This window comes from Lactuca virosa, chromosome 6 (genome assembly GCF_052849685.1).
Source record: "Lactuca virosa cultivar CGN04683 chromosome 6, Lactuca_virosa_CGN04683_v6, whole genome shotgun sequence".
Lineage (NCBI taxonomy): Eukaryota > Viridiplantae > Streptophyta > Magnoliopsida > Asterales > Asteraceae > Lactuca > Lactuca virosa.
In genome coordinates this window covers 248,519,794-248,663,972 of record NC_136431.1, presented here as the reverse complement: position 1 = coordinate 248,663,972, position 144,179 = coordinate 248,519,794, and the positions used below count along the sequence as shown (strand labels likewise).

The window sequence follows — 144,179 nt, the reverse complement described above, 5'->3', positions numbered from 1 at the left end:
TTTGAGGTGTCACACTTGAGGCACTAGGCTCTTAAGCTCCATGGAATCAAGCTACAACAAAGAGGTATGTAATTCTACTAGAATTTATATTATATGTACTTCATATTATGCTAGTTAGAACAATACATTGGTAAATTGATATTTGCATGTATAATAGAGAAAACATAGAACCAAGGTATTTAGGGTTGCATGTACACCTGAGGTGTGTTAAAATGCTCAAAACCCTTCAGTGGTATCAGAGACTAGGCTTGTTTTCAATTATACTTGATGCAAATTGCTGAAAAAGCTGAAAAAAATGATTTTCTGGCTATCTGGGCACTGGACTCGCCGAGTCCATGAAGAAATTCATCCTACTCGTCGAGTAGGTTCATACACTCGATGAGTAGAAGCCCCTGACAGCATATTTTCGACTTTTAACGCTGGAATTGGATTAGGAACATTACCCTAAGCTGTTTTTGAACTTATAAACCTGTTTTTGATGTAGTAATGTTCATGCTAATCCAATTTCAAAGATAATTTTCATAATTTCAAGATTTGTATTAGTTTTATGTTCATGCTAATTTCTTGAAGATTGATGATTTGAATTATCTTGTTCTTATGAGTTAGCTTAGATTAATAGAAAAGTTATGAGATAATGTGTTTTCAATCCATATTATTCTAAAAGTTATTCATGAAATGTGTTTTTGTAACTTGTCCTCAAGTTATATGAAAAGTCACATTTATGATTTTTTTTTTAAAAACTCATAAGATTTCCATAAGTTATGAAAGTGAAGAGTCTCATTTTTAAATTCTTTAAAGTCTTCCATAACTTGTCCTCAAGTTATGGAACTTGAAGAGTTTTTCATTAAAACTACTTTAAACACATAAGTTATGGAATTGAAAAGTTTTGTATTGTTCAAAACTTGCCCTCAAGTTTTGGAATTTGTGAAGTTTCCCCATGAATCCTTTAATTCCAAGTTAAGCCCTCAGAGGTTTAAAAGTTAAAATTCAACCCTTATACTTTATATATTATAAGTTAATAATATATATATGTATAAGAGCAAGTCAGTCTTACCGTTAGTAGGCCTCATTCATGAAGCCAGTCTATAAGGGGGGTATAAGGTTGTTGCCTATAAAATGGAAACTTAATGGGTTTCCACTCTCACCCACCGCTTCCTTGACTGGTGGAGGGTCGTTAGCCGAACGGGTTTGACAGGACTATAATTCTCCCTTCATTAAAAGTATTAATGATAAATACTAAGTAACTAAACTCTTATAAATTCCCAATCTTAGTTACTTAGGAAAATGTGAATTTGGTGCTAACCCATGAAATTACACTTTGCACTTTGCTTAAGTCGTTAGTGGAGCATGTGTGGTTAACCGGCACACTAACCTGGATTTAACAAGGTAGGCAAAGTGTAACTTAATGTTTATCATAGTATTGGTGGAGCGCGTGTGGTTAACCGGCACATCGATTGAGTGGTAAATATTAAGGGTACCAAGTATATTTGCATGGTTATTCACACCTTGTTTTGTGATCCTCGGCATCCCAGTCACAAAATTTGAGAGGGCACAATCGAAATTGAAACATGCTATTGAAAAGTTCAATGAATCTTAAAAGATCTAGGAGTTTCAAATCCAATTAAAACCTAATTAATTATTTCGTTTTTCATGGTGGAAATTGGTGAATCGTCATTCTCCTACCTTCAAATATTTTATAGCTTGGATTACGGCATCCCTCTTCCAAGTTATAAAATATTGTGTTGGGTCCTAGCCTTAATATTTCATATTGGGTGTTGTATTAAGGAATTTAAATCAACTATCTTGAATATCTCCCATTTTAGATGTCTGGTTCAGACAACTATGATCTTCCCAAATCCTTAGGAACAAGCTTTCCTAATGAAGATGATGTCCCATGGTTGGTTCATGGAAATCATACTTCTCTACCTCCACCTCCTCCAATTATTCTCCCTAACCCACAAGTTCAAGGTCACTCAAGCCCTATTGGCAAGCAAAGTCTATGTGTGCTCACATCTTGGAGATAAAGTCACATATTGACAAGCCGGGAGAGTTGGGTGTCAAAGTCTTGAGAAAGTTGGTTGTTCAATCACTTTCTAAGTCACATAGTGAGTTCCTTAGGGACTACTATGTAACAGACTATGACATGACCCTTAATGATCTTATCTATTTGCTAGGTGTCGCTGAATCAGCAATGATTTGGAGCACTGGTAAAGCAAATTTGATTAGAAGTTCAACTTCCCAAACTTCCATGGACATTGAGAATGGTAACATTGAAAATCCAGAAAAGCTTTCTCTTCCCAATGGAAAGGGATCGGCCATAGTCAACTCGGTTGACCAAATGGTAAAGCGAAAGGCTGAGTCTGAGATAGTCTCGTGTACCATTCCCAAAGGGTCCATATGTTTCTATTGCCAAAGGAAGGGACATTGGTTGCGAGGCTGCCCTAACTACCTGAAAGATTTGAGAGAAGGTCAAGTCAAAAAGTTTGACTCTACTTCAGGTAAGTCCACTATCTAACTCTATTAAGTTCCTATTTGGAGATTCTTATTACATGATGTGACTGGGTCACATGTTGAAGTTTTAAGAATCAAAGAAAATAGAGGAAGCTTAAAGAAGAGTAAGTTGATTCTGATCGTGAAGATGGATTTCGATCGCATGGTTCAGTGATCAAAATTTTTGAGCTGCTGCTTAAGAGTTGTGATAGATTGCTTATGAATAGATAACAACATAGTTTTCATATGCATTTGCATTGTAAGGATAAGTTTTTCCGCAAGTTTTAAAATAAAAGAAAATTTTGATTTTATTTATTTTAAGTATCCTTACAATGGCATTTACGGAAAATTGTTGTTTATATGTTTCCATTGATAGCAATATTGGAAAATAAATTTGATTCTTTCGTTTGTGGTAGTGTCATAATTTACCAAATAAGGAAAAATTCTCATCACCCAAGTTTCAGTTGGATAGAAACTTGGAATCATGCAAGTTGTATAGTATGATGAATGAGAATTTTCATCTTTAGGAAATTAAGACTAATTTCTTGTTCACATGTATATGTGAGTCAAGTGAAGGACAAAGGGATCAGGTACACTTGGTTGTGCGTTGGTCAGGTCCACCACAAACGATCGATTCGTCATGATTTACTCAAGTTTAGTAAATATGGTTATACTTACAAGTTTAAGTATAATTCTGAAACATTGGAAAAGTTTCAATGTATGGCAGAACGAATGAGAAGAATCAAATTAGGCAGAAAGATAAAAGTTTCTCAAATCTGAAAAGATGGGAGAGTACTTTAGTATCATGTTTTATGATCATCTTAATGATTGTGAGACCATATCACAATTCATCCTCTAGGGACATCTTAGTGCATTCTGATGGCTAAGAAGAGGAGTCATAAATTGTTGAAGTGGTTAAATCAAGAAGATGAGTCATACTTCGTTCCAAAACAAGTCTTAGAGTCATACTCCAAGATTGTAATTTGAGTGATACATCTTAAAGAAGGTTTATTAACACTTGTCAAATGTAAAGTGTGTCCTACTCTTGTACATTTGAAATTGGTAAGTTGTGATGTTTTGGATAAAACAAAGACCAACTAAGGCTAATTGTGTGAAGTGTTTGTCTTGATAAAGAATCTGCACTATCTCTTGAATTTTTGGCAAGTGAGTCTTATATGTCAATAGGACAGTGGGAGTCTTAAAGATCCTGAAAGAATTTCAAGATCTAATCAAGAATAAAATCTGTAGTTTATCACTAGAACACGACTTGAGGTTTAAAACCTATCGTGTTGACATATTCCTATTTCTGTGCCCATTCCAGTTAAAGTTGGCTTTCCATATGAGTTCTGAGAGTTCTCAATTGGTTGCATAACAACTTGGAAGCAATGGCAGGCCCTTGTCCTGCCATGTGGCAAGAAGTTAAGACTGCACAAGTTCAATCGATATGAGTTTGGATTTGTCACTAACCTTGTCTTGTGATTATGGTTTTGACAAATTCACATGGATAGGAACACATACACCATAAAATCTAAGTGTCATAAGGTTTCTCTTCGATTCATGAAAATGATGGTGAGGAAACGCTTTCACAAAGTAGATTTTAGGTAGATAGCAAGTGTGATATTTGCATTCTCAAAGTCGTTAGTGGAGCGTGTGTGGTTAACCGGCACACTAACATGGACTTGTAAAGAATGGGAAAGGTCTAAACAATTGAGACTATGATTACGGCATCTTTTTTCATAGTTTTGAAATTGTTTAGACACACATGTGCGCTATCTAAGGAAAGGTGTATGATTTTGATAAAGTTTTATCAAAGCATCTCGTATTAGAAATCTGAAATTTGGTAAGAAAGTCAATAAAGTATTGATTTCTAGAAGTCCAGCTGATTTCTGAGTACATATGCTTCGGATATAGGATCGATTGCATGTGCTATAATATTCATCTGTTCTAAATTTTTCCAAATGCCCATAGCATTAAGAGGGAAAAAGTACTAGAACTAGATATGACTAATTTGATTAAGCAATTGTCGAGGACAATCTAAGGTTTACCAAAGATTGGTTGCTCAGGGACAATTGGAAGTATAGTGTTAATTTTGGAAGGACCATATTGACTTATTCTGAAAAGAGGCAACTCTTGTTCAGGAATGATAGTCAAAATGGGAATATGGAAATGTTCCCATAGGTGGAAGTTATTCATTAAATCTATGTAAGATTAGGAAAATTAATGCAAGAAGGATGTTCAATGCAATGTACTTTGAATTTGAGACTTCGTTTCCAGGGAGTTGATCTTCGTTGGAATACTCTGTAATGTCTGTTGACAAGTCTTTGTGACTTTGTGCATAATCATTACAAGAGGATCAATGCATATAAGTTTAGAATCTAACAGATTTAGGTAAATGGCAGGAATTTGGAATTCTTGCATTTGCGGTAAGGATTTGGGATTGTGAAATGAGAGTCATTGGAATTGTGTTCAATCGATCTATTTCACAAAGTAAAGATCATAGACAAACTTAGTGTGCATACTTGGTGTATGGCATAACTAATGTTTGGAAAAACATAGTGTGCATACTTGGTGTATGGCATGACTAGTGTTTAGAAAAACCATAGTGTACATGCTTGGAGCATGGGACAACTATTGTTTTAATTCAAGTATAAAGTTGATAGTTTGAAACAGTATGCAATGAATAATGTGTAATCAATATGGTGATAAATAAAAGGTGTTCTATTTATATTCATAAGTTCTGAGACCATATTGGATTCGATTATTCTTGTGTTTCACTTTACATGTTTTGACTTCCAGAATAACTAGGTCGTTCTTCCTGAATGACTAAGTTATTCAAACCATCCACATTCGATAATACGTTGGAAATAGGTATTAAGGCAAGACTGTCATGAAGCTGGTTTGTAGATGTCCAAGGTAGTGGACATAGCAACAGTTGCTCCAACATTCATGAGTGCTCATAAGTTCTGAGTATTGGATTAAACCCACGCTCATTTGACTCACTTCATGGATTTTATCACGAGTGACCATGAGACGATAATATCTTATATTCTTCAAACCCAGAGATATGAGTTGGTTATAAATTGATTATACGAAAACGCATCGGTAACTCGATGTTATAAAACATGCCTTTGTGTATGATTCAACAAGTAGTAGAACAAGCATATGAGTCAAAGTTTATCCATTCCTTTTACCCTTAAAGGGATAAAAGCGATATTTGTGGGCCCCTCGATGATTTAGTGATGACACCCCGAAGTGCTTGGCCAAGCCTGGACTGATTTGATTTGTTTAATTAGTCGGTAGTCATAAATCGGAAATCGGGAAACAAAAAATGGACAAAGAGAATGATTATAATCCATGTCTCAGTCCATGTGATATCTAGAATGGAGGAATATAGGATCCCTTATCTAACGGACGCGTCATTGATTTGTTCAGAGTTCGACAACAGCTTTTAAGAGCTACGATTGCTAGTCGGGTTTTGAAGTCATACGCAATAATAGTTTTAGACTTATCCAAGTGGGAGTCTGTTGGATTAGTGTCTAAGTCCGTAACTATAATTGGTATGTACTTGACCCGATTGGCATGGTCCATTTGGGTTGCATGGCATCAAAACAATTTGGATAGACTTTTGTGAGAAAAGGATATTTATGATTTGTTAATATATTATAAGTTCTAATATATTAATATGAAATCATATTATTTAATTAGTATTGATCAAGAATTAATTTAGAATTAATTTTGTGATCAAAAGGAGACTAATTAAATATATGGGGATTGATTGTGTAAATCATTCATTCTTATATATGTGGGCTTATGATCCATAGTTCTTTATCTTGGGATAAACCCATGGAGTAACCCATGGATACTCCATGGAGGTTTTAATCCATGGAGCATGAAGAATATGGAAAGACATGAGTTACATGGTGTAACCCTAATAGCCACCATATATAAGGACCCCATGGGTCAAGAAATTGGCACTAGTGTGTGTACACATGAGGGCTAGCCGATTTGAGCATAGGAACCTTTTCTCTTAAGTTATTCCAAGATGTTGCTGATGTTGTGTGAACCATTTGAGGTGTCACACTTGAGGCACTAGGATCTTAAGCTCCATGGAATCAAGCTACAACAAAGAGGTATGTAATTCTTCTAGAATTTATATTATATGTACTTCATATTATGCTAGTTAGAACAATACCTTGGAAAATTGATATTTGCATGTATAATAGAGAAAACATAGATCCAAGGTATTTAGGGTTGCATGTACACCTGAGGAGTGTTAGAATGCTCAAAACCCTTCAAACACGTCGCATAATGCTTGGTGACAAGCTTGAATCATGGATGGTGACAAATCAAGCATTTACTTTAGTTGTTGAGGGGTTGAATTTAGCTCACTAATTCGATGTGACTGAATTCCCTAGGAACGGCAGAAAGGAAGTACTAGTTCAACTAGATACGAGTGGCAGAACTGGTGTTGATCAAATACATGTGTCAAGTTCCAGGAATGATTATAAGTCGATAGATTCGTTTTAACATGCCATGCATTTATTTTATACTTTGTTACCAAAAAAACTGTTTTGTTCATTAGTTTTGCATACAGACTCAAAATCACGCACCGTTTTTGCATACGTTCGTGTTTAGCATAAGGAATGCTTTGAAACTATAAATTTTATATTTTTGAGTTAAAATATTGATAAGTGACTTGATGGTATAAATTTTATATTTTGGAGTTAAAATATTGATAAGTGACTTGATGGATCATTTAATAGGATGTTGATTCATTTATAGTTACTTCTAGGTGATACTTAAGTTCTAGAACCATTCTAGAAGGGTATATTAGTATTTTGACACCTCTTGATAATAACTCTAGATGTCGCTTGAAAAACATAGATTTTGGTGAATAATAGTTCAAATGAAGACAAAATGATGTTTTCTTAGCTATAGACTAAGATGATTTACCAGGAACACACATCCTTATTATACTTTATTTATGTTGACAACCTTTGATGATTTATGTATGATGTTTATTGGTTACCTTAAACAGAATGTGTGTACTATATGTATTACTTGATCATATCATGAAAACCATTTTGAATTTTTTTTTTCTTACTTGAGCTATTGATTGGTTTTAAAACTATTTTGGCATCATTCTATGTGCATGCATTTTAGGATGGGAAACCGGAGGCATCCCTCATTATATCCATGCAAGATTTGACAAACTAGGTATCGTTAAGTGAGTAGATTTCTGGATAATTCTCAATGTATATTAGCTTTTTCAAATGTATATGTAATATTTATATAAATGCATGTATAATATTTATTTAAAAACATGTTATAAATATAATCTTATTCATTTAATAAGTTTTTCTTTAATATATTCATAATTAATTCTAATTCATTATATACATGCAATTCATTTGGTTATAATTTTATGAAAACATAATTTATAATAATATTGATTATAATGTAAAAAAGATAGAATATATATTTATTAAAAATTAATTTTGTATAATGGATATTTCGACAATCTATGTCACTTACATGAATGAAATATATGATGGATATACTTTTTTAGGGTAACAAAATGGTTTAAAAATAAAGTATGTTTGGATATGAAATATTATTTACCTTATTTTTTATTCTATTCGAGGATTAAAATGGAAGTAGGTTGAAGATGAAATAAATAGATAAAGATGGAGCTAATAAAATTCCATGTAGGCTCTTCAAGCCTTTGGTTTCCACTTTCAAGACTTTGTTCCATAAATACTTCTTGTTTTTTCTAAAGTTATTTATATTAAGAAAACCAATAATTCCAAGTGGGCAATGAGCTGGATATAGCAACCACATGGATGTATCCACAACACATTGTAATCGGTAAAACCAAGAAGAAATATCCTCATCCATCTCATTAGACCGGATGGAATGATATCATACTTGTTAGACTATTCTTTTTCTACCACATTAGTGTTATATCAACTTTGTCGTACTTTTTTTCATTTGAAGAGAATGATTTGCCATGCCATATATATATATATATATATATATATATATATATATATATATATATATATATATATATATATAATTTGAAACAACTGTTTTAAATAAAACCTATAAATTTCATTAAATTTAAGATAGAAATACATTAATTTAAATTAAAACATGATAATAAAAATAACATACGAATAAAAAAAGATAAATAAATATTATTCTTTTTTAGTTTACCTTTCACCGTTAAAGCCAAAGCGCGTTCCTCCCAGGTAGTGACTTACATCTTGAAGTAAAAGTTTCATATCATGAGGATTTTTTTTATTTCTTGAGCTCTTGTTCCTGTGTCAATATCAATTAATTTTTGATATTTTTATTTGTCATTGTCATCTTGTCATTCATATTTTGTAGATAATATGAATTTGACGCAAAACTTTTACTCTTTCTTTTCACTTTGTCTCTTCCCATTGGGCATGGAGGTTGTGTAATCTCAATTAGGTTGTTATCAATGTTAAGGTCAAACCCGATATGACCATATGAAGATGTGTAGGAGTACTTAGATGTTTAGTTCCTTTAGAACCACATATGTACTCTTCCGATTTTTGGATTTCAAACCATTTTTTGCATTATTTGATAATGTTCCAACAATCAGTAATTTTGAAACATTTCTCATGTTCTTTATGGAAAATTTCAAGTGTTTTACTCAAATATGGTTGCATAGTTTTCACCACTACGCCAATCCCGCCTCAAGTTGTTAAAAAATCGTTAAATTCCATAACAACTTTGTTCATATTCCTCCATTCTATATAGATTTTATCTTTTTCGACACTTTCCTTGTTCATTTTCATGAGGAAGCATTTTGTAACTTTTTGCTAAAAGTTGGCCCTTTTTGGTTGTTGCTGACCTTGAGGTCCTCCAAAGCATCGACACATGATGAGGCCAATACTTTCTCTTTCGATGGGACCTTCCCCTTTTGGCTCTCGGGTAGGGGCTTAGGCTCGGATTGAGATTGTAGTTATGTTTCTTCAACACTTTCAAAGGGGTCAAATTCAGATTGAAATGGAATTAGAATTGGGTTAGATATGCCGAATAATATGGTCTCATGGAGCCATAATGAGAGATTGGTTGTTTGGGGTGTTAGAAGAATTTAAATAAGACATTTTGATATTGTGTGGCTGTTTGAGAGAAGAATGAAATTGAGAGTGGTAAGAAAATGGTATTAGTATTTTTATTTATACTGGATAAAAAGTAGGCATAAATTTGAAATTTTGAAAAAAAAAGTCAGAACTAATAGATGATTAAGGATGTTACAAGTTTTTGCCGAGTTGGGGTTGTAACATCGACATATTCAGTCTGGGGTAGTGTGTGACGGGCTAACTCAATAATGTTGAGAGGCTTGCTGAGTGTACTCCTCGTAGTCTTAACATATAACATTATATTTTAGGGACTTAGAATACTAAAAAAATATTAGGGTGTAACATTCGTAATTTGGTAAGTTTCCTTTTAGCCCCTTAATGCAAAATCCTTTTCATTTTGGTCCCTAGCTAGTACGTGGGGCGTACTCTATGAGTACGCTTACCGTACTAGCTCTTTTCTGGTCGCGGGCTTCACCCACGTACGTTGGGCGTACGTGGGAGTCCGTTGGTCGTACGCAAGGATTGGGCAAACCCTAATTTTTAGGGTTTGCACCCTATTTAAACAACTTAAACCACCTTTGGACATTCAATTGATCAGCCTCCATCATCTTATACCCTAAAAACGAAACCCTAAGTGTCTCTTGTGAGTTTTGAGATTGAAAGTGAGATTTGGTGGTGTTTTAGTGAAAGAAGAAGAAGAATAAATTTTGGTGGTGGCATGGGAGTAGCTTGGGCTTGTAGATCCAGATTCATCATCATCTTTGCAATCCATTTGAGGTATAAAGTTCTCTACTTGATGGTTCATTATGCTAGATCTAGTTTTGGGACCATGTTTATGCATTTTTGGGTCTTTTGAGCAAAAGTTGAGCTTTTGATCTACTCCAGAAGCCATGGATGTTAGATCTTAGCTCCATGGAGGTCCCTTGTTCATAAAAATTCAAACTTTATGAAATATATTGGTCCATGCAAGTGTTAAGAGCCTTATTAAGATTGTTTTTAAGTGTTGGGTCCCATTAAGTCATGCATGGGTGTAAAGTTGCCAACTTTACGTATTAAGTCGCCTTTTAGGATTAGATCTGAGAGTTTGGCTAGAGGTCTCAACTAATTAAGTGCTTAGTGGAGTGGATTGGTGATCTGGGGAGTACGTTGGGCGAACCCAGTTGGTACGTTGCGCGTATTGGCCCCGGAAGGAGTACGCTAAGTGTACGAGTTGAGTACGCTTCGCGTACTCAGCAAATTGACTTTCAGTTTGACTTCCTCGGGTTTGGGCCATATTTTGGGCTTTTAGGATTTGGGCCTTGTTGGGCAGTTGGACTTTTGACTTTGGGCCATGGATAGGCTATGGACTTTCTTGGGATTAGGTCCATAATGATTTTTGGGCCTAATTTAGAAGTTAGGCCTTATTGGGCCTTGTGATGCCATTTGAGGAATTTGGGCCTTTTAAGTAGTTGGGTTGGGCCTTGGTTTTGGGCCAAGTAAGGAAAAGGGTAAAATGGTCTTTTACCCTGGAAATTGGTCAAGTAGCTTAGATTCTTGAATATGGGTCGAGATCCAATTATTAATTGGATATTATTTGATGATGTTAGCGTGGGGATTTTCCGAACCAACAGACCGAGATTTTTTTGATAGATTCAGCAGCTAGAGGTGAGTTTCCTCACTATGTTTAGTGGGTCAAAGGCACCAATTTCGGCCCATGGTTTATTATGTTTAGTATGTTAGTTGTCTGTGTGACTCTTGCATGTGATATGTGTTTATATGTTTACCGGGCGGATCCCGATGACTATCTTGTATGCTATTTATCTTTGTGATTATTGCATGTGTTGTATGATTATATGTTTATATGTATACCGGGAGGGGCCTGGTGACTGACATATCTGTTTACCGAGAGGGGCTCGATGTCGGGTGGGGCCCGATTACAGGAGGGGCCCATTATATGTTTGATATGTATGGTATGTGGTATTTTGGGGAACTCACTAAGCTTTATGCTTACGGTTTTCAGTTTATGTTTCAAGTACTTATGGTTCGATGGGGAAGAGCCCGGGATGATTGCAGTGCACACACCACATCGTTCCACATTTTTATATTACTCTAATGAACTTGGATGTTATCGATACACTTTGATTCACCATGGTTTTTATGATGTTGTTTGGATAATGGTTTTAATCTTTAATGACTCAAAAATCACAACAAATTTAAACTTTTAAAAACAACCCATAGTCATAAAATGTTTACAAAATCTTTGTTTCCAAATAGTTTATCCATATCAGAGTATCCCAAAATCATAAAGCCATAAACAGAGGATGTGTACGGTCATGTCATCGCTTTTCCGCGATCATCAGAAGTACCTGAAACAACAACTAAAAATCGTAAGCCAAAGCATAGTAAGTTCCCCCAAGGTACCAACACACAAACAGATAACATATACAACAACATGTCGGGTCAAATCAACCATCGGGTTGGAATACCCCAGGCCCAGTCAACCTCCGGGTCTAGTCATCCTCAGGATGGAATACCCCAGGTTGGAATGCCAATATACAACGAATCCTGTCTTCCTCGGGATGGAATACCCTCGGGCCCAATCAACCATCGGGTTAGAATGCCATCGGTATGTTGGCTCACGCACGAAGCAGTAAAGCCTCAACCACAACTCAAAATATGTCGACATATACATAACAGATAAACATATAATCAGCCAACAGATAAACAGGCAGATCTACAGATCACTACGCCTTGCAATACCCTAGAAACTAGGATACCTATCTAACAGATCACTATAACATAACAACATATGGTACACCAGGATATCAATCCAATGGACCGGTCTTGGTGCCTTCGACCTGTAAGTACAGTGAGGAAGACTCACCTCGCAGTCTGAACAATAGCTGATGAGGTCTCGACTCGAAATCTCAGCTCTAACCGTCACCTATCCAACCAAATGACCAATTCTCAACCACAATCCAAAATACCCAAAATACCCTTAAGTTAAACTCGGTCAAAGTCAAAGTCAAACTGGTCAAAATCAATAATCCAACTGAGTCAACCGAACCGAGTCAACTCAGCCGAGTCGACACAGAACGCGTACTGGGGCGTACTCAAATCTTGACCGCAAATGGAAGATGTGACCACCTACGCGCTGTATACTCAGGTTACGCAGGGCGTACGCCCAGACTTCTCAAGACTTCATTAAGAGCTTAATGCCTTAAGCTCTTACGTCCAACTTTCAGATCCAAGGCTAAATCATCCTCAAGAGTCAGAAAGGTTCCGACTTTATGAATTTGCATGTCCATTAAGTGCTTAACTCAACATCTTAATACATTAAGACTTTCTAAAGAATGCATGGAGCAAAGCCAACCATTAAGACCCCATTTTTATGACTTAATACCCTACCTAAGGTCTGAAAGGACGGCTTAATGGGTGAATAACATGTCATGCTCAAGAATCACCATTTTAGGACCAAAAAGTGTCTTAAAAGAACAAACGTCTAGATCTACAAGATGGAGTGGTAAAGTTGCAAGCTTTATACCTCCTGGAGGTTGCAAACAAGAATGAAATCCCAGATCCAAAGTGCTCTCAAGCTCCAAGTTCTTCTCACCGCCTTTTCTTTCTTCAAGAACACTTCTAAACACTCTAAAGGCTCCAAAATGCTCTCTTTTGCTTAGGGTTTGCTTGGGGGTCGATTTCACAGAAGGAGGCTGAGTAGGAATGAGATGTTAGGATATAATAAGGTTTAAATATGAGCCAAACCCTAAAAATTAGGGTTTGCATGATCTTCACGTACGTCCTACGTACGAGGTGTACGCCTAGCGTATTAAGGTGCGCCCTGGTACGCTTAGCGTACACACGTACGCTCAGCGTACTCCCCAAAGTCCGAATTTACCAAAGTGCCACTATGGGCCCTTTTGCACTCTATCTTTTACTTAGGGACCAATATAATTCAATTATAAGGCCAAAATTAGAAGTACCTCGTCATTGATATGTTACATAATCAATTTAAAAATTGAAAATTTTAATCTTAATATTTGGGACGTTACAAATTGGTATCAGAGCCTTAGTTTGAGGGATTCGGACATACTCTCGGGTGTGTCTGAACTCAACCTAAGGATTTGGTAGAAATTTTTTTCAAAAAGAAATGTATTATAAAAAAAGGGTTTTCTAATAAAAGAAAAAGGGTGTGGTGCATGCAATCGACCGAGCCCAAGTAAGTTTTCCCAAAATACCCATACATGTTTTATGATATGCTTTGATTTGCGAATATGTGAATCGCATGCTAGTTAGGGCAAAGGATTTGCTCATGATTTGCATGATAGAATGCTAGGAGAGATGCCTTTATATGCATAATGTATGACCTTGTAGACTTGCATGCTAGTACTAATCAGTCAGTGATAGGATGGCCTGTTTAGGTTATGCTTGTTCCGATTACTCAATGCTCGAACGTTGCTTTCTTTGCTCTTTTTAGGAGATCCCAGTACCTTCAGCTTGTTGGATAAGGTGTCTAAGTCCATAACTATTTCTGGTATGTACTTGACCCGACCCGGCATGGTCCATTTGGGTTGCATGGCACCATGCAATTGGATAAACTAAAATGAGAGAAACAACACTTATGGATTATTAATATATTATAAGTTCTAATATATTAATAATATTATTTAATTAGTTTGATCAAGAATTAATTTAGAATTAATTAAGTGATCAAAAGATAACTAATTAAATATATTGGTAGATTATGTAAATCTTCCATATCTTATATAGTGGGCTAAGAGGCTCCATGGATTATCAAGTTGGGTTCCACCCATAGGATGCTCCATGGATGCTCCATGGGAGTTACAAACCCATGGGTCATGGAAATGAAGAGTCATGACACATTAGGGTTTACATGGTGTAACCCTAGATGTGTCAACACTATATAAGAAACCCATTCTCCACCAAAATCGTGTACACATAAGAAACAAGAGGGCTAGAGCCGATTTTGCAAGTGTAAGATTCTCTCAAAGTTTACTCCTTTGCATTTGGTTTTGTGTGAAGCATTTGAGGCATCACACTTGGGGTGCTAGGCTCACAAGGTTTCAAGGATCATAATCAACAACAAGGTAAGTTATTCTATCTTTCATTCAAGTTAAAAATGTTCCCCATGTATGCTAGATAGGAATATAACCTTGGAATTCAACTTTGCATGATTATTAGACAAACATAGATCCAAGGTTATTAGGGTTGCATGTACACTTAGGAAGTGTTAGAATGCTCAAAACCCATCAGTGGTATCAGAGCCTGGTTCGTTTGTTGTTTTTTTTTTTTTTTGTGTGCAAACAGCTTGAAAAAAAACCGTTTTTCTGTTTTCTGCTCGTATGAAAGTTTGCACATTTGTTGCTGAAAATGGACTAGAAACATTACCCTAAACTGTTTTGATGTTTTAAAGCTTGTTTTAGATGGTGTAATGTTTATGCTAATCCATTTACAATGGCAATTATTAAAATTACAAGTTTTTTTTAAGTGTAATTTTTGATTCTTGAAAGTGTTCATATTCATGTTCTTGAACTTATGAAGATTAGATGATCATAGGAATTGTTTGTAACCTTCATGGTAGTTTAATTCATGATCATAATGTGTTTTAATGGAGTCCATAACTTGTCCTCAAGTTATGGAAAACCAAAAGTCTCACTTTATTAAAGCCATTAAAAGAACACAAGAGTTATAAAAATGAAGAGTCTTCATTTTTATTACTCAATTAATTCATAAGTTATAAGAAATGAAAAGTTTTGGGAGTTTACAAAACTTGCCCTCAAGTTTTGGAACATGTAAAGTCTTGATTAAAACTTTAGTTCCAACCCTTAGAATTTTAAAAGTTAAAATTCAACCCTTATACTTTATAATATTATAAGTTACTAATATATATATGTATAACGTCAAGTCGTCTTACCGCTAGTACGCCTCATTCACGAAGCCGGTCTATAAGGGGGGTATAAGGTTGTTGCCTATAAAATGACAACTTAATGGGTGTCCACTCTCACCCACCGCTTCCTTGATCGGTGGAGGGTCGTTAGCCGAACGGGTAAGACAAGGACTTATAAATTCTCATTAAAAATATGATGAATATTATAAAGTAACTAAATGCTTTTATTAAATTCCCAATCTTAGTTACTTTAGGAAAATGTGAATAAGGTGCTAATCCATGAAATTACACTTTACACTTTGTTTAAGTCGTTGGTGGAGCGTGTGTGGTTAACCGGCACACTAACTTGGACTTAACAAGGTAGGTAAAGGGTGACTTAAGGTTTACCATAGCATCGGTGGAGCGTGTGTGGTTTACCGACACATCGATTGAGTGATAAACCTTGAGGGTACCAAGTGATTTGCATGGTTACTTCACACCTCGTTTTCTGATCCTCGGTATCCCAGTCACAAAACTTGGAGGGCACACTCGAGATTGAAACATGTCTTTGAAAAGTTCATTGAATCTCAAAAGAATCTAGGAATTTCTAAGAACCAATTAAAAACCTAATATTTATATTTCGTTTTTCATGGTGGAAATTGGTGAATCCTCATTCACCTACCTTTCAAATATGTTATAGCTTGGATTACGGCATACCTCTTCTCAGTTATAATATATTGTGATTGGATCCTAGCCTTAATATTACATTTGGGTGTTTTATTAAGAACTCTCTTAATATCTAAACTAATCTTGTCCTCTTCTTTCAGATGTCTTCAAACAATGCTGCTTCTGGCTCTAATCCTAATGGCTCCTTTACCCTTATGAACTTGTGTGGGAAAGTCACTTATGATGGATCCAACTTCAATGAATGGATCAGAAACATCAGGATGATTACCCGCTACGAGGACAAAGAATATGTCCTTGACAAGGAGCTTAATGAGATTGATGAGACCACTGCAACTCCCCAGGAGATCGCTGACTTCCGGGCACATGAAAGGGATGCTACAAAAGTGGCATGCATCATGTTGGCCACCATGACAGCGGAACTCCAAAAGTCCTATGAGGACTTCTACCCTTTTGAAATGCACCAAGATCTGATGGAAAGATACCATCAAAGTGCACGACAAGAGAGGTATGAAATCATATTCTCTATTATAACAACCATGATGAAGGACGGGGAATCCGTCACGAGCCACATGCAGAAAATGCAAAGGTATGTGGATCGGTTGCTGAAGCTTAATGTGAACTTCCCTGAGGAGCTTGCAATAGATATCATTTTGCACTCCTTACCATCGTGCTATGATCAATTCCGCATGACATATCACATGAATAAGGAAGAGGTCACACTCAGCAAACTTCAGGGACTCCTCAAGACCGCAGAAACAGGTCTTAAGGGTAAGTCAGTTGTTAACACTCCTACTCCAAACTCCGCCCCGGTTTTGGCAATCGGGAAAGGTAGAGGGAAGAAGAGGAAGAGCTCTTCGAAGGGTACCAAGGCTAGGACCCTTGATGGCTCTTCTTCAAGTGGAACCAAGAAAGGTTTTGTCACTCCTTCTTCTGACCCTAAAGAGGCTGAATGCTTCTATTGCCATGAAAAGTCACATTGGAAGCGGAACTGCCCAAAGTACCAGCAAGATGTGGAGGATGGGAAAGTTAAACCCAACCATACAGGTATTTACACTATCTTATCTAATAACTCACCCCATTTTAACTCTTGGGTCCTTGATACCGGTTGTGGTATTCATATATGTTCTGATTTGCAGGGACTAAGAAGAATTGAGAATGTGGAGCATGGAAGAATAAACTTAATCATGGGGAATAGGAAAGCTTTACCTGTCACCAAGATTGGAGTTTATACTTTATCGCTAAGTAGTGGGTTTAGTTTAGATTTGAATAAATGTTGTTATTCGCCAGAAATGGCAAGAAATATTATTTCCTTTCATGCATTGTATAAACAAGGTTTCACCTTTTCATTTGATAATGAAGTTGGTTCGATTAATGCTTTCTTTAATAATGTTCTTTATTTTAAAGCATTACCTTGTGATGGTGTGTATGAAACTGTATCTGTGGTTGATAACTTAGGAAATAATGTATTGTGTATTGATTCTGTTAATGATAATAACTTGGATAAAGCATCATTATGGCATTGTCGTCTTGGACATATAAGCAAGAAACGCATAGGCCTATTGGAGTCATTTGACCTAAAGTCAGATGATAGTTGCGAATCATGCTTACTTGGAAAAATGACAAAGTCACCCTTCACGGGTTCTTGTGAGAGGGGTGAAGGTTTGTTGGATCTTATACACACGGATGTGTGTGGGCCCTTCAAACATGCCACAAGGGATGCTAATCGTTATTATTTGACTTTTACTGATGATTACAGTAGATATGGATATGTCTACTTAATCAAGCATAAGTCAGAGACTTTTGAGAGGTTTAAAGAGTTTAAACAGGAAGTCGAGAATCAATTGGGCAGGAACATTAAGATGCTTCGATCCGATCGAGGTGGTGAGTATCTTAGTTCAGAGTTCCTCGACTATCTTAGGGAATGTGGGATTGTCTCACAATTGACACCTCCCAGGACACCGCAGTTGAATGGTGTAGTTGAGAGGCGTAATCGAACCTTGTTGGATATGGTTCGTTCCATGATGAGTCGAGCTTCGCTACCAATCTCATTTTGGGGGTATGCCTTAGAGACTGCCGCCCATATCCTTAATCTAGTTCCCACAAAGAAAGTTGCCAAAACTCCTCATGAGATGTGGACTGGTAAAGTACCCAAACTAGACCACATTAAGATTTGGGGTTGCGAGGCTTTCGTGAGACGCGAGACTCATGATAAGCTCGAACCTCGAAGTGAGAGGTGTATTTTCATCGGCTACCCACAGAAATCCTTTGGTTACCTCTTCTACAGACCTAGTGAGAATGTGGTCTTTGTAGCTAGGAGGGCTTTCTTTCGAGAGAGAGAGAGAGTTCATAAGCCAAGGAGACAGTGGGAGGCAAGTTGACCTTGAAGAAATTCAAGAGTCAATTGGTGAAGGAACTTCAAACCCTAGCACTCAACTTGAGGAGGAAACTTCTGTTGAGCCAATTGACAAGTATGTACCTCTGAGGCGTTCCACAAGGGTTAGGAATGCACCTGAGCATTACTATGGATTCCATATTACTGCGGAAGGTGATACACTTATCAGTGATGAGACACTGATAGGTCTGGATGAACCTAACAGTTACGCGGAAGCCATGGCAGGCCCTGAGTCAGCCAAGTGGAAAGAGGCAATGGACAGCGAGATACAGTCCATGTATGACAATCAAGTTTGGAACTTGGTTGAGAATGTACCAGGTCGTAAGACTGTAGGGTGCAAATGGATCTTCAAGAAGAAGACCGACATGGATGGTAATGTACACACTTATAAGGCACGACTGGTTGCAAACGGTTTCTCACAAACTCCGGGAGTTGATTATGATGAGACCTTTTCTCCAGTGGCCAAGATTAAGTCTATTAGGGTTCTGTTAGCCATAGCCGCATTTCATGACTATGAAATATGGCAAATGGATGTCAAAACCGCTTTCCTTAATGGAAAGTTGGCTGAGGATGTTTACATGAGTCAGCCAGAGGGTTTTGTCAACACAGAGTACCCTAATAGAGTGTGTAAGCTTGAGAAATCCATTTATGGGTTAAAGCAAGCACCTTGCAGATGGAATCTTTGCTTTGATGAGAAAGTCAAGGAATTTGGCTTTTTTAGGAGTGAAGATGAATCTTGTGTATATGTCAAGGCTAGTGGGAGTATAGTTAGCTTTTTGGTATTGTATGTGGATGACATACTACTCATAGGAAATGACAACCCAACTCTGCAGGAAGTTAAGTCCTGGCTTGGGAAGTGTTTCTCTATGAAGGACCTAGGAGAAGCTGCCTATATTCTAGGGATAAGGATCTTGAGAGACCGGAGTAAAAGACTAATTGGACTTAGTCAGAGTACCTACTTGGATAAGGTGCTGAAGAGATTCGGAATGCAGGACTCCAAGAAAGGAGAGTTACCCATCCAGAGTAACGCCAGATTGAGTAAGACACAAAGCCCTAGTACTGAGGCTGAGATAGCAGAAATGAGTCGAATACCTTATGCTTCGGATGTAGGATCGATCATGTATGCTATGACGTGTACTCGACCTGATGTAGACTTTGCTTTGAGCATGGTTAGCAGGTATCAGGGGAACCCTGGCAAGGCACATTGGACTGCGGTAAAGAATATCCTCAAGTACCTACGGAGGACTAAGGACTGGGTCCTTACCCTCGGTGGGAGTGAAGACTTGAGAGTTGTAGGGTATAGTGATGCTAGCTTTCAGACTGATAGGGATAATTTCCGCTCTCAGTCAGGCTGGGTCTTTACGTTAAACGGAGGAGCAATTTCTTGGAAGAGTTCCAAGCAAGAGACAGTGGCTGATTCAACTTGCGAATCAGAGTATATAGCAGCTAGCGAGGCAGCAAAGGAGGCGATATGGCTGAAGAACTTCATTGGAGACCTTGGAGTTGTACCAGCTATTAAAGAGCCAATGGAAATTTTCTGTGATAGTGAAAGTGCAATTGCCTTAGCCAAGGAACCAAGGGATCACGGGAGATCCAGACACATCGACAGAAAATACCATTTCATCAGACATCGAATAGAAGAAGGACTCCTCGTGGCAAAGAGGGTATCATCGGATGAGAATCCAGCAGATCCCCTCACGAAGGGACTGACTCGGGTTAAGCATCTCCAGCATGCTCGGAGCATAGGGCTGAAGGATGATATTAGATTTAGTAGTTAGATAACCTTGAAATTTGTAAAGTGTAATTGACATTAGATGATGAATAAAAGGTGTTTTATTTATGAGTAAAGTGTTGCTATCTCTTGTCGATCGTTTACTATATTTCTTTTGCATGTTTTGACTTCTAGAATAATTATGTTTGGTATATCATATTATTTGAACCTCCACAGTCGGTCATATGTCGGAAGTAGGTATGAATCAAGACTGTCATGATTGGTTGCAGAGGTCTAAGTTGTTGGACATGGCTACAACACTCATGAGTGCTCATAAGTTTTGAGCATTGGACTCAACCCACGCTCACTGGAATCACTTCATGGAATTTATCTCAAGTGATCGTGAGACGGTAATATCATATAAGTCTTCAAACCTAGAGATATGATTTGTTACTTATGAGTTGGTTATGCATTGATTGTACGTTAACACATTGGTAACTCGATGTTATAAAACGTGCTTTTGTGTATAATTCAATGAGTGGTAGAACAAACATATGAGTCGAAGTTTATCTGTTCCTTCTTGGATTAGAAGCTGATATCTGGGCCCCTCGATGATTTTGTTTTGACCTATGTACCGGGCCCGGTCAGAACTAAGTTGATGTGTTCAATTAAGTTCTTTGTCAAACAAATCGGAAATCGGGAAACAAACTGTTGGACAATAAGTAAGACATTGTTCCATTTATTTGTCCGACTGATATCTAGAACAGAGGATTATATGATCACTTATCTTAAATGGCGTATCATCATCTTCTCAGTTCCGAGAGACCTTGAAAGAGCTACGATTGCCGATCGGTTCCTGAAGTATTGCAGTTATAGTTATTAGACTTATCCAAGTGGGAGACTGTTGGATAAGGTGTCTAAGTCCATAACTATTTCTGGTATGTACTTGACCCGACCCGGCATGGTCCATTTGGGTTGCATGGCACCATGCAATTGGATAAACTAAAATGAGAGAAATAACACTTATGGTTTATTAATATATTATAAGTTCTAATATATTAATAATATTATTTAATTAGTTTGATCAAGAATTAATTTAGAATTAATTAAGTGATCAAAAGATAACTAATTAAATATATGGGTAGATTATGTAAATCTTCCATATCTTATATAGTGGGCTAAGAGGCTCCATGGATTATCAAGTTGGGTTCCACCCATAGGATGCTCCATGGATGCTCCATGGGAGTTACAAACCCATGGGTCATGGAAATGAAGAGTCATGACACATTAGGGTTTACATGGTGTAACCCTAGATGTGTCAACACTATATAAGAAACCCATTCTCCACCAAAATCGTGTACACATAAGAAACAAGAGGGCTAGAGCCGATTTTGCAAGTGTAAGATTCTCTCAAAGTTTACTCCTTTGCATTTGGTGTTGTGTGAAGCATTTGAGGCATCACACTTGGGGTGCTAGGCTCACAAGGTTTCAAGGATCATAATCAATAACAAGGTAAGTTATTCTATCTTTCATTCAAGTTAAAAATGTTGCCCATGTATGCTAGATAGGAATATAACCTTGGAATTCAACTTTGCATGATTATTAGACAAACATAGATCCAAGGTTATTAGGGTTGCATGTACACTTAGGAAGTGTTAGAATGCTCAAAACCCATCACAGCTAACTAGTAAGCGAATATACTAAGTTACATATTGTTGAGACTAAATAATTTTAGAAGGTTAGGTTTAACTCTATTGCACAACTCTTGCTTGAGTCCAACCGTTGTAGTGTGAGACCTTTCATTCGAAGAATTATATGGTGTCAGCGATATGTAATTGTATTTGTGAGCTAGTTAGAGGAGGTTAAGGGGAGTTCCTTCTGCAACTGATGGCGGATAGTAGTGTGGTGATTTCCCTAGGAAAACCTAGGAAGAGATTTATCGTTAGGAGCCTTATCTTGTTAAGGATTGTATGTATGGTCAGGAAGTATCGTGAAGGATTCAAAGCGATCCTTGAGGAAAGTACAGATAGATGTGGAAGGTAGTATGGGCCCGTACTACTGGAAGTAGAAGATCCGTACTCGAGTCAAGGAGAGTTACGATGAAACCAGGAAGCTTGTAGGGTGTGAGACTCCTTGATATATATATATATATATATATATATATATATATATATATATATATATATATATATTGATGCGTATTTTGATGGTTTATGTGGTTTATTTTCAGTATGGTGACTCTTCGAGGCAGACCGTTTAGTGGTTCTGGTGCTGATGAGGGTTCAAGATCGGGTTCCGGAGCCGGGCAGTTGGATGATTAGACACGGGAGTGTTGGATTAATGTCTAAGTCCATAACTATAATTGGTAAGACTTGACCCGACCCGGCATGGTCCATTTGGGTTGCATGGCATCATGCATTTGGATAGACTATAATGAGAGAAATAACACTTAAGGTTTCTTAATATATTATAAGTTATAATATATTAATAAGATTATTTAATTAGTATTGATCAAGAATTAATCTAGAATTAATTAAGTGATCAAAAGAAGACTAATTAAATATATGGGTTGATTGTGTAAATCACCCATACTTGTATAGTGGGCTAATGCTCCATGGATTGTCAAGTTGGGCTAAAACCCATAAGATACTCCATGGATGCTCCATGGAGTATTTGAACCCATGGATCCAAGGAAATGGAAAGCCATGACAATTAGGGTTTACCCTAATTGTCACTAACTATATAAGCATCTTATTGTTGACAAAATCGGTCACTAGAGTATGAACATAAGGGCTAGCCGATTTGATGAAGTATTCCAATTCTCTCAAGTTATTCCAAGTGTATTTGGTGTTGTGTGAACCATTTGAGGTGTCACACTTGGGGCACTAGGCACTCAAGCTTCATGAAGTCATTCTACATCAAAGAGGTAAGTAATTCTAACTTGATATATTCATATGAATCAATGTTATTATGCTAGTTAGGATGAATACCTTGGAAAGTTCATATTTGCATGTATAATAGAGAAAACATAGATCCAAGGTATTTAGGGTTGCATGTACACTTAGGAGTGTTAGAATGCTCAAAACCCAACAGTGGTATCAGAGCCTAGGCTTGTTTTCACTTATACTTGATGCAAACTTGTTTTTTCAAAGCTGAAACTGTCCAGACCATAAAACTCGACGAGTTTATGCAAAAAACTCGACGAGTTTATCATTTTGGCCATGAACTCGACGAGTTCCTCAAGGAACTCGACGAGTTTTGGGTTTTGACAGCTTGTTGTTTGATGTTTTTGGCTGAAATTGGACTAGGAACATTACCCTAAGCTGTTTTTGAACTTGGAAACCTGTTTTGATGTGGTAATGTTCATGTTAATCCAATTTCAAAGATGATTATCAATAGACTCATGTTTTGTATTAGTTTAATGGTTAGGCTAATTTCATGAAAAAGTTTGATTTGAATTATCTTGTTCTTATGAGTTGCTTAGATTAATAGGAAAGTTGTGTGAAATTGTTGTTTTCAATCCAAATTAATCTAAGAGTTGATTCTAAAATGTGTTTGTGTAACTTGTCCTCAAGTTACATGAAAAGTCACATTAAAGTTTCTTAAAACTCATAAAAGTTGGCAAAGGTTACAAAATGAAGAGTCTTGTCTTCATTGAATGGTTTTATGACTCCATAACTTGTCCTCAAGTTATGGAGGTTCAAGAGTCACTTCATTAAGTAATAAAATGTGTAACCTTAATTAGTTCCATAAGTTACAAAAATAAAGAAAAGTTACATTCTTTTATTAGTTTAAAGTCTTCCATAACTTGTCCTCAAGTTATGGAACTTGAAGAGTTTTTTAATTAAAACTACTTTAAACACATAAGTTATGGAATTAAATGGTTTTGAATATTTTCAAAACTTGCCCTCAAGTTTTGGAATTTGTAAAGTTTCTCTCATGAATACTTTAATTCCAAGTTAAGCCCTTAGAGTTTTTAAAAGTTAAAATTCAACCCTTATACGTTATAATATTATAAGTTAATATATATATATATATATATGTATAAGAGCAAGTCAGTCTTACCATTAGTAGGCCTCATTCACGAAGCCGGTCTATAAGGGGGGTATAAGGTTGTTGCCTATAAAATGGCAGCTTAATGGGTGTCCACTCTCACCCACCGCTTCCTTGACTGGTGGAGGGTCGTTAGCCGAACAGGTAGGACAAGGACTATAATTCTCCCTTCATTAAAAGAATTAATGATAAATACTAAGTAACTAAACCTTTTTATTAATTCCCAATCTTAGTTACTTAGGAAAATGTGAATAAGGTGCTAACCCATGAAATTACACTTTGCACTTTGCTTCAGTCGTTAGTGGAGCGCGTGTGGGTAACCGGCACACTAACCTGGATTTAACAAGGTAGGCAAAGGGTAACTTAATGTTTATCATAGTATCGGTGGAGCGCGTGTGGTTAACCGGCACATCGATTGAGGGGTAAATTATTAAGGGTACCAAGTATATTTGCATGGTTATTCACACCTTGTTTTGTGATCCTCGGCATCCCAGTCACAAAACCTGAAGGGCACACTCAAGATTGAAACATGTCATTGAACAGTTCAATGAATCTCAAAAGATCTAGGAGTTTCAAATCCAATTAAAACTTAATTATATTTCGTTTTTCATGGTGGAAATTGGTAAATCGTCATTTACCTACCTTCAACTATTTTATAACTCGGATTACGGCATCCCTCTTCCAGTTATAAATAGGTTGTTGGATCCTAGCCTTAATATTTCATATTGGGTGTTATATTAAGGACTTTGAATCAACTATCTTGAATATCTCCCAAAAGATGTCTAGCTCAGACATCTATGATCTTCCCAAATCTCTTGGAACTTTACTTCCTCCACCTCCTCCACTTATTCTCACTAACCCACAAGTTCAAGGTCACTCAAGCCCTAATGGCAAGCAAGGTCTATGTGTGATCACATCTTGGAGATGAAGTCACATATTGACAAGCCGGGAGAGTTGGGTGTCAAAGTCTTAAGAAAGTTGGATGTTCAATCACTTTCTAAGTCACATAGTGAGTTCCTTTGGGACTACTATGAAACAGACTATGACATGAACCTTAATGATCATATCTATCTGCTTGGTGCTACTAAATCAGCAATGATTTGGAGGACTAGTAAAGCAAATTTTATTAGAGGATCAACTTCCCAAACTTCCATGGACTTTGAAAATGGTAACATTGGATATCCAGAAAAGCTTTCGCTTCCCAATGGAAAGGGATTGGCCATAGTCAACTCGGTTGACCAAATGGTAAAGAGAAAGGCAAGTTTGTGATAGTCCAGTACACCATTCCCAAAGAGTCCATATGTTTCTCTTGCCAAAGGAAGGGGCATTGATTACGAAGCTGCCTATTTACCTGAAAGATCATAAAGTTGATCAAGTCAAGAAGTTTGACTCTACTTTAGGTAAAGTCCACTATCTAACTCTGTTAGGTTTCTATTCTGAGATTCTTGTTACATGATGTGACTGGGTCACATGTTGATGTTTTAAGAATCAAAGAAATGTGAAGAAACTTAAAGGAAGTATATGCTGATTCTGATCGCGAAGATAGATTTCGATCGCATGGTTCGGTGATCAGAATTTTTGAGCTACTGCTTAAGAGTTGTGATAGATTGCTTAGGAATAGTTAACAGCATAGTTTTCATATGCATTTGCATTGTAAGGATAAGTTTTTCCGCAAGTTTTAAATAAAAGAAAATTTTGTTTTATTTATTTTTATATATATATCCTTACAGTAGCATTTTTGGAAAAATGTTGTTTATATGATTCCATTGATAGCAACATCGGAATATGAAATTGATTCTTTCATTTGTGGTAGTGTCTAAATTTACCAAATAAGGAAAGATTCTCATCACCCAAGGCTTCAGTTGGATAGAAACTTGGAATCATGCAAGTTGTATAGTATGATGAATGAGAACTTTCAGCTTTGGAAAATTAAGACTAATTCCTTGTTCACATGTATATGTGAGTCAAGTGAAGGACTAAGGGATCGAGTACACATTCTTGTGCACTGGTCAAGTCCACCACAAAGATCGATAAGACTATTCGTCATGATTTACTAAAGTTTAGTAAAAATGGTTATACTTACAAGTTTAAGTATAATTCTGAAACATTGGAAAAGTCTCAATGTATGGCAAAACGAATGGGAAGAATCAAATTAGGCAGAAAGATTAAAGTTTCTCAAATCTGAAAAGATGGGAGAGTACTTTAGTATAATGTTTTGTGATCATCTTAATGATTAAAGAACCACATCACAATTGGTCTTCTAAGGACTTCTTAGTGCATTCCTATGACTAAGAAGAGGATTCATGAATTGTTGAAATGGTTAAATCAAGAAGATGAGTCATACTTTGTTTCAAAAACAAATCTTAGAGTCATACCCCAAGATTGTAATTTGAGTGACATATATTTAAAGGAAGGTTTCTTAACACTAGTCAAATGTAAGAGTAAAAGTATCCTACTCTTGTACATTTGAAATTGGTAAGTTGTGATGTTTTGGATAAAACAAAGACCAACTAAGGCCAATTGTGTGAAGTGTTTGTCTTGATAAAGAATCCAAACTATCTCTTGAATATTTGGCAAGATAGTCTTATATGTCAAGAGGACAGTGGGAGTCTTAAAGATCCTGAAAAAGATTTCAAGATCTAATCAAGAATAATAATAATAATAAAAAACCTGTAGTTTAACACTAGAACACGACGTGACGTTTATAACCTATCGTGTTGACATTTCTGTGCCCATTCTAGTTAAATTTGGCTTTGTATATGAGTTTTGAGAGTTCTCAGTTGGTTGCATAACAACTTGGAAGCAATGGCAGGCCCTTGAGCTGCCACGTGGTAAGAAATTAAGATTGAGTTCAGTCCATATGTGTTTGGATTTGTCATTATCCTTGTCTTGTGACTATGGTTTTGACGATTCACATGGATAAGAACACATACACCATAAAATCTAAGGGTCATAAGGTTTCTCTCCGATTCATGAAAATGATGGTGAGGAAACACTTCCACCAAGTAGATTTGAAGCAGATGGCAAAAGGTCTAAACAATTGAGACTATGATTACGGCATCCCTTTTCATAGTTCTGAAATTGTTTAGACACACATGCATGCTATCTAAGGAAAGGTGTATGAGTTTGATAAAGTTTTTTTATCAAAGCATCTCGTATCAGAAGTCTGAACTTTGGTAAGGAAGTCAATAAAGTATTGATTTCTAGAAGTCCAGCTGATTTCTGAGTACATGTCAAAGCTAGTGGGAGCATAAGTGTTATGCTAAAAATCATCATGTTGGTGGGAGCATGATAATTATGATAAAGGTTGCAAGTTAGCAATGTTAATTATAGAAAACAAAAGTTTCAATTCGTGGAGTTGCAGGGGTTGAAAAGTTGTTTTGCTATAATTAAGGGAGAGGAAATTATACTTCATTTCAGTTCTAAAGGCTTAGATTGAGACCTTAATCATCTTTAGTCAAGAATATATATATATATATATATATATATATATATATATATATATATATATAAATTTCATGTTGGATTGGTTCAACATTAGGAAATTCTATATATGGGTCTATTATTTGCGTTCTAAAATTTGATTATGATTACGGCATCCCTTTTTCATAATCTGAATTATGAGAACTTGGCAAATAGAAATATTGTAGCAAAAGGACTGGTCTAGTATCATGTCTTTATGTGAGACATCATGAATCGTGTCCCATTTTCTTTGGGTACAGGATCGATTGCATGTGCTATAATATTCATCCTTTCTAAAGTTTTCAAAATGCCTGGGGCATTAAGAAGGGAAAAGGTCTAGAATTGGATATGACTAAAAGGATTAACCAATTGTCGAGGACAATCGAAAGTTTACCAAAGATTGGTTGCTCAGGGACAGTTGGAAGTATAGTGCTAATTTTGGAAGGACCATATTGACATATTCTGAAAAAAGGCATCTCTTGTTCAGAAGTGATAGTCAAAATGAGAATATGGAGTTGTCTCCATAGGTGGAAGTTATTTGTGTAAGATTAGAAAACTTAATGCAAGAAGCATGTTCAAAGCAATGTACTTTGAATATAAGACTTAGTTTCCATGGAGTTGATCTCCATTGGAATACCTTATAATGACTGTTGACAAGTATTTGTGACTTTGTACATATTCATTACAGGAGGGTTAGTGCATATAAGTTTAAAATCTAAATAGATTTCGATAAATGATAGGAATTTGAAATTCTCACATTTTTCGATAAGGATTTGAGAGTGTGAAATTAGAATCATTGAAATTATGTTCAATTTGTTTATTTCACAAAGTAAGGATCATAGAAAACATAGAGTGCATACTTGGTGTATGGCAAAGCTATTGTTTTGAAAAACATAGTGTACTTGCTTGGAGCATGGGACAACTAGTGTTTTTTAATTCAAGTATAAAGTTGATTAAACCGAAACAATGAATAATGAGTAATCAGTATGGTGATAAATAAAAGTGTCTTATTTATATTTATAGGTTTTGATACCATATTTGATTTGAAGCAGATGGCAAAAGGTCTAAACAATTGAGACTATGATTACGGCATCCCTTTTCATAGTTCTGAAATTGTTTAGACACACATGCATGCTATCTAAGGAAAGGTGTATGATTTTGATAAAGTTTTATCAAAGCATCTCGTATCAGAAATCTGAACTTTGGTAAGGAAGTCAATAAAGTATTGATTTCTAGAAGTCCAGCTGATTTCTGAGTACATGTCAAAGCTAGTGGGAGCATAAGTGTTATGCTGATAATCATCATGTTAGTGGGAGCATGATAATTATTGTTAGTGTTGCAAGTTAGCAATGTTAATTATAGAAAACAAAAGTTTCAATTCGTGAGGCTGCAGGGATTGAAAAAGTTGTTTTGCTATAATTAAGGGAGAGGATATACTTCATTTCAGTTCTAAAGGCTTAGATTGAGACCTTAATCATCTTTAGTCAAGAATATATATATATATATATATATATATATATATATATATATATATATATATATATATGAATTTCATGTTGGATTGGTTCAACTTAAGGAAATTCTATATATTGCGTTCTCAAAATTCGATTATGATTACGGCATCCCTCTTCATAGTCAAATTTTGAAAACATGGCAAATAAAAATATTGTAGCAAAAGACTGGTCTAGAATCATGTCTTTATGTGAGACATCATGAATCGTGTACCATTTGCTTTGGGTACAGGATCGATTGCATGTGCTATAATATTTGTCATTTCTAAATTTTTCCAAATGCCCAGAGGCATTAAGAAGGGAAAAGGTCTAGAATTGGATATGACTAAAATGATTAAGCAATTGTCGAGGACAATCTGAGGTTTACCAAAGATTGGTTGTTCAGGGACAGTTGTAAGTATAGTGCTAATTTTGGAAGGACCATATTGACATATTCTGAAAAGAGGCATCTCTTATTCAGAAGTGATAGTCAAAATGAGAATATGGAGTTGTCTCCATAGGTGGAAGTTATATGTGTAAGATTAGAAAACTTAATGCAAGAAGCATGCCCAAAGCAATGTACTTTGAATATGAGACTTAGTTTCCATGGAGTTGATCTCCATTGGCATACCTTATAATGACTGTTGACAAGTCTTTGTGACTTTGTACATATTCATTACAGGAGGGTCAGTGCATATAAGTTTAAAATCTAAACAGATTTCGATAAATGATAGGAATTTGAAATTCTCACATTTTTCGATAAGGATTTGGGAGTGTGAAATTAGAATCATTGAAATTATGTTCAATTGGTTTATTTCACAAAGTAAGGATCATAGACAAACATAGAGTGCATACTTGGTGTATGGAAAAGCTATTGTTTAAGAAAAACATAGTGTACATGCTTGGAGCATGCGACAACTAGTGTTTTTAATTCAAGTATAAAGTTGATAAAACCGAAACAATGAATAATGAGTAATCAGTATGGTGATAAATAAAAGTGTTTATTTATATTCATAGGGTTTGATACCATATTTGATTCATTTATTCTTGTGTTTCACTTTGCATGTTTTGACTTCCATAATAACTAGGTTATTCTTCCGGAATGACTAAGTTATTGAAACTATCCACAGTCGGTCATATGTTGGAAGTAGATATGAATCAAGACTGTCATGGGTTGGCTTGTAGAGGTCTAAGATGTTGGACAAAGCGGTGCTACAACACTCATGAGTGCTCATAAGTTCCGAGTATTGGATTCAACCCGCGCTCATTTGAATCACTTCATGGATTTTATCACGAGTGATCATGAGACGATAATATCTTATATTCTTCAAACCTAGATATATGAGTTGTTACTATGAGTTGGTTATACATTGATTGCACGAAAACGCATTGGTAACTCGATGTTATAAAACGTGTCTTTGTGTATGATTCAACAAGTAGTAGAACAAGCCATATGAGTCGAAGTTTATCCATTCCTTTTACCTTCGGGATAAAAGCGATATCTGTGGGCCCCTCGATGATTTAATGATGACACATGTGAGTGCTTGGCCAAGCCAGGACTGATTTGATTTGTTCAATCAGTCAGTCATCATAAATCGGAAAGCGAGAAACAACAAATGGACAGAGAGAATGATTTATAATCCATGTCTCAGTCCATATGATATCTAGAATGGAGGAATATATGATCCCTTATCTAATGGACAAGTCATTGACAAAGGTCAGAGATCATCGGTAAGGTCAGAGTTTGACGGAAGCTTTTGAGAGCTACGATTGCCAGTCGGTTCTTGAAGTCATACGCAATAATAGTTTTAGACTTATCCAAGTGGGAGACTGTTGGATTAATGTCTAAGTCCATAACTATAATTGGTAAGACTTGACCCGACCCGGCATGGTCCATTTGGGTTGCATGGCATCATGCATTTGGATAGACTATAATGAGAAAAATAACACTTAAGGTTTCTTAATATATTATAAGTTATAATATATTAATAAGATTATTTAATTAGTATTGATCAAGAATTAATCTAGAATTAATTAAGTGATCAAAAGAAGACTAATTAAATATATGGGTTGATTGTGTAAATCACCCATACTTGTATAGTGGGCTAATGCTCCATGGATTGTCAAGTTGGGCTAAAACCCATAAGATACTCCATGGATGCTCCATGGAGTATTTGAACCCATGGATCCAAGGAAATGGAAAGCCATGACAATTAGGGTTTACCCTAATTGTCACTAACTATATAAGCATCTTATTGTTGACAAAATCGGTCACTAGAGTATGAACATAAGGGCTAGCCGATTTGATGAAGTGTTCCAATTCTCTCAAGTTATTCCAAGTGTATTTGGTGTTGTGTGAACCATTTGAGGTGTCACACTTGGGGCACTAGGCACTCAAGCTTCATGAAGTCATTCTACATCAAAGAGGTAAGTAATTCTAACTTGATATATTCATATGAATCATTGTTATTATGCTAGTTAGGATGAATACCTTGGAAAGTTCATATTTGCATGTATAATAGAGAAAACATAGATCCAAGGTATTTAGGGTTGCATGTACACTTAGGAGTGTTAGAATGCTCAAAACCCAACAGGGAGTTCATTTTGTCTGAGATTACCCGTAAAATACTTGATCATACTAATATGATCTTTGGTACGATCAATAAGGGTATCATGGAGTTGTTAGAGGAGCGCTTGGTCTCTTTCCGTTCTGAGATGGTGGCTTTGATTGGGGCACGTTCGTTGACTTTCAGGGAGTTCCGGGCATGCGGGGCTCCAGAGTACTTCGGGGAGAAGGACTCGATCGCGAGTAGGCGTTGGTTAGCGGATGTCGCTAACACCTTCCACACTAGCAGTTGTCCCGATGGGGAAAAGGTCAGACTTGCTTCCTGTATTCTGAAAGACAAAGCTCGAGACTGGTGGGAGGAGGTTGGGAGCTCTGTGGGTGATGAGGCAGTTGATTCAATGACATGGGATGATATTGTGACTATATTATGAGCTATGTTTGCACCAGTGATTAAGGTGCATCAGTTGGCGAGGGAGTCCAAGACCTTCGCCAGAATAATGAGACGGTGGCTGAGGTCACCACTATGTTTCGCGAGAGGGTGTTGTTGGTTCTGCAGTATGTTACGGATGAGGAGATGAAGAAGGCGAGATACCAGATGTTGAGGAGTGATATTCGGCAATTCGTGAGCTGATCCATTTGCAAGGCACTAGAGGATATGATTGCAAGGGCTAGAGAGATAGATATTGATTTAGAGATGGAGAGGAAGAGGAAGAGGAAGTCGGATCAGGCTCAGGTTTCAAGGGGTTTGGGTAATATGCCGAAGGTATTTGATTCGAGACCGAGAGGCCAACAGGGCTGGAGACGTTGTGGCAAGTGGGGAAAGACGCACGATGGGGCGTACAAGGTGGGTGGTTCTAACTGCTTCAAGTGCGGCCGGACAGGTCATATTAGCAGGGATTGTACTGCTACTACTACCACCACCACCCCAATATCAGTTCTGATTTGCTTTCATTGCAATCAAAAGGGACACAAGAAGGCCCATTGTCCGAGTTTGGCAGCAGCAGGACCGGTGGTAGCACCCACTCCAGCGACTCTTCGGATCACTGATGGCCGACAGGGCAAGGCGGATGCGCCTGTGGTGAAGAGCAGGGCTTTTTAGTTGACGGCCAAGGAGGCTCGCACAACACCTGATGTGGTGACGGGTATGTATCTTCTTTTTTATCTCTTTATTTATATTGAATTGCCTGCTTATATTTGTGTATTTTATTTTAGGATCGTTCCTCGTGAACGGTATTTCTGCATTGGTATTGTTTGATTCGGGAGCTACCCGATCTTTTGTATATCTTGCACTTAGCAAGCGGTTTGTTGGAGCTCATGGGGAGCTGAATTTTCCATTAGAGGTTGAGATTGCAGATGATCGATCAGTTCGGGCATCGAGGGTTCATCGAGGTTGTAGTCTAGAGATGTTCAGCGAGCAGTTTCCGATCGACTTGGTTCCTATTCCTCTGTATGGGAGCAAAGTTATTGTAGGGATGGACTGGTTGAGCCCCAATGGGGCGGTGATTGATTGTGAGCATCAGTTAGTACGTATTCGGACCCCAAGTGGGGGAGAGTTAGTGGTTCGGGGAGAGAGAGCTCAGCGTGGGCTGATTCTATGTTTAGCAGCTAGGGCCAGACGTTATCTTCATCAGGGTTGTTTCGGATATGTCACCTATGTTATGGATACCTGTGATAAGAGCAAGGCGACTGTGGATGATGTGACGGTTGTGCGGGAGTACCCGGATGTGTTTCCGGAGGATTTACTTGGGGTGCCTTCGGAGAGGCAGGTAGAGTTCAAGATTGACTTGGTTCAGGGTGCGGCTCCAATGGCCAAGGCACCCTATCGGTTAGCTCCTCATGAGATGCAGGAGTTGTCTACACAACTGCAGGAGATGTTAGATAAGGAGTTCATTCGTCCAAGTAGTTCGTCATGGGGAGCACCGATCCTGTTAGTGAAGAAGAAGTATGGGTCACATCAGATGTGTATTAATTACCGGGAGTTGAATAAGCTAACAGTAAAGAATCGTTTTCCGCTCCCAAGGATTGACGATTTGTTCGACTAGCTTTAGGGCGCATCTTGGTTTTCCAAGATTGATTTACGTTCGGGTTATCATCATATGAGGTTCAGAGAGGAGGGTATGCAGAAGATGGATTTTCAGACTCGTTATGGTCATTATAAGTTCGTGTTGATTCCCTTCGGTCTCACGAATGCTCCAGCCGCGTTCATGGACCTCATGAACCGCGTATGCAGGCCGATGTTGGATCGGTCTGTTATTGTGTTTATTGATGACATCCTGGTATATTCTAAGACTCAGTAATTGCATGAGGAACACTTGAGTGAGGTATTGGAGACTTTGAGGAGGGAGAGACTTTATGAGAGGTTCTCCAAATGTGAGTTCTGGTTGCGCGAGGTGCAGTTTCTGGGGCACCTTGTCAACCGGAATGATATTCTGGTCGATCCAGCCAAGGTTGAGGTTGTGATGAGGTGTGAGGTTCTGAGGTCTCCATCTGATATTCAGAGTTTCATTGGGTTGGAAGGCTACTATCGGAGGTTCATTCAGGATTTCTACAAGATAGCGGTTCCTCTAACTCGATTGACGAAGAAGACAGTCACTTTTCGCTGGAGGCCTGAACATCATGCAACTTTTGAAACCCTGAGACAAAGATTGTGTGAGGAACCGATCTTGACCCTGTCGGAGGGTGTTGAGGATTTTTTGGTTTATTGTGATGTGTCGATCACGGGTTTGGGTGCAGTTCTAATGCAGAGGGGTCGCGTGATTGCTTACGCTTCGAGGCAGCTGAAGCCTCATGAGGCGAATTATCTGACGCATGATTTAGAGTTGGGGGTGTGGTTTTCGCCCTCAAGATTTTGTGACATTACCTCTATGGGGTCCGATGTACTATCTACATGGATCACAAGAGCCTGAGGTATCTGATGGATCAGCCGAATATGAACATGAGGCAACGCCGGTGGTTGGATGTGATGAAGGATTATGATTGTGAGATCCTTTACCATCTGTGGAAGGCCAATATGGTGCACGATGCTCTTAGCCACAAGGCGGTCGCGGCTCCGATCAGGGATATTTGTATGAGGATGATTGTGATTACTCCACTTTTGGAGCGGATTTGAGAGGCTCAGGTTGAGGCTTTAAAGGAATAGCACCGAAAGAGTGAGCGCATAGTGGGTCAGGTAGCTTCCTTGATTATGATAGCCGATGGTTATTGACTCTTCATCGGAGAGTATGGGTTCCATATTGGGGTGATGTGCGTCAGGTTCTGATGGAGGAGGCGCACAAATCGAGGTTCTCCATTCATCTTGGGGTGACGAAGATGTATATAGATCTTCATCCTGATTATTGGTGGCCCTGCATGAAGCGGGATGTAGCTTGGTACGTGGAGAGGTGCTTGACTTGCAGGAAAGTCAAGGACGAGCATCAGCGGCCTCACGGAAAAATGCAACCGTGTCACACCCCAAAACCAGAATGGCGGAAACGTTCTGGGGTGGATGACGTCATGTGTAGCATCACAACCAATGAATAATAGCAATCATAGCAACACAACCATTACAGTGAATACTTAAATAAAAATGTTTACATCAGTTTAAAACTTTGTCTGAAACTTGTTTGAATTACATCAAATAGCTTTGTAAAGTATAAACATAAAATTCTTATTGCTCCAGCTTCTCAAAAATCCAGCAAGTATCTGTCTACTGATTTCCTGAGAATACAAGCAGTTTAAAAATATCAGCATAAAGCTGTTGAGTTCATAAGCGGTACTTTGTAATGAAAACTTATTGATGAGCTCGTAAAGGTGTTCGTATAGTTTCAAGAAAATCCGATATTTTCTTTAGTGAAAATGTAGTGTTTTCAATTCTGTATAAAACCATGAATGCCCTCTACTGAAAACTATAGTGAAATGAGAAAATAATACATCATGTGACTAGCTAATGTTAATCATGATGTATAAGTATTTCGTACGTGAAACCATTGAATGATCAATTCTGTTTGAAAACCCTGGAAATTCTCCAGTTGTAGTGTGTATTAGTTCTATTTAGTAAAATAAAACTATTAAAGGATGACAGTTTGTAAACCAAGAGTGATTTATACATATTGTGAGTCGTATAACCATACTTGATATGACTAGAGACCTTTCCAACGTTCTTCAGGTGTCGAGTTAAATGACATTTGTCACCCTAGGCATGCCTGCCCAACTGTAGCTAGCAGTTCGGGTGTGGGATTGTCAGTCCCGAATAGATCTATTCACAAATCTCACGCTCTCCCTCCAAGAGACTCTGGTTATACTATGATAGGATTTATCCCTGTACACCTAAGGGGTACAGTATTGAAGTAGCCCTCACAGTATCGTACAATCTAGTTTACATGTAGTGTAGTAGCGTTTTACCATAGTGAAAATTCGTATGTATACCGTATGTAGTGATAATTACAGTTATGAATACCATGATAAAGTAGTGATGTAAACTGTAAAGTGTTTCGGCATATGTTTAGTAGTGAAAGTTTCTGTACTTGTTATGTTTAGAAAATCCCAAACTATACCGATTATAGTTTGCATGTATAACGTAGTGAATATCAAGTCCAGAAAACTATGCAATTTTAGTGAAAACGTCCCTTATGCTCAACACAGTACAAAAGGGTTAAAGTATGAGAATTGCATAAGTTTTATATTGTTGAAAACATTTATGTTTGGCTTGTATTCCCCCCTGAAAACATTAAAAACACGGAAAATGTAGGGGTATGAACTCACCTGCAGCGGGCGATACGACTGAAAGATCGGTCTAGGATGCTAGGTGTCAAGTGAAGACTTGAGCACACACACGAATCCTAATTAGCATGTAAGGACACATATATGCATAAGATTAGAGTTTATACAACTAATCATGAAAAGTAACACCTTATTTGGACTAGGAGACTCTAAGATTGAAGGATATGAATCACATATGATTGCATACTAAGGGTGTACGACCACTCAAAGGAGTTTACGGCCAAAATGGCATGACCAAGGGAGTTTACGGCCAAGAGTTTACTGCCCATGAGTTTACGGCCGTAAACTCATGCTACTTTGGCATATGGGTGTTTTAAAGGGCAAAAAGTATTGAAGAAGGGTTCTAGGTTCATGTCCAAGCCTTAGGAAGAGTTTAAGGTCCAAAAACTCCACAAACTAGGGTTTACGGCCAAGGGAGATGCTCTTGGCCGTAAACACCTCATGTTCTTGGAAAAGCTTGATTTCAAGGCTAGCATTTTGAGTCTTAACTAGATAACAAGAATAGGGAAGTTATACTTACGATTTGAAGGCAAAGAAGGGTGTTTTTCGGCCCAAAACACCTAAGTGTTCTTGATGTTCTTGAGAGAGTTTTCGAGTTCCAAGCCTTAGAAATGGAAAGAGTGCAGAAAAATGGACCAAGCATCATACTTATAGGTTGGAGTTTACGGCCATCATGAGTTTACTGCCCATGAGTTTACGGCCGTAAACTCATGGTCCTGGCCGTAAACTCCTCATTTGAGGGTTTATGGCTTGATCAATGGTTTGGAACTTTAGTTGACCCATTCTAACACTTGGTCCCTTGATGTACTAAGCTTAGAATGCTCAAACATACTCTAAACAGTGCTAAAAGCTAGCAGATACAAGTCTGACTTTGATTGAAGTGAATAGTTTGTACAAGATAGAAATTTCGGGTTGTCACAAACCGTTAGATATTCCTGTCTGGAAATGGGAGGAGATTACTATGGATTTCATTACGAAGTTGCCTCAGACTGCGCGCGAAGTGGATTCGATTTGGGTCATCGTGGATCGATTAACCAAGAGCGCGCATTTTATTCCGAGTCAAGAGAGTATCTCTGCGGAGAAGTTGGTTGAGGTATACATCAGGGAGGTCGTGGCACGGCATGGGGTGCCGGTTTCTGTGGTTTCAGATGGGGACGTCTGGTTTACTTCCAAATTTTGGAAGAGGTTCCACGACGAGTTAGGTACTCTTCTTCATTTCAATACACCTTTCCACCCGCAGACTGACGGTCAGAGCGAACAGACTATTCATACCTTAGAAGATATGTTACGGGCGTGTGTTTTGGATTTCAGTGGGAGTTGGGATACGTATCTCCCTTTGGCGGAGTTTTCGTATAACAATAGTTATCACACCAGCATTGATCGACCTCCTTTTGACTATCGAGTCATGGGGAGTACCGAAGTGGTACTCAAGACTACCGAGTTGATTCAGCAGGTTCGGAGTAGACTCCATACAACTTAGAGTCGGCAGAAGAGCTATACCGACAAGCGTCGATCAATCTAGAGTTCCAGTTTGGGGATATGGTTCGCCTGAAGGTGTCACCTTGGAAAGGTGTCATTCGATTCAGGAAGAGGGGAAAATTGGGCCCCATGTACATCGGTCCTTTCAGGGTTTTGGGTCGGGTTGCTTATCGCTTGGATCTTCCCGAGGAGCTTAGTCAGATCCATACCATGTGCCACATCTCTCAGTTGTGGAAATGTCTATTGGATGATTCCGCAGTGGTTCCATTGGAGGATATTCAGGTGGATGATCGCTTGAATTATATCGAGATACCGGTGGCGATTCTTGGCCGGAAGACGAAAACCTTGAGTAACAAGGTTGTTGAGTTAGTGAAAGTCCAGTGGCAACATCACAAGGGTTCAGAATGGATGTGGGAGCTAGAGGACGATATGAGGGAGCATTACCTATAGTTGTTTGGGGCAGCGGACTTCGAGGACGAAGTCTGATTCAAGTGGGGGAGAATTGTAACATTCGTAATTTGGTAAGTTTCCTTTTAGCCCCTTAATGCAAAATCCTTTTCATTTTGGTCCCTAGCTAGTACGCGGGGCATACTCTATGAGTACGCTTACCGTACTAGCTCTTTTCTAGTCGCGGGCTTCACCCACGTACGTTGGGCGTACGTGGGAGTCCGTTGGTCGTAAGCAAGGATTGGGCAAACCCTAATTTTTAGGGTTTGCACCATATTTAAACAACTTAAACCACTTTTGGACATTCTATTGATCAGCCTCCATCACCCTATACCCTAAAAACGAAACCCTAAGTGTCTCTTATGAGTTTTGAGCTTGAAAGTGAGATTTGGTGGTGTTTTAGTGAAAGAAGAAGAAGAATAACTCTTGGTGGTGGCTTGGGAGTAGCTTGGGCTTGTAGATCCAGATTCATCATCATCTTTGCAAGCCATTTGAGGTATAAAGTTCTCTACTTGATGGTTCATTATGCTAGATCTAGTTTTGGGACCATGTTTATGCATTTTTGGGTCTTTTGAGCTAAAGTTGAGCTTTTGATCTACTCCAGAAGCCATGGATGTTAGATCTTAGCTCCATGGAGGTCCCTTGTTCATAAAAATTCAAACTTTATGAAATATATCGGTCCATGCAAGTGTTAAGAGCCTTATTAAGATGACAAAACTGCACAAATGGTCCCTATGGTATGTCGAAAATTGCTACTTTGGTCCAAAAATGTTTCGACTAGCATCAATGGTCCAATAGTTTGATTTTGTTGTCACTTTGATCCATTTTGCTTTGAACTTTTTTATAATGACAATTTTGACCTTACTTTATTTTTTTTCTGTTTATTTATTTATTTAAATATATTAAAATAAAAATGAAAAAGAAAATTTCAACCCATTTCCTCTTCCCATCTCTCTCTCTCTCTCTCTCTCTCTCTCTGATTTTTTCATAAAAAGGAATATAACATAACCACCATCAGCTGCCGGAAAAATATGAACAACCACCACCACCTGTCGGAAACCACTGCCAACAGCCGAGCACCATCACCACTAGTTCAACACCACCACCAACATCTTTTTTCATGCAACGACCAGTTGGATATGGAAATAAGAGGAAAAATGTAAACGAATCCATCAGATATATATATATATATATATATATATATATATATATATATATATATATATATATATATATATATATATATATATATATATATATATATATATATATAAAGAGAGAGAGAGAGGGAGAGAGAGAGAGAGATGGGAAGAAATAGAGAGCGACTACTTGGGACGAAGATCAATTCAAAACATATCGACGATTGCCGACTTCGCCGTTGTCGTTGCATATAAGAAACCCTAGCTCAAGACTTTGCGTTTTCAGAAACCCTAGCTTCGCCTTCTTCTCTCTTCGTCTCTATCCTTCTTTGATGGAGACAATGATCTACGAGTTACAGAAACCCTAGATTCGCCACTCCAATCGGTCGTTTTGGGTTTAACGGAGCTAGGGTTAGGGTTTCCAAACGGCAAGGTTGTAAAAATCGCTTGGCGGTAACTCGGCGGTCGACTGACGATAAGCTATTAATCAGACTTGGCGGAGATTAATCGGGGACCCTAAATTATTAATAAAAATATTTAGAAAATTAATATTTCCTAAAAAATTAAGTATTTGGAAATTTTAAATTTTAAAATTTTGAAATTTTAAAATTTTTAGTATAATATTTTAAAATTTAAAAGCTTAAAAATTTTAAATTTTAAAATTTTGATGTAATATTTGAAATTTTTTTTTTTTGAATTTTTTAAATATTTTCCGCCTATGACCGCCGAGGCCGGCAAGGACCGTCAAGCCCGAGTTTGACTGATTTTGACCAATTTCCGCCAAGCACTCTAATCGTAATCGGTTCGAGGCCGCCAAGCGATTAATCACCGATTAATCTGCCGCCAAGGCCGATTTCTGCAACACTGCCAAACGGTGGTGGAGGCGTTAAGGTTAGGGTTCGTTGAAGAAGTGGTGGTACAAAAACTGCTCCATTCCCATTTCTTTCTACTCATCTCCGTTCTCGATGCCGACGGTTTGCATATATGGTGCAGATCCGGTGCCGACATTGGTTATCTCTGAGGAACCAAAGATCTGTAAATAATTAACCGGAGTTAGGGTTCGCCTGATGAAAACTAAAATGGAAGAGGGAGGTAGCCGTGTGAATGCCACTGTATGATTTGATTTTCTGGCGAGAGGATGGTAGCTCCAGCGAGATGATATTGTCTGATTTGATTTTAAGGCAACTATATTATTGTGAAAGGGAAATGTATTAAGAGAGAGAGAGAGAGAGAGATAAAAGAGTATTTTTCTTTTGCCTATTTTTTTATCTCTATAATAAAAAATGAAAAAAGAATATACAATTTCTTTTGCAAAGGGAAAAACGGTCATTATAAAAAAATGCAAAGCAAATTGGACCAAAGTGGCAACAAAATCAAACTTTTGGACCATTGGTGCTAGTCCAAACCTTTTTGGACCAAAGTGGCAATTTTCGATATACCACAGGGACCATTTGCGCAATTTTGTCTATTAAGATTGTTTTTAAGTGTTGGGTCCCATTAAGTCATGCATGGGTGTAAAGTTGCCAACTTTACGTATTAAGTCACATTTTAGGATTAGATCTGAGAGTTTGGCTAGAGGTCTCAACTAATTAAGTGCTTAGTGGAGTGGATTGGTGATCTGGGGAGTACGTTGGGCGAACCCAGTTGGTACGTTGCGCGTACTGGCCCCGGAAGGAGTACGCTAAGTGTACGAGTTGAGTACGCTTCGCGTACTCAGCAAATTGACTTTCAGTTTGACTTCCTCGGGCGGGGCTTGATGACTGGCAAATTTGTTTACCGAGCGGGGATCGATGCCGGGCGGGGCCCGATGTCGGGTGGGGCCCAATGACGGGCGGGGCCCATTATATGTTTGATATGTATGGTATGTGATATTTTGGGGAACTCATTAAGCTTTGTGCTTACGGTTTTCAGTTTATGTTTCAGGTACTTCTGGTTCGAAGGGGAAGAGTCCGGGATGATTGTAGTGCACACACCACATCGTTCCACATTTTTATATTACTCTGATGTACTTGGATGTTATCGATACATTTTGATTCACCATGGTTTTTATGATGTTGTTTGGATAATGGTTTTAATCAATTCAAAAATCGAAATTTTTAGTCTTAATATTTGGGACGTTACATAGGGACCAAGTGGGATCAAAATATATAGTTGATTGGACAACAATGATATTATTTCTTTATTAAATATTAATTTATAAAATACAAAAAATAAAATAAAATAAATAATAACATAGCAATAAGATGAAGAAAGTATGTAAAACTAAACACTTTCATCAAAAACTGTTATTTTTAATCCAAAACTTTTTCAAATTATAAATCCTTAAATATACAATCTAAAAACATGTTTTTAAAACAAAAACCAACATAAAATGTGTTTTTTATGACATTGGATCTATTTTAATTGTATATCTCTATGATTATATGATTAAATATAATTTTTACATGTCAACTTCAAAAGATCAATAAAAATAGTTTTGTTATGCAATGTCATTAATTTGAGTGCATATGAATAATTTACAATTGAATTGATATCATGTCACGTCTAATCTACATGATATCATCAAAATAGATGTCATAATGGTTGAGCCCAAAAAATATATTTTGGAGGTATAAAATTTTAAATATATATTTTAGAAATAAACATAACACGAAATATATATCATTTTAATGTAATTCGTTTGAATAAAAATTGTTATGCATAAGATGTTGGAAATTGGAAGCATTGTCATATGATCCAACAGAAAGATGGAATATATTGTCTAAAAAAGAGATTCCAAATGCTGGACTCAAGTACTAAAGCCCAATAAGAAAACAACGGCGCGTGTCAAAACACGCGCCACAGCGGCGCCTGGGCTAACAAAATAGTTTAAAAAAATTATCACTAGAACTAAGAGACTAATTATGGAGCCAGATTACTATAAATAAAAACCATCAATAAAGAAAAGCGTCAAAGTGAAATAATTTCCTCGTGTGCGTGCTGTGGAAAAGTCTTCGATCTTGGAGAAAACAAGGCCGATCGATTTCTCAATCAAGGTCTTTCTTAGGGCTTTTAATTTTAAAATTCGATGTTTTTATGTGTATAATTTTGTGTATAGTGGATCATGATCGCGTAGTTTTATTGACAAGTTCGATGATCTTATCTTAAAGCATTGAATTTTCACCTAACTCAATCTATAACTTCGATTTTATGATCTTGAATTTGCAGATAATTTGGAGACCCTTTGTATATCTAGATATTTATAGTTGAGACAATGGCCGTAGCTTCTGATCATGCCGACACCACCAAGATTTGCAGTCACTGGTAATATTAAGATTCCTTTCTTGGATTTTTTTTTAGTAAATATGTGTGTGTGTGTGTGTGTATTCATGAAGCATGGATTGTATTTTGAGGTATCCGCAGTAGTTTGTGGAGGGGGAATATTCATGACAATGGTTGTATTAAGAACAAATTAATCAAAATTGCGAACAATTACGGGATTTTTTTACACAAGCAAACACATATAAAAGGTGAGCGAAACAGAGAGAGTCATATACTCGTTTCTATGGACTTTGATTTCAGTAGTCATACCTTTTACTTTTTAGTAAGATGAAAGATACAATTATGGTAATAAAAATTTCCTAATGGAGGATGCTTCACTGAAGCATCACATGGGACTTCGGTCAAGTTTAGTGTAGTTACTTGTTACATGGATGCCTCAGAAACTGTTTCCTTATTTATGTATGTATGTACTTTTTTCTGGAGGTTTCGGTTATCCAGTTTCCTGCATTAATTGTTTTAATTTAAGTCCTTCTAGATTTTAAGTTGTCTGTATTTGAGATTTTAATGAGCTTACATGGAGGTTATTACTTCTGGTTAACATATTAATTAGTCATTCCATTATCTTAACTGCATATGGTAGTATTATAAAGTTTCTGATATTTAGTTAGTGTTATGACTTATGAATGAGAATTGTCTTTCTATGGTGGCAATTTTTTCAAGCATGAATTGCTGAAACTGCTTAATCTTAGTAGATCAGCTGCAGTAATGGATTATTTTGGTGGTAGCTATGTACATGAGTCTTGTCACCATCTTGATTAATTATGCATCAATTTAATGACTTATTTATGCAATGAACTTGCATTCTTTTAGCAATTGATGCAACAAAGTGGATATCTTACCAATTATTCAACTATATTTCAATTTGTTACCAATTTTTTACCACTTTATGCAACAAATTGGATTTCTTACCAAGTTATGCATGCATAAATTGGTAAAAATTTGGTAATAAATTGAAATGTGGCTGCATAAATTGGTAAGAAATCCGCTTTGTATTATAATAATAAATAATAATAGGAGGTAAGTGAAAAAATAAGCGTGTGTGTTTTATGATAAGATCTTAGCAGAAGTCTAATGTGTGATTTAGTTTAGATATTAGAAAATTAAGCTCATTTATTTTCTTTTTCATTAAGATCTTAAAAAAAACTAAAAGTATTTTAACAACTTAAAAGTGTAATATGGATTAATATAAATATCAAGACATTTCATTATCTCACTTGTCAAACATTCTAAATGGCTCTGCATTTAGACTTCAGAAATTTCATTAATCTCACTTGTCAAACACTTCCTCTTAACATTTAGAGATTTTTTTTCCAGATTTCAGCCTTCAACACTATAAGTAGAAACAACTTGAATGTGAAAATTTTCTAACACGGTAATATATAAGTGGCAAATTAGTCATTTTTGCAAAAACAAACACCCCCTTAGACTTTGGTAGTTGTAGTTTACGAGTTTGTCCATGCTAATTAAGAGCTTGATGTGTATTTGTATTTAGTGGTTAATTAATGGGATTTTTGTTTTTGGTGAATGTGTTGCAGTGATAGAGCTATTCCCTTTTCAAATATTGATCTGCATTATGCTCACTGCTCACGTAATTTGGAAAAGTGTAAAATTTGTGATGATATGGTGCCCAGAAAACACGCAGATGAACACTACTCAACCACCCATGCTCCGGTATGCAAACTATATATTGCTATAAGACGAAAATACCCTCCCTATTTTTTTTGTTATTTTTGTCATATTGACATCAGTCTGTGTTCAAGTCCAGTACATGCCAAACACAGTACCAACTGTGTTGTCATACAGATGGAGCCTTAAAAATCGTTGTGATGGATAATGGATTCCTAATTGCCAATTGACCATGTATGTATCAAATGACCAAACTGCCCTTGGGACAGGTATCTTGTTCACTGTGCAATGAGATGATGGAACGCGAAATCCTAGCTGTGCACAAAGGTGAAAAGTGTCCGAAAAGAATTGTGACATGTGATTATTGCGAGTTTCCTTTGCCTGCCACCGATCTATCTGAGCATCAGGTTATTATTATTGTTAATTATTAGAGCAAATTACATATTTAGAGCCGTTTTTTTTTTCAATTTTGCCCCCCCAAAACTTTTCATTTGCAAATCTTGTGCCTCTTCCAAGTAAAATGACTATATTTTTGGAACCAAAATTGCAAAATCAGCTAGACTCAGGGTCCAAAAATGTAATTTACTCTTATTATTATTATTATTATTATTTTATTAGTATTACCAAGAATGCTATAATTTCAGGAAGTTTGTGGAAATAGGACAGAGCTATGTCATCTCTGTAACAGATATATTAGACTCAGAGAGAGAATTGCCCATGAAGTCACATGCAACGGTGTTCCTAATAATACAGCTGAAATTCCAAGGTTTAGATTTATTTTCTTTTTTTCTTCCAAATATATAATATGTTGGATTTTTTTCTTTAATGTAAATGATGATGCTTTTATGGGAAGAAGAAAGAGTGAGTTAACTTGTCAAACCACCTCACACAGTTTTGGTTTGCAAAAAAAAAAAAAAGATCATCATTTTTACAGATGAATGAAAGAGAAAGAAAACAAAATGTTTTGAAAGAATGATTGATTTTGGACAAATTTGTAAGTAGATTAGAAATTAGTTCTAAACTTATGTGTTAATTAATTGCTAGCTATTCACTGGTATCCACGGATTTGGCTGGAACTGGAATTCAATTCCATTCCAATCATGTTTTGGTTGCAAATGGATACAAAATTGAATTCCATGGGTTTTTGGAAGGAATGTTGAAATTCGTCCGGCAAAGAATTTTGTGAATTCCATTCCATACTCGTTTGCAACCAAATGTGGTTGGAATGGAATTGAACTCCAATTCCGGCCAAATCCCACAGAATCCAACGAAACAGACATGTGAATCTACTCCTGTTCTAACACTCATGGATGATGTTTTATGAAGGGCTATACGGGAAGCTGAAAGAGAGCATGCCGCCAGAAGGCCGCCACCACCACCACCACAAGACTTCTCTACCAGGCGGCTTTTATTCACCATAGCCATAACCGGCATTGCCATTCTTCTTGGATCGCTTCTTTTCAAAGAAAACCAGACATCGGTCAACTGAAGTAAAAAGTCAAAGGTTGAGATCTTATCAAGTCTCATGTGTCAAAATATTTACATATAGAAAACTATATATATATATATATATATATATATATATATATATATATATATATATATATATACATATTTGCCATTTGATTTCGAGTTTGTATCATCCCAGACATTGCTGGTGATCATTCTGTTTTATTCGGTATATATAAAAAGATTTAAATTTAATGGGAAATACTCTTTTGAAAATTTGACCTAAAGATAGTGGCTCGAAGGGCAAAAAGGTCATTTCACTGTTCACCCATTTTTTTAGGGAAGTACTCTGCATTCTTCGCAATCCTCTTGCGTACTTGCTCCCAGTTTATCCTCTAACTCATTGAAATTTTGACTTAATGGTAGTGAAGGGCAAAAAGGAAATTTTACCCATTTCATTTATCAATCATTCGAATTTAGAATATTTCTTGAATCAAACTCAAGCTTTTATCAAGAAGGCATATTGAGCTGATAAATCAAGTTTGATTTAGTATAAGACATTAAGACCTTTGACTTGAATTTAGTTGGCCTAGTGATCTCGTATGAACGGACAAAATGCCACAAAGAAAAGAGGCTATATTGATCACTGATAGTTTTCTAAATAGGACGTTATGATTGTCTAAAAAGGCTTATATTGAACGTTTCTTCAATGTTATAACATGCAACAATGCTTTCGGTTGCTCCCGTAGTTAAAGAGACGTTTTTTGTTCTTTTCAATGCCAAAAACATAGGTGGAAAAGAAACAAAAGAAATTGATACCTTATGTTTTTATGTTTTTATACCGGAAGCCTAATGTATGTTCAAGTTTGTACTCGTCATGATATCACTTATTTTGTTGGAATGCTAGAATGATGTCAATCTAATCTTGATTTTGATCATCGGAAAACTTAAAAAAAGTATTATGATATCTTCGAGGGACAAAAGAGTATGAACTAACTTATAAAAGAACTGATAAATTAGAAGTGACTACTTTGCTAAATGCTAAGGCAATAAAAGTCAACTTCGGGGTGCATCTCTATGTTAGCAAGCGGGCCTATCTTGTGGATTAGTCATAAGCAATAACTAACGACGGGCTCGACAATAATGGCATAATGTGTTGCGGTTTATAAATGCAACTTGCAACCAGATGTTGTTGCAAAATCTTATTAGTGGACTCAAAGTCACTAACTTCATATCGAGATCATTGAAGATTTAAAGATTTATTGTGACAATTATGTTGTCATTAGTTTTTCAAACAACAATAGTTCGAGTGGGGTCGGATTATATTTTGATACTAAGTTATTTTCCACATACGAGAACGAGTAGAAGAAAAATATTATTTGTATTGAATACATTAGCACCCATGATATGTTTACGGATCCAGTGCCTATCGACTAACATTTTCCGAGAGTTCGTAACGAAAATAAGTTTTACTAGACTATATATTATAACATATTGCTCTTATGCCTAATGTTTTTCCAAGAGTTTGTAACGAAAATGAGTTTTACTAGAGCTATATATTATAACATATTGCTCTTATTGACAATCAATATAATTATATTTTCCTTAAATATTTTAGTTGTTTTTGTCTATAGTAACGTATGCATGCATGTATTAATCTATAGACGAATCCATACAATTCAATGTTTTGTATTTTCCGCCATCTTGCCTTAAGTTTTGTAAGTGTTTTATGTTGAGACCTTAGCATGCATGATGTAGGTCTCGTGTTGATAAAATCAGGCTCTTTCCGATATGGCTTTAATATGAAACTTGATGTGTATAACTTTGGTCAAACCTACAAATACTCATCACAAATGGTCATTTGGCCAAGTGGAATGATTTTGGAATATTTCACTAATATTTGGCCTTATGAACATTTTGTAGTAATTCTTTTCATTGACTTCATATTGTACATGAAATGTTTATTTGGAGATTGGTTATCCTTCAAATATGCTTTCTTACTTTACTAAAATGGATTTGTGTTCGAATTTATTAGACAGTGAATGTGATAATTGAATACTAAGAATTAATCAACAACAAGACGATCAAAAAATCTAGGACACGATGAATGATTTTCAATGATGATTCAACTTCACGAAAGTCACTTCATCCAGCCAGCTTTTGGTACTGTTCTCCAAAAGACGTTTAGGGTAGTTGCAATTTTCGTGCGATCAACCATGGAATGAAAACACGAAAAGTAATAAACATGACAAAATATCACAAAGAAAATAGGCTATATTGATCACTAGTGGTTTTCTAAATATGATATTGGACCATAATATCATGTTTAAAGCATGTTTAAGCCGGCAAATAATATTTAAACCATATGATTCTTTGTTTGAATGAAGCGTTTACAGTTTATTTTATCGATTCAGTTGACCAGATATTCAAAGTCAACTGATCCATTTCTTATTTGGATCTTCGAATATTGCCCCCATTTTGATTTTTTTTGAACGACAAATGCAATATAAACTAGCAAGACGCTGGCACAAAAAAGAGTTACAAATTACAAACATATAAAGGAGAAATACACCAATTAAACTACGAGATAAAATTAAACTTCGATCTATTCTATACCCAATTGAACGTAAGGATTTGAATATCATTCGCCGCCTTGAGAGGAGAGCATATCTTTTTCTTAAAAACCAAGTCATTACGAGTTATCCAAATACTCCACAACACAGAGTATATTAACATCAGCTTGAGCTTCGGTCTCTTCTTATCAATACCCGAGGAAATCAAAACATTTTTAACCTCATCACAATTATTGGGAATGCAAGGCAGTACACCACTCTAATTACTAAACAAAGACCATATCTTCTTTGAGAACGAGCACTGCATAAAAATATGCTCAACTGATTCTTCTGTATGCCCGCAGAAGTGACAAGTAACAGAATCCAACAAAATTCCTTTTCTCACAAGCTTGCAAGCCACCGGAATTCTATTGCAAAGCAACCCCCAAACCGAACAATTCACTTTAATTGGAACACATTTCACCCAATGAAAATCCCCTATATGATTATGGATATCCAAATTATTATCCATTAAATCTCTAAGATACTTAACAGAGAAATTATTGGACTCGCCAGCCTTCCACTCCCATGAATCTGCCTTTCTATACAAAGTTGTACCTGTTATCATACTTGACAGCTTCTCCAACTCAGCCGACTCCCTACCAGTGGCGAATCTAGACCAAAAAATCACATGGTTCCCAAATTAAATGAAGCCACTAAAAAAAATCAATAACACTTGTGTGGGGTTGGGTCGGGTCGGATCGTGTACCTTAAAAAAACTGGACCAATCAGTTCAACCTATTAAAACCGATCATGCACCACCGATTAAAAATTTTAAAAAACCGATTGAAATATAAATGACAAAAACCGTACGTTTTAATGAAAAACTAGTTGATTACCTACCACTTCTCGGACATCTCTTCCGCATGCTTTGAAAAACAACACTGTTGCCAATATTAATGACCCACATATTCACAGATCACAATACAAAAAATAAATAAATAAATAAATTAGAGTAGGGGTAATTTTGTCATTGTACGTATAGCTATTACATCTGATCGCGTGTCCCCTTATATATAAGCCAGCAGCTACAAACTTCTAGGTATAAAAACCCCCAATCTCTCTCCCTCCACTGTTCTACAACGAACTCAGGTGAGAAATTACTCTCTTTCGCCCTTCATTTTCAACTATAAATGTCCAAGATTCGCTACAAAATCTACAAATTCATCTCCAACGTTCCAATATTTTTACAATTTAGGTTTTTCAGGTTAACGATTACTTATTTCTTGATTTCAGGCTTATTAAGATCATTTTTTTACATCTTACAGATCTTGATCAGTAAGAAGAATGGCAACTTTTGAATTATACCGCCGATCAACAATTGGTATGTGCTTGACGGAAACATTGGATGAGATGGTTTCGAATGGGGTTCTTAGTCCGGAGCTTGCAATTCAAGTCCTTGTTCAGTTCGATAAGGTCTTAAATTTCCATATAATTTACTGAATTGTGTTTCTGTATGTCCTACCTTGAATAGATCCCGTCTCAACTCTCCGTTCCACAAAGGGAAACGCTAAAATGATTAGACTTTGGAAATATGCTTTATGTTCCCCGTTTGCCAAAATCTAGTTTAAATTCGTTTAGTAAATGATTGTAGGCTGTAGCTAGGAAATAAAGGTTCGATTTTTAAAAGGATAGAAGTAGATGTGTTTCCTTTGTGGATCTGACCAAATGGGAAGTGTAGACTGTAGAGTTGTCATATGATAAATTAACAAGTTATCAATAAATTGTATAGTTTAAGATTTGAATTAAAGGTGGATCATTCCTTTAATGGAGTATGTATGGTGTGGATTTAAGTCTCAGTTGGTGATTACAGTGTTGTAATGATTGCAGTCAATGACAGAAGCTCTTGATAGTCAAGTTAAAAGCAAGGTGACCATAAAGGTAAAAAGCTCATTAACACATACCATTTTTTCTTAACATGTTTCTAAAAATTTCTTACTTTTATGATAATAGGGGCACTTGCACACCTACAGATTCTGTGATAATGTGTGGACTTTCATTGTTCAAGATGCCATCTTCAAGTATGATGAAACCCAGGAGAATGTTGGTCAAGTTAAAATAGTGGCATGTGACTCCAAGCTTCTTACTCAGTGATTCATGTTTAGGGTTTCATCTCTAGTTGCTGATAATTTATGGTAGTTATTAAAAGTATAGAAAAAAAGGGTACAATAAAAAAGGGGGAGGTGTTCTGTTCTATTGTTGTACCTTCTAGAATTTGCCACGTAACAGAATCTCAAATAATCCTATCAGCCTTTTTACTTGTGTAATTCATTTTCATTCTGTATTTATTTTTTTCCTTTTTTTCATTATGTTTTATGTTGTATTTGGTGTGATAGGATGGAGTAGAAGAAATGTAATGTTGCTTCTGGGCTACTGTTATTATCGTTATTATTATTATTATTGTAACTAGTATTATTATTATGCTTTATTCTAAAATATTCCTGTCCTCTAGAATCATGGGGAATGTGAGTCTTTGCTTCAAAATTGAGTAATCTGGGAATATTTTCAACCTCATTGTGGTTTGTAACATACTTCAGACTTCAGTTTTATCAGATTCTCAGGTGTTCAAAGATCAAACACTATGGCATCCTTGAAGTCTAGCAAATGTACTCAAGTTAAACTTTTTGAACTCCAAAATGAAATGATACTTCAGGTTAGTAGTAGTAGTTCACATTTTTCATCACCCACATGAGCAATTCCAGTCTTAAGGTCAAATATGTTATCTTTTTCATGCTCAAAATTGGTATGAATGAGGTAAAAACTAAAAAGGCTAACACCAACATTCATCTATGTGTATCATCCAATATAAATTAGTGTACTTATCAATTGTTTCTTGAGGATATGAAATAAGTGTATGATTCTTTAAATTTAGAAGGTAAACCTATTTGACCTCAGAAGTCAAAGTATAGTTCTGATCTGGAAGCAATGTTTTTAATCGATAGGTTGATGTATCTGGATTTAAAAGTGGGCACAATGCAAAAGTGAAACTTCAACTTCAAAACTGCTCACATCCATGGATTCTCCACTGGGGTTGCATTTCCAATGGAAACAAGTGATTGAAACCTTTTAAACTTCAAACCTTGTTGCTTTCTTATGTCATTTGGATTTTGATTTTTCTTGCAGAAAATGGTTTATTCCCTCTTTTATTCCTTCTGGGACAAGAGTTCATAAGAAAAGTGCTTTGCGAACCCCATTTATAAAGGTTTGTCCTTTATCATTGCCTTATTGTTCAAACTTGAAACTGTACTTTTCTAGCTTCATTATTGAGTATTTCACTTGTAGGAGGGAGATGCATATGTTGTTAACATTGAGCTAAGGGATCCTAAGATACACGCCATTGAATTTGTTCTAAAAGATACCAAACACGATAAATGGTTTATCTATTTTTTAAAAATTTATTGTATGTTAGTTTATTAATTGGTTCTGATGTACTGTAGTTTTGCCTTTATAGGTTGAAGATGAATGGAGTAAGCTTCCACATCAATTTACATGAACAAATCGATGCAAGTATCTTTTTCTTTTCAAACTCTACTTCATACTTTCATAGTATCTAGATTATGATTTTAATTTCATTTTTTCAGGTTGAAGATGATGGTGCAAGAAGCTCTAAATGCTTACTGAATGAAATGTCTGATGAGGAGATTGAAAAGCCATTAAGACACAGGTACATTCTATCTGTATCCAACAAGTTTAACTTCTGAAGGAGCATGTTTCTTAATTACTCAAAATTTTAACATTTTCTTTTAATTGACAGAAACCTCTGCAACTCTGTTTTCTTTCCAAAACTATCTACATCTTCCTCCACTTGGAAAGGACTCTCTCAAAAGAACAACATTGTCAGCAATATGTATGCTATTTCACTTGAAGAAGCCTGCAATGAGATGGTATGCTTAATCTCTCGTTTGTGCAAAAGACGTGAATGCCCTTCTCATCCTCATCATAAAAAATAGAATGATATGTGTTGACAAGAAAACAAAATGATATGGACAGTGTGGTAACACAGGTTGGTGAAAAGTCAAACAGCATTATATTCTTGAGTAACAAGATGCCAGCATGGATAAAATTTCCAGCATCAGTTGTCCTTCCTTTTGGAGTATTTGAAAAAGTTCTATCAGAAGACATAAATAAGGTTTGCCATGTTTTTGTTCATGAAAAATTTGTGCGTTTTTTCACCCTTGGCCTTTTCTATGAGTGAAATTAAGTATATGATCACAACAAGTTGATTCTTAGTATCACACATATCTCCCAACAGTTTTTTTACCAAGTGTTTTGGTTACATATATCAGTCTCTTTTACTAAAGCTTTTATATTAATTGATCAATTTTTTTTCAGGAATTAGCAACAAAAATTGCTTGCCTTTGTGAAGATGTAGATAGGGGAGACGTTTCAAAGCTTAAGATGATTCAAGAAACTATTTTGCAAATGAAAGCTCCTCGTAGAATGGTAATTTATTAATACTTGATTTTGAATTATACATGGTCATTATGAATTTATATGTTCATTTTCATTTCATGATAAAGAATGTGATATTCCTATAGAGTAAATTACACGAATGGTCCCTATAGTTTAGGGTAATTTGCATGTTTGGTCCCTGATTTATTTTTTTAACTCGGAAGGTCCCTACTGTTTGTTTTTGTTACGCGCTTGGTCCCTATCTTACCTAAAAAGACTATTTTGTCCTTGATTTTTTAATTTATTTAAATAAACACACCACCAACCTCACCCCTCACCTTATTTTACCTACCCCACCATTTTTTCCTATTCAAATAATTGTCTTTTTAGGTAAGACAGGGACCAAGCGCGTAACAAAAACAAACAGTAGGGACCAAGCCCGTAACAAAAACAAACAGTAGGGACCTTCCGAGTTAAAAAAATAAGTTAGGGACTAAACACGCAAATTACCCCAAACCATAGGGACCATTCGTGTAATTTACTCATTCCTATATTGAGATTTCTAATGTTAATTGCAACAAAATCTGAAAAAGCTCTGAATTTTGTAAATTTGTAGAGCATTGAGGTTAGGAAGAAAATGAAGAGTTCAAGAATACCATGGCCTCAAGGTCCCACAGAGGATACATGGAATCAAATCTGGCAAGCAATAAAGAAGGTAAATCCCCTTTCCCAAAAAGTAGTTGCGGGGTTTGACTTTATGGTCAAACCTATTGAAATTTTGAATAAAAAATTGGAATGGTTTTAACGTCTGCTATCCAGGTTTGGGGTTCTAAATGGAATGAAAGAGCATATAAAAACAGGAATCATGATACATTATGCATTGGTATTTTGATTCAAGAACATATTAGAGCTGATTATGCCTTTGTCACATACACAAATCATCCTGTGTCTCGTGACTCCTCACAGATATACACAGAGGTAAGTCTCATATTTATGGCTGTTTTTGTTTAGGGCCATTTTCAATTATGAGAATGAGGAGGGCATTCATGTCTTTTACACCTTTGGGAGGTGGGACCAATCTTTGACCCATTGACGTCAGTGTCAGTCTCACTCTAGTTCAAAGTTTCTTCTATGTTCTTACATTTTTGGTCCCTGGGTATTAATCTGATTTTTCAATTTTGGTTCTAATGTTGACCACAAAATAGATATAAGTTGGGGTAGTTTAGTCATTTTAGACCATTTTGTCTAATTTGATATCAATTACATGGATTAAAGTTTTGGTGGGTCCCTTTGACTTACTTTTGGTTTGGAACAGATAGTCAAGGGGTCAGTTGAAACATTAGTTGGTGCTTCAACAGGGCGTGCTATGAGTTCTATTACTAAGAAATCTGAGCTTAAATCACCTATTGTAAGATCATATACATGCACATATATGCCTATGAAAACTGGATTTCATTTTCATGACTAGTTTGTAATGTGACTTTCAGGTTACTTGTTACCCAAGCAAGTCCATTGGATTATATGCAAAGAACAAGAGGTCAATCATCTTTAGGCCAGATTTCATATCCGAAAAGACAAACAGATATGCATGTCATGGTATATATGACAGGTATGTAATATTTATATGAAATATTTTAGAACCAAAAGATGCAATATTTTATCGCTTAGCTGCTTAATGAGTTGAAACATGGTTGCATATTTCGTATCATTCGCATAAATTAGTAAAAAAAAAAGTGAAACATTGTTTGCATATATAAACATTTAATTGGTGTCAATGTCGTTAGGTTACAATTTTGCATACCTTTGTCCTAGAATGAAATGTGGTTGCATAGTTCGTCCAAAAAAACATTTTCTTGCATAAATATGTAGTTAGTTAAGGGTTTAGTGTAAATTCCACGGGCCATATGCAGAGAGGGCATTTATGTCTTTTGCACAAACGAGAGATTGAGAACGATTCTCTATCCCACCTTTTGGATGGGCAAAAAGTTGTTATTTTATACCATGGACATTGGCCTTGGTTCTTGTCCAATGCATGTCTCATGCCAATGCCAAACACAGTACAAGGTTGTGATTACAGCTAAAACGTTTTGCAGTATATCAATGGAAAACAAGGAGGAAGTTGTGTTGGTCTACTCGAGAGACCCAATGGTGGTTGATCTACATTTTCAAGCCTCGATTCACTCAAAGATTGCGGAAGCTGCAAAGATTATAGAAGACTTATACGAATGTCCCCAAGATATTGAAGGAGTAGTGCAAGATGGACAAGTGTATGTGATTCAATGCAAGCCTTTAAGTCTTTAGAACTCAACTTGTGTAAAACATGTCCCAAAATAAATATAAACTTTACTTGTTTGGCTATGTAGGCTTTGGAGTTGTTTGTCATTTTATAGAATAAAAAAGTGAGACCAAAAGACCTTTGTTTCTTTAGGCCCCATTTACTATGTAGAACATGACAATGACACGCATTTCGTTTTGTCCATCTTTTGGCCAATTTTCGAACATATTTCATATTTGATATGACAATTAATTTGACTTTCATTATGATAATATACCTCTATTATAATAAACTAATCATTTTTATCCTACATAAAGTTTAAAGTGTGTTGCTATTTTGTATAAAATGACAACCGTATAACACATAATATATATATATTACTAGGCGAATGTCTGTATGTTGTACAAAATGTAATATGTACAAAATGTAATATAATTAAAAGTGGACAAATATATCTTATTAAAGAATTATGTCGTTAGAATTATGTCGTTAACTTTAAATAATGACTCTTGTGTTTAGTTGTTATAAAATAATGTAATTATTTATACCATAAGATAGATAAATATTAAAAGCATATCATCTCAATAGTTTTATATGTGTGTTGCACATTCAAATAAAAAACAAATTTATTTTTAGAATTATAATTACTTTTAACTATTATTATGGTTAAAAAATTTAAATAGACCTCTTTTAAAATCATAACATCTCAACGATATATGTCAGTAGCTTGCAGCTTGCATGTGAAAAAAAATTTAATTTTTTATTTAATATTAATTTTAGTCATCGTTAAGGTTAATTATTTTAAATATAACTTATATGAACATTTTTTTTATATCTGATCATAATTATTATTTCAAATATCATTCACCTTTTTAAAGGTAACATAATGTAAGTTTTTAATTTTACGTTATTTATAATTGTTGCTATTTTTAACCGTTAGTCGTATAATGTATATGATCACCTCTTATATATATATATATATATATATATATATATATATATATATATATATATATATATATATATATATATATATATATATATTGATGACACGCCCTCAGAGCGGGCCAGAACTAAGAGAGTCCCCGGCGAGGCCTGACCAAACCCGACTCGGCAATCCTGGCCGCCAGGGACTCCAACAGGGCGACCGCGCAAGAGCCTCGCCCTCGCCAAATATTGTCATTCGCTACAGTCCAAAGACAACGGCTCCAGGCGACAAGAAGCACATCCAGAGCATTATCACTTGAACCAATTGTTAGCTCTGACACTATGAGGAACACGATCCACCAATAAGGACGATGGATCTTGTCGGGATCGCAGGTCCTTGTCTCTCATGCGGATCGAGGAGGATCCTCAGTATAAAAGGACGTTCACCTTGCCTTGATGAGTAAGCTATCCTTCCCGATTCCTTAGCCTCTATACTTATTCACTCTACTGACTTGACCGTCGGAGCGTTTTTCCGGGACCTCCTCCCGGAGAGCGGCTGACGGTTTCCTTTTCCTTGTGACCTCTCAGGTTTCCCTCCGGCGATCAGAACTAGTAGCCCAAGTGGTCGGAACCTAGGTCGCATCATTTGGCGTCATCCGTTTGTGTGACAACAGATACGCAAACCTTTCCTTTTTCTCTAGCCACATGACAAACAACATGATGGGTGAGTCATCGGAACCACCACATAGCCCAATACATCCGATGGCGTCGTTGGAAGCAGACAACACTCCAACAGCGCCATCATCCGGTGGCCCGCCACCTTCCTCTGTAGCAGCGTCATCATCCGGTGGCCCGCCACCTTCCTCTTTAGCAACACCATCATCCGGTGGCCCGCCATTTCCTCTTGTAGTAACACCACCATCCGGCGGCCCACCGTCACTTCTCATAGCAACCACGCCGTCGGTTGTAGCTCAGAACCAAACACCATTGCCCATACCGCCCTATGCAACCCCTTCACCATTCCCAAATAATGGGATACCTAATCCTTACACTGTGCACCGTACGCCACCGTTCTTCCCTAACACCATCGGATTTAAAAACAACGGCCACAGCCCTCTACCACCATTCGCTCATACCACCAATGACTCACAACAAACCACCCCCATAACGCCACCAGTAAACAACTTGCCCACACACACACACACAAGTAACACCAACGAGCTACACCACAACTGGCCCAAGCGTCATACCAGTGATACCACAACCACAAAACCACCCACCATTGGTAACGGGTACCATGTCAGCACCGCCATTCACGCCTTACCAACAAATACCCATGGCTCAAACACTCCCCATTCCGTTTCAGCCGTCAGATTTCTACAACCCAGCAACGCCAGACCTTACAGCCTACAACAACATGCTAGTGCAGCCCTTCTTGGCAATGCAACAACGGGGGTACCACTTTGTTCAGCGGACGCCAAACCAAGATTGCCTTTCCCGAAGCGTCACGTCACCGTTTGTCAAAGAACTGTTGGAATACGAAATCCCCAACACCGCCAAACTACCACACCTCAAAACGTACGACGGCACCACAGATCCGGACAACCACATCACACACATATGAGTGGACCATGACATTGTTGGATTAGGTGTCTAAGCCCATAACTATAATTGGTATGTACTTGAATTGACAGCAGCACAGTCCTTTTGGGTTGCCCTCAACCTAGCAACTGGACAAGGAAATTATGAAAGGAGAGATATTAATTTATAAAATTAATAAATTAATATATATATATATATATATATATATATATATATATATAAATGATTTATTAATATGTTAATGGATTAATATATTAATTAGAAATCATTATGTTTAATTAATTGTTAGCCAGAAATTAATCAGAATTGATTTTGGGGTTAAAAGAATTAATTATAAGGTGCAGGGACTAGTTTGCAATTATCTAATAGTTGAGTGGAAGGCTCTAGAACCCCCTTGGAAGAGGGTGGACGAAATCTTTAGGGGAAACCCTAATAATTTCGTCCATAGGGGCTTGGATAAGGCCCTTGGGTTTGCTTAGGCCCTAAGCAAAGGATAACTAGGGTTTCCCTTAAACCCTAGATCCCTCAGCTATATAAGGAGCCTCCTGGTTCATGTTTTTGGTCACTCTTTCTTTTGAAGAAACCCTAAGGCCGAGATTTTGCATACTCCCTCTCCTCTCTCTCTCTTCTACTTTCCTTCTTGCTAGTTTGGGTGTGACTCCATTAGAGGCATTACACTTGTGGTGCTAAAGCTTCCAAGAAGATCAAGATCAAGATCAAGGGAATATCAATTGTTTGCTATAACAATTGAAAGGTATGTAAACCCTAAACCCTAGTTTACTATTTTCGATAATAGCCTCTCTCCTCTAGGGTTCTTGTATTGCAATTCAAAGTTGTATGTTCAATAGTTAAAACATAGATCCAAAGTAGGTTGCATGTGAACTTAGGAATTGTTTTTCTAGTTTATTTGTTTTACCTAAAACCCTTCAGTGGTATCAGAGCCATTGTTGTTTTAAATTGAATTGCTACAATTGTTGAATTGCAAATTAGGGTTTATAGCTATTAAACCCTAAAGGCCAAATTTTCGATTTCTAGGGTTTTGGATCAAAGGGTTTTTTCGAAAACCCTAGCCTCCAAAGAACCCTAATCGAAATTAGGGTTAGGGTTTTGAAAACCCTAGCCTCCTCCCTTGTAAATTTCGAAATATGCTAGAGGATAACTAGGGTTTCTTGTTTTTTGGATAATTGTTACTTAATTAGATTAATTGGATAATTATCCTTACCCTATTTTTCGAAATTAGAGGGATAAGGATTAGGATTAAATTAATTGATTAATTTAAATTAGATAATCCTTACAAGATTTAATAATTTGATTAATAGTTAATTAATAGATAAATATTAAATCTAGTGAATTGGTTTATTTAAATTTGAATTTAACAGCTTAAATTTCGAAATTTATATAAACCCTTGAAGTTTTAAAAAGTTTTAAAACACACCTTATATATATATTATAATTAAAGGTTTAATATTATATGTATAAGAATATGGTCAGTCAAATCGCTAGTATGCCTCATTCACGAAGCTAATCTATAAGGGGGGTATAAGGAAACTGCCTATAAAATGGTAGTTGAATGGGTGTCCACTCTCACCCACCGCTTCCTTGATTAGTGGAGGGTCGTTAGCAGAACGGATTTGATAGGACAACTACTTCTCATTAAAAGTATAATGATATTAAAGAAAGTACTAGAACATTATTTTCAAAATCCCAACTCTAGTTACTTTAGGAAAAATGTGAAAAGTATGCTAATCCATGAAATTGCACATTATGCTTTATTGGTCGTTAGTGGAGCGTGTGTGGTTAACCAGCACACTAAAAGGCACTAATAAAGAGTAGCAATGGGTATCTCATAATTGTCATTTTGATGGAGCGTGTGTGGTTTACCAGCACATCAATAGTTAATGATAAAGACAATGAGGTTACCAAGCACATTTGCATGGTTATTCACATCTTGTTTGTGATCCTCGGCATCCCAGTCACAAATAGAAGAGCATAATCTGAGAATAAAACATGCCATTGAATAGTTTCAATGTATCTCAAAAGAATTAGGAATTTCACTTCGTTTGTTTCGTCTAATGGTGGAATTGGTGAATCGTCATTCACCTACCTTTATGAAATTTGCACTTGGATCTCGGCATCCCATTTCTAAGTTGTGAATCTTCATAGTTGGATCCTAACCTTGATACTATATCTTTGGGTTATTCTATTAAGGTATCTTGAAATCTAACTAAAACTTTCTTTCTTTTCAGATGTCTACTCCTGGAAACACTTCTGCTTCGTCCTCCTCCAACCAAAACTTCTCTTTGCTCAATATATGCTCCAAAGTCGTTATGGATGGCTCAAACTATAACGATTGGATGCGCAACATCAAGATGGCTCTTCGCTTCGAGAACAAAGAATATGTTCTTGAAAAGGAGCTCAAAGAGCTTGATGAGAATGAAGCTACTCCTGAAGATCTTGCTGCCTACAAGAAACATTACGATGATGCTACCAAAGTGGCATGCATCATGGTGGCAACTATGTCCCCAGAACTGCAGAGGTACTATGAGGACTACTGGCCTTTCGAGATGAACAAGGACCTTATGGAAAAGTACCATAAGCGAGCTCGTCAAGAAAAGTTCGAAGTAGTCAAGTCACTCATGGCTTGCAAGATGAAAGATGGGGAGTCAGTTGTGTCACATGTGCAAAGAATGCAACGCTACATAGAGCGTTTGGTCAAGCTCAATATTCACTTTGATGAGGAATTGGCCATTGACATGGTCTTGAACTCACTTCCTGAATGTTATGGTCAGTTTATTCTAACTTACCATTTGAACAATACTGAGCAGACCTTGGCCCAATTGCACAACTTGTTGCAGACAGCTGAGGCAGGGATGAAAGGTAAAAGTATACCCTCCACACCTGCTAGTGCCCCTGTTTTGGCTATTGGACAGGGAAAGGGGAAAAAGAGGAAAGGTCCTCCCAAGCAAAACTGGAAGAGCAAGGCTCAAGCTGGGTCATCTAGTAATGGCCCAAAGGCTAAGCCCAATGGTTCCACTCCCCATGTTTCTGATCCAAAAGAGGCAGTTTGCTTTTACTGCAACCAAAAGGGGCATTGGAAGAGATCTTGCCCACAGTATCTGCAAGATATCAAGGATGGCAAAGTGAAGCCATCTTCGGCAGGTATTTACACTATTTCTGCTAATAACTCATTATCTTCTCGTTCATGGGTCCTTGATACAGGATGTGGTTTTCATATCTGTTCTGATTTGCAGGGTCTAAAGGAAAGTGAGGAGATAGAGCGAGGAAGGATAAACCTGATCATGGGAAACAGAAAGTCTTCACCAGTAACCAAGATCGGAGTTTATCAGCTTCTGCTTAGTAATGATGTTAGATTAGATTTAATAAATTGTTGCTATTCGTCTGAGATGACGAGAAACATTATTTCATTTCATGCATTGTTCAGACAAGGTTTTACATATTCTTTTAATGATTTGAATGGTTCAATTTCTGTTTATAAGAATGGTGTTTTTATGTTTGAAGCTTTGCCTTGTAATGGTGTGTATGAAACAGTGACTTGTGTTGATAGCCTAGGAAATAGTGTACTTAATATTGACTTGTCTAATAGTGTAGACAAGGCATGCTTGTGGCATTGTCGTCTTGGACACATTAACAAGAAACGCATAGCCCAACTCTAAAAGGATGGAGTGTTGGAATCATTTGACCTAAAGTCAGATGATATGTGTGAGTCTTGTCTTTTGGGAAAGATGACAAAATCACCATTCACAGGGTCTTGTGAAAGAGGTGAAGGTCTGTTGGATCTCATACACACGGATGTGTGTGGACCCTTCAGATCAACTACAAGAGATGCTAATCGATTCTATGTGACCTTCACTGACGATTATAGCAGATATGGATATATCTACTTGATCAAGCATAAGTCAGAAACTTTTGAAAAGTTCAAAGAGTTTAAGCATGAAGTCGAAAATCAATTGGGCAGAAAGATAAAGATACTTAGATCCGATAGAGGCGGGGAGTATCTTAGTATCGAGTTTAACGACTATCTGAAAGAATGTGGGATAGTCTCACAATTGACTCCTCCTAGGACACCACAGTTAAATGGTGTAGCTGAGAGGCGCAATCGAACCTTGTTAGACATGGTTCGTTCTATGATGAGTCGGGCTTCGCTTCCTATTCACTTCTGGGGGTATGCCTTAGAGACAGCCGCCCACATCCTCAATCTTGTCCCTACAAAGAAGGTTGCCAAAACACCTCACGAAATGTGGACAGGGAAAGTTCCCTCGTTAGCACATATTAAAGTCTGGGGTTGTGAAGCTTTCGTAAGACGAGAGACTCACGACAAGCTAGCAGCTAGAAGTGAGAAATGTGTTTTCATTGGTTACCCAAAGCAGTCTTTTGGATATTTGTTCTACAGGCCTAGTGAGAACGTGGTCTTTGTAGCACGAAGAGGAGTCTTTCTTGAAAGAGAGCTCATATTCAAAGAGGACAGTGGGAGCACTATTGACCTTGAAGAAATTCAAGAGTCAGCCAATGAAGGAACCTTAGATGACACTAGCACTCAACCAGAGGAAACAGTTCCTGTTGAACCAATTGATAACTCATTACCTCTTAGAAGATCCACTAGGGTGAGTGTGTCACCTGAGTTGTATGGTTTTCATATTACTTCAGATGGTGACACATTCATAAGTGACAGAACACTGGTAAACTTAGATGAACCAGTCACTTATAAGGAAGCAATGGCAGGCCCAGAGGCTTCCAAGTGGAAAGAGGCAATGGACAGCGAGATTAAGTCCATGTATGACAACCAAGTTTGGAATTTGGTTGATAGTGCACCAGGTCGCAAGACAGTTGGGTGCAAATGGATCTTCAAGAAGAAGACAGACATGGATGGGAATGTGCATACATTCAAGGCTCGACTGGTTGCAAAAGGTTTTACTCAAACCCCAGGGGTTGACTATGATGAGACTTTTTCGCCAGTGGCTAAGATTAAATCTATTAGGATATTGCTCGCCATAGCTGCCTTTCATGATTATAAAATCTGGCAGATGGATGTCAAAACTGCTTTCCTTAATGGGAAGTTGGCTGAAGATGTTTACATGAGTCAACCAGAGGGTTTTGTTGATGCAAAGTTTCCCAATAGAGTGTGCAAGCTTGAGAAATCCATTTATGGATTGAAACAAGCATCTCGCAGTTGGAATCTTTGCTTCCATGAGAAAGTCAAAGAGTTTGGTTTCTCTAGAAGTGAAGATGAGTTTTGTGTGTATATCAAGGCTAGTGGGAGTATAGTAACTTTTCTGGTGTTATATGTCGATGACATATTACTCATTGGTAACGACGTTCCAACCTTGAAAGAGGTTAAGTCTTGGCTTGGAAAGTGTTTTGCAATGAAAGACCTTGGAGAAGCTGCCTATATTCTTGGGATTAGAATATTGAGAGATAGAAAGAAGAGACTAATTGGACTTAGTCAGAGCACATACTTGGATAAGGTACTAAAGAGGTTTAGTATGGAAAATTCCAAGAAGGGAGAGCTACATATCCAGAGCAATACCAAATTGAGTAAGACTCAATGCCCGAGTACAGATGTTGAAATAGATGACATGAGTCGTGTACCTTATGCTTCCGCTGTCGGATCGATCATGTACGCTATGACATGTACTCGCCCTGATGTGGCATTTGCTTTGAGCATGGTCAGTCGCTATCAGGGAAACCCAGGTAGAGCTCATTGGATAGCAGTTAAGAATATACTCAAGTATTTGCGAAGGACAAAGGACTGGGTTCTTGTGCTTGGTGGCAGTGATACTTTGAGAGTAGATGGTTACAGTGATGCCAGCTTTCAGACGGATAGAGATAACTTCCGTTCTCAGTCGGGCTGGGTATTTTTACTGAATGGAGGAGCAGTTACTTGGAAGAGTTCCAAGCAAAATACGGTGGCTGATTCTACTTGTGAATCAGAGTACATTGCAGCAAGTGAAGCGTCGAAAGAAGCAGCTTGGTTGAGGAACTTCATCGGGGATCTCGGAGTTGTTCCAACCATCCAGGAGCCTATGGAACTCTTCTGCGATAATGAAGGAGTGGTTGCCTTGACAAAGGAACCGAGAGATCATGGTAAGACCAGACATATCGACAGAAAGTACCATTTCATTAGACATAGAGTTGAAGAAGGCCATCTTATAGTAAAGAGGGTGTCATCTGAAGATAACCCAGCAGATCCCCTCACAAAGGGTCTGAGTAGGGCTAAGCATATTCAGCATGCTCGGAGCATAGGACTGAAAGATGATATTAGTTTTAGTAGTTAGATTAGTTTTTGAAACTTGTAACAAAGTAAATGTAATTGACTTTTGGTGATTAAATAATAAAGTATTATTTATAAGTTTGGCTACTACCTTTTGTCAATTGTTTATTACTGTGTTTCATATTTTGCATGTTTTACTTCCTGAATAATGAGATTATTCAAACTCCACAGTCGCTCGTACTCTTGGAAGTAAGTAGTGAATTAAGACTGTCATGAATTGGATTGCAGATTGTCTAAGGATAGACATGGCAATAGAATTGCTGCAATGTTCATGAGTACTCAGAAATTGAGATTTGAGTATTGGATAAACCCACGCTCAGAGTATTACTTCATGGAATTCATCACGAGTAATACTGAGACGATAATATCTTATAATCTTGAAACGAAGATATATGAGTTGTAATTTACAAGTCGGTTGTGCATTGGTGATACGAAAACGCATCAGTAACTTGGTGTTATAAAACGTATTGTCATGCATAATTTGATGAGTAAAAGATACAAGCATATGAGTCAACGTTTATTCGTTCCTTTTGCCCTAACAGGAAAAGCGATATCTGTGGGCCCCTCGATGATTTGGTGTTGACTTATGTGCTGGGCCCAGCCAGGACTAAATTGATGTGTTCGATTAGAAGTCCTACATCATCACAAATCAGGAATCGGGAAACATAGATTCTGGACAAACAGATTGATTACATTCCATGTATTTTGTCTGGGGATATCAAGCAGAACGAAGGGTTATATGATCACTTATCTTAGGACACGTAACTGACTGGGTCAGAGTTCGGCAGCAGCTTTTGGAAGCTACAATTTGCTGGTCAAATTTAGAAGGCATACTAGCAATTATAGTTACAGACTTATCCAAGTGGGAGACTGTTGGATTAGGTGTCTAAGCCCATAACTATAATTGGTATGTACTTGAATTGACAGCAGCACAGTCCTTTTGGGTTGCCCTCAACCTAGCAACTGGACAAGGAAATTATGAAAGGAGAGATATTAATTTATAAGATTAATAAATTAATATATATATATAAATGATTTATTAATATGTTAATGGATTAATATATTAATTAGAAATCATTATGTTTAATTAATTGTTAGCCAGAAATTAATCAGAATTGATTTTGGGGTTAAAAGAATTAATTATAAGGTGCAGGGACTAGTTTGCAATTATCTAATAGTTGAGTGGAAGGCTCTAGAACCCCCTTGGAAGAGGGTGGACGAAATCTTTAGGGGAAACCCTAATAATTTCGTCCATAGGGGCTTGGATAAGGCCCTTGGGTTTGCTTAGGCCCTAAGCAAAGGATAACTAGGGTTTCCCTTAAACCCTAGATCCCTCAGCTATATAAGGAGCCTCTTGGTTCATGTTTTTGGTCACTCTTTCTTTTGAAGAAACCCTAAGGCCGAGATTTTGCATACTCCCTCTCCTCTCTCTCTCTCTTCTACTTTCCTTCTTGCTAGTTTGGGTGTGACTCCATTAGAGGCATTACACTTGTGGTGCTAAAGCTTCCAAGAAGATCAAGATCAAGATCAAGGGAATATCAATTGTTTGCTATAACAATTGAAAGGTATGTAAACCCTAAACCCTAGTTTACTATTTTCGATGATAGCCTCTCTCCTCTAGGGTTCTTGTATTGCAATTCAAAGTTGTATGTTCAATAGTTAAAACATAGATCCAAAGTAGGTTGCATGTGAACTTAGGAATTGTTTTTCTAGTTTATTTGTTTTACCTAAAACCCTTCAGACATCCCTCAAGCTAGACGAACGGTTCTGGTGCACATATTTTCCTACCACCCTAGACGGCAACGCAGGAACATGGTTCAAGACACTACGTCCAGGCATCATTAGCAACGTCAGCCAGTTGAAATATCTCTTTCTAACCAACTTCATGCAACTCCGTAGGTACAAAGGTGATTATCATTCCATCATTGGATGTAAGCAAAGGGAGGGGGAGACAGTCAAGAACTATTTCACCAGGTTCACCAAGGCAACATTAGACGTCCCAGGGCACGATGAGGGGTTGATCGCGGGAGCGTTCACCTGGGGATTACTGCCAGGTTCGCTATCTCAGAAGATCATGGGCAAACAACCCCAGACAAGGGCAGAACTAAAGGAACGAGTGGAATGATTCTTACGCCAAGAAGAGGGCGAAGCGTCGAAGCAAGCATACCTCAACGCCATGTCTTCCTCAAATGGGAGGCGACACCACCAGTCTACTCCCTACCACGATTCCCGGGGAGGAGGTAGGTTCTCGGGACGGGATAGACGATCGCAAGGACGTTTCAGACCTTTCTTCAAAGACGAGAGGCGGGGAAGACGGGCAGAAGTATACACCGTCGCCGAAAAACCAGCAAAAAAAGGCACTAAGACGCGGTACTGCGAATACCACAAGAGTAGGACACATGATACGGTCAACTGCTCGGTCCTCAAGAAGGAAATGGAGGAGAAGCAATTGAAGGGAAACGTAATAGAAATCGCCAAAAGCTTGCGGGCCAAATTCGACGCAGAAAATTCCATGGACGACACTGGGAAAGCAGATTACAGATAGGAAATCCTCGCGATCCACCATAAAAGGGGGAGAACGGAGCATACAACCAACGTACGCAGCATTATGGAAACCATGCAGGGGTTGACGTTCTCCGTGACCGACCCAAGTCCAGCCGGTTGGAAAGGGGACAACCCCCTAGTCATCCAGGGATCCATCCGAGACATCATGATCCACCGGGTGTATGTCGACACGGGAAGCTCCGCAGACATCATCTACGAGCATTGCTTCCGTTTGCTGTCAGACGCATGGAAGGAAGGACTAAGGCCAGCCACAGGACAGCTCATAGGATTCACAGGACATAGCCTGTGACCCTTAGGTACGATCCACTTACCGTTTACATTAACCAGTCAAGACAACACCAGACAACAGACCGCTATTGTAGATTTTGTGGTCATACGGCACCCATCCGAACACAACGTCATATTGGGACGAACAACCTTACTAAAGTTTGGAGCAATCTCGTCAACAATCCATGGAATAGTAAAGTTCAGTACGAGCCGGGGTCCAACGACAATCCTCGCCACACCCCCAAGGGAGCTTAAATGCTATGAAATCATGCAACCAAAAAACATCTCAGCCGAAGCCAAGAGACCGAAGCCATACCCGTCGAGTGGGGGGGAAGTAATCAACAGGGAGTATCCAGACCAGCAAGTGAACGTGGGAACGACTCTTCCCACGACAACAAGGCAAGCGCTGGTTCGACTGCTGCAGAAATATAAACATGTGTTTGCCTGGACACCCACAGAAATGGTGGGGGTCGATCGAGGGATCATAGAACACAAGCTAATGATAAAACCAGGAGCCAAAGAAGTAAAGCAGAAGAAGCGAGTCCAAGGAGGAGATCGAAACAAGGCAATTAACGCAGAAGTGGCCAAGTTGACCAGCGCAGGGATCCTCATGGAAGCAATTTTCCCCACATGGATCGCCAACCCAGTAATGGTAAAGAAGCACGACGGTAGCTGGCGCATGTGTATCGATTATTTAGATCTCAATAAAGCATGTCCCAATGATTGCTACCCGCTACCGGAGATAGACCAGAAGGTGGAATCCCTACAAGGTTTCCAATGGAAGTGCTTCTTGTACGCGTACAAGGGATATCACTAAATCCTGATGAGCAAAAATGACGAAGAGAAAACAGCCTTTTATACGGATCATGGTGCTAATGTCATTCGGATTAAAGAACGTCGGAGCAACTTACTAGCGACTAGTCGACTCTCTGTTCGCCAATCAAATTGGCAGAAATATCGAAGTCTATGTCGACGATATGGTCATCAAGATCCCAGACGAGAGGAAGTTGCTACGCGATGTGGAGGAGACATTGCAAACCTTGGAGAAAGCTAAGATGAAGCTGAACCCAGCGAAATGCACCTTTGGGGTAAAAAAGGGACAGTTCCTGAGGTATTACGTAACAAAGGAGGGAATCCAACCAAGCCCAGCCAAAATTAGCGAGCTCGAAGAGACACCCTCGCCGAGCACGCTAAGGGACACCCAAGGGCTAAACGGAAAGCTAACGGCGCTCAATCGATTCATCTCTAAGTCAGCCGAGAAAGCCATGCCCCTATTCCACACGCTTAAGGGATGCATAGAAAAGAACAACTTTCGATGGACACCGGAGGCCGAGTCCGCCCTGCATGAGATAAAAAGGCACTGCACGTGCTTCCCACTCTAGCCAGCCCAGTACCAGGCGAGACGCTGCAATTCTACCTGTCCGCATCAAAGGAGGCCATTTCGTCGGTGCTAGTGGTCGAAAGACAAGGGCGGCAACTCCCGATCTACTTTGTGAGCCGGGCCCTGCAGGGACCAGAAGTTAATTACCCAATCATCGAAAAGTCGGTGCTCGCTTTAATCTACGTGACACGACGACTCCGCCGGTATTTCCAGGCTCACCAGATAGAGGTATTAGCTAGTTGCCCAATCAACCAAGTACTCGTGAAGCCAGAGACATCCAGGCGCCTCGCGAAATAGGCCATTGAGTTAGGGGAGCACAACATTAGCTACCACCCCATGATAAGCATCAAAGGGCAAGCACTGGCAGATTTCTTGTTGGAAATCCCGAGGGAACTCCAGCAGGAAATGCTCAGCACGACCAAGCAGAGACACCAGGAAGAAAAGATCGACGAGCAGTGGATCCTCTACACGGACGGAGCCTCCAGCAAGGAAGGCTCAGGCGCGAGATTAATCATGACCGGCCCCACAGGCGAAGAAATCACATATGCTATACGCTTTGACTTCCACACCTCCAACAACGAAGCCGAATATGAAGCCTTGTTAGCCGGCCTTAGATTGGCAGTAAAAATGGGAGCGGAGAGAGTCGTAGCCTTGACTAGGGATGTCAAAAACCCCCGTGGGATCCCTTTCCCGAGGGACCCCGATACCGTACGAGACTAATTTTTAAAAAAATTCGGGAGCGAAAGCGGGGGCGGGGGCGGGATTAAACCCTGTTTATTTTCGGGATCGGGGTCGGGCGTAGGCGTTTCCGTCCCGTACTCCAGCGGGGGCCCCGTTTTTATATTGATATAAAAAATATTTAATATAAAATATATATAGAAAATAGAGTATCAATTTTTAGGGTTTCCTGCTTTCCTTTTCCTTCCTCAATCCACTTCACGCATACAGCTTCTCTCAATCCACTTCATCCTTCAAGTCGACTTCTCTCAACCCCTCTCTAGAAAATTCCCAATTTATCGACTGTACTCTCTAGCAATCACGTCTTATTCTTCGTCTTAACTCTTCACAGTTCACAAATTACACTCACCGAGTCGCTGACTCACATCCCCTCTATTGCAATTGAACGAGTCGGCGACAGGAGTACAAGACCACGAACGGAACGACGACAGAGTACTGCTCGACTGCACCTACCGGCGCCCAGTCGCCGTCTACTTGTCGATGACATACCTTCCTCCACCAGCGTCGATGAACAGTTCTTGTCTCGAACATCAAGCACTCTTTTCTCTGTGACGGTTTTGGTAATTTCTTCTTTGGTCCAATTTAAATGAGACAATGATTTCTAGTCCAGTTCAGTTTTCTAATTTGTATGATTGTCAATTTTATGGTTTCTTTTCTGAATTAAGACTATGATTTCTGGATTGATTTCAATTGATAGTGTGCTTGTTTCGATTTTGATTTCTTTTCTGATTTCTAAATTGAAATTGGATTTTAGTTGTAGTGAGTTAATTTCTGAATTGATTTATACTGAATTGATATTGGATTTAAGTTGTTGTAAATTGATTTCTGATTTGTTATTGTATTTAAGTTGCTATGAAAGATTGCTGTGATAATTTTCAGTTTAGCTATCTTGAGGTTTGCGATGATGTTGGTGTGATTTAAGTTTTGATGTTTGCTGTGAATTACTTTATGAAAAGTAGTTTTTTTTAAACCCAAAATATAGCATTTTTAAGAAAAAAAATCAATTTTAAGCCCATAAACGGGGAACGGGGGAGGGATCGGGGGCAATAGAGGTATTCGGGGGCGGGATCGGGGGCTAGGTAACCGGGGGATTCGGGGGCGGGGGCGGGAGCGGGGGAAGCAGTTGATTTCGGGGGCGGGAGCGGGGGCAGCTATTTCCGTCCCCGTTTGGTCCTGTTGACATCCCTAGCCTTGACCGACTCACGCCTAGCAGCCAACCAGGTCACGGGAGAATTTGAAGCATAGGATAAACGGATGGAAAGGTACGTCAAAGCAGTCAAGCGCATCACAAGTTCGCTCAAGAGCTTCGCCTTAAAACAAATCTCGAGGGGAAATAACAGACGCGCAGATGCCCTTAGCAAGCTCGCATCAACATGTTTTGGACATCTCTCTAAGGAGGTATTAGTGGAAGTACTAAAAGAAAGGAGTATTGACGAACGCTAAGTCGATTCTCTGTCCACGGCACAACCTAACTGGATGACACCCATCATAGACTACTTGCAACACGGCATACTTCCCGACGATCACGAAGAAGCACGAAAAACGAGGATACGAGCCCCTCAATACGCGATACTTGGAGGAACGCTGTATAGAAAAGGCCACACGACCCTGTGGCTCAAATGCATAGAAGGCGAGTTAGGGAAAAAGGCCCTTAAAGAAGCCCTCGTAGGATCAGCCGGAGCACACGAAGGAGCGCGGGCACTCACAAGCAAGGTACTGCGCATGGGACTCTATTGGCCGGACATATATCAGGATGCTGTCGCGTTAACCCGGACGTGCATGGAATGCCAAACCTTCTCACCGGCACAAGGCGTACCCCCAACCAAGATGACAAGGATAGTCAGTCTGTGGGCCTTCTGTCAATGGGGAATCGACATCGTCGGTCCTTTCCCAGAGGCACCGAGGAAAGTAAAGTTCCTAGTCGTGGCAGTCGACTATTTCACGAAATGGATAGAAGCCGAGCCACTGGCATGCATCACGGGAAAACAGATGATTAAGTTCATGTGGAAGAACATTATAACGAGGTTTGGGACACCCAAAGTTTTGGTCAGTGACAACGGGCTACAATTCGTTGAGAACCCTTTCAGAAATTGGTGTGTTGAAAGAGGGATAGAGCAAAGGTTCATGTCCGTAGCACACCCTCAAGCCAACAGACAAACAAATGTGTCTAACAGGACGCTGGTGCACGGAATTAAGAAGTGGTTGGGCAAAGCAAAAGGTAATTGGGTAGATGAGCTACTGGAAGTCCTTTGGTCATATCGAACCACACCACAGACCAGTACAAAGGAACGCCGTTTAGTTTGGCCTATGGAGCTGAGGCAATGTTACCCGCAGAAATAATGATAGGTTCAATACGGACAGAATACTGCCAAAAGCAAGCAAACGATGAGAACCTAAGGGAAAGCTTATACCTCCTGGAAGAACGGCGGGAATGCTCGAGCATGCACCAAGTCGCCTACAAAAAAATAACAGAGATATACTATAACCAGCGAGTGAAGGATAAAGCCTTCCGGGTCGGGGATTATGTTCTACGGAAGAACGAAGCCAGCCACACACAAACCCATGGAAAATTAAGCCAGACATGGGAGGGACCATACAAGGTGGTGGAAGCACACCGCAACGGGTCATATTTTCTGGAAACACCTGAAGGAAGACAAATACCAAGAGCGTGGAACGCGAGGAACTTGAGAAAGTTCCACTTTTGAGGAAAGACCATAAGCTCCTATGCAGAAGGGAAGATAACGAGATATCCCTTGGCCGGACTAATCACCCGGACCAACAGACGGACGCTTAGAGCAGTTCGATAGGGAATTGTAGTGCAGAAAACTAGCATGTATCAGAATTACATAAATAAAAGAAAATGCACTAGTCTTGATATATTGTGCACAATGAGTATGTATGACAAAAACATAGCACAGAGGATACTTAGTGGATCCGCATGCACACACAACATAACGACAAAGTAGAGTCATAATAAACAACAAAACCTGCGAAGGAGGTTTGACACGCTTGGAATTTCAAACAAGGAACACAAAGTAAACAAACAAAATCACCATTGTTTCATAACTGTTGACATTAAAGCCATAGAGGCCACAATTTGTCCAAAAACAAAAACAACCATAGTAATCCAACATAACATGATGAAAGGCCTTAAAGGCCACAAATTGTTCAAAAAAACAAAACAAAATAAAACCAAGCTTCATCAAATTTTTCACACCCCGAAGGGCAGCTCCAAACAACTTTAGACACCATCACCACCTGCACTAGTTCCAACCTCATCAGCTCCAAGCCCACCAGCACCAACTCCACCCACTCCAACCACGTTTCCTTCAACAAAACATGTTCCCACATCATCACCTTCATCAAACACACACAACGCCTTCACTCCATCTACATCCAGCTGGCCCAATCCAAGTAAACCAGCAAAGTCCATAATCGCAAAAGCCAGGAGAGCATCGTCAAAGGCCGAGGAATGACTCGAACGAGAGTCATTGGCAGAAGGATCATAAGTTTTGGCGTCAACTTGCACTTTTAAACCAGCCCGACATGATTCTTCACCCGCAACAAATGTCACGTGGCGAATGCGACTGATACCCCCGGTAAACTCAGGGTGCTATATAAGCTTATCCATCACTCGTACGAGTCCAACCTGGAGCAACCAACTGCGATCAGCCTTCAACACTTCCAACTCACGCTCACGGTCGACAAGATCACGCTCCAGGCTCTCATTATGTATCATTAAACCCTCGTTCGCTTGAGTTAGAGTTTCAACCTGAGCCTCCAAAGCACTTCGAACATCCTCCAACACCAGTTTCTCCGACACCAAGGACTTATTCTGCTGATCCAATCGATGAACGGCAGCACCAAGGTCTGTCAATTCAATTTCAGACTCGATTCACTAGCCACCAAGGCAAAGTATGCATGCTCCAAGTCGCTGAGGTGCTAAACACGTCGAGACCCAACAGCTAAGTAAGTCATGGCCTGTGCAGCAGCATAAGCAAGGTTATGAGCAAGGGCAACGTTGTTCATAGAGTCTATATCCTCGACAGTAGCAGGAGGAAGGGCATGATGAGTAAACTCCAAGGCGGCAGAACGGACAGACAGGCGGGAATCAGGATGAAGATTCCACCCTGGGACAAAGACAAGAACACCATGAGGGATCTTTGCAGCAGCAGGCTTGTGAAGTCACCGCTCAGCGCTACCCCCTGAAGACTGAGAACTAACACCAGGACTCAAAGCAATTGGATCGGGAATAATGGGTTGTTGGGGCGCCCCATCGATACCCTCATACTGTTGAATGTCATCATCGGGTATCACTAACACATCTTCGGAGTGTGGCGACGCAGCAGATAGTAAACACATAAGTCCACGACATTGCACCACGCGCCGACTAATCTGACCAGAATTGCCCTCGGGCGCTGGCCCACTCATCGCTTGAGCGGCTTTCCATTTCTCTGCTACTCGACGGACGTTGGCAATGATCCCATCCTTACTATCCACCACACCATCGGTGGGCGGTTCGCTGGATGGGCGAGGTATCACGACAGGAGTCAAGGCAGCATTGACAACCGGCTGGCTCCCTGACACAGTAGAGCTCCCCACGGGCTGTGGAGGCACCACAACAGAGACACTCAAGCGCCGAGGCGGAGGCATAGTCTCGTACAAAGGCACCACCCGGTGCTCCAATTTCCCTTGATATCGCTTTCGCAGAACAGAGTCCATGGAAACAGAGCATTCCGTGCCTGTAAAGCAAAGACCAAACATAAAGGAAAAATGATGACGAGGAAGCAAGAAAGCAAAAAGAGCAAGTAAAAAGCATTTCCCTACCCCCCCCCCTCCCCAAAAAAAGAGGGGGGAGGGGGAAAGGAGAAGAAGCAAAGACAACTCACCATTAGAGACAGTGTAGAAGACAGACATCTCCCTCCGGGCACGCCAACTAGGACTCATCCCAACTCCAGCAAGTAACGCTTCAGACATCGTGTCAATGTCCACCTGGAGAGTGCGCAAGAAGTCAGCAGTCGCTTGATTGTGAGGGAACAGTTTGGAAGTGACATCCGACAGAGCATTCGCCCGATGGTATTCCCGGCCGAGTAGTTCCTGGTTGACCCACAACCACTTGTCCTGCTAATTCTTTGGTGATTTGCTGTCAAGGACAAGATTGTGACCACCTCGACGAGCATATAAGGTGTAATTGTCATTAGTAGCAGCAAATCTAAAGAAGAACTTGAAAACGAAGTAGTCAGGAATGATGCCGTTAGCCCGTCATATCATTTCGAAAGCTACCATCTTGTGGACGACACCAGGAGTCAACATCTGAATATTGCATCCACTGCGTCAGAGTATTTTCTCTTGGAAATCGGTCAGAGGAAGACGAAGACCGGCGTCGAAGGTTTTTTGATAGACACCCACCTTCCCAGGCGGCGGCGAAATGATCGAAGCCCCAGCAACCGGGAATTCTACTCCATCGGCTGGAGTAAGGCCATATGCCTCTTGAAGGGTGGCGAATTCATAGGAACTCGGGATCAAGCTCATGGAGGAAGCCATAAAGAAGATGCAAGGAGGAAAGAAAAAGAGAAGGGAACGAAGAAAGAAGATAAGAACTAAGGAAAATCTGCTCACAAACTATAAAGGGAAAAAAGAGCGGGATTTACGAAAATCCCTGACACGGCTGACGTAACCGCCGCACACGACGAGCGGTCACATCGTTGAAAATGAAGCGACGCCCAGATAAAACACGACACATATACCGACAGTTAAGTCTAGAACATCATAGCTAGCTAGCATACGCTATGATTACTGGACTGGGGGACTTGATGACACGCCCCTCAGAGCGGGCCAGAACTAAGAGAGTCCCCGGCGAGGAATTCCCAGCGAGGCCTGACCAAACCCGACTCGGCAATCTTGGTTGCTAGGGACTCCAACAGGGCGACCGCGCAAGAGCTTCGCCCTCGCCAAATATTGTCCTTCACAACAGTCCAAAGACAACGGCTCCAGGCGACAAGAGGCACATCCAGAGCATTATCGCCTGAACCAATCGTTAGCTCTGACACTACGAGGAACACGATCCACCAATGAGGATGATGGATCTTGTCGGGATCGCAGGTCCTTGTCTCTCATGCGGATCGAGGAGGATCCTCAGTATAAAAGGACGTTCACCTTGCCTTGATGAGTAAGCTATACTTATTCACTCTACTGACTTGACCGTCGGAGCATTTTTCCAGGACCTCCTCCCGGAGAGCGACTGACGATTTCCTTTTCCTTGTGACCTCTCAGGTTTCCCTCCGGCGATCAGAACTAGTAGCCCAAGTGGTCGGAACCTAGGTCGCATCATATATATATATATATATATATATATATATATATATATATATATATATATATATATATATATATATATATATATATGTATATATATGTATATATATATGTATATATATATATATATATATATATATATATATATATATATATGATCATAATTATTATTTCAAATATCATTTAGATTTGTATTTGGTACTTCATCTATGATCACCTCGATGACACCTACAACAAACCCACTGATCCGGAGTGGTCCAAAGTCGACTCTATCTTCAACCAGTGGTTGTATGGTACTTTATCTCAATGTATTCTCAATTCCATTTTAAAAGTCTATTTTACTGCTTCTCAAGTATGGAAAGGTATTGAAGAGCTCTTTAGAGACAATAAAGAAGCCAATAGAGCTTCACAATGAACTTATGAACATTGTCCTTGGAGACTCGATAATTATAGAATAGTGTACCTTGATCAAGAATATACCCGAGTTGTTGTCAAATATTGAAGTACCTTAACGAAATATTGTCATTTACGCTATCAATAGTCTACCACTGAAGTTCGATCACATTACCACAAGATATGCCATAAATATTTGTTTCCAACATGATTATAAATGTAATTCATGCTCACGATTGAAGAACAATGCATGCTACATAATCAAAACCGCATCATTCAAGCCTTTCATCATGACCATGCCTCCACATCCACTGTGCTCAAGGTGAATCATAACAACAATCAAGGTTCTAATTCTTCATGTGGGGGAATAAACGGCGACCATAGTGGTAGTCGGAACCACCTGGGTGGCGACAATGAGGGACGCTTCGGTGGTAGAGAAGGCGGCCGCCATGTAAAAACCTAAAATTTAGCAAAAATTTGACTTTTAGTTAAATATCGACCAAAAGGGTAAAATGGTCAATTATGAGAAATAGATAAGATTATGAAGTTGTGACTTCATGAAAATGGACAATAAGAGTTTAAGTCACTTATAAGAGTTTAGATGAGTAGGTTCAAGAGAAAGAATGCATGAGAAGATGCATTTTGACCAAAAGGGTAAAGTTGGTATTTTTATGCTTTTTGGGACAAGTTGGTGACTTAATATATTAAAACATGTATTAATTATGTAACATTCCGTTTGAAATTAAGTAATTAAATAATAAACCCTAAACTTCGGGATGTAAATTATATTTTAGTTTATACTATTGTAGCCAAAAATCAATAATAATTTAGCAAGGTGTTGCCTTCAAGGAGTTAAATGTTGTTATTTTGGATAACGGGGGGTTAAAGTATAATTTTCGAGGTGGTTTTGCAAAGAAATTCAGAAGGTAGGGGTGTTTGGTAAGTTTGGGAGTTAATCTGAAAAAGATCTTATGGGGAGGGACTGAACTTGGAAAAAAGGACTTAAGTTTGGAAGAAGGCACGGGATTAAACCGACGCTCCTTCCCTCTTGTTTGGAGGATGAAAACCCTAACCCTAGCATATTGTTCTCCAGCCGCCACCATCATGGAGCCTTCTCAGTCGCTGCCTGTAATGCCAAGTTCGATCGCTGCTCTACCTCCAGCTACTTTTCCGTTAAACGCCTCCACAACAGCTCCTGCTGACGTAACCGAATTATGTTTGGGCTTCGAGTTGTGCCTTTCTTTTGGGCTTAGGTGTTTGGATTCTTGTTGGGCCATCTGAGAACAAGTGTATGGACTAGGATATTTAGATGAGCTTTAGGTTAAGGCCCATGTAAGGGGTTTGGGCCCAATTTGGAAAATTAGGCCATATTTGGGCCTTGGTTGATTATTTGGCTTTTGGACCTCCAGAGTTTGAGTATAGGCCTTGGTTTTAGACCAAGCTAGGTTAGGGGTAAAATAGTCTTTTACCCCAAGTATGGGTTTATGGTTATGCTTTGGCACCCAATTGTTAATTGGGTGTTGTTTTGATGATTGACAGTTCGTGGATCTGTCAGCCAGCAACCGGGGTTCGTCTGTGTCATTCGGCGTGTGAGGTGAGTCTTCTCACTATATCCAGGGGTCGAAGGCACCAATGCCAGCCCATTACTTGTTATGTGGAATGCTAGTTGTCTCTGTGATACTTGCATGAAAGACCATGGGGGGATCCCATGGCATTTGGATATAAGACCATGAGGGGAGCCCATGTCATTTGGATATAAGACCATGGGGGTGCCTATGACATTTGGATATAAGACCATGGGGGGAGCCCATGGCATTCTTGGTGAAGACCATGGGGGAGCCCATGGAAACTATATGTATGTTGCATGATATAATGTGGATGATATTATATGGTTGTATGTTATGTGGTATTTTGGGGAACTCACTAAGCTTTGTGCTTACGGTTTTTAGTTTATGTTTCAGGTACTCTGGTTTTCAAATGGAAGGGCTCGGGATGATTGCAGACACACACCACATGTTTTCGCTTTCTGTGAACTACTATGATTTGTCAATGTTTTGTTAAAACTTAATTACTCTGATTTTGTGGGAAAAATATGTATTAACGATTTATTAATTTAAAAAAAAATTATATCATGATTTTTGGGGTGTTACAAATTCATTGAGATATGACTTATCAGATGTATAAAGTATGTTCCCACCTTCGCGTGGATATAAATATCATAGAAAACAGGTAAGAAACGAAGAATATATGAATGTCAGAAGTTGGGACAAAAATATCCCAAGGCTATAATGGTTGGGCTGCTGTTAAGCCAGAACCGCGACGAGTGAAGAAAGGGGTTCTGTAACATCCCAAAAATCATGATAAAAAATTTCATTTTTGTAAAACATTTCCACAAACCAAAATATAACAACCATTGTTTCAAGACAAATCCATAAAATCAGAGTATCAAAAATCTCTCAAAACATATATCAGCAAGAGGATGTGTACGATCATGCTTTCGCCTTGCCCCGATCCTCTGAGGTATCTAAAATCATGAAACCAACAACTGTAAGGCAAATCTTAGTGAGTTTCCCCAAAATACCCCACACGACAATACATATTCAATGCATGCATAATGGGCCCACAACAACAGACTGGATTGCCCCTGAGCCTACAACATGAGACCGGATAGCCCACGTCCGACCCACAGCTCATGACTGGCTTGCTCCTGAACCCACAACATAAGACTGGATTGCCTCCCGGCCCTCAACTTATGACTGGATTGCTCCCGGGTTTGTTGGCTTACAAAACAAAGCAGTACCGCCTCAACCCAGCCGCACTATGTTGACATATGCAACAGATAAACAATAACCAACAAATAAAGTGTAATCGTACAGATCTACCAATCTAACATATCACTACAACATAGCAACATCCTATACATAAGGATACATAACACAATCCAGTGGGTGACATTGGTGCCTTCGACCCATAAGTACAGTGAGGAAAACTCACCTCAATGTCTAGAAGATAGCTGAACTGATAACTGATCCTAATACAGGCTCTACAGGTCACCTATACAATAGATAGGGATCAAGCTTCAAACTACACTAAAAAATACTCCAATTGACCTAAAGTCAAACTTGATCAAAGTCAACGTTCCACGGTCAAAAAGTCAAAAGTCAACATCTAGCCAATCTACTCCCAGCGTAGTAGCTCTACGCCTTGCGTAGAGCTCAAGAAAACAAAGATGGGGGAAATATGAGTTACGCCCTGTGTAAGGGGATTTACGCCCTACGTAAACCCCTAATGCCCTAACTTAATTATTAAGCCCTTAATTCAGTTCAATAAATCTTCCAACTTCCAAATCTCGATCTTATAAACACCTTAATGGATCTTAATTTTGGGATTAATTTGATTAATTAAAAGTGCAGGGACTGTCTGGTTATTTACTGAAAGTTGAAGCAAGAAGACTCTAGAACCCCATGGGATGGGGTGGACGAAAATTGGCTAGGAATAGCCTAGAATTTTCGTTCATGGGGCTTAGGATAAGGAGATAAGGCAACTTGATTATTATATTAATTAATTTAGGCCTTATCTCAAATCTAAAAGCTACTTCATGTAGCGTTTAACAAAATGCTACTGAGCTTTTTAAATCAATTTCCATATATATATATATATATATATATATATATATATATATATATGTCTTTTTATGTAATTTTATATATTTCAAAAGCTTCCGTTAGGGGTGAGCATGATGCGGTTTTAGGGCCAAACCGAACCGCAAACCGCAAGGTGCAGTTTTTAAATTCTAGAAACCGTTGGGTGCGGTTTTTCAATGGTTCGGTTTTGCGGTTTTTGAGTGTGGTTTCAGTTTGTACCGGTTCGGTGTCGGTTTTAAACCGAGTCAAACATATGGTGCGATTTTTTATGTTCACCGGTACGATTTTTTTAACCGTGATGTTCATGTGAAGATTAAAGATTGTATGACATGGTGTCATTTCGTTTCCTCAAATTTAGAAGCTGTAATTTTGAGTTTTTTTATGCTGTTTACTTGATAACATCATTTGCAACCCATATTTCCAAGCTCATTTTTTTTATTAAATTTGTGCTTAGAAGTTACAAGCTTGCAAATTGTAGCCCACAGAGTGTTTACCTTTACACATAATCATTAAGTCACAAACACAAAGTGACAAACTCAAATATTAAACTTAATACCTAATTACTAATTACCGTCAAGTTCAATATATAATATATGTATAAATTAGAATTTATTAGTTTTTTTAAATAATATGTATAATTGTATGATATAAATTAGTGATTTATTTTATTGTTAATAAGCTTGCGGTGCGGTTCGGTTTTGGTGGTCCGGTTTCTAGATAAAAACCGTACTGCACCAATAAATTTGGTTTTTCAAAAAAATAAAATTCGCACCATCGGTTTTTGCGTCGGTTTCGGTTTTTCGGTTGCGGTTTTTGCAATTTTTCTTTTATCGGTTCGGTTTTTGCTCACCCTTAGCTTCCGTTTATTTTTTGTCAAACACTCATATAACAAATAAAAACAAAATATTACAGCTACTAGCTAATAGCTAGTTTTACCAAACACGCCCTAAATGAAACTTAAAATACCATTTTTTTTTTTTTTACTTTTTTTCATTTCAATCAATTACTCTTTTTCCCTTGAACTCGGAACAATTTATTATTTAATTTGTTATTGTAAAGAATAGATTTCAAAAAAAAAATCATGAATTTTAACATTCTAATTTCTTTTTAAAAAAGCATTTAACTAAAATTACGTTTTTAGCCTTTCCCTTCCCCCAAACAATGTCGCGAAAGAGAGAGAGGAGAGGACCACTTCAACGTCCCTTCTCTATAAAACGCAGCTCTCTTCTCCCATTTCAGGTTAAACCAAAACATTTCTCTCTTTCTTCTGCGCTTTGCTTTGCTTTGCTTTGCTTTAGGGACTTCATTCTAACACACGCTTAAACCCTTTCATACTCTCTCTCTCTCCCTCTCTAGATTCTTTAGTCAATTTTGATGTTATTAATCCTTCTTTCCTCCCTCTACACAACCAGGTCAATATCTCTTTCTACGCTCTTTTTCAATCGCTTTGTTTCATACTTTAATCTTTGATTGAATCCTTCTTCTTTCGTATTTTCAGTATAACAGGAGTGTAGAGGAGTGAAAAAGACAGTCTGATATCATATGGCGGGTACCGTAAGATCGAGCTTGCCGTCGAGGTTACGGCACCTTTTATCCGGTGAAGGATCAATTGGTCCAAATGTTAAACTCGATTCCGAGACTGTAAGTTTTCGTTTCTTCTTGTTAATGTTCGCTTCATTGCGTTTGGTATATGTAGTTAAATATGAAGTGGTTTTTTTGCTTGGGTGATCATTTTGGCAGGTGCTTATGCGTGTTGTGTTAATCCATTGTTGCCTTTAGGATTAAGAGTTCTTTATTATAGTGTTGTTATTGATTGGTATGCATTTAGGGCAGCTTCTAGAAGATAATTCATGATTATGGAATGGCATTATTGAAAGAGTAGTTAAAGTATATATAGTAATTGTCCCAGGTCATGTACTGCATGATTGGCCTATTGCATTAGGGCTAGTTATTCTTGGTTTTCATGCATTTTTACTCCTGTTCTTTAGCTGCACTATGATTTTGAATGTTAAACATAGCACTTCTTGTTGGAAGCTGATATGAATCTTCTTGCAAATACAATTTTAATTAATATGCTACATCCACAAGAAATCAATTCTATGTGTTTTGTCTTATTTGCAGCCTCCAAAAGTAAAGGCATTTATCGACAAGGTGATACTGTGTCCATTACAAGATATAGCAATCCCCCTTTCAGGTTTCTCTTGGGAGTACAACAAGGTGATAGATCATATGCCATGTCACTTTTTTTTTTTAAGATTTGTCCAAGTGGCACTTGGCTAAACATTTTACTTTATCTTCAGGGCAATTTTCATCATTGGAGGCCACTGTTCCTGCATTTTGATACATACTTCAAGACTTATTTGTCTGCTAGGAAGGATCTCCTTTTGACAGATAATATCATAGAAGATGACAGTCCTTTCCCAAAGCAATCAGTTCTCCAAATTCTTCGTGTGATGCGTATCATTTTAGAGAATTGCCACAACAAGGGATCATTTAGTGGCTTAGAGGTATGTTTCTATATTTACTCCAAATCTGTCAAATGTTCCTCTCTAAAGCGTGCTTTTGTTTTTTTTCAGCATTTCAAGCTATTACTTGCATCAACTGATCCCGAGGTTCTCATTGCCACCTTGGAGACACTCTCAACATTAGTGAAAATAAACCCCTCAAAGCTCCATGGAAACGGGAAACTCATAGGATGTGGTTCAATAAACAGTTGTCTTTTATCATTAGCACAAGGATGGGGAAGCAAGGAAGAGGGCTTAGGCCTGTATTCATGTGTTGTTTTAAACGAAAGAACACAGGACAATAGTCTATCCTTATTTCCTTCAGACTTGCCTTCTGATAATGGTAATTCCCAAAACCACGTGGGGTCCACCCTATACTTTGAGTTGCATGGCACAGATACAATTCACATTCCAGATCTTCATATGTGGAAAGAGGATGATCTATCGATAATGAAGCTGTTGGTTGAGAAGTACAATGTCCCAGTTGACCATAGATTTTTGTTGTTGACTAGGGTTAGATATGCTCATGCCTTTCGTTCTTCAAGAATATGCAAGCTGTACAGCAAGATATGTCTTCTTGCTTTCATTGTTCTTGTTCAATCAAGCGATTCCCATGATGAACTCATGCCCTTTTTTGCAAATGAGCCAGAATACACAAACGAGTTGATCAGACTTGTGAAATCTGAAGAGACTATATCTCCAACTATTCGTACACTTGCTATGCATGCTTTGGGATCACAGCTGGCTGCATATTCATCGTCTCATGAGAGGGCACGTATTCTCAACGGATCAAACATTGCAGGTGGCAACCGTGTGATTCTCCTTAATGTCCTGCAAAGGGCGACTTCGTCATTAAACAAGTCAAGTGATCCATCGTCTATTGCATTCGTTGAAGCACTGCTACAATTCTACTTGCTTCAAGTGATATCAACTTCAAGTCCTGGGAGTGTTATACGGGGACCGGGAATGGTTCCAACCTTTTTACCTCTTTTAGAGGATATGGATCCTCTACACATGCATCTTGTGTGTTTATCTGTGAAGACTCTACAAAAGCTCATGGATTATAGTAACTCGGCTGTTGCCCTTTTCAGAGACTTGGGAGGGGTTGACCTTTTGACCATCAGACTGCAGACAGAAGTGGATAGAGTGATTCGTTCGAGTCATTCAACTACAGGATATGATAGTTCAATGAGCATCGGGGAGTGTTCTCATACAAGTGAGGATCTGGTTTCTTCACAGAAGAGGCTCATTAGGGTTTTATTGAAGGCACTGGGTTGTGCTACTTATGCTCCAGCAAACACTCATCAGAGTGCAAATGACGTTTCTCTCCCTGCCACTCTTGTAATGATTTTTCAGAATGTGGATAAATTTGGAGGCGATATATATTCTTCAACTGTGACTGTGATGTGTGAACTGATTCACAAAGATCCCACTTGTTATCCTGCATTGGATGAAGCCGGTCTACCTGATGCCTTTTTATCAACAGTGACAGCTGGCATTCTTCCTTCTTCAAAGTCTCTCACTTGTGTTCCTAACGGTCTTGCAGCTATTTGTCTCAATGCCAAGGGACTAGAAGCAGTCAAAGAAACTTCAGCTCTGAGATTCTTAGTTGACGTTTTTACCCTCAAGAAATATGTCCTTCCAATGAGTGATGGTATTGTGCCTTTGGCTAATGCTTTTGAGGAGCTTATGCGCCATGTTACTTCCCTAAAACCAACCGGTGTAGATTTGATTATTGAGATTATCAACAAAATTGCTACAATAGAAGACAGTAAAAGTGAAGGTACAGGGCAAATCAATGGGAGTGATGTTATGGATGTGGACACTGAAGAGAAGGAAAAAGGAGTTAGTGATGAGCAGTTCATCCAATTATGTATTTTTCATGTAATGGTGTTGGTTCATCGAACGATGGAAAATGCTGAAAATTGTCGATTGTTTGTAGAGTTAAATGGCATTGAAGCATTGTTGAAGCTTTTGTTAAGACCAAGTATAACTCAATCATCCGAAGGAATGTCCATAGCTTTACATAGCACAATGGTTTTCAAAAGTTTTACCCAACATCACTCTACTTCTTTAGCACGTGCTTTTTGTTCCTCGCTCCGGGATTATTTGAAGACAACTTTAGCAGGATTTCAGGTTGTTTCAGGTTCTTTTCTGTTAGATCCGGAATCCACACCAGATTCAAGAGTTTTTCCTTCTCTTTTTCTTGTTGAATTCCTTCTGTCTCTAGCTGCCTCGAAGGACAATAAATGGGTTACTGCTTTACTCCAGGAATTTGGGAATGGTAGCAAAGATGTTCTAGAAGATATCGGAAGAGTCCACCGTGAGATTTTATGGCAGATTGTGTTACTTGAAGATGCTAAGATTGAAATCAAGGATGAAAATGTTGATGGGGAAGAATCACAGCCTTTAGAAACCGATGAACAAAGATTTAATTCATTCAGACAGTTTCTTGATCCTTTAATGAGAAGGCAAATGTCAGGATTGAGTTCTGAATCCCAGTTTTTTGATTTGATCAATCTGTATCGTGATCTCACTCATTCTTCTGGAGCTGGTCAACGATCACATCCCACTAGTCAACGGTCACATCCCGCTGGATCTTCAGACATGATGAGGTCACTCTCTTCACACATCACAAATTTGTTTCAAGAGCTAGGAAAAGCTATGTTGCTTCCTTCTAGAAGACGAGATGATACAGTGACAGTTACACCTTCTTCAAGATCAGTGGCTTCCATGATTGCTTCCATTTCGCTAGATCATTTGAAATTTGAAGGTCATGTGAAGTCAGTGGTATCCATGTCAGCAAAGTGTTGCTACCTTGGAAAAGTTGTGGAATTTATCGATGGTGTTTTACTGGATAAACCCGACTCATGTAATCCTGTTCTGTTAAATTGTTTATATGGTCTTGGGGTTGTTCAGTTAGTTTTGACCACATTCAAAGCTACCACTGAGCTGATTTTTAGGGCTCCAATGGAGACTGATGAGGGGGTCTTGAAGCAAACTGACGCAGAAGAAACGGTTAATGGTCTATTATCCAACTATGGTAGACTTATGGATCACCTTGTGACATCATCTTTTATTTTGTCTCCATCTACAAAACATTTACTTACACAACCGCTTGTAAATGGAGACATTCTCTTCCCGAAAGATCCCGAGGTTTTTGTGAAGGTTCTTCAATCCATGATTCTGAAAGCTGTGCTTCCTCTATGGACTCATCCCCAGTTCACCGATTGCAATGATGATTTTGTTTCTACAGTGATTTCTGTTATCCGTCATGTGTTTTCTGGGGTTGAAGTGAAAAATTCTGCATCACGTCCCTCTGTGCCTCCAAATGAAACAACTATATCCATGATAGTTGAAATGGGGTTTCCGAGATCACGAGCAGAAGAGGCTTTGAGACAAGTGGGGTCCAATAGTGTAGAGCTGGCAACAGAATGGCTTTTCTCACATCCTGAAATAGTCCAAGAAGATGATGAACTTGCTCAAGCACTTGCTATGTCTCTTGGTAATTCTTCATCTGTTGCAGTTGATACTAATCAGCAAATCGAAGAGGAAACTGTACATTTACCTGCTGTTGATGACTTGTTGTCTACTTGTAAGAAGCTTCTAGAAACGAAGGATTCTCTAGCATTTTCAGTTCGGGACCTTCTTCTAATGATATGTTCTCATGAAGATGGTCATTACAAGTCAAATGTTATAACATTTGTAGTGGAGCAGGTGAAGCTTTGTAGTGGAAATGATGTCATGCTGTCATCCCTCTTTCATGTTCTTGCTTTGCTTCTAAACAAGGATGAAGACTTACGTGAAGTTGCTTCTAAAATCGGTTTAGTTAAAGTTGCTTCAGATCTTTTGTCAAAATGGAACTCTGGTGTACATGAGAATGAAACTTTGCAGGTTCCTAAATGGGTGACAGCAGCCTTTCTTTCTGTTGATCGCCTTGCTCAGGTGGATGAAAAGATGAACACTGATATTTCAGAGCTGTTAAAGAAAGAGGATGCTGGTAATGCAATAGATATAGAGGAGCAAAAGAGACTTGTTGAGATATCCTGTGGCTATTTGAAGAACCATCTTCCATCTGAAACGATTCAGGCTGTTTTGCAGCTATGTTCCACGCTTACAAGAACTCATTCTGTTGCTGTTAGTTTCCTAAATGCTGGTGGCTTGCCTTTGCTGCTATCATTGCCTTCAGGTAGTCTGTTTGTTGGCTTTGATAACACTGCTGGATCTATCATTCGCCATATTCTTGAAGACCCACAAACTCTCCAGCAAGCAATGGAATCTGAAATAAAACAGAGTGTTGTTACAGCTGCCAGTCGACAATCTAATGGAAGACTTACACCCCGTAACTTCCTCATGAATCTGACATCTGTCATTTCAAGGGACCCCATGATTTTCATGCAGGCTGCACAGTCTGTTTGCCAAATTGAGATGGTTGGTGAAAGACCATATGTTATATTGCTAAAAGACCGTGATAAAGATAAGTCCAAAGAAAAAGAAAAAGAAAAGGAAAAGGAAAAGGAAAAAACTCCAGTGAAGATCAAAGTTCATCGTAAACCTCCTCAGAGTTTTGTGAATGTAATTGAGCTGCTTTTGGCTTCTGTTATAACTTTTACACCTCCTTTAAAAGACGATGATTCATCATCAACAGATATGGACATTGATGTTGCTTTGAACAAGGGGAAAGGGAAAGTGGTTGCTTCCACATCTGAAAATAATAGCCAGGAGTATTTTGCATCTATGGCGAAAGCTGTATTCATTTTAAAGCTCCTAACAGAAATTCTGTTGATGTATAGTCCATCTGTTCATGTTCTGCTTCGAAGAGATAATGAAGTTAGCAGCGCCCAAAAGGGTGGAGTATTTCATCATATTCTTCATCAATTTCTTCCTTACTTGAAAAATAATAAAAAGGAGAAGAAGACAGATGTTGACTGGAGGCATAAACTTGCGGTCAAAGCTAGTCAATTTTTAGTAGCTTCTTGTGTGCGTTCTGTAGAGGCAAGGAAGAGAATCTTTGTGGAGATTAATAATGTTTTTATTGATTTCTATAATTCTTCTGAGGTTCCTCGACCCCCAGGTCAGAATATCCAAGCTTTTGTTGATTTGCTGAATGATGTGCTGGCTGCTCGCTCGCCTACAGGTTCTTTAATTTCTGGAGAAGCTTCTGTTACTTTTATTGATGTTGGTCTGGTTAAGTCACTTACACAAACCCTAAAAGTCATGGACTTGGATCATGTTGATTCACTCAAGGTTGCTCCTGTGGTGGTTAAGGTTCTAGAAGTGGTTACAAAAGAACATGTCCATGCTGCCGAGGGTAATTCTGGAAAAGGTGATAATGCAACAAAACCTCCTGATCATACTGAACATGAGCAAACTGAAAATGAAAATATCGTAAGTTCTGGCCCCACTGAACGCATTGAGACTTATCGTGGATCTGAAGCTGTTATAGATGACATGGAACATGATCAGGATATTGATGGAAGTTTTGCTCCCCCAAATGAAGATGATTACATGCATGAAACTTCTGAGAATAATATTAGGGCGCTTGAAAATGGTTTTGATTCTGTTGGAATAAGGTTTGAAATCCAAGATGACAATCAAGAGAGTAACGAAGATGACGATGAAGATATGTCAGGGGATGAAGGAGATGAAGTTGATGACGATGATGATGAAGAAGAAGATGGAGAGGAAGATGAAGATGAAGATGAAAACAATGATCTCGAAGAAGATGAAGAAGTCCATCACTTGCCGCATCTTGACACGGATCAAGATGAACATGAACATGAAGTTGATGAAGATGATTTTGATGAGGACATGATTGAGGAAGAAGAAGAAGACGAAGATGATGATGATGAAGAAGACGATGATGATGGTGGAGTGATATTAGGACTTGGTGAGGAAATGAATGGGATGAATGTATTGGACCAAATTGAGGTATTTGGAAGAGACCATGGTTTTTCCAATGATGCCCTCCAAGTGATGCCTGTTGAGGTTTTTGGTTCTAGACGTCAAGGGCGTACAACGTCCATTTACAATCTTCTTGGGAGGACACATGACACTGCTGGGCCCTCTCAGCATCCACTCCTCTTGGAGCCTTCTTCATCTCATGATGGGCTTACTGACAGAAATCCAGAGTCAACCTCATCCAGATTGGAATCAGTATTCCGGTCTTTAAGGAATGGGCGCCATGGACATTCACATCGTCTAAGCATGTGGGCTTATAACCAGCAAAGTGGTGGAACAAATTCATCTGTTATTCCCTCAGGCCTTGAAGATTTATTGGTTTCTCAATTGAGTCCCCCAAGTCCTGAAAAGCCACCGGAGGTTGAAACTAACGAACCTGAACCCACTACTGACAACAACGGTGTTGGCGATTCCATTCCTCCTGAAGGTACTGGTACTGAAAACAATGAATCTCAAAGAGACATATGTCCATCTGTTGAAGGTGTGAGCCAAGAAAGCAGTGAAAGTGGAGCCACGTTAGGAGAAAGTCTTCAGAGCCTGAATGTTGAAATTGGAAGTGATGATGGTGGTGGTGAGAGGCAACCAAGAACAAATGGGAATATGACATCACTTGATAGTGTAACTGAGGTTTCAGAAAACCCAAGTCAAGAAACAGAACAACAAGATCAAGATGCACGGATTGACCCTGCGTTCCTGGATGCACTTCCTGATGGGTTGCGTGCTGAGGTTCTTTCTGGTCGCCAGGGTCCAGTGGCACAACCCGTAAATACTGAACCACAAAATGGAGGGGACAATGTCAATGTCAATGGAAATGACAATGAAATTGACCCTGAATTCCTTGCAGCACTCCCGCCAGATATTCGGGCAGAAGTTTTAGCACAACAACAGGCACAAGGGGCACAACGGTCACACGGATTGGAAGGTCAACCCGAGGAGATGGATACCGTATCAATAATCGCTACTTTCCCTTCAGAAATACGGGAAGAGGTATGGTTTTTTTTTTGCCTGACATTCTCCTTTTGAGTAATCTTTTTTATATTTTAACCCAATTTTTATATATATCTTCAGGTTCTTTTAACATCGTCGGAAGCTGTTCTTTCCAATCTTACACCTGCTCTTGTGGCGGAGGCAAACATGTTGAGAGAGAGGTTTGCTGGCCGCTTCAATCGGACACTTTTCGGTATGTACCCTAGAAGTAGGAGAGGCGAGTCTTCTAGAAGAGGTGAAGTAGCTGGATCCAATGGGGTTGTGACACGTAGGTCAACAGGAAGTAAGCCTATTGAAACTGATGGAGCTCCTTTAGTTGACACGGGTGATCTCAAAGCAATGATTCGGTTGCTTCGAGTAGTTCAGGTAGTAATCCAGCCAGAGTGACTCTGCTCATTATCTCTCACACCTTCTCATCATTCTGTTGTTTTTCTTTTGTTATCCAGCCAATATACAAACCTCAGCTACAAAGACTGCTCTTGAATTTATGTGCTCATGCGTACACTAGATCTGATGTGGTAAAAATATTAATGGACTTTTTGGTCCTTGATACAAGAAAGCCCAATAGTGGTTCAAATGCTTCTGAGCCTTCATTTCGGCTTTATTCTTGCCAGAGTCATCTCATGTATTCTCGCCCTCAAAGTTTTGATGGTAATACATTACAGAGCATTTTAGGGTTTGGGGTTTATGTTTTTGTTTTATGTGAGCTAATTATCTTTGTCTCTATTTTTAGGTGTACCACCGTTGGTGTCGCGGCGTGTTCTAGAAACCCTAACATACCTAGCCAAGAATCATAAGTTTGTTGCCAAACTGTTGCTTCAGTTTAGAATCCTTCCAGAAGCTTCCGAGGGGTCACAAACTCTTGATAAGGCTCGTGGTAAAGCTGTCATGATTGTTCAAGATGATGAAACAGAAGGTTTCTTGTCCATCACATTGTTGTTGAGCCTCTTAAAACAGCCACTTTATTTGAGAAGTATTGCACATCTTGAGCAGGTAAAAACTAAAAACAGTCTCTTCTTCACCCATATGCTAAAATTTCAACATACTCATCATTCTTTATCATCTATTCTTTTTGTGTGTTTGTGTTCCAGCTGTTAAACTTATTAGATGTCATCATTGATAATGCTGAAAGTAAGAAAGAATCTGATCCTAAATCATCAAAGGATGATGATGATGCCTCTAAACCCTCATCATCTGGTGCTAATCAAGAAAAAGAATCTCATGATATTCTGCTAAACTTACCACAAGCAGAACTTCGCCTTCTCTGCTCGTTGCTTGCACGTGAAAGGTCTGAATTTTTTTATTTTCTTCAGCTGTGTATTTTGATTTAAGGGTTTGTGTGTCACATTTAATGTTAATACTCCTTAAGTTTGATGATATGACAATGGCATCTTTTTGTGAATGCTGTGCTAACAAAATCTTTATTTCAGTTTATCGGACAATGTTTATACTCTTGTGGCTGATATATTGAAGAAGTTGGTTGCTATTGCTCCTCATCATTCTCATTTGTTCATAACCGAGCTAGCTGGCTCCATGAAGAACCTGACTTCATTAGCAATCAATGAGTTACATCTGTTTAGTGAAATCGAAAAAGCACTGATCAATAATGCCTCCTCTACTTCAGATGGAACAGCAATCTTAAGGGTTATACAAGCATTAAGCTCCCTTGTTTCTTCACTTAATCAAGAAAAAGAACACACAGTTGTTGAAAAAGAGCAAGCTTCTACCCTTTCACTAGTAAACGACATAAACACCGCTTTAGAGCCATTATGGATGGAATTGAGTGCCTGTATAAGCAAAATCGAGACTTATACTGATACTACCCCTGATGAATCAATACCCTTAACCTCAAAACCTTCCGGAACATTACCCCCGGGCACTCAAAACATCTTGCCATACATCGAATCTTTCTTTGTGACATGTGAGAAGTTGCATTTTGGGCAACCAGAGGCGGGTGATGATGTCAGCACTTCCGGGAAACTTGATGAAAAGAATGTGGCTTTTATGAAATTCTCAGAAAAACATAGGAAACTTTTGAACGCTTTTATCCGACAAAACCCGGGATTACTTGAGAAATCGTTTTCGGTGATATTGCGGGTCCCACGTTTTATTGATTTTGATAATAAGCGGGCACATTTCAGATCAAAAATCAAGCACCAAAACGATCATCACCATCATCATCATAGTTCTTTGAGAATCTCCGTTAGAAGGGCATACATTCTTGAAGATTCGTATAATCAGTTGCGAATGAGGTCAACGCAAGATCTGAAAGGAAGGTTGACTGTTCATTTTCAAGGGGAAGAAGGTATTGATGCAGGTGGGCTTACCAGGGAATGGTATCAGTTGTTATCGAGGGTTATTTTTGACAAGGGAGCTTTGCTGTTTACAACTGTTGGTAATGAGTCAACGTTTCAGCCAAATCCAAATTCTGTTTATCAGACAGAACATCTCTCATACTTCAAATTCATTGGAAGAGTTGTAAGTCATTTTATTAAAAAAGTGAAAATCCATGAGTTTATATTCGAATACACAGTATGTTATGTGAGTGTGATTGATTGTTTTTATTTGTAGGTTGGGAAAGCAGTTTTTGATGGGCAGTTGCTTGATGTTCATTTCACAAGATCTTTCTATAAGCATATGCTTGGAGTAAAAGTAACCTACCATGACATTGAAGCTATCGATCCAGGTTACTTCAAAAACTTGAAGTGGATGCTTGAGGTGAGTCAACTCAGCTCATTTTAATAAATATCCAAAATATATATATATATATATATATATTTTTAATTTAACATTTACTTACATATTGAAAACTCACGTGCAGAACAATATCAATGATATTTTAGATCTAACATTTAGTATCGATGCGGATGAAGAGAAGCTCATCTTATGTGAAAAAACAGAAGTAAGAATTGTTAATTTAATTTCAGATTTTTTTACCTTAATCAATCGATGTTGTAATTGGGAGGGGTATTTTTGTAATTATTTTATGGTGTTGATTGAAGGTAACGGACTATGAACTGATCCCTGGTGGAAGAAACATTCGAGTTACAGACGAAAACAAACATGAATATGTTGACTTAATTGTTGAGCATCGGTTGACCACTGCTATTCGTCCCCAAATAAATGCATTTTTGGAGGGTTTTAATGAATTGGTCCCTCGGGATTTCATATCCATCTTTCATGATAAGGAATTGGAGCTGTTAATTAGTGGACTTCCAGATATCGACTGTGAGCCAACTATTTTGACTTTTAATTGTTTTTTCTTTCTTCCTTGTTATTGTTATTTACACAGCAGTTTGTTTTGTTTTGTTTGTTAGTGGATGATATGAGGGGGAATACAGAGTATTCTGGATACAGTGTTGCATCTCCTGTTATTCAGTGGTTTTGGGAAGTTGCTCAAGCTTTAAGTAAAGAAGACAAGGCTCGTTTATTGCAGTTTGTCACTGGCACTTCAAAGGTACATAATAGTATACCTTTTTTTTATTTTTTTTATTTTTTGGCCCTGTATTTAGTATTTACATACATACAATGCAGGTGCCTTTAGAAGGGTTTAGTGGTTTGCAAGGTATTTCTGGATCCCAGAAGTTTCAAATTCACAAGGCTTATGGAAGCACTGACCGTTTGCCTTCTGCTCATACATGGTAAGATAGAGATAACCATGTTTCACTGTCAAATTACCTTTTTGCCCCTGAGAGTGAGTGTGATGTTTAAATATAAATATGGTTGGATGCAGTTTCAACCAGTTGGATCTACCGGAATATCCGTCAAAGCAGCATCTGGAAGAGAGACTGTTGCTAGCAATCCATGAAGCCAATGAAGGATTTGGTTTCGGTTAACATTTATTATTATTTATAATAACTTAAATCATATCAAAACTCATGACTCAGTAATGAATGTATATAATATAACTCTACAAACATCAATTGGACAATATATATATATATATATATATATATATATATATATATATATATATATATATATATATATATATATATATATATATAGTTATATACTGTACAGTTTGAGTTATAATTAAATGCCGACTTTTTTCTTTCCTATCCATTTCTTGTTTTGGTAAACCAAACGAATTCCAAATTATAATGTTTTTATAGAACTCAAAATTTTTAGTGTTTTTCTTTTTATTGAAAATAAAAACACTCATGGTTAAAAACAGAAGAAAAAAAAAATCTTTCATTAGTTAGACCGAAAAGAAAACCCAAATTATGATGGCATGTTACTAATTTAATAAAAATTTGTCCGCTCAAAAAGAGATAATTTAATCTTTGATCTCATTTGGAAACAAACAAGCAAGACTGGGCGATTTGAGTCAATAAGAGCCTACATAACGATGAAGTTCTTTTGTTGTAGTTTTTTAAGGGTGGAGGATATCGGACAATTTATAATTAGACGTAAAACTTAAAACTATATAAAAATTATTTGCTACTAATTTTAATTTCTTGTTTTATATTTTGTATTTATTTGTTTGTTAAAAATGGTTTACGGATGGGAGAGAGAAAAAAAACCATTTCCCATATGGCTATGGTTTCACATCTCTCACTTTTTGTTTGTCTTCTCAGTGTCGTATCACTCGACTTCTACTCATTACCCTTTTCACTAAGGAAATAATCATTTTTCACCGTTTTTTTTAATGTTAAACTTTTTATGTACATATGAAAAAAAAATGAAAGAAAAAAAAATGAGGTGAGGGACAACACCTCATACTCCACAATTCCCCACATCCCTTAGCCTTAGGGAAGATAGCGAAAGAATGAAAAGAAAGAAAAAATTTTGTCATCCTAAGAGCATCCATAATAAGAGAGCTTTGTAGAGTTTGTCTGGTTACAGTTAGTTAAAAATATATGGGTCACATACAATAAATGAAAAACCTCTTGGTTAAAACTTGTTAATTAACAAACTTATCCAAAAAGCTTTCAATTAAAAAACCTTTAATAAAAGATTTTTTTATTTTTACAAGATTTTTTTTGTTCACACACTATACTCGTGTTTTATAATTACTTTTAGTGCAATACTTATCATCTTTTATAATTACTTTATACTCTTTCAAAAATATTTCTAATGGCATGTCAACAACTACTTTATATTTTTAACAAATATCTTAATTAGTTATAACTAAAATCATTCAAAAGATATATTAATATGTGATTTTATTTATATATTATATCAAGGTTAAAATATATCGTTTTACTTTCTATTGATTTGTATATTTAGGTTAAAAAGTGTGTCAAGTTTATATTATTGTATTTGTATGAAATTCTTTTATAATTTAGAAATAATATCAATAAAATATAAACTAAAACAATTTCAATATATAATTATCTTTATATAATAATATGTTAATATATGTAATAATAAAATTAAAAAAAATAGATATCATTAATGCTAAACAAGATATTAAATTAATGTTAAATTGATATTTAAATGAGGTATTTTAAATGAATACTAAATTGATATTTAAATGAGGTTTTATAAAAATGATACTGATCTAGAAATAAATACAGGAGAAAAATAAAACACGATGATAATCGAAAGCTTTTACAAAAATTTTTCTTCATAAATCTTTTTTCCTTGAGTATTTTTTTCTTTGTTTTTTGTCTTCAATGGCCGGAATCATAATATAGAGTTTTTGACTATAGCTCTCTTATTATTCATATTTTCTCTTCTTCTCGAAAAACCATATAAATTATTCTTGAACGGCCAACAGGCGACAATGGCCAGCATGATTTTAATCAACTTTTTTTTTAAGAATAATTGAGCTTTCTTTTCATAATAATATCTGCAATTCTTAATAAAAATTTTGAGAAAAATGTTTATACAAATTATTCACACGTTGTATACCCATACGGTTTTTACACACACTTTTGAAAAGCCGGCAAATTTTTTACTATGGTATGGTAATGATTCTAAAATCAAAGTGTACATTGATCACGTTGTATGGTTTTAGCCGGGCTTTCTTGAGGTATCTAATAACCTTGCTTCTGCTCGCCGCCACAAATAACCAATTATTGAGTGGATTGAAGAAGAGAGTCAAAGAAATGGGCACATATGGTGATACATGACTTATCAATGGACCATAAAGATGATGATGAGGTTATACCAATAAAGAATTCTACTAATTGGTTTGAGTCACGAGAAGGGTAGATGGTGAGTTTGAAGGCGACATAGAAGATACTTTCTTGTTTATGATCACAAACAAAAATAGGACACAATCGTACCCATTTTAGGTATGAGATTATGTGACCATAAACTTAAGCAAATAACCAATTATATTGTTGCTATAGGTTGTAACTTGTGGTATGAAAAAAAAAACGATTCAAGAAGATTGCTAGTGAGTAAAAGTGAAGGAAAGTCATCTTGCCCTTGTAGCCCGTGGGATACTTGGATGAATCAAGTCGCTAATTTTTTTTATCACAACTAGGTGAACAATGTTGAAATTTGCATAAAGTATATTTTTACTTTAGTATATACAATCTCTTAATTGTTTTCCTTATTTAAAGGTTGTTAGGATTGCTTTGTTAACACTACCAAGTACAAACCATGAGATGGAAAGGAGAAGAAAAAAATATTTATAAACCCCTGAAAATGGGGATCGCCATTATAAGTTATAACTAACAATAGCAAGAAAGGAGTTGATGTTGATCTGATATGTACAAAGGGATCAACACATCTATGGTTACATTTATCATGATTAATTCATTATGTGTAATACATATAACTTTATAAAAAAAAAAAAAAGAGGCCACATATAATGTACATGAATTAGTGTGTGTTAGAATGTGTCGAACCCATAGTTTCACCGTTTTCCTTGGGAGTATTGAAAGGGGGAAAATGCACGAATATTTATATAGGTACTACTGTCTGTGTATTGTTGTACATCTTGGTAAAGTCATCATTTTGGTTATCATAATCTGCACTTTAAAATATATACATGTAACAAAGTCAGCAAAATACTTAACATCTTCCTAATCATTGTACTTGGATCACTTGTGTAAAATATATATTTTTTTTAAAAAAAAAAAAAAAATACCTGAACTCAAGTCAACTAAAGGTATGAATGAGCATGAAATCACGTCCCAGAAGTAGGTGTAGGTGTAGGTGTAGGTGTAGGTCTGGCTTTAATTAAAGTCCTGGAAACAGTGGTCCTACGAAGCTGGGGATTCTGAATGGAATACAAAAGTAAACTCCCATCCTTAGTCCCCGCCAACACACACTCCTCCTGTGTGACAGTCAAACAAGTAATAATCTTTCCAGCACCACTATACCTCCCAACTATCTCAAGCGACCTCATCAACCTCACCACAATCTGTCCCTGATCCCCCCCACACACCACAAACTCACCACACCCACTCAACTCAATACAATTCAACCTCCCGTTCGACTCGCACGAATTCAGATGCTTCCCGTTAATCGAATAAAGATGCAAACTCAAATCATCGTCAGCATAAAGCAAGATCCTTCCGTGCCTAGATGCCACCAGTTTTGACAGCTGGCACCCAGACGGGTGTTGGAGGGACCGCAGGTATCGGCCTTTCCGGAGGGTGTGGAATACGCACGTCCCGTCTTTTGATCCGCTGATCACTATGTCCAGCTCTGTGCTCGCGTATACGCATGTGATGACGTCATCGTGTCCACATAGGATGTGGAATGGTGTGTCAGCGATGACGTGGTCTTTGCGGTGGGAGGTGTCACTTGGGGTCCGCATACGTAAAACTTCCCAAATCATCACGGTTGTGTCGTAGCTACCCGTTGCTAAGATGCTGCCATCCGATGTAACTGTAGGATTTTTTTTTTTTTTTTTTTTTTTTTTTAATATAATGAGATTCTTTTTCTTTTTTACAAAAAAAAAAAAAAAAAAAGGAAAAAGAAATGAAAGCAGGTTGCTATTTCTTACCGTAAACACAGCTAACAACATCTTTATGCTGTCGGACACTCTGCACCAATCGTCCATCATTAAGGGAAATGAGCTGAAAGCTATTTTCCCAATTGCCACATGAAACAAGAAAATTGCCAGATGGTGTCTGCATTGTTGTAAAACATTGTGCTCCGAGTTCAATATTTTCAGCCAAAGGGCTACCAATTCTACGAGGCGAAACCACATCAGCACCAATCGCAAAGTAAGGATCCTGAAAAATATATATACAAAACCAACATTTTATAATAAAAATAAAATAAACCAATTATCATATCATCATGAATGAATGAATGAAACCAACCTGTGAGCTAGAAAAGGTGAAGTTCCCACCAGATGCCAATTGGGTGGTCAACCATAGTTTGACTGACATGGTGAGTCCCTGATTCACAAGGACAACATGTGACTCTGATATACCGACATACAACACAGCTGAAGGATGTGTACTTGTACTAGAAACTATTGAGGATAAAGTAATGGAAGAAGGGGCAAATCGTAGAGGGTGGGCGATTGGGATTGGTGGGCCCCGTCGAGGATGTTTCTTCCGGAAGATTTGAATTGGGGTTTGACCGAAATTAGCAATCTGGTCTTCAATGGCTGCCCTTTGTAACTCGTCTTCCATTGTTTCTAAATCAGCAGCTCCTTCGTATGTTAAATAATAGAAGATATTTGCTGCCTGTTATATTATTATTATTATTATTATAAATGATTAAAATATGCACCAACAACCAAAAACTTGTAATGAATGTTAAAAGTTAGTTTTTTTTTTTTTTAACCTCGACTGCTGGTTTTCCACGTTGTTTGTAACCAAAGATTAAATCAATCCAGTGGTGGAGATTTGAACTAACATATTCACTTTCTAGTGCTTCTCTGTTTATACTTATGAATTCTTCAGGTGATCCCTGAGCCAAAAACAATTATAATGAACAAAAAGATATCTACCATTTACTTGAGAGAAGTGACAAGTGAGCATGAAATACATACCTTGGCCCAAGGAGGGAGGCCAACATCATTCAAAGGTTCACCATCTTGTTTCACTCCAAAATGGTAAGAGTTTGAGTTAACAAGAAAGTCTGACATGTAATAGAATTCAGGCACTAACTCCTTCACATCACTTGTATTAGAAAGGCAGTTCCGATAAGTGCTCTCAATACTTTGAAAAAGTCGGTCTGCATGGTCAAATTTACCACCCTATAAAACAATAACACACATCTTATCTTACTTTGATCAAAATTCTACAACTTACTTTATGGAAGAAAAAAAAAAAAAAACACACAAATAAGTATTATACCTGCAATGTACGGTGGAGGCCTGTAAAAGGCTCTAACCTAAGGAGATAATATAGCACAATGCCCATGCTTGAGTAATGGGATCCATAAAAGAAACTGCAAAATAATATTCAGCATGTTACTAATTTTTTTTATATAGGTCTATAATGCAAGATCACTAAAAGAATTACCTGGGGATATCAGGGTCAGAGAAGTTACGGTATCTATCTTCAAAAACCTGAAATGATAAGCAAACAAGTACCCTTTTAGCATATTCAAACTATTGATCAAGAGGGTATTTTTAAATGGGCAAATTTTCAGGAAATAGCAATGTATTTTACTCTTTTTACCAATATAGACAATCTGCTTTATATTTTACCCATAATAACAACATGCTTACATTTTTTCACCAATAATAGCAATATGTAACTCATAAATTTCTTTACTGATAATAGCATATTAAAGTACATTGCTATTCTGCGTGGTTTGCCCTTTTTTGAATTCATACAGAAAGACAAGTTTAATTAAATAACCTCAAACCGTTTTTGATCCAGTGCTCCAACAGGCTTTGAAAGATCACGAAAAGTAGAAGATTTGCTAAAATCAAGAGTGTCAGATGAATAATCTGCCACTACCCAAGGAAACACAGGATACTGAGTCAAATCATTATATGATCTACCCGAAAGGGTATTGAGAACCATTAAATATTCAAAGTTTGTAATGTCTCTTCTCCTCCAGCTTTCTCTTGCAGTTTCAGCAAGCTCCAATGAAACACGTCTATCAATGAAGGAAATAACTCCAGATTTGTCTCTGTACCCCTTTGGAGAAACAGATTCGTTTTTAGTGGAAACTATCAAGCTTCCAACATCTTTGGCTTCTTTATTTGATGCAAAATTAAAAAATATTGGAGCGGTTGAATCGTTGAAGTAAATCTCTATGGCAGTGTATCTGAGCAAATAGCGAGTCCAGTGGACAGCCTTTATCTATTATCAAAAAACCAAATATTTAAGGGAAATCAATTTGAAAAGGAGGAAACAGATCGATTTAGAAAAGAAAAGAAAAAAAGAACCTTGCCAATTTCCCATCTTCTATGGCGCTTGATGTTTTCAGATTGCTTCTGAAGAAGATTACCAAGAACTGCATTTATGTTATCAGAGGCTTCCCCCTCGGATGTTAAATCTAAATTAAGTGGCCATTTGATGAACTTTTGCTTTTGTGCTGCTAAATTATCGGTTCTATTTGAATCAAAACCACCCGATGCTTGAATATTTCTAAAAACAGATGATCCACCTGTGCCTTCAACCAAGAACTCCCCAAAAAAATGTAGAAACTTCTTCATCACAGCCAAACGACCTGCTAGTTTCCTTTTTGGTGTAACAAGTACACATGGAACAGACATGAGGACCTGGCAGTTGATCAAAATGAAAAGTATGAAGATATACACATGGTATATTGGTATATGATTATTTAGGCCTAAGATCTGGTGAGAACCTTTTTTTTTTTTTTTTTGTGAGGACTAATCTGATCCATTGATCTGATCGATCAATGGTCGAAATTCATTTGGAAAATGATGTTATTAGGAGTTGGACACAATGGCATAATTGTAAATATGCTGCTTTATCTATTTAACAAAAGCCACATGTCAATTTGTGGTTGGTGGGTTTGTTTTTTTCCAACAAAACTTATTTGGTTACAAGCTTGACATCATATTTGATAATCATGCCCTTATTGAATGAATTGACCAGATTAATCCTCACAGTTCTCACGAAAAAATGGGTTCTTAGTAATCTCTCTTCAGATTATTTATTTATTTAACAACTTTTCATATAACTAGGAGACATACCTCCGACTCTATTGAGCTAGTAGTAGTAGAGGAATGATCTTTCCTGTCATGGAAATCCCTCTGCTCACTTTCCTCTTTTGGAGCCTCTGAGTTCTGTCTCTCCGGTAAATCCTCACTGGTGGAAGCCTTCTGCTCACTGATTTCAGCATCAAGTTCTACAGATTCCAAAAAACTTTCATCTGTAATCCTTCGAATTCCTTTAAGCAAGAACTGTTTCATTTGCTGTGGAATGTGAGCTGCAAACCCTGACTTTGTTTCGGGTGGAGAAGGAACAGTCCCATTGGTAGGAACAGTTGAAGGAGGATGACAAAGCTTTTCATTAAAATGATAATTTTGTCTTAACTTCTGCCTACGCCTCCATCTGTCTTCTGTCTTGTCAAGCTTCCAGTGTGTAACAATTTTGTTAGGGAATGGATTAGCTGACCATGGACCTCTTTCATCTATCAGAGTGCGAAGTATATGTATCCAATTTTCCTGTTACAAGTTTGGCTTTTGTGTGAAAACAGTGCTACAACAACATTAAAAACTTGCCCTAATTTTAAAGATATAATTAGCTTTGCATTATTTTAAGTCTGTTTATCGTGTGAAAACAGTGCTGCAACATGTATGACTTGTCAACAGCAGAATCTGGAAAATGGCAATCATAATCACATGCAAACAAGGCAGCAGGAATAGCCAAGATAAAGCTTTAAGCTTACAGCGGTGACTTGTTGCTCCTCATCATGAGCAAGCTGGAAGGAAGCTCTTCTGCTGTCATCTGAGGCAAGAATAGAATTTAAGCTACTGCGTATATCATCTTCAAAAGCTCTCCATTGATTCAAATCAGAAGATATAATTTCATTCATTCTAACACGAAACTCAGCAACTTGTTTTGTTTGCTCGGCACGGCTATTTCTTAAATATTTAACCTCATCTGAAACCTGAAAATCACATAATCATTGGATTTAATAAGATTCCATTGGTATTCAAACTAAGACAGAATGGAAAGTAAATGGAAGTAGCAATAAGACACACCGCAATACGCACGCGATCCTTTTGTATCAAGTTCTGGATTGTTCCGGATTCCTTTGAGACACTGCTTGTATCTAATAAATCATCTCTTCCAACAATACTGGTTGCCAACATCAGCTTCCCACAGTCGACTGCTTCACGGATCAAATGAGCAATGACATGAAACCGAGCACCATCATCCAACATCCCAAACTGGGATCTAACAGCAAGCAATGCCCTATGTGAAAGAAAATCTTATAATCTCACATTCACCAACACTTGTTAAAGAAAATCCAAAAGAATAAGAAAAGCAATACCAGATAAAAACTTGTAGTCGACTTTTGCTTTGTTCATCATCAGCAGAGAGGATACAGGGCAGTATGGGAATGAACTGTTGGACACATCGTGAAGCTCTTTCAAGAGAAGATTTGCATAGATATACGATCATAAGTCGAAAAGCAATCCTTGAACACTTTTCAGACCTTAGCAGCATAGCTTTATCGATTACTTTGTTTGGTTTCCCACTGAGTGCATTTGTGAGTCCTCCTGACACAACAACAGCAGCCATCTCTGCAGCAGGAATGTTAAGTGACTCGACCAAACCACGTGCTCTTTGACCAAAAGATGGCCCTACAGATGATGATGATTTTGGTAACAACCTGCTTGGCCCTTTCCCATGCATTTCACTAATCACAACCCATAAATTGTCATACAGATTCCACCATGATTCATCAATCTTTTCAATTTGATTAGAGACAGACTGCTTGTGAGCCTTTGAGATATGATCATGACCATCTCCCTGAAGGGCCTCATACAAAGCAGAAACAAGATCTCTATCATTTTCCAACCGAATGTGTTCAGGAGAGAAATCATAGCCACATGCTGGAAACTGCAATAGAATAAGAGAACATAACATACCACGTAAATTACAGAGTCAAAGAAGCCAACCAAAAGATATTAAAGGAACATACTGGAAGCTTGTTATCAAGTTCAGAGATCAGCAGCTCATCAACTAGTTTCAGAAGGTACAATGTATTGTCACGACATGGCTGTGAGGAAAGGATAATTTCTCTAGAAGATAAGTCCACAAGCCTCTTCATCAAATCCTCATATATATCACGTAGCAGGTACCAATATGACTTGCCACCCTGTAAAAAGTTAGAAATATAAATCCAAAATGAAACTAGAAAGATTGTGTGACAAGTAAAGGGAAGAGCATACATGTTCATATTGCATCAGGAGAAAATTCACAGTCTCTTCCAGAGGTTGCCATCCACCTTTTGATGACTGTATGTAGTGACATAGAACTAGAGAAAATAAGGTCTTCACATGGTTCTGCTCAACTAATTCAGGGTCACCATCACGTTGTGGTTTCATTTTGTAGGTTTTCAACACATCAAGCTTCATGGAAGCAACTAACCATGCTTGCCATCCATTTTCCTATAATAATAAAAAAAATTGAGTTATCTTAAGATTTGCAGTAAAAAAGTGGTAGGAATAATACTCGTTGAACCTCTTACCATAAGTGCCTCAATGTTAGAGGTATTTGAATCTAGCAATTCAAGCAGATCTTCAAGTATTTTTATTCTTGAATTTGCATCCTCACAGTTAGACATAAATTTAAAAATGAGAACCAATATTTGAGGTAGGAAGAACTGCACATTGGTTCCTTTGTTTCTTTGCTTCTCAGGCTGATTATGTCTCTGTATAACCTGCAAAATCATAAGAGTGTTTCAGTTAACTACAGCCTTATAAAAGTAGAATGACAAAACTATCCCCACAAGGGACATCACCTGTTTCGGGCTAGCACCACCAAGAAGAACATCGAAAAAAGTTGCACAAAGAAGATCTGTCTGAGGAAATCGGAACAGCCTGTCTGACATGGCAGAGAAAATGGGTGGCAGCCTTAACTCGATTCTCTTGGGGCCTTCTAGAAGAGTCTTTGATCTTCCCATGGCTAAAGTAAAGAATTTTGACTCCTTTTTCTCAGATGGGATACCAACCAAAAGTCTTCCCAGGAATTGCAAACCGAGCAATCGGATTGGTTCATAGCCCCTACAATATATATATATATATATATATATATATATATATATATATATAAATCAAATCAAAATAGGATTGGTCATGTTTTAAACACAAGAGAAAAGTACCTTTGAAGCAGATTGACAAAAAGACGACAGCCGCCAACTACAGTGACTTGCTCAAGAAAAGATGCAAGCAGTGATTTTTGAGAAAGAGCTCGGATAATCATATGTAAAATGTCCTCAATGCATGCCATGTCTTGACTTGTCTCAAAAAAGGATACAAGAGATTCAATATCCGACACTGTAATATGCTCCTTAAGACTCATTTCACCAATACTCAGTAAAAGCAGCCGTATTTTTTGTATTTCTTCTTTGTTGGGCCTCTCTCCAAAATCTTTGTTGGTTATAGGCTGCAAGAGAGGTTTGCTTCCAGCAATGGGAGAAGGCATTTTATCCCAGTAAAACTGGTGGATTATATCAAGAACACGTGGAAAACGACATAAAGATTTTAGAAGCCTTGGATCATTATCAAATTGCTGAATGAGAAACATGTATAGTTCTCTTTGCACGTTGTAGGCTGCATATACCCAGATGAAAGGATTGAGAAATACATGCGATATTGCATCCTCCACAAGGACTTCAGCCAAGCCTGTATAATAATTAATAAATAAACAATTATTCCATGAGAATATGTTAAAAAGACTAAACCACGAAATCTCAAGAGTTACCAACCACAATTTGAGATGACATTTAGCATATGTTTGAGAGCCGATAAGGTATCCATATTAAGTTGTTGGGAAGGGAGTGACTGCAACAGAAAACCAAGAACCGAAAATCCAGAAAGATTGAGCATTTGCTGTTGATTTGAGAGGTTTTCATCTAGAACAGAGGCAATAAGCTCAATGATTTCAGCAGTTATGCGCTCTTTAGTTATAGGTGTCAGCAGATTCTGACTGTCATTCTCGTACAAATCGATGCGGGTGAAGAGAGGGAAAAAGACAGAAACGCCCCCAGCACAGTAGATAATCTGTTGCAACAATCGCCGAGAACATAGTTGAGTCCCATTTTTAACAGTTGCCTCAAATGAACTCTTGTCAACCGCATGATCCAGCAAAGATGAAACATTAAATAACGCCCTGCGATTGCTAGCCTGAAAATGAGAACAAACGTAAGAATTCTTTAATGGCCATAAGCAATGTAAGAGAAAAGAAAACTTTGCCCTTGTTTAATTGACTAGCTTTTAACAGCAGACTGTAAAAGAAAAAGAAAATTTTCATGTATATTATCAGGGAAAGTTGTAAGGAAAACCTGTGCATTGAGTCCAAATATAATCTTAGAAGCCAGACCATCTTTGGCATCAAGAACCCCACTGGGCAGTGGGTTATCAGCAGAAACTGTAACTTCATTATCAAGAAAAGAGTACATGTAGTTTGGGCCTAGGAAATTGATTCCCTGCACTTGTTCAGAAGTGATGGCATCATTGAAGAGATAAACTGGACCGATTTGACCAAAAAATGGAGATGATTCTTTGCTGGAAGAGGAAGTGGTATCTTCTTCATAAGAAAGCAAATTAATCGGTGCTCCTATCATGCAACCGGTCAACGGTTCATTGACTTTGGGATAGCTGAACAAATAAACATAAAAAAGACAAGCAATTAGTTATTTACTGAAAGTTAGTAATAGAACAAAATCATAAAATTCTTCTTAAAACCAAATGGTTCAGACCTGCATTTTTCTGAAGAAACAAGAGCTCCATCCAGATAACATTTTACTAGACTCCCTCCTGAGAAAGCTCTGCCAATACTGTGAGTTAGGCACAGAAAATGCCATTTTTTACCAACAAGATTGAGAGGAAATGAAACACACTGTTGCTTCTGATATCTTGACTGCAAACAATAAACAAAACACAATTAAAATGTGCTAGAAAACAAAATATATAGTCTCTTATAAAAACATATCATTCTACCTCAAAAATAAGCCTATCCTTTGCAAGGACAGCCAAGCATCCTCTTCTACTATCTGAAAGAAAACTAAAAAGCCCCATTGTTCCATTTGTAGGAAAGCTTTCTACACGAAGCCAACAAGAAAAAGAATATCCTTTATAAAGAGGTAACTGCAGTGGCGTGTTGATTATTATTCCCTGCAAGAAAAAGAAAAAAAAAAAAAAAAACTGAGTATGCAGATAAATAAAAACAAATACCCATCAGTCAATTAAATGCAACCAAACTTACAGAATCATTTCCATCAAAGTTAAAGAAGGCTGTGGGTCCCTTTTCATTTAGCATAGATGAAATATTGGTTAATAATAATGAGCAATACTGCTGGCGGGTCCCCACTCTCTCACTTCGAAGTAGAGCAAATATTTTGCGAATTTCTTTCCCAGATACACTATGTCCACCAGTGACCTGAATTAACTGGCCAATTTTGAGGACAACACTGTCATTATCTTCACAAGGAAACCAGTCAAGAAGAAAACTAAGTGTTCCCACTCGGACACATGAAGCTCTATTTGATATGGAATCTCTGAGTAGATGAAGAAACATGTTCAGCCCTTCATTTCGCATTGAGTCACTGCTCTGCCCAGTTTTAAGATGGAACAGTAAAGATTCAGAATGATTTATGCGTAATCATTATAAAAAGAATTATTGCTAATTTGCTAGCTTCAAAGATAACAAAATAGAGATATAAAGTGGAAGATGATTAACCAACCTTCTGCAATACACTCAGATAAAGCAAGATAACATCTTCATTCTGATGCCAAAAAAAGGAAAAATATCAGCTCGTGAAACACAAAGAAAAAAAAAACTTATGAACTTAGGAGACTGTTTCTTTTTTACGTAATGGTAAGGGTAAAATGGTCATTTAGTCTCATTCAGAAGGTTAATTCAGTCTACAAAAGATACAGACAGACTCATTACCCATACAAGACTTGATAGGGAGGAAAAACAGAAACAGAAACAGAAACTTACCCTCATAACAGGATTCTTTTTGAGATCAAACTTTCCATCAACAAGCATATCGAGTAGAGCGGTTAAAAGACCTGCATTGGGTCTTCTGTGACAGAAGTCTAACAGCAAACTTTGCAGTGTCCGGTAACCTTTTCCAACAAGAGCTCGGAAAGCAGTCTACAAAAAATTCAGGTGTCAATAATGTTTGATTAGAAACCAAAATAAGCTTATTAAACAAGACACAAAATCCTACACAACAAATAAGAAAAAATGAATCTAGTACCTTGGAGGCATCATTACCCGTAAGCAGAGAGGTTAGAGTTTGAAGAACATTTAAAACCAGCTTTTCACCCTCATCATCTTCAGCATACCCATGCAATAAAGATACAACATGCAGAAAACACTCACCATCACGGAACAAAGTCTGGAAGTACTGCAAATATACAAAAGAAAAAGAAAAAAAAACGTAAGACTCGTTTTGACTTTTGACTACACCACAATGTATAATCATATACAAAATTATGAAAAAGAAAATATACCATCCGGTCTTTCACAAGCATGTCTCTCATCCCAACCAGTAGATCAATTGATAGTTTTGCAAAGTTTTTCTCCCTTTCTTTGAGATGTGTAAAGGTTTCCAAGTATTTGGAACATAAGTATAACTTTGCCTTTTGGTCTTCTTCAGAAGATGGAATGATCTGCCAAAGTCGAATACAAAAAATGCATTGATACGCAAACACACACATGTATATAGAATAAAGAGAAGAAGAAACTAGAAAGTATACCTTCATGAGGGCAAAGATATAAGAAAGCATGGAACTTCTCAAACATTCTTCCCAGAAAAGATCAAACAAACAATCGATACATGTAGAACTATTCAAAACCAAAAACTTTGCTTCTTCAGTAACCGAAAAGAACTCTGCAAAAAGCTGCATGCAAGCTTCCATACTATCCCGCCAACCACGAACATTCCCTGGTGACTTTGATTTCTTTAAAATTTGTGAACTACTCCTTTCACTTTCAGGTCTTTTGGACTCTTGAGCTTGAATACAAGTAACTTTGACCACACGAGGAATTGCATCAAGTGTCTTAAAAGAAGTAAACGTTTTCTCAGGTGCAAGCTGCAAAATGTGGAGTAGACACTTTGCTAGACCAGTGGTAACCTCAGGATTACAAGCAAACAGTTCCAGGGCATCTAACAGCACAGAGCATTCAGGCTGCCATAACAAAAACAATTAGATGCATAAGCAATACTATCTGATAAACTTAATTAGAGGGGAAAAAGTGGCAGGAAATAGCAACATAGGTTATTATTTTTACCAATATAGACTGTTTTTTATTTTTTACCCATAATAACAATGTATTTACACTTTTTTACCCGTACTTGCAATGTTGATAGCAATATGTAAACTGATAATAGCAACATAGTACATCCAAATCAGGTGTGCAAATTATCATTGTCAATCACAAAACTTTATAAACTAATCTTGGTTATGCCAATGTGGACCCTTTATCTGATAAAGTAAGTTGTCTGGAGAAAAAAGAGAAGGAACTTACCATATTATGTGAAGTTGCATCCAGTGTTGCAGCAAACTCCACAACAGAAATTACATTTGTTTGAAGGATATCAGTTTCATAGCTTGGTACTCGTTTGTTAGTGGATCTTGAACGAGTAAAAGGCTCAGTGCTCCATGGGCGATCATCACTATAGTTAAAATAAGCTTCAGGAATTACTTTTGAACCACTTCCAAAATAGAAGTGCTCTGAAAAGATAAAATCCCACACCCCTTCTGACCGAAATACATCCAGTGATGAGGGGGATAAAACTAGAATCTTCCTAAATACAAATAGCACATAATGCTGCAGTGAATACAGAAATATTCTGCAATCAAATGAAGACGAAAAAAGTTAAATGTTAATGTGAAAAGAATATGAAAAAGAATAGTTGTTAGAAAATGGTTCACCTTAAGTGGCTAGGAAGCTCATTTTGATTTGAAAAGGCCTTGATGCTTGGAAATACAGTTAGAAGAACCCTCATCATGAACTTTATTGAAAGTTCCCCATAGACAGAGGAAAATGGAAAAGTACTACGACCCGATTGCACTTGATGTGATCTTAAATCCTCTAATGGGATAATAAAGGAATAAAGGGTTTTGCTCAAATTAACAGTATAATTACTCCAATACTGACAACTAGGTTTATTCACAGACGAAGAAGTTTCTGTTATTCCTGTACTCTGAATATTGGCTTTCAAATCATCCTCCACCGATGAGTTGCTTCTTTGTTGCATGAATTCTTGAAACACGAATGCTGGCAAACAAAAGCTATTTGCAAATTTGTGCACTCTTCCATTTTCACAGAGAAATTGCAAATTGTTCAAGTTGCCAAAACTGTATCATGGTTAAGTGCATCAAATCAACAGTATAATGAAGTGATTTCTATTTTTCACTGATATTAAAATGGAAAAAAAAATGGGCATAAATGAAAGGATACACAGCTTCTCTGAGGACCTCCAAAGAAAGAACATGGAGCTGCAAAACCCACATTAAACGATTTCCATCTCCACTACAAAAAATGTGAACCAAAAAGTCATGTCAACAAAACATAAAACTATAAATGAAGAAGATATCCAACTAAAAACACAAAAAGACCATTGATATGTTACCTTCCATGATCAGAAGAAGATGAATTCCTTGAACTTAAAGAGTTAAATGATGGAACTCCCAAAGCATCCAACAACACCTCAAGGCCCCCAATGCTCCGAAAATGGTTTTGACCACGTGGGTTATCAGTCAATGCCAACTGAAGAGTCCTTAAAGTCATATACTGAAGAGACGAATCTGTCCATTGTTCTTTTAAACTTAATCGTCTAATCACCCGCAACAGCTCTGAAAACACCATTAAAAAGATTACCTCCCTTCATACAAAAAGCATAATTTAAAGTGCAAACAGGGCAAGCAAAAAAGATTCATGGAAAGCATTAAACCTAGGAAAGAATGAAAGTGATTAATAGCCCATTTTTATTTATCTCAGATATTCAAATGTGTTTAGTTCTCAACAGAAAGTAAATCTGAAGATGCATACCTTACCTACTAACCAATTAAGACCACCAGCTTCCATCACTGATATGACTGCCTTCTGATGCCACTGCAATCTTTTTTCAGAAAGAGGATCCCTTGAATCAATGAAAGGTTCTGGGGTTGTGGCCATTTTTTCAATACTATCCTCCAAGTTGTCAACGTCTATCTGAGCTTTTCCATATATATCTAGCTGTAAATTGATAAACCCGCATAAAATTGAAACCACATGTACAAGTATTTTTTGTAAAACACCAGCCTTTTGTACATTAGAACTCGATAAAGTTTCATCAGCTGAAAGCGCGCCAGCAATGGTTTTCAATTGGACAACAGCAGCTGAAACAAATATTGCAATGTTAAATGCTAGAAAAGAATAAATACAAGAACACAATGACATATACAAGTTTGCATTGTCTACTTCATATACAGAAATGCAAGTATGTAGTAATCAGATCTGGTAAATATTTTAGGTTTTTGTTTCTATTATGAGATTAGGCCCGCATTTTATAAATAGGATACAACCTAAATAGGAAATTTAATTTAATAACGTAAAGATCTCATGTAGCCATGTTCTATAAATAGTTAAATACTATATCTAACACTCCTCAAGTGGGAGGAAAGATGTTAATGATGCCTAACTAGTTGCAAATAAAATCTATTTGTGTTTTCTATAGAAAGTGCTTGAACTCTGAAACCCCAAAAAATATCATTTTAAGTGATAATAATGTCATCAAGATTCGATTGGACAACCCTAGTGATACCTCAAGAACACTAAATAATCTTCTGAACTTCATACTGAACTCCCTAATCACTCTAGGGGATTGGGGGATAGTCTAAGACCATATAAGAACATTGTCAACATTCATTAGATGCACCTTCCTCAACAATTAACCTAGTGGGAGTTTTGTGTATACTTCTTTCTAAAGAACGATATTAAGGAAGGCAATCTTTACATCCAACTAACAAAGGCAAGTGATTGATGATATCTAAGGCAATACAAATACGAATAGATAGCATCTTGGCCTAAAGAAAAGGTTTCATCATAGTCATATGAATCCCATCATTCCCATAAGCCTACAAATAGTCCTTTAAAAATACAAACACAGATCTCCTAAAGCAATAAATCTTTTGTTGGCAAACCTCATTGGTCAATTACAGCATACAAGACGACAATCTGAGCATTAAAAACTACACAATATCTTAGTCAAAAAGCTAATGGCTAAAAGAGAACATTAGGTGCTGTAGATCGAATCAAAGACACTATTCATTAGGTTCTGAACAAATCTGGCTGATTATTGATTAAACAGCCAAAACATATCACAAACAATGTCAGACAATAAAGCAAAAAATATTATAGCCTGAAATATACCTTTCATTAGCGCTGTCAGCTTTTGAATACCACCATAATAGCCCAAAACTTTACAGTTATGCATTGACCGGGTCATGATAGTCAAACATTTTAAGACACGAAAACCTTCAGGTGGAATGACCAAGTTACTTGAAGAACCTGATATGCCTGTCAATGAAGGCAAATCATTTATGTTTATTGAAATAATTTCATGCAAGAAATATAAGCCAATGAAGATTAAAAAGTGAAAAATAGGTTAACTTACATTCAGTGACCATAGCTGTTATATTTGTAACTTCTTCTATCAAGATCACTATGATTTCAGCAGGATGTGCAGCAGAACAGCCAATGATAACCTCATCAGGATTTTCAGACTCCTCCCCAGATGCAACACCCAAAGCAGCTTCTGTGGAATTATCTAAATCTAATGGCTCCCAATTCTTGTATATTACAAAAAATTGTTTAAGAAATATATGAAAAGCCTTTTGTATTTCTGCCTGCAAATTAAGACAAGTCAATGTTAAATGATGTATGACAAAGTTCAATTTTAATCGATAAATAGTTTATGCAGTGACATCGCAATACCTTTTCAGAGACACTTTGATATCTCTCCCATAGTGCAGATAAAATTGCCTCATCACCAATATCACTGAAAAGAAAACAAAACTGGAAGTCTTAAAAACTCTGCATGTACTCAAGAAGTAAAAAAAGAACAAGCAATTAGACTGCATTTTTACCCAAAAACATATATTTTTCGTTTATAGATGAAAAAAGCAACTCTATTTAGGACAATGCAAAGAAGAAACAATGCTCCACAAATGTATCAGTTATTTAATACATGTAAAACTTCTGTATTTACAAATAACAACACTAGATATAATCATATAACACACATCAGTAATCCCAGCCTTTACACGTAAGGTAGACAACAGAAACACTACAAATGTAACAGTTGTTGACTATATGATAATACCTAATCACTGTCTTGAAATCAGCAAAAAAAAGTACCTGAATTTAACTTTTGGAGATGGAACAGGGAACTTATGAGATGCTGACCCTACACTATAGTCACCACCATAGCCAGATGTCCTTCGAATAAGACCAGCAACACCTCTTACAATGTTCATTCTTCCACCGCCAATATTCATACACAATCAAGACTTATACCCATCAAACTTCAAAACAATACAATCCACATTAAAACAAAAACAAAATAACTCGTTTAATTCAACATAAGTGATCAGGTTTTCTTGCAAACAAAATATGATAGAACAGAAAATGTTCAAATAACTGGTCTAACAGCAATTATAATCCACACACACACACACAGAGCTTAAGTATTCCTTTGTTTTTCATGGGATGTAAAATTGGTTCTTCACTCTCAAGTATGCTATTTATGTTAATTCTAGTTCATAATTTAATCTGAGAAGCAAAATAATGTCATGTCATGGAATAAACTTGTTGGACACACAATCTCAACATTACTTTTGCTTTCACTGTATCTAATCATCTAGATATAGTTGGTTGATTGCTGTCAAATATATGTAATACGATCAAGGTAGTTAGCTTACTATGCAAAGGAGCATCATACTATTAACTGTCAACAATATTGAGAAATACAGATACACAGACACATTCAGCATTAACGTCCTTTCGCTAACTTCATAACTTTTGTTACTTAAGTCGCATAGAATACAAATGAAATAGTACAGACAATGTTGGCTTATATTACTTTCGGAAAATTGATGATTAGCTATGTGCTCCCATGTTAGCTTTCCGGTTAACATAGGCAAACAAAATAGCAGATAGAGAAATTATGATTTTTAATTGTCAAAGATATCCATCGAAATACCTAATTCGCCGAAACTTCGTTGACGAGAATCCGCCCTTCCGATTGCGGATCATCGCTTATGTAGCGAAACCATCGAAAAAAACTGAAATTGTTCGACAAAATTCCTCTTCTACGTAGACGTTCAATAGATCTAACTGAAATTATGGTCTTATTCTGTAATCTGATGCTGATTTCTTCTCCAAGGTAATTAATTCCACTTGTTCACAAAAACCTTAGTGAGGAATTTAACGAAAAGGGAACAAGAAACAAGAAGAGGATCGATCGTGGAGGTTGAAGATGATCGAGATTATAGCATTTCCAAGAAGCACCCTTTGGTTTTTACTCTTGTTCATTCGGGGCACCCTTTTTGTTTTATTACGTTTAGTAGCCCCTTTTACATTCGGGAAATCTTCCTTAAATTCCTACATTCCAACTTTATTTATGATTTAGGGGTCGTTTAATAGTTGCTGACTGGTTAGAGCTGACGGGGTTAGAAGCTGACTGGGTTAGAAATGCTGACTGAGTCCATATCTGACTGAGTTTATGCTGTTTGATTATTTATCTGAATGGTTGTGCTGAATGAAAAAATGATCATATTACCCTTGTGTTGTCTCTTGTGCTGGATAAAAAAATTATAAAAACACAAATTATCATATAAAATCCAAATTAAACATACATCAATTTTGATTTCATACAAATAAATTTTAACAAATTCACAGCATATAACACTTTCTTATCTTAACAAATTTTGATTTCTTATCTTAACAAAATTCATAGCATATAACACTTTCTTATCTTAACAAATTTCATACAACATAAATTTTGATTTCATACAAATAAATTTTGATCTCATAAGCATATAACACTCTCTTGGGCATTTTGTCAAACACGTTGTGTGCACAACTTATCTCCTCCCTTTTCTAGCGGATTTTAGAGTGGCATTGCTCCAAAAATAGATTTACAAACAGATGCACATTCAAGACCATTTGAAACAAGACAATGGAATCAAATCAAGATTCTATATTTTCAAAACCAGTAGATTTCTGCACTTGGGTAAAGTCATAAAAAAAAGCAAAAAAAAAAAACACTCAAGAAAACGTTACCTGCAGTAGAGAAGATGGCGCATGAGGTGCAGATCGAGGATGGCGCTGTGTAATCGTCGCCGGAGAGCTGTTGGCGATGGAGGCGATCAGCTGCAGCAGGTGTCGCTTTTGTCTAGGTTAACAGCGAAGGAAGCTAGAGGCGAGCAAGGGTACGCTTCTTATTTTCAGTCAAGAGTTTTTTTTTTGCTTACCGGGTAAGTGGATTGGCTGACCGAGGTTAATTGGAATGCTGACCGAATCAGCTATATTTTGTATTTATCAAACAGCTGACTGCTGACCGAGTCAGCAGTCAGCACTGACCGGACCCGGTAAGTTGAAATCAAACAGGCCCTTAGCTATGATTCTTTTTTTTTTTTTTTACAAAATAGCCCAAAAAACCCTTCAAAGATATTTGATTTTGGGAAATGTGTTAGGTTTCTCACCCCCTTTGAACCAAAGGTGGGTAAATTGCAACGGATTTTAACCCTTCAACCTCGTCTTGGCTATTTATTCACTAAAAATTAGTTACATTTCTTTGATTTTTCACATTGCCACGATTATATAATGGAGAAATTATCCCAAGAAAATTAGGAATTTTATGTTTACGATGAGTACGAGGATGGAGATTTTGAGGATGTTCTAATAGATGTTGAACCGGAATATTATTTCAAAGCACATGCCAAGGACGAATGCAATGATGATTTTTTGAACACTCTATACGATGAAGACATCAATATATTTTCCTGATGGTGTAGTCTGGTGAAGGAGATATGAGTGGAGTATAATACAGCACACACGATTCGATTGTCATATGATTTAAGATGAAGATGGGAGTGGGGTAGAATACACCACACACGATCCAAACTGTCAAATGAAATAAGATGAAACTAACTATTAGTGAAATGTATGAATCACCATATCAATTGAAAAATTATCAAACTAATGTTAATTAGTAAATTCTTTATATGAATTGACAAGTTGCCCCAAGTGGCCCTATTGTTTTTGAATTGAGGAATGATTGTGATTTGTATATTGTTGATTTGGATGCTCATGTATGTACTTGTAGACTCTAGGAGATATCAAGAATACCTTGTATGGTGTATCATGTACAAGCTTCAATAGGAACGATGAGGTCTGCCCTATTTAGAATCCTCGACCTCGGTCAATGCCTCATACGGATTCGACGTCAACGCACCTATGACACCATCGACGTAACCGAAATCTAGACATCGGCTAATGCCTCGAGGCCGGTTTGGAATTCATGTTTTCGAATTTGAACCAATGACATTCACATCATCAACATAATTTAAAGGAGATGAAGTTGTATCTGAATCTAAATGAGATGCAGCTAAAGGATATGTTGAAGAAGAGACTTTAATATTATCAGTCTATTATAAACAGATACAAAGACCGAGCAAGTCATTGAAACCACTAACATCTCGACAAGATCAAAGTCATGATTGATGATCTCAGGTCATGTCTTAACATCTCTTTTAGATCCAGTTACAACTCCATATCCTTCAGTTACGTCGACGATGTACTACGTTGTTGATTCAACGTTTGGTAAATGTTGACACCGAATTGGCCCCAAGTCATCAGTCGAGGCTGAGGTTTCAATTTTTTCGACAATGTTATACATTGTCGGTTTAGCTTTCGGTGCATGTTGATGTTGAATCTGCTAGAGGCATTGCTGAGGCTGAGGTTTTGTAACATCCCAATTTTTTTCAAACTTTGAAATACTATGGTTATAAAAACATTCGAGTATTAACCCACGTTTAACAAAAACCGAGCCCACAAAAACATTTATGATTTAAACATTAGGTGTTACCATTAAGCATCATAAAAAACATAGAAAGCAAATATGAATTACATCAATACATATATTAAGGAACTCAACAAGTTCCACTCTATCTGTCAATACACATCATCTAGCTTCTATCAATCATCACTGTATCCTTACGTATAACCCGAGATACATGGCATAAAAGAGATACATAAGACAATAATGTCTCGTGAGATACGTGGGTTTGTGACCCAAAACATTTATCACATTTTTATCGAGAACATTTCAAAACATTTACATGAAAATCATTTCATACATAACATATAATATCATATAATTTGTTTCCAAGTTAAGTGTCAAGGTGAAAAGAACAAAATCATTTCACCAAGGTATCATGCTATATCAAGATATCTACTTCGCGAATGGAAGGTACCATCCCAATAGATTTTTCTAGTTCCTCTTATGAGGTATCATGGTTCGGACAGTTTTCTTTGTACATTTTTTACTTTCTTTCTAGCTTTCACACTCAAACATTATCATTACTTATATCATCATTTATAATAGCATAGATCACCAGAAAGATATAATTTTAGAAGACACATTTCACATATCAAAACATTCGTTCTTCCAAAACATTATTTGCTTTCAAAACGTTCTTACTTTTAAGGCATTCTTTCAAAACATTTCTTTCAAAAGTATTTAACATTTTCATTTCAAAACATCTCATATATCAAATCATTGGTATTTCATCATCATAAAATTATTTTACCATGTACCCCAAAGTGGAAAAAATGGCAACACACACCCCCTAAAATTTGTACAACCAAAAAAAGGACATTGGTGGATAAAATCCAAGAGTGTTGTGACAATAATGTTAAAGTTGTCAAAGTTGAGAAAATATGGTGGCAAAATTCAAAAGGAGGTTTTTTGTGTTTTTTATGTCAAAATGTAAAAGTTTTGACTACAAGGACGAAAAGTGTCAAATTCATTAAAGATTTGTGGCAAAAACACCAAAATGTAAAACTTTTCACTGCAAGGACTAAAAATGTCAAAGTCACTAAAGATTTGTGGCAAAAACCTAAAGACACAAAAACTTAATCAAAACATAAAAATATAAAAGTTTTGACTTTAGGGACTAAAAATGTCAAATTCACTAAATTCTTGTGGCAAAAACCTAAAGGTAAAAAAAGTACTATTGCTAAGCTCCCTTGGATTTTATATATATATATATATATATATATATATATATATATATATATATATATATATATATATATATATAATAAGGTTTCTAGTCCTTTTTCTAGTTCTTTTCCTTGGAACAACACTCTCAAACACCACATATATAACATGTATAAAAGTCAATAAATAACCATAATACCCCTCATAGGTTCCATTACTAAATTTTTTTGCTTCAACTCATTCCCTATGTAAAAATATGAGTGTATGCGAAATCTATGCGTAAATCCGAGTCTGTATGCAAAAGTTATGAGAAAAATACTAAAGTTAAAATTTTGGTTGAGTTAGGCATGTTGAACGCGGGCCACACCCCTAACCACGCGGGTCACACCCTGAGGCAACCCCAAACACACCCAAAACTTACTTTTAGAGGCTTAAACTTGCTTGGATGGTTTTGGTATTTTAGGTAACCAATTGTAACACCTTTAAAAGTTTCCAAGAACTACTATAAGTCGTTTTATCATGTCAAAAATTTAACTTAATTCATTAAGTCCTCCTTTTACAAGATAAGCTCATAATTACACAACTGGAAGGATTAAAAACTTAAGTTGCTCACCCTTGTATTCCAATCATTGTGACTTGTTGCAAAGTCATTCAAAACATCTTTGGATGTTGTCAAGTACATAAAACCACAACCAATCTCAATGTAAGTACCTAATGTAACTATGGAATCCTCAATTCCATTCCATATTCCCATATTGTCATTAGGCCAAAACAATCATTAAAGCTAGAACTTCACTAGCATTCATTCATGTTTATGTTCCAATATCATCTATAGAGTGTCAATTCATGTTCATGAATGTCATTCACTTCTTAGATGTCAATCATCATGTAGTGATCCATAATTTTTCCCACATCCATCTCCATACAAGCTTATACATGATTCTACCACCATGGATGAGTTTGAGCATTCTAGTTATATTTATTGTTGTCAAACATCATCTAGGTCATTGAATCCATCATAACTTCATATACAAATACAAGATCTCCAAATTTGGGATTCTAGGGTTTACGATTGTTTATTTACCCAAATCATCAGATACATTAATGAGATGATTGGGATTGAGATTGTAACCATCAAAACTAATCACGGGAGGTTAGAAACCAACACCCTAGTAATTGAATCTCACAAGACTCAACATTAGGGTTTTACCCACTTCACAAAATTGTCTAGGTTAAAAAGAGAAGAAATTATACCTTGTAAGCCTTTGTTCTTTCTTTTATTTGCTTGGATGTTCAAATCTCCACTTGAACCAAACCCTAGAACTCATGAGATGAAAATCGCCAAGTAAGAAGATGGTATGTAGATCAATCATGTTTTTCTTCACAATAGGAGAATAGATGTATCTTTATCTTCCCAAAATTTACACATTTGGTCCCTTTAGTTTTTTTTTGTCAAATTTACCATTACTTCATTTTTTCACATTTACCAAAAATATTGTCATAACAAGTCCTCATCCATCAATTACATAACTTTGGTAGTCCCTTCCATTAATTGAGTCAAACCTTTTGGTCAACTCACTTTTCCGGCTTGATATTTTTGGCCCTTTAACTTTTAAAATATTATTATTTTCACTTCCAACTTTCTAAACTTCATACCAACTGACGATATGATTATTCCTTGATGATTTAACTATATAAATCATATTTTAATTATATACTTTATTAATTTAGAAACATAGTCTTAAATTTTAGGATGTTACAAGTTTCCCGATGAGGTAAACCCCATGGTTCGTGTTTGTTAGTAGTGATCTACAAAACCGATTTGAATAAAGAAAAAAACAATCGATTGTTTTAACATGTAAATATTCTGAAAAAATTGTCCACAAGTCTAAAAATCTTGAGTTTCATTGACAATGTTAGTCCGTTAAATCCTACAAAACGCCCTCAAATTTGTATTTTATTAATATAATAATATTATTATTATTATTATTATTATTATTATTATTATTATTATTATCATTGTTTTATTAATTAATTCCTAACTCAACGCACCATTTCATACAAAATAATTTCATCGGTGACCCTATGGGTTGTTCTTTCATGCATCCCTCCTACATTACCAATCTTTCTTCATATCTGACCATGGCTCCACCTCGCCCTTTCTCCTCTAGTTGTATATTCCCACCTTTTTGATTGCAAACCATGAACTCACATCACCTACAGAGACCATCATCGATACATCTTACAAACCATACTACATTGGTCTCTAAAACACCATAATAAAAAACATGGTAACACTTTGAGTGCTTGATTCCTTGGGTTTTCCCATAATCATGTATATGTAAATGAAAAGTGCTTTCCAATGCATGCACAGGCAAACGATGATCTGCATCAGTGTGTTAATGGTTGCTCGATCTTCATAGTTGTCGAGAGATTATATCTTTATTAAAGTTATGGTAGCACTCGGAGTCCTTCTTCCGAACATGGCTTCCCTCATAATCGTCTACAAGTAGTGAAGGAGAATCCACATCAATCTAGTCTGTCGGTGGTTGACATGAATTGCTTTGTCTTGGTAGTTGTCGAGAGCGATTATATATTTGTTAAAGCTATGGTAGCACTAGGAGTCCTTCATGTCGTGGTTTCTTCCATAATTGTGTATAGGCAGAAGAGAAGTTCTCTCGAACGCATATGCATCAGTCGACAAGTGATTTTTTTTCTATTTTTAAGTGATTAATTAGTTTAATTTGGTAATTGTTTTCGTGTGAATATGAATGTGATTATAGGTTGCAGCTAGAGATCTCGAAGAGTAAGTTTTCGTTGTAGGTTTAAAGGTTAATAAATGTTCGGTTGATTACAAACTTTATATTCAACTCTAAGTACAATTGATTTGGTTTGAAATATCGGTTTTTGTTTTGACATTATTAGGACTATTTTGTTCGATTCGACATTATTACGACAATTATTTGTATAAAAAATGTTAGTATTTTTATTTTTTTAAATGTATTTAGAATTTTATTTGAATTCGATATATAAAGATTAAGAGCTTGTTTGATATATACTTATAATTAAATCAATTATAAATACAATATTTCTAAAACTATTGTCTATTAGTTTCTTCAAGGTTACATTAAGATAGTTGTATTCATACTATTTCTACATTAAACACATTTGATTTATACCATGATCCTGCAAATATTAATTATTGTATTTAAATTATAACTAATAAATCACTAGAATGTGTAAAGCTAAAATGAAAAGACTAAAAGAAGTATCAATCCATTTTGGTACAAATAAATAATTTACTCGATATCTAGATTAATATTATTCATTTACATTAAAATGTAGTGATGAATTAATTGAGAAATAAGATTTGAAGCTGATTTGGAAAAGACATTTCAGCTTACCGTATCTACAGTTTCTAATTTGTTCATCTTCAAATTCCCTAATTTTAGGGCTTTCGCACAACATTCCTATTAATATTATAAATAGAATTCATTCTCAAAATATCAACATGTGTAAGTTCATTTTATTGGTATGGATGTTACATTTATATAACATGCTAATTTCAGAAAAGAGAGACATTATGGTGATAGTGGCTGAGCCAATGTGTAATTAGTGGGGTCCTTAACCCCTCTTAAATTTGAAATCTACCATATATATATATATATATATATATATATATATATATATATATATATATATATATATATATATATATATATATATATATGTTCATTTATGTAATTATATGGTCCTCTGGTCTTTGCACCCATCAGTCAAGATTTGAAATAACGAAACTTCCTTTTGTTTTTTCTTTTCTCCTTCTGTCCTTATTCTCCCATTCTTTCTTTGTTTAAAGTAGTTGTTTAAGAGAAAAAAAGACAGGTTATTGCACGGTCACCGTCGCCGGAGTTAGAACCGGCCACCGGCGCCACCCTTTTTCACTTTCTAATTAAGTCGCTAATGGGTAAAGGTATAAAATGGACCCTGGTTGTGTTTCGTGTCAGGACAATGGAACATACTTTTAATGGTTACTAACTATATGTTCAACAATTTAGGACTTTAAAGCATAAAAGTTCCAAGATATTTATGTTTTATTTAATTGCTTGGTTATAGTTGATTTTTTTTGTTCAAAAGGTGTAAGTTCATTTTGTGGGCATGGGTGTTATATTTTTATAACATGTTAAATTCAGAAAAGAGAGACATTATGGTCTTTAATGACGGAGTCAATGTATAATTAGTGGGTTCTAAGGACCTTTCTTAAATTTGAAATCCACCATATATATATATATATATATATATATATATATATATATATATATATATATATATATATATATATATATATCCTCCCTAATAAATGAAAATAATTTTGTCACATGTCACTCTCTCATTAACTTGGACACATGTCATTTTTTGGTATTTTTGATTAAATGTTATTTTCATTTGTCATTTTCTTATTTTTTTTTAATCTTTTCTTAATTAACACATCATATTTACACCTCAATTAATAATTGTTTTAATTGAAAATAACCAATAAATTACAATATTAGTACTCATATAGTATTTAATATTTTTCCTTTTAAATTCAAACTTATAAATTTTAAATTTCAAATCTAAAATTTCAAATTTAAATAAATTTTTGTATAAACCTTTATATTTAAATTTTGTTTTATCAAACCCGTATAATATACGGGTCTGACACCTAGTGTGTATATATATATATATATATATATATATATATATGCTCATTTTTGTAATTATATGGTCCTCTAGTCTTTGGCACCCATCGGTCAAGATTTGAAATAACTAGAAACTTCCTTTTGCTATTTCGTTTCTCCTTCTGTCCTTATTCTTCCGTTCTTTCTTTGTTTAAAGTAGCTGTTTAAGAGGGAAAAAAACGGGTTGATACACGGCCGCCGTCGCCGGAGTTAGAAACGGCCACCGGCGCCGCCCCTTTTCACTTACTAATTAAGTCGGTAATGGATAAGATATAAAATGGACCCCGTTGTGTTTCATTCTGGCTCCGCCACTTGTTATATTACAGATTTACATCAATACGTCAGGATAGTGGAACATACTATTATTAACTATATGTTCACCGATTTAAGACTTTAAAGCATAAAAGTTCCAAGATATTTATGATTTATTTAATTGCTTGGTCATAGTTGATTTTTTTTTGGGGGGTCAAAAGGGTGATGCCGCCCATTCTAAATACACAACTAAAGACATTTCAAGGCTATCTGTTTTGTTTTTAAATGAAGTGATGTTATATCCTCTTAAATCGAATGACATTTGAGAAAAAAAATTGCACATCGCATTAACCACCAACAAAAATCTAAACATCACTTGATTTTTGACAAGTTTTACTATATTTAAAAGATTTATTGGTTTTGTTTTTCTAATGTGACCACTCTTGTTAATTACAATTACACCATCCAAATCGTGTTGAGCCATGAATAAAGATGGCAACATATTTTCACAAACAAATATTCAATATATTTTTGGTATGATACAATTATCTAAAATATATATGATACGTTATTATCCAAAGTTAGTTAATTGAACTAAGAGTTTCTTTAACCACAAACACCAAAATAGTGATTGTTTAGCGTTAAAATAGTGTTTAAATTCCAATCAACCTCTAAAATTGTGGGTTTTAGAAGCCTTCACATTTGACCTTCATATTTGGTGTTAAAATGGAGTTAACAAAAAAATAATACTAAATTTGAAGGTTAGTTGGAGTATTCTTGCCCTCTAAAACACAAAAATAATGTAATAAAAAATAATGTAATATGGTGGATGGTTGGAGTTGTTTAAGGTTTCGAGTTTAGGGTCCAAGTTATTTACAATTATACCCTTCAAGACTAATTTACATTTTTAGTCCCTAAGTATAGCTGGTTCTTTCAGTTTTGTCCCAAAAATTTTCCTCTTGAATTTTGGTCTTTATTTGAAGTTATTGCAACTTTTTTTTTTCTATTATTGTAATCACTATTCCAAGTAACATGACTATGCTTTTGGAAATTAAAAAAGAAGAAGAAGAAGAGAAACCTATACTATAGATTGAAAAATAGTCATTTCACTGGAATAGGACAAACACGTTCCAAAAATCTCAAATAAAAACCAAAACTAAAACTGCAAGAGAGCTTTTTGGGAACACATTACACAATTGCAAAAATCAAATAAAAACCAAAACTGCAAGAGAGCTTTTTGGGAACACATTACACAATTGCAAAAATCAGCTACACTCACGAACCAAAAATGTAGTTTACTCTAAAAACAATATTTGCCATGTGCACATGATTATAGAAGGGCTAAATAAAAGTAGATAAAAAAAGTATGTTGCAATTTCTTGTATATTTAATCCAATATAAATTATGCATAGAATACATAAACGTAAGCAAATTACTATAACTAATGTAATTCTTCACCATCAAGCCATTTAAGTTGAGGCAACAATTTAAACAAAAACAAAACAAACCTTTCATCAACAACCACATTCCCCACTATATCTAATTGCATCAAATTCAAGCCTCCAAAAATCGAATATGCTTCCCAAAAGTTGACCAATTTGGCATCATCACCATTAGCAAATTCTTCAAAATTTGGATCATATGAAAGTGTATGTGACATGGGAGATGAGCATAAATATCGTCTTGTGTCTACAGTGTGTGCACCAATCTCATTGTGGGAGACATTCAAGACTTTAAGTGACTTCAAGAATCTCAAAGGCTCTAAAGCTGTGAAACTCGCGAGTTTATTGTGACTAAGGTTTAAGCATGAGAGAAGCTGCAAAGCCTCCAATCCTGTCAATAAATAGCAATGTACTTTCAATTTGGTTGTTTTCTTTCTAAAGTTTAATGCAAATAAATGTATATACATTGCCATTTCTTGCATTTAGCCCAACTTATGTTATACTAAATGAAGCATGCAACTGAGAATTAGAATAAAAATTACAAATGTTTTTTTTACCTTCAATAGAGTGAAGTTGGTTGTGGCTAAGATCAAGACTTTGCACCCACAATAGCCTCTCAAAAGACCCAATTCGTGACAATGATAAAGAATTCAATCTTAAACATATAGAACCAGTGATATTCAAAGAATTTGACTCTTTATATTGCCAGCAGTATTTCAGTAAAGATTCAATGCAAGAAGTCATCTGCAATAATACCATTCAAAGCTCTTATAGAGTCCAAACATGTATAAATAGAACCAAAGAAGATGATATGTGAAGAAAAAATTACCTGTTTTAACAAAACCAAGCTGTGTTCATTCTTGTAATATTGGTAATGTGAAGGGTCTAATTTCATTAATTCAGAATATAGTTCCAAAACTTCCTCTGCATGAGTGATTGAAGTGCCAGTTGACATCATGGCATCATGTGCCATTAATAATCTCGCAAGTGTAAGCTTCCCAATTTTACTATTAAATAAAAAAAAACAAATTAAAAATAACACACGCATTAAGCTTAGTAAGGAAAAGGCCAAACATACCACTCTGCCCAAGTCAATAATTCTTGGTATTGAGCTATTTCACTAGCTATCATCTCCAGCTTCCATTTTGAAGATGTGGGATGCTCATCATCACTTTTTGTCACCTCAAAATATGATTTAAACAATTGGATACTCTTCAAACTTGTGTCAATTGTACAAAAAGATTCATCTGTGAACGTTATCCTCCCAAAACTCTTTCCTTCATCAGGCTGCAGATCATGGCATACAGAAACCCTAAATGCAAAAGACCAGGGCTGGCTACAAGGAACCCCAGATAAAGAAGTTATCCCTTGAGAATCTTCTGACCTGATTTTCACTTCATAAGTCTTTGATGAGTTAAGTTCTTCATGGGGAATACTCAGATGTCTCACCCAGGCTTGACCACATCCAAACTTATTTGTTGAAAGTGGACTCCAAGTAATATCTTTAGACACATCAGACTCAGTTTCAACAGTAACTGTATGTGAGTTTAAGCCTTTAACAGTTTCATTGAAATAAAGAACAATGGGAAATGTCACTTTATTAGCTATTGGTAAATTGATATCAGAACCACAAGGAGGCCAAGAAGAAACCATAATAGGCATGTCAACTTTAACAGTCTGATCAAGAAGCCATAGATGATAAAACCATCCACTTTGATCATCTGGATCGGTAAAGACAGCATTTCTTACAAACTCATACTCTTCTGTTAGAAAGATCTCTTTTGGAAAATACCCTTCAACCTTTTTCTCCAGCAGATGAGTTAAGAGTACACTACAGATGAAAATACCATCATGTATTCTTGTCCCTTGATAGAATGGAAGTGCACTAAATATACACAGATACATACATATACAATCTTTTTTTTTTTTTTCAAACATACCTACGATTATGCCAAGCAGAATAATTGCTGAAGTTATCATTTATCATATCTGTTGTAAATTGTAGCTCCTTTTCATCTGATATGTTCTTCAACCCTGCTATGAATCTGATAAAGGTATAACAGATCAGGTCCATTTAGATTACATAATACCCTGATTAACTATGTCAGCAAATAGAGGTCTTTCACCTCCTGTAATTCCATGCATGAAAATTGCGGGTGTCTTGCTTCTGGAACAGATTTAGAAGCTTTAGTTCCCGCTCTGTTGAAGAATTCCCCTTGCTTACCACCCATTTCCGGTGATCCCAAGCTCCATAAGACTTGAAATTCTTCCTCAGGGCATTCTCTACCTGTAATATACAGTTAAAATATTATCATGTTCAAGCAAGAACAGTTTTATATCTTTCCACAAGGTAATGCGCATCAATATCTAGGTTAAACATGTGTCGTTTGATCACAAAGTTAGTGAACTCTTTTCTTGGAACCTAGTATTAAGGTTATGTAATCGGAAGTGTAAGGAGACATTTAAATTAGAGCAAGATAAGAACTTACAACTCGCAGTTCTTCATCAATAATCGATTTGACGTGATCCGAATCTGCCTTTTCGACCTCTGATTGACTACTAATATTATGCTCAAACGCCAGTTTTCGATAATTCCAAGCGGTCATAAACTCCGGATTAATCTCGAGAAGCTTAGCATTGAGTTCTAGGGCTTCTTTCGTGTAACTAATTTTACGAAACCCAGTATATAAACACAGATCAATCGATGCCTTTGATACAAAAAAATACTAAAAATATGGAGATTTGAGATAGAATTTGTACATATTGTTGTGATGATTTTGGAGAAACTGAGTTTGAAGGGATCGAATCTTTGCAGCCTTGAGAGCTGATGCATTTTCGTCTACTGGTGTTGCAGATTTCCTCGGTCTTCCGTGCATGTTTCTCGCCGAGAGAGAGAGAGAAAGATAGACGGCGTCTGATGTCGAGAGAGCCCGACCGTCTAGACCAATTATATAAACCAACAGGTTCAGTCCCTGGTTTCCATTTTTATCACTTTTTGGACACTAGAACAATATTGTTTCTTAATTGAGAAATTAAATATTCTCCTATCATTTTAAGACACTTGTCATCATTTAAAGTGGGTAGGAAGATAATTAGGAGGAAAAGTAGGAGGATATTTAATTTCTCTTCTTAATTTGATGATTAAACTTTCTTGATTTTTCTTGTTTGGGTAGAGACACGAATCACTTCAAAAAATAATTATATAAACTTAATGTGAGTCCTGCCAATTGCTTAAATTATTTGAGTTTGTCGAGCCTACTATATCTTGCGCGCGACAACTTGACAAGTCAAAACGTTTGGAGCACAAAAAGATAAATATATACATATATATTCGAGCCATGTGGTAATTTTTGTGTTAGTTCATTATATAATACATATGAATTGTGGGAAGGTTTATCACAGTAACCTAGAGCCAGCTAGTTACTGTTCATCGGTTGGTTAAAGCTGGTCAAAGATGGTGGTGGTTGGTTGATATTTATGGCTCCTTTTGGCTGGTCAACGGCTGGTATGACTAACGTGGCTTTTTGCTGTTCTTTTAGGATGATTAATGTCTTCACCGTTCTTCTCTTCCAATAGCTAATCTCCACCGCTTCTCACCCGGTAGATGTTTGTTGCGATAAAAAATCCCCACACCATCTAAAATTCATCTTTCGTCTGTCTACAACACCTCTTCTACATTCCACGACACCCACCTCCAGCACCGTCCTCCTCCCGTTCTTCCCCTCCGCCAACGACACCCACCTCCACCGCCACCCTCCGCCATCATCCCCCTTGGTAAGTTTTTCTCTTCTGATTGTCCCCCAACGACCGTCATGCTTATTCACACCTAAATCGGAAAACCACTACAACAAACCACCGCCCACCATCTCCTCCATCATGTCGATCTTCAATCGTCGCTTTGATATGTGCTTGAATCATGTCATCAATAAGGGTTGGTCGTTTGATTGGTCGGTGCTACAGATTACAGAGGCTTGGGGAAGTGTGAATCAGTTGGATTTCGTCGAATCGATTGTTGAACACCGTCAGTGTAATATGTTTTCAAGGTATAAGGTATGCATCAAAACCCTATTTAACCGATTGTGAACTAGAATAAGTCGAATCCTTGATATAAACTAACTCTCCTTTTTCAGTCTTGGTGAAGAAATCATTATCGCTAAAAGATAGTCGACCATTATACAATCATTGGCATTTGTTTAACCATCTGGCGGCAATAGCGCGGTGCGTTCGGTGCGATTATTAGCCACAACCTCACCGCTAACCGCAAATGCGGTTAATCCATTTTCAAAACCGTTTGGTGCGGTTATTTTTGCGGTGCGGTTAGGCGGTTATTTTTGCGGTGCGTTTTTTTTCGGTTATTAACTGCATGAATTTGGTGTGGTTTTTAACCGCAGTTTGGAGTTCAAACGGTTTTAAGAGTTCAAACTTATTACTTGTAATAATAATAAAAAAGAATAAGGTATAAAACAATTACCTTAAATCATAAACAACTAATATCTTAAAAACGTGAAATTACTAGTAATTAACAATAAATATCTTAAAATTGTGAAATTTCACCATTTTCCAAAGTTAAACATAACAAAAAAATTAACACTTTTGTCCTCCAGAATTTTATCATTCTTTCATCCATAAAACTTGTCTTATTTTTAATATTTAATATAGTAATAATTAATAAAAAAATTATATATAATATATACGGTGCAGTGCGTTTTTTTTTGTTTTTTTTTGCGGTTTTTGAAAACTAATAACCGCACCACACCGCAAATTTGCGGTTTTTGAAAAACTGAAAACCTCACCATCGGTTTTTATTGCGGTTGCGGTTTTTGCGGTTAATTTTAGTTGCGGCGCGGTTTTTGCTCACCCCTAGGCGTCATTTAATTAGGTAAAAAAAGTTGCCAAAATTCAGTAGAATCTCAACATAACAACCAAAAATAGTCATGAAGGTAGAAGAACAGTAAAGCTACACGTTTTCGATGGTACAACTGTAACACCCTGTTTCGGGACATTCCATAATTTAGGGTTCATGGACCATAATTGGATCATGTAAAGGCTTTGGGCTTTGAGGAAGTAAAGTTTTGACATTATTGAAGGTTTATAATATTGGTTATGAGATCTAAGCTCTTGATTCGTGTGCTAGAATCAAAGGGTAAAATGGGAAAAATTATATGTTGGGCTTCTTGCATGGATTTGATAGGTTTTATAGGTTATAATTCAAAGCATGAAGCGAAATAACTTAACCCTTAAGTTCACATGCAACCTATTTGGATCTAAGTTTTCTCTATTGATAGCTATAATATATGAACATCAAGAACCCTAAGGAGTCCCTACTATAATCGAAATTAACAAGGGATTAGGGTTTACATACCTTTTGATTATTATAGCAAATAATCAAAACAATTCCTTCTTCAAATGTCTTGGAAAACAAGCACCAGAAATTCAATGCCTCTAATGGTCTGTACCCAAACCCTAACAATTAGAACACTTGAGGATAGAGGAGAGGAGAGTAGGAAAATCGGCTATTCCTTTGGTAGAAGTGATATACGAAAATAAGGACTCTCAATGGTCATATTTATAGCTGATAGGAAAACCCTAGAAACCCTAATTTGAAATAAAACAATATTATTTCAAATATGGATTTATCTAGTTTTCTAATTATCAACATTATCCACATGGAGTATTCTAAAAACCCTAGAGGCTTAGCCCAATTTCAGCTAACCCTAGGAAGAATCTAGAATTCTTCTCTTGTTCAACTATTGAACAATTACAGCTTAAGTCCTTATACTTTTAATTAATCCAATTAATCCCAAAATTAATTCCAATTAATTTCTGATTAATTATTAATTAAATAATACTATTTAAAATTAATATATTAACCTCATAATATATTAACAAATTATTTAATGCTATTTATTAATCATATAATAAATTCAATAAATCAACCTCTCTCTCTCTCTCTCTCCAAAAGTCATTCTAGTCGATTACTAGTTTTGAGGGCAACCCAAAAAGGAATTTGCTTTTAATTTAAGTATATACCAATTTAGTTATTGACTTAGACACTTTAATCCAACAATCTCCCACTTGGATAAGTCTGTAACTACAATTGCAAGTATAACTTCTAAATTAAACAACAAAGTGTGCTTTCCGAAGCAACTGTCGAACTCTGATCCAATTAGACATTGGCCCTAAGATAAGTGATCAAATATTCATTCGTTCTTCAAGATATCGTATGGACATGATACATGGATTATAATCAATCTCATTGTCCAAAATTATGTTTCCCGATTTCCTGATTTGTGATGACACCATTAGACTACTAATTGAACACGTCAATTCAGTCGTGGCTAGGCCCAACGCCATAATGTCAACACCAAATCATCGAGGGGCCCAAAGATATCGCTTTTCCTGTTAGGGCAAAAGGAACGAATAAACTTTGAATTATATAAGTGTATCTTTTACTCACCAAATCATACATGACACAACGTTTTATAACATCATGTTCCTGATGCATTTCCACAACACCAACGCACAACTGACTTGTAAATTACAACTTATATATCTTCGTTTGAAGAATATAAGATATTATCATCTCAGAATTACTTGTGATATAATCCATGAAGCAATTCTATGAGTGTGGGTTTATCCAATACTCAAAACCTCCATTCTTCTAAGTACTCTTGAATATTGTAGCAACCCATTGCAATGTCTAATCTCCATAGACAATGTACATTCTACAATCTATTCATGACAATCTTAATTCACTACTTACTTCCAAAAGCATGAGCGACTGTGGAATTTTGAATAATCAAATCATTCAGGAAGTAAAACATGCAAAATGAAACACAGGAATAAATAATTGAAAAATGCAGCAACCATACTCATAAATAATTCTCCATTATTCAATCACCAAAATCAATTACATTTATTTTGTTACAAAGTTTCAACCTATCAACTAACTACTAAAACTAACATCGTCTCTCAAGCCAATGCTCCTAGCATGATGGTTGTGTTTAACCATACTTAGAGCCTTCGTGAAAGGATTTGCATGATTGTCTTATGATGATACTCGCTTCACCAGGGGGTGACCTTCTTCAACCCTATGTATGATATAATGGTACTTTCTGTCGATATGCATGGATCTACCATGATCCTTTGGTTCTTTTGTTAAAAAAAATCTCCCCATCATTATCACATAAAATTTCCAATGGCTCTTGAATGGTCAGGACTACTCCGAGATCGCCGATGAAGTTCTTCAACCAAGTCGCTTCCTTTAATGCCTCACTTGCTGTGATGTACTCTGATTCACAAGTAGAATCAACTACCGTATCCTTCTTGGAACTTTTCCAAGTTACTGATCCACCATTTAACACAAACACCTGTAACACCCCGACTCCAGGTACACGTTTTAAAGCATTATATACATGTTTATGGACTTACTTGACGAGTTGGTTGCCCCCAACTCATCGTGTAAAGGGGGTTAGCCCACGTGGATTATTGGATCTACTCGACGAGTCGGAGGACCTGGACTCGACGAGTAGGAGATGGGAGATGAAACCCTAATTTTTAGGGTTTTCACCCTATTTAAAGGACCTTAAGTCCTTTCCTCCAGTCCCTTACCACCCCTTGACGGCCAGAAGAAACCCTAATCGCTATTAACCTTGTTCTTGAGTGATTGTGAGGTTTAAAGAGTGACTATGGTGCATTTTGTGAAGAAGGTGTGAAGTTTAAGAAGCTTGGAGCAAAGATGAGCTTGTGGATCTGACTCTACTTCATCTTGGCATCATTTTGAAGGTATAAAGTCGCTGCCTTGGCTTATCTTTAATTAGATCTCTTCATGCCTAAGTTTAGGGCCATCTTTAGGATATTTGGGAGTCATTTCGGGTATTGGAGTAAGATCTGAAGTTGTAACTTCAGATCTGGACTCCCCTTGGTCCCTATAGCCATAAAGTTATGAGATTTGGCAAGCTTGGGCCTTTCAATTTGAGTTAACCTTTCCCTTAGTCTAGTTTTGGCATTTAGGACCATGCATGTACGTAAAGTTTGCAACTTTACGTGGGAACCATGCCCTAGGAGGTTGGATCTGCAATATGGAGCTTTGGGGTGGCTTAAAAACATCTGTATAAGAAATGGACTGCATGAACTCGACGAGTCTCTTAGCCAACTCAGCGAGTCGGATGAAGGTTGCCCGTATTTGATTATGCATGAACGCGGCGAGTCAATATGAGGACTCAACGAGTCAGTTAGGGTTTTTCTCCGACATCTGGACACGCATGGACTCGACGAGTTGGTTGGAAACTCGGCGAGTCAGTTAGGGTTTTATGACTTTCCTGAGTTCTTGAGGAACTCGACGAGTTACTAGATGCACTCGACGAGTGTCATACCCCCAAACCGGAACGGCGGAAACGTTCGGGGGTGGATAACGTCATGTGTAGTATCACAACAATTGTATCATAGCAATCATAGTAAACACAACCATTACATTGAATACATATATGAAAAGGGTTTACATCTGTTTGATTCTTGTTTTTATACATCAAAAGTATAATCAAAATAGAAAGACGTGACTCTAAACGCGCCGTATTCTCAAAACTCCAGGAGGTACCTGTCTACTGATTTCCTGAGAATACAAGCAGTTTTGAAAGAGTATCAGCATAAAGCTGGTGAGTTCATAAGCGATGTTTTGAAATGAAAACCTGTTGATGACTTTGTAAGAATGTTCGCGTGTTTCCAAGAAAATCCAATATTTTCTTTAGTAAAGGTGTGATAGTTCCATCTATAACCACTTAGTTCATGCTAGTCACGTATAAACCAATATTGAACAGACAGTTGACTATGTGGATCTGCCCTAAGCCCACAACCAAACAAGGAACAAGAAATGAGGCGGAAACCGCACATTCCACAGTCTATCGAATATTCTCCATACGTAACCCTGATGCCTAAACTAAGGAATTATAGGATTAACTATGAATGTTTGTTACTGTATCCTGTTGTAGTATAGAAAAACATTAGTTTATATGTCTAGTTACTAACAACCGTAGTATGTGTGTATTCTTGTACAAAAACCTTTGAATAATATATTCTGTATGAAAAACTCTGGTTACCACTAGTGTGTATAGTAATTCCGTATGAAAACCTTGGTTACTATCAGTATGTAAAAGTAGTTTCATTACTTAAAATAAAACTAATGAAGATTGAAATCCTGTAAACAAATGATTAGTTTATACTATTGTGAGTCGTATAACCATGCTTGATATGACCTAGTGACCTTTACGACATTCTTCAGGTGTCGGTTACATGACATTTGTCACCTCGGGCATGCCTGCCTAACTGTAGCTAGCAGTTCAGGTGTGGGATTGTCAGTACCGAATAGATCTATTCACAAACCTCACACTCTCCCTCCAAGAGACTCTGGTTATACTATGATAGGATTTAATTCAGTACACCTAAGGGTACAGTTTTGAAGTAGAGTCTCACAATTTTGTATAATCTAGTTTACGTTTGATTCTGTATTGTTCTCTTGTATTTGAATCCGTTGAATACTGTATAAGGCAATAATTATACTTAAATAATTATTAAATATTGTACTCTTGTAGTAATGTATATCATAAACTTAATCTGTCATAGTTTATATGTTTAGCAGTGTATAACTCTGAATTCGTAAAAGCTGTGTATTGAAAACCCCAAACTATACCTATTATAGTTTGCATGTATATTGTGTATTTGGTTCGTATATTGATCTGAAAACTATGCAATTATGGATGTACGTTGAAAACGTCCCTTATGCTCAACATAGTACAAAAGGGATAAAATATCAAAATATTTTATAAAAACGTGGAAATCGTTTGTCTGTATCAATTGCATAAGTTTTATACTTGTTAACAATCCTTTTGTTTTAGTTCACAAAAATCATTTGTGTTTGGCTTGTATTCCCTCCCCTGAAAACATTTAAAAATCGTAAAAGCGTAGGGGTATGAACTCACTGTTAGTAGTGTGCAAACGTCGAATCAACGAACAGAAATGAAGACCCTCGAGCTGTAGCGTGTGGCACTTAACGGAATCCTAATAACAATTAAATCCATTTATGTATTTAAATTAGTGATTTCGCTAGATAAAGTGTAGAAAAACACTTGAGTTCGGTTAAGGAATGTTACCGGGACTTGATCGAATCGAGGAAAGTAGGACTTTCAGTTAAATACACCAATTAGGAAGCGTGTATGGCCGTCTACGGGGTTTACGGCCGTGAACAAGGTGTACGGCCGTGAACGTTGTACGATCGTTGAAGGAGTACGACCTTTGAAGGTGTACAGCCGTAGACTGGTGTGCGGTCGATGAACTTGAAGGTGTACGGCTGTACACTCAAGAACAAAGGTGCTGATTTCGACGATAAACGTGTTCTAGATGCTCCGAAATGACCCCAAATGGTGTTTCTCGATGTTTTCCGGAAGGTTAAGGGTGTTTTTAGGGGTGTACGGTCGATAGTCTAGAGAGAAGAGGAGAGAGTGTTCGGCCAAAAGAGTGTAAATGAAGGGTAGGGTCTCATATTTATAGGGGTTGTCGTTGGTTGGTGGTGGGGTCCACCCAACGTCGGCCGTATACGAGTGTACGGACGTACACGGGTGTACGGTCGTGAACTCAAGTCCGGCCGTGAACTCGGTCTTGTTCGAAGGAGTTTCCGAAATTTCGCGTGGTTTTGGTTCCGACTCGAATATAGAGCTTAAAATATATAGTTAAATGATTTTCCAAACCGAAGGATTTTTGACGGAACCCAATAAAATAAAATTTTATTAACGGAAATTAATTAACGAAAACTAGAAAAAGGTTCGGGTTGTCACATCATCCCCCCGTTAGAGAGAATTTCGTCCCGAAATTCAGACACAGAATACAAATCATGGACTCGGAAATAGATGAGGGTACTTCTGTTTCATTGAATCTTCGCGCTCCCAAGTGAATTCAGGTTCCCGCTTGGCATTCCAGAGAACCTTCACTATCGGGATACGACTTTGTTTTGTTCGCTTTACTTCCCTATCCATGATTTCTACGGGTTCCTCTATGAAGTGTAACTTCTCGTCTAGTTCGATCTCATCGAGGTGAATCACAAGTGTCTCATCGTACAAACACTTCTTCAGGTTCGAGACGTGAAAGACAGGATGAATGTTACTAAGTTCTCGGGGTAAATGAAGTTTGTATGCTACGGGACCGATCCTAGCGAGGATCTCGAATGGTCCAATGTATCTCAGATTCAGCTTTCCACGCTTTCCGAAGCGTATCATGCCTTTCCAGGGTGAGACCTTCAAAAGAACACGACCACCAACCTGGAATTCCAAGGGTTTTCGTCTCTTATTGGCGTAGCTCTTTTGTCTATCTCTTGAAGCTTTTAATCATTCCCGGATTTGCACGATCTTTTCAGTAGTCTCTCGGATGATTTCTGGGCCTGTGAGAGTACTATCGGGGACTTGACCCTTGACTAGCTGCGTGTCACCCACCTCAGCCCAGCACAGAGGGGATCTGCACTTACGGCCATAGAGGGCTTCGAACGGCGCAACCTTTATGCTGATATGGTAGCTGTTGTAGGAAAATTCGACCAAGGGAAAATGAGTGTCCCACGACATGCCAAAGTCGATGACGCAGGCTCTCAACATATCTTCCAATGTTTGAATGGTTCTCTCACTCTGCCTGTCTGTCTGTGGATGGTAAGCTGTGCTCATATCCAGCTTAGTTCCAAGAGCCCTCTGCAGTGACTGCCAAAATCTCGAGGTAAACCTATCTCGATCGGAGATAATGGACGCAGGTACACCATGAAGGCAGACTAACTCTCGAATGTAGATTCGTGTGAGTCTCTCCATTTTGAAGTTTTCCTTGATTGGCAGGAAGTGGGTGAATTTAGTCAGTCGATCAACAATTACCCAGATGGCATCGTGCCCACTCAGAGATCTGGGTAACTTAGTGATGAAATCCATTGTATTCCTTTGCCACTTCCACTCAGGTATTTCTGGCTGCTGAAGTAGACCTGAGGGCTTTTGATATTCCACATTCACCTTGGCGCAAGTCAGGCACTTGCCCACGAAGGTAGCGATCTCTACTTTCATGTTCGGCCACCAATAGAGTTGTTTGAGATCCAGATACATCTTATCTGAACCTAGGTGAACGGAGTATCTAGTCTTGTGAGCTTCGTTCATGACAACCTCCCTGTACCCGCCATACTTTGGGGTCCAGATCCGGTTCATGAAATAGTAAACTCCGTCTCCCTTGACCTCTAAGTTCTTTTCCATTCCTCTCAAGGCTTCATCCAACATGTTCTCTGGTTTTAAGGCTCCAGCTGAGCCTCTCTGATTTGTGTGGATAATTGGGAATGGATGGTCATTGTCAGTGCCTTCACCCTACGACCTAAAAACTCCTTTCAGCTGAGGGCATCCGCTACCACATTGGCCTTGCCGGGATGGTAGCGTATTTCGCACTCGTAATCACTGAGTAGCTCTACCCATCGCCGCTCTCTCATGTTCAACTCTTTCTGATCGAAGATATGTTGTAGGCTCTTATGGTCGGTGAAGACAGTGCACTTGGTTCCATAGAGATAATGTCTCCAAATCTTTAACGCAAAGACCACTGCTCCCAACTCTAGATCGTGAGTTGTATAATTGCCTTCGTGTGTTTTCAGCTGTATCGAGGCATAGGCAATAACATTTCCTCGCTGCATGAGCACACAACCTAGTCCCTGATTGGATGCATCACAGTAGACGACGAAGTCCTCCGTCCCTTCGGGCAGAGACAGGATAGGTGTGCTGCATAGGGCCTGCTTCAATGTTTGAAACGCAGTGTCTTGCTTTTCTCCCCAACTAAAGGTTACACCTTTCTGTGTCAGGGTGGTTAAAGGCTTAGCACTTTTGGAGGAATTCTGGATAAATCTGCGATAATAGCCAGCGAGACCCAAGAATTGACGGATTTCTGTGGGCGTCTTCGGTGCTGACCAATTCTCAATCGCTTTGATCTTGGAAGGGTCTATGTGTATGCCTTCCTCGCTAACCACGTAACCAAGGAGGGTTACTTTTCTGATCTAGAATTCGCACTTTGAAAACTTTGCATAGAGTTTCTCCGCCCTTAGTGTTTCCAACACCTGTCTCAAGTGCTGTTTATGATCTTCCTTGTTTCGGGAATAGACAAGTATATCGTCAATGAACACGATTACAAACTTGTTTAGGAAAGGACGACACACCCGATTCATCAGATCCATGAATACCGCCGGTGCATTGGTTAGACCAAAGGGCATTACTACAAACTCGTAGTGTCCATAGCGAGTTCGGAATGCTGTCTTGGGAACATCATTCTCGTGAACTCGCAACTGATGGTACCCTGATCTTAGGTCTATTTTTGAGAAGTAACTGGCTCCCTGGAGCTGATCGAAGAGGTCGTCGATTCTGGGTAAGGGATAACGGTTCTTGATGGTAAGCTTGTTCAGTTCTCGATAATCAATGCACATCCGAAAGGATCCATCCTTCTTTTTCACGAATAAAATCGGGGCTCCCCAGGGTGAGGAACTTGGTCTGATGAATCCCTTGCTGAGCAACTCATTGAGCTGGCTGGATAACTCTTGCATTTCTGCCGGCGCTAAACGATATGGGGATTTAGCTACGGGGGTAGCTCCGGGGATTAAGTCGATACGGAACTCGACTTGGCGCTCGGGAGGGATTCCTGGAAGATCTTCGGGGAAGACATCAGGAAAGTTGCAGACTTCGGGGATACTCTCGAGGTCCTTAACTTCCTGCTTTTCGTTAACGACATGGGCTAGGAATGCATGGCACTCCTTTCGCAGATATTTCTGAGCCTGAATGCAGGAAATGATACGAAGGTTTGAGCTGAGTTTATCACCGTAAACTATGAGAGCTTCGCCCGAGGGTAGATTGAGACGGATGGATTTTTCATAACAAAGGATATCGGCACGATTGGGGCTCAACCAATCCATACCAATAATGACATCGAAGCTTTTTATGGAAACTGGCATAAGATCGATGGGAAATGAATGGTCATTTAAGGTAAGGGTACAACCTATGAATATGTCGTTAGTGCTCTCTTTCTTTCCGTTAGCCATCTCGACAGTAAATGTTTTAGTTAAAGGTTGGGATTTATGTTTGAGTAGGTGTTTGAATGCATGACTAACAAAACTCCTCTCCGCACCAGAATCGAAAAGAATGCATGCATAAGAGTTGTCAAGGAGGAACGTACCCGTAACAACTGTGGGATCAGCAACTGCCTCCTCCTGGCCCATCGCCAACACCCTCCCTGTGTTACCACCTGTTGTTGCCTTGGGGTAATTTCTCTTGAAGTGACTAACCTCTCCATAGCCATAACAGGCTTGACCGGCGCCCGCTCCAGGAGCCTGATTGGTTGGTTGGACTGGTGCCTTGAAGAATCGAGTTGTGTGTCCCTTCTTACCACAGCTATTGCACAACAACTCCCGACACTTCCCATGATGATGGAAGTTGCACTTGTTGCACAGGGGTAGGTTTCCAGCATATCCACTGGTAGGTGCTTGGGTGGTTGGAACAGCAGCAGGAGTAGTAGCAGCGTGGACTGCCACTGTTTGTTGTCTCTTGGAGGGCTCCTGTGAAGACCGACCCTTACGCTTGTTCCAGAACTTTTTCTTCCTCCCACCACTCTCCTTTGGTGGTTCGGGAGCGGCTGTCACTTCTTCCAGACCAACTTCGTGATCTATCAAAGTCTGCACCAGACACTTGGCGCTGTCAAAGGTGGTAGGCTTAGCAGCCAAAACATTCCCTTGTGTTGGGGGCGTCAATCCCCAAATGTATTTCTCTATCTTCTTGCTTTCTGGGGTGACCATTCCCGGACATAGAAGAGCCAGATCGCAGAATCTAGCTGTGTAAGCGGCAATGTCAGAACCCTTCATCTTCAGGTTCCAGAGCTCATGCTCCAACTTCTACATCTTGCCCCTTGGGCAGTATTCAGCAAGCATAAGCTCCTTTAAGCTATCCCAACCCATGGTATCTCGCCCCTACGACTGTACACTCAAGAACAAAGGTGCTGATTTCGACGAGAAACGTGTTCTAGATGCTCCGAAATGACCCCAAATGGTGTTTCTCGATGTTTTCCGGAAGGTTAAGGGTGTTTTTAGGGGTGTACGGTCGATAGTATAGAGAGAAGAGGAGAGAGTATCCGGCCAGAAGAGTGTAAATGAAGGGTAGGGTCTCATATTTATAGGGGTTGTCGTTGGTCGGTGGTGGGGTCCACCCAACGCCGGCCGTATACGAGTGTACGGCCGTACACGGGTGTACGATCGTGAACTCAAGTCCGGCCGTGAACTCGGTCTTGTTTGAAGGAGTTTCCGAAATTTCGCGTGGTTTTGGTTCCGACTCGAATATAGAGCTTAAAATATATAGTTAAATGATTTTCCAAACCGAAAGAAGTTGACGGAACCCAATAAAATAAAATTTTATTAACGGAAACTAGAAAAAGGTTCGGGTTGTCACGAGTCTGGTCAACATGGACCGTTGACTTTGACCCTTGACTTTGACTTTGACCAAGGGTTGACCAATTGGACTTTCGAGGGTATTTTGGTAATTTGGGAATTTATGGAAGTAGATCATTGGTGGATATAGGTGTTGGACTTGGAGCTACATTTAGTGGAGTTTGACTTTATCACTTCGAGCTACTTGTGAGGTGAGTTCTCCTCACTATATCAACAGGGTCTAAGGCACCAATGCCGACCCTTTTTGGATTTGTATCCGGGTTATTGGATGATATACTTATTGATTTACATCCTGGTAATTAGGATGGTGATATGCTTAGTGACATGGTTAGGTCGGTATCCTGGTATATAGGATTATGCTCTGTTAGTGACCTGTTAGGTCTGTATCCTGGTTATAGGATGTTGCCTAGATTGGTGATCTGTTAGATCGGTTTGACTGTTATATATGCTAGCGTATGATATTTATGTGCACATGTTTGTTTGATTGGGGGTTGGGTTGAGGCGGTCCTGCTTTGTGCTGAAGGCCAACATATCCAGGGCGGTCCGGATAGACTGAAGGACCTGCAAGGCGATTCAGTCAGGCCGAAGGCCCGACGAGCGGTTAGGATAGGCTGTAGGCCCTGCGAGGCAGTCCAGACGTGCCGAAGGCTCAGAGAGTGGTCCAGATAGGCTGAAGGCCTGCGAGGCAGTCCAGTCAGGCTGAAGGCTCATTATGCATGTTGTTTGCTTATATGTTATTGATATGTTTTATGGTGTTGGTATTTTGGGGGTAACTCACTAAGCCTTCGAGCTTACATTTATCGATTATTTTTTCAGGTACTGTTGATGATCGCGGGAAGGCAAATGCGTGATCGTACACCTCCTTATGTTTTTATGATTTGATTATGGGAGACTCTGACATTAAACCATTTTTAAAACATGTTTGTAATAATTATTGGTTTTTGAAAGACTTAAAAAGTTTTAAATTGGCTTGAATCTTTATGGATGTTACAAGTTGGTATTAGAGCTTTTGTTTGAGTGAATTGGAGGAAGCACTCATGTGTCTCCTGTCTCAAACTGAGGACACGATTTCAAAACAATTTTTTTAAAATGTTTTCAAAATAATAAGGAGGATGCAAGTGTACGATCAACTGGAGCCAGTAAGTAGACCCCAAAATACCTTACATATTATTTGATTTATGTGATATGTTAGAACAACATGCTAGTAGTAGGCTAGGGATCTTCAGGAATTCTATGATAGAATTGCCTGATTATATGATGCCTGATAGCCTAGGGTTTTTCCTTATATGAAATTGACATCATTACTATAGTTGCTTAGTGTATGCATCACGGCTGTACATAATTAAGATCTTATAGGCTGAGAATGTTTGGTTTGGCCTTATTTCCTGTTATTGTCTGATGAAGGGCTTAGGGTAGGATCAGTTATTTGAAAGTCTATAGGGTCCAACGTTATGTATGACTAGCATACACTAGTGTTGCAGGGTTGGTGGAAGTTTCATGGGTGAGTGAGTTATTTGGGGGTCAGTCTACCAGTTAAGAGATATTTAGCCTTCCTCTAGGAGTGAGGATTGAGCGCATGCCATGCTTACGTATAGTTTTAGGGCGTTGTGATGATACTTGAGACAAATATGGGTAGGTGTGGAAGGTAGTATGGGCCTGTACTACCGAAAGCACAGGACCCATACGCATAGCAAGGAAGTCACAACCCCTTGGGTTTTGTTAGGGGTTGGTTCCCGGATTGTTATATGGAATATCTGATATCTTTCTGGTATATTTTTCAGCATGGTGGTTACTCGACGATTTGTGACTGGATCCGGGTCACGATCAGGAGGCGGCGGACAGGAGGCACCAACAGTGCCCGAGACTATCGGCCAGATGGGGCAAGACGAGATGGACGCCAGGATCCGGGAGATCCTGCATGATGAGGTTGCTGCTATGTAAAGGGCTCAGTTACCGGAGATGTGTGGGTCTATCAAGACCGCCTTGGTGGAGTATTTCAATGACCGCTATGCAGCCCTCACTGAGGCGGCTGCCGCAGCAACTACAACAGCTGTAACGGCGACATGGTTAGGAGCCATTCGGGCTTTTCAGTATTGGGACTTCGACAACACGAAGCCCCCTACTTTTGATGGGACTCAGGACCCCATCAAAGCCATGAGGTGGCTATCTGACGTGAAGGGGTGTTTCTTCACGTGTTCATGTCCTACTGACCAGAAGGTCAAATGTGCCATGAACCTACTGAGGTCTGGGGCAAAGGACTGGTGGAGATTGATGACTGGATTGTATTCGGATGATCAGAGAGCTGAGGTTACTTGGGAGCAGTTCAAGGATATGTTCCGCACTCACTATATTAACGAGTCGAGCGGGAACGGTTAACTCAGGAGTTTCTGGATTTGAGACAGAACGGTGAGACGGTGACGGAGATCACCCGCATGTTCACGGAGAGGGCGATATTCTGCCCGGAGTTTGCTTCTGAGCAGGTTCAGATGATAGGTTATCTGAGCATGCTCAAGACTGATATTCGGCAGTTTGTGGCTACCCAGCGATGTGATACTTTGCTGGATTTACAGGAGGCCGTCAGGCAGCGTGAGCTAGAGATTGAGCTGCAGTTGAGGGAGCAGCGGCAGGCCCCGACACAGTCACAGCCGGCGCCAAAGCGGTTTAAGATTGCTGATGCCAGGTCAGGGGGACAGCAGGGCCGTACTTGTGGCAAGTGCGGGAAGGGTCACTCGGGGGTTTGCAGATTTAGCAGCGCGTGCTGCAAATGCGGCAGGGAGGGGCATTATGCGAAGGATTGTCGCCAGACAGCCCCGGTTCAGGATATGAGGATCTTCTACCACTGTCATCAGGTTGGTCACATGAATACCAACTGTCCACAGCTCGCGGCCAGGCCGACGCAGGCTCCAACGTCGGCTACAATGAGGATTACTGATGGGAGTCAGGGTCGAGCAGCGCCCCCGAGGGTTTGAATTTAGTTTGGACTATTTGGATCCATATTTTGAAAACCGAAATCAATTTGTATTTACTTAATTGGATCGGATCGAACCGATCCATCCAAACGAACACCCCTACCAGTAGTCAGGGAGTTTGCTGACGTGTTCCCAGAGGAGTTACCCGGAGTGCCTCCGGAGAGGCAGGTCGAGTTTAGGATCGACCTAGTGTCAGGTGCAGCCCCTATCGCCAAGGCGCCGTACCTGTTGGCACCACCAGAGATGCAGGAGCTATCGTCACAGATACAGGAACTGCTGGGCAAGCAGTTCATTCATCCGAGCAGTTCTTCGTGGGGAGCGCCAATTCTCTTCTTCAGGAACAAAGATGGTTCACACCGCATGTACATTGATTACCGGGAGTTGAACAAGTTGACGGTGAAAAACCGTTATCCATTCCCGAGGATAGATGATCTTTTCGATCAGTTGCAGGGAGCATCTTGGTTCTCCAAGATAGACCTGAGGTCCGGGTACCATCAGGTCAGGGTTAGGGAGGAGGACGTGGAGAAGACCGCGTTCCGGACTCGTTATGGACACTATGAGTTCGTGGTGATGCCGTTTGGGTTCACCAACGTGTCAGCAGTATTTATAGACCTGATGAATCGGGTCTGCAGACCGATGCTCGATCGCTCGGTCATCGTGTTCATAGACGATATCTTGGTGTACTCCAAGACCCGAGAGTAGCATGAGGAGCATCTTCGGGAGCTATTGAGAGTTTTGAGGCGAGAGCGGCTGTATGCCAAGTTCTCGAAGTGCGAGTTTTGGTTACGAGAGGTTCAGTTCCTTCGACACCTCGTTAACCAGGATGGGATTTTGGTCGATCCGGCCAAAATCGAGGCGGTTATGCAGTGGGAGGTTCCGAAATCTCCCTCAGACATCAGGAGCTTCTTGGGATTGGCAGGGTACTACCAGAGATTCATACAAGATTTCTCCAAGATTGCAGTACCCCTCACTCGTCTAACGAGGAAGGGGTGGATTTCCGGTGGGGGCCCGAGCAGCAGAGGGCGTTTGAGACCCTCAAACAATGACTATGTGAGGCTCCAATCTTGACTCTCCCGGAAGGAGTCGAGGATTTTGTGGTATTCTGTGATGCATCCATCACAGGACTGGGAGCGGTCCTCATGCAGAGAGGACATGTGATAGTTTACGCATCGCGGCAGTTGAAGTCGCATGAGACGAGATACCATACTCATGATCTGGAGTTGGGAGTGGTGGTATCCGCTCTCAAGATTTGGAGACATTACCTCTATGGGGTCCGCTGTACCATTTACACGGACCACAAGAGTCTAAGGCACATCATGGATCATCCAAACCTGAACATGAGACAACGCAGGTGGCTTGACGTAGTCAAGGATTATGACTGCGAGATCCTATACCATCCCGGTAAAGCGAACGTGGTTGCGGACGCTCTGAGACGCAAGTCAGCTGGATCTTCTACTCTAGTGACGTGCATGAGGATTTCAGTGGATTCTCCACTTGTGGGCTTGATCAAGGAAGCCCAGGCAGAGGGTATGCGTCAGGAGAACTGGAAGCTGGAGATGATTAAGGGTGAGAACACCGGGTTTGTGCAGGATAGCCGCAAATTATTGACCCGTTGCGGTTGGGTCTGGGTTCCGATGTCTGGTGGGGTCTGACAGACTATATTGGAGGAGGCTCTTAAGTCTCGTTTATCTATTCACCCGGGGGCCACCAAGATGTACCTGGATTTACGATTGAGTTACTGGTGACCGTGCATGAAGCGAGAGATCGCTTGGTACGTTAAGGTCGAGCACTAGAGACCGCATGGAAAGTCGCAGCCTCTAGAGATTCCCATGTGGAAATAGGAGCAGATCACGATGGACTTCATCACCAAATTGCCGAGAACGGCGAATGGATTCGACGCCATATGGGTCATCGTGGATCGATTGACCAAGAGTTCTCACTTTCTGCCAAATCGGGAGAGCTCATCGGCCGAGAAACTGGTCGATGTGTATATACACAAGATTGTCGCTCGCTATGGGGTTCCAGTCTCTATCGTTTCAGACCATGATGTGCGGTTCATCTCCCGCTTCTGGTAGAAGTTCCACGAGGAACTGGGCACGCGACTGCACTTCAGCACAACCTATCATCCGCAGACGGACGGTCAGAGTGAACGGACCATACAAACTCTCGAGGATATGCCGAGAGCATGTGTTTTTTATTTCGGAGGGAGCTGGGACTCCTACCTACCCCTTGCAGAGTTCTCCTATAACAACAGCTTTCACTACAGCATTGGTGCTCCACCTTATGAGTTGTTGTATGGACAGAGATGCCGCACCCCAGTCTGTTGGGGCGAGGTTGGTCACAGGGTGATGGGTCGGACCAAGGTAGTTCTGACAGACTACCGAGACGATTCAACAGATCAAATAGCGGTTGTAGACCGCACAGAGTTGGCAAAAGAGTTACGACGACCGGCACCGATGTGAGTTAGAGTTTCAGGTCGGTGACATGGTACTCATGAGTGCTGTAGCCCCGCTTTGTCTAACATCTTAGACCTCTACAAGCCAACCCATGACAGTCTTGATTCATATCTACTTCCAACATATGACCGACTGTGGAGAGTTTGAATAATATGATATAAACCATAACATAATTATTTTGGAAGTCAAAACATGCAAAAAGAAATAATAGTAAACGATTGACAAGAGATAGCAACACTTTACTCATAAATAACAACTTTTATTTATCATCAAATGTCAATTGCATTTTACAAATTTCAATATTATCTAACTACTAAAACTAATATTATCCTTCAGCCCTATGCTCCGAGCATGCTGGAGATGCTTAGCCCGAGTCAGTCCCTTCGTGAGGGGATCTGCTGGGTTCTCATCCGATGATACCCTCTTTGCCACGAGGATTCCTTCTTCTATTCGATGTTTGATGAAGTGATATTTTCTGTCAATGTGTCTGGATCTCCCATGATCTCTTGGTTCCTTGGCTAAGGCAACCGCACTATTGCTGTCACAGAAAATCTCCATTGGCTCCTTTATAGCTGGTACAACTCCAAGGTCTCCGATGAAGTTCTTTATCCATATAGCCTCCTTTGCTGCCTCGCTTGCTGCTATATACTCT

General features: G+C 37.9%; 6 protein-coding genes across 9 annotated transcripts; 4 read left to right on the top strand and 2 right to left on the bottom strand.

Annotated features, from left to right (window-relative positions):
- Positions 1 to 42,580: 42,580 nt before the first annotated feature.
- Positions 42,581 to 46,304, top strand: LOC145122853 (uncharacterized). The gene is made up of 6 exons (XM_079058421.1): positions 42,581 to 42,693; positions 42,866 to 42,961; positions 44,515 to 44,650; positions 44,875 to 45,012; positions 45,250 to 45,371; positions 45,932 to 46,304. Exons 2-6 carry the CDS (start codon positions 42,912 to 42,914, stop codon positions 46,092 to 46,094), a joined length of 609 nt encoding a protein of 202 aa, XP_078914547.1. The 5' UTR covers positions 42,581 to 42,693; positions 42,866 to 42,911; the 3' UTR covers positions 46,095 to 46,304.
- Positions 46,305 to 49,676: 3,372 nt separating this feature from the next.
- On the top strand, positions 49,677 to 51,102 carry LOC145120405 (transcription initiation factor IIA subunit 2). The gene is made up of 4 exons (XM_079056234.1): positions 49,677 to 49,758; positions 49,935 to 50,082; positions 50,497 to 50,547; positions 50,620 to 51,102. Exons 2-4 carry the CDS (start codon positions 49,954 to 49,956, stop codon positions 50,758 to 50,760), a joined length of 321 nt encoding a protein of 106 aa, XP_078912360.1. The 5' UTR covers positions 49,677 to 49,758; positions 49,935 to 49,953; the 3' UTR covers positions 50,761 to 51,102.
- A 100-nt stretch (positions 51,103 to 51,202) lies between these two features.
- Positions 51,203 to 55,416, top strand: LOC145120404 (alpha-glucan water dikinase 2-like). Its single transcript, XM_079056233.1, has 14 exons — positions 51,203 to 51,319; positions 51,609 to 51,718; positions 51,790 to 51,868; positions 51,949 to 52,040; positions 52,118 to 52,169; positions 52,248 to 52,330; positions 52,421 to 52,550; positions 52,670 to 52,795; positions 52,999 to 53,109; positions 53,675 to 53,773; positions 53,878 to 54,036; positions 54,374 to 54,466; positions 54,546 to 54,667; positions 55,152 to 55,416. Exons 1-14 carry the CDS (start codon positions 51,248 to 51,250, stop codon positions 55,357 to 55,359), a joined length of 1,536 nt encoding a protein of 511 aa, XP_078912359.1. The 5' UTR covers positions 51,203 to 51,247; the 3' UTR covers positions 55,360 to 55,416.
- Positions 55,417 to 80,689: 25,273 nt separating this feature from the next.
- Positions 80,690 to 92,823, top strand: LOC145120437 (E3 ubiquitin-protein ligase UPL2-like). The gene is made up of 16 exons (XM_079056263.1): positions 80,690 to 80,866; positions 80,953 to 81,095; positions 81,576 to 81,671; positions 81,755 to 81,961; positions 82,031 to 88,906; positions 88,988 to 89,272; positions 89,353 to 89,557; positions 89,640 to 89,899; positions 89,998 to 90,194; positions 90,337 to 91,384; positions 91,478 to 91,624; positions 91,728 to 91,808; positions 91,909 to 92,134; positions 92,224 to 92,363; positions 92,441 to 92,547; positions 92,640 to 92,823. The coding sequence occupies exons 2-16, from the start codon at positions 80,997 to 80,999 to the stop codon at positions 92,740 to 92,742; spliced, it is 10,077 nt and encodes a 3,358-aa protein (XP_078912389.1). The 5' UTR covers positions 80,690 to 80,866; positions 80,953 to 80,996; the 3' UTR covers positions 92,743 to 92,823.
- A 2,669-nt stretch (positions 92,824 to 95,492) lies between these two features.
- Positions 95,493 to 112,443, bottom strand: LOC145119183 (binding protein). 4 transcript variants are annotated; one of them, XM_079054808.1, is made up of 39 exons: positions 112,190 to 112,443; positions 111,346 to 111,512; positions 110,923 to 110,986; positions 110,603 to 110,834; positions 110,359 to 110,505; positions 109,002 to 109,325; positions 108,578 to 108,800; positions 108,406 to 108,477; positions 107,877 to 108,302; positions 107,470 to 107,794; positions 106,698 to 107,129; positions 106,452 to 106,610; positions 106,196 to 106,345; positions 105,934 to 106,089; positions 105,674 to 105,715; positions 105,196 to 105,540; positions 104,931 to 105,104; positions 104,690 to 104,850; positions 104,273 to 104,588; positions 103,697 to 104,114; positions 103,091 to 103,613; positions 102,731 to 102,992; positions 102,458 to 102,649; positions 102,159 to 102,377; positions 101,909 to 102,085; positions 101,255 to 101,826; positions 100,962 to 101,175; positions 100,646 to 100,867; positions 99,948 to 100,421; positions 99,174 to 99,509; positions 98,638 to 99,087; positions 98,296 to 98,342; positions 98,128 to 98,221; positions 97,821 to 98,027; positions 97,613 to 97,738; positions 97,141 to 97,512; positions 96,819 to 97,050; positions 95,955 to 96,700; positions 95,493 to 95,840 (listed from the first exon to the last, which is right to left on the bottom strand). In XM_079054808.1, the coding sequence occupies exons 2-38, from the start codon at positions 111,483 to 111,485 to the stop codon at positions 95,994 to 95,996; spliced, it is 9,732 nt and encodes a 3,243-aa protein (XP_078910934.1). In that variant the 5' UTR covers positions 111,486 to 111,512; positions 112,190 to 112,443; the 3' UTR covers positions 95,493 to 95,840; positions 95,955 to 95,993. The 4 variants fall into 4 exon arrangements, with proteins under 4 accessions (XP_078910934.1, XP_078910932.1, XP_078910933.1 ...); XM_079054806.1 differs by having other exon boundaries at positions 111,346 to 111,465; XM_079054807.1 differs by having other exon boundaries at positions 95,493 to 95,835; positions 111,346 to 111,465.
- Positions 112,444 to 122,555: 10,112 nt separating this feature from the next.
- RGTA1 (RAB geranylgeranyl transferase alpha subunit 1) lies at positions 122,556 to 125,568 on the bottom strand. The gene is made up of 8 exons (XM_079056646.1): positions 125,391 to 125,568; positions 125,120 to 125,294; positions 124,757 to 124,917; positions 124,571 to 124,675; positions 123,709 to 124,461; positions 123,460 to 123,637; positions 123,188 to 123,374; positions 122,556 to 123,021 (listed from the first exon to the last, which is right to left on the bottom strand). Exons 1-8 carry the CDS (start codon positions 125,504 to 125,506, stop codon positions 122,630 to 122,632), a joined length of 2,067 nt encoding a protein of 688 aa, XP_078912772.1. The 5' UTR covers positions 125,507 to 125,568; the 3' UTR covers positions 122,556 to 122,629.
- Between the last annotated feature and the right edge of the window lie 18,611 nt (positions 125,569 to 144,179).

Bases quoted from the DNA above. Each gene is read 5' to 3' on its own strand.
- LOC145120437 (XM_079056263.1), top strand. From the start codon at position 80,997: ATGGCGGGTACCGTAAGATCGAGCTTGCCGTCGAGGTTACGGCACCTT. The intron at 91,809-91,908 runs GTAAGAATTGTT...TGTTGATTGAAG, and splicing joins TCTTATGTGAAAAAACAGAA to GTAACGGACTATGAACTGAT. The intron at 92,135-92,223 runs GTGAGCCAACTA...TTTGTTTGTTAG, and splicing joins TGGACTTCCAGATATCGACT to TGGATGATATGAGGGGGAAT.
- LOC145119183 (XM_079054806.1), bottom strand. From the start codon at position 112,242: ATGATCCGCAATCGGAAGGGCGGATTCTCGTCAACGAAGTTTCGGCGA. The intron at 105,105-105,195 runs GTAAGTTTGGTT...TTTTTCTTGCAG, and splicing joins ACTTTGATGGAAATGATTCT to GGAATAATAATCAACACGCC. The intron at 103,614-103,696 runs GTTGGTAACTCT...ATTATTATACAG, and splicing joins AAATGTCATCTCAAATTGTG to GCTTGGCTGAAGTCCTTGTG.
- LOC145120405 (XM_079056234.1), top strand. From the start codon at position 49,954: ATGGCAACTTTTGAATTATACCGCCGATCAACAATTGGTATGTGCTTG. The intron at 50,083-50,496 runs GTCTTAAATTTC...TAATGATTGCAG, and splicing joins TCCTTGTTCAGTTCGATAAG to TCAATGACAGAAGCTCTTGA. The intron at 50,548-50,619 runs GTAAAAAGCTCA...TTATGATAATAG, and splicing joins AAAGCAAGGTGACCATAAAG to GGGCACTTGCACACCTACAG.
- LOC145122853 (XM_079058421.1), top strand. From the start codon at position 42,912: ATGGCCGTAGCTTCTGATCATGCCGACACCACCAAGATTTGCAGTCAC. The intron at 44,651-44,874 runs GTATGCAAACTA...CCCTTGGGACAG, and splicing joins ACTCAACCACCCATGCTCCG to GTATCTTGTTCACTGTGCAA. The intron at 45,372-45,931 runs GTTTAGATTTAT...TGTTTTATGAAG, and splicing joins AATACAGCTGAAATTCCAAG to GGCTATACGGGAAGCTGAAA.
- RGTA1 (XM_079056646.1), bottom strand. From the start codon at position 125,506: ATGCACGGAAGACCGAGGAAATCTGCAACACCAGTAGACGAAAATGCA. The intron at 125,295-125,390 runs GTACAAATTCTA...TCGTAAAATTAG, and splicing joins CAAAATCATCACAACAATAT to TTACACGAAAGAAGCCCTAG. The intron at 123,022-123,187 runs GTAAAAAAAACA...ATTTATTGACAG, and splicing joins CCAACTTCACTCTATTGAAG to GATTGGAGGCTTTGCAGCTT.
- LOC145120404 (XM_079056233.1), top strand. From the start codon at position 51,248: ATGGCATCCTTGAAGTCTAGCAAATGTACTCAAGTTAAACTTTTTGAA. The intron at 53,110-53,674 runs GTAATTTATTAA...GTAAATTTGTAG, and splicing joins TGAAAGCTCCTCGTAGAATG to AGCATTGAGGTTAGGAAGAA. The intron at 54,467-54,545 runs GTAAGATCATAT...TGTGACTTTCAG, and splicing joins CTGAGCTTAAATCACCTATT to GTTACTTGTTACCCAAGCAA.